The sequence below is a fragment of the Scomber scombrus genome, chromosome 13 (assembly GCF_963691925.1).
Source record: "Scomber scombrus chromosome 13, fScoSco1.1, whole genome shotgun sequence".
Taxonomy (NCBI): domain Eukaryota; kingdom Metazoa; phylum Chordata; class Actinopteri; order Scombriformes; family Scombridae; genus Scomber; species Scomber scombrus.
In genome coordinates, this window is record NC_084982.1 from 26,775,689 (window position 1) to 26,919,867 (window position 144,179).

General features: G+C 38.9%; 2 protein-coding genes across 4 annotated transcripts; both read right to left on the bottom strand.

The window, feature by feature from the left end:
* Window positions 1–4,080: 4,080 nt before the first annotated feature.
* LOC133992585 (inactive dipeptidyl peptidase 10-like) lies at window positions 4,081–92,805 on the bottom strand. 3 transcript variants are annotated; one of them, XM_062431265.1, is made up of 25 exons: window positions 92,766–92,805; window positions 89,528–89,623; window positions 58,455–58,549; window positions 58,252–58,326; window positions 36,481–36,533; window positions 35,382–35,463; window positions 31,535–31,655; window positions 28,944–29,098; window positions 26,550–26,647; window positions 26,153–26,276; window positions 24,176–24,214; window positions 20,769–20,876; window positions 18,680–18,771; window positions 18,382–18,429; window positions 16,964–17,085; window positions 14,506–14,550; window positions 11,174–11,272; window positions 11,022–11,091; window positions 9,656–9,850; window positions 8,566–8,620; window positions 7,916–8,015; window positions 7,364–7,422; window positions 6,405–6,477; window positions 6,061–6,134; window positions 4,081–4,218 (listed from the first exon to the last, which is right to left on the bottom strand). In XM_062431265.1, the coding sequence occupies exons 1-25, from the start codon at window positions 92,788–92,790 to the stop codon at window positions 4,081–4,083; spliced, it is 2,241 nt and encodes a 746-aa protein (XP_062287249.1). In that variant the 5' UTR covers window positions 92,791–92,805. The 3 variants fall into 3 exon arrangements, with proteins under 3 accessions (XP_062287249.1, XP_062287251.1, XP_062287250.1); XM_062431267.1 differs by lacking the exon at window positions 89,528–89,623; XM_062431266.1 differs by lacking the exon at window positions 24,176–24,214.
* Window positions 92,806–131,031: 38,226 nt separating this feature from the next.
* Window positions 131,032–133,922, bottom strand: LOC133992986 (uncharacterized). The gene is made up of 2 exons (XM_062431797.1): window positions 133,523–133,922; window positions 131,032–132,844 (listed from the first exon to the last, which is right to left on the bottom strand). The coding sequence occupies exons 1-2, from the start codon at window positions 133,916–133,918 to the stop codon at window positions 131,477–131,479; spliced, it is 1,764 nt and encodes a 587-aa protein (XP_062287781.1). The 5' UTR covers window positions 133,919–133,922; the 3' UTR covers window positions 131,032–131,476.
* Between the last annotated feature and the right edge of the window lie 10,257 nt (window positions 133,923–144,179).

The following is a 144,179-nucleotide window of genomic DNA, read 5'->3' on the forward strand; positions in this document are numbered from 1 at the left end:
GATTAGACAGTTTTATTAATTCCCAGTTGGGAAATGTATCAACCACCAAATCAACTCATACAGACAACAAGCAATATAGACATTGTATTCACAGTACACAACACATCAAATAACGCTCTGAAAAGCAATTTGAGACATGGCTAACAGCTGAAAGGTGCTATGGATCTAGATCCCATCTAAAAGGGTTTATTAAAAAATCTGACTGCTGCTGGACAAAAGACCACCTGAGTCATTCAGTTGAACACTGAGCATCACTAGTCGCTCACTGAATGAGCCTCTGAGTCAGTTTTCCAAACACAGAATTGTTATTTAGTTTGGCCCTTCTTCTTTTTTTTTCCAGTGACCTCAAGTGAGTTTGGGGTAAAGCCAGTCATTGAGCCAGTCTTTTTGATCATCTTATTGATCCTGTTTTTATCATCTGCAGTGATGCTGCTGCCCCCGCGGAGCACAGCATAGAAGAGGACAGTAGCTAAAGATTACATGATAGAAAAATATAAAATATGAAGCTTCTTGCTGATATCAAAGGATCCAAGAAGAAAAGCCTCAACTGAGCCTTCTTGAATACAATCCCTCTGTTCTTTTTCCAGTTTAATTTACTGTCCATGTAGGCTGACCCTCAAAAATCAATGGGAAGACGTCCTTCTTTCTGAAATAAATAACTCTTTGGTCTCCCGAACATTCAATTTAAAAAATAATTTGCAATACACCAGCTGACAAATAATTCAACCTCTCTTTTAGGCTAGGTCATTGCCTTGGTTTAGCAGATCCATTAGGCAAGTGTCAACCGAAAACTTTTGGATTTAACTACGTGGTTTAACCCTCCTGTTGCCCTTGAGTCAAGGAAGAAGGACAGAAGAAGGAAGGAAGGAAGGAAGGAAGGAAGGAAGAAAGAGGAGGGAGGAAAGGAGGGAAGGAGGAAGGAAGGAAGGAAGAGACGAGGGAGGAAAGGAGGGAGCAGGGAAGGAAGGAAGAGAGGAAGAAGGAAGGAAAGGAGGGAGGAAGGAAGGAAGGAAGAGAGGAAGAAGGAAGGAAAGGAGGGAGGGAGGAAGGTAGGAGGGAGGGAGAAAGTAAAAGAGGAAGGAAGGAAGGAAAGAAGGAGGGAGGAAGGAAGGAAAGAAGGAGGAGGGAGGGAGGAAGGAAGGACAGAAGGAAGGGAGGAAAGAGAGAGGAGGAAAGCAAGAGAGAAGAAGGGAGGAAGGACAGACGGAAGGAAGGAAGGAAGGAAGGGAGGAAAGAAGGAACAGTCAAAACAGACGAGGTCAATTTGACCCGGGAGGACGACACAAAGGTTAAAGGGTGAATCAAAAGGGGGATGAAACCGTACTCTGTTGGGCTCTTGTTTTTAGAGATGATAATGTCACACATTTCTATAACGCTATGTTTAGGCAAACTTTGTTATAAACCAAATACATCATTAGAAAGGTCTCAACTTGCAGAGTAACGTCATGTCAGTCTGAAGATAATATATTAATTCTTCTTTAAAATATTCACCTCTGAAATTTGAACACAGTGCATGTTTGATATACAGACATGCACTTTTCTCACTAAAAATGTTAATAAAACACTTTTTAATGCTGAAACTCTATTGAAATATTGCGTTTCCACTCGGAATAAAAGGAATAGCAGCCCTTTTTTTGTATTTGCAGACAGAAACTTGAGTCCTGCCTGATAACAAAACTTCTTGCACCTGCTGGGCTCCACCAACATTGGCTCACTGAAATAAATGGTTTGACAACAGCCTCCTATAACTCAATATGTATCCCTGAGGTGTAACAAATATGTCAAACCCATTTCCTTCTCTATAAAGAATTGCAAAGCTGATTTTCTACACCTTTTGTTGGTGTATTGCTGCATTACAGCCACATGTAGATCAGTGGAATAGTGCCTTGAGGTGACTTTTGTTGTGATTTGTCCCTATATAAATTGATTATTGATTGATTGCATGCATTCATACAACATTTGCATCTCCCTGTATATAGTGTAAGTGGAGCACACTACCAACCATTTCACTGTATATGACTGTGTGTAACAAAACCTCAGCATCATTAATCTTCTTTTCATTAGTTCTCTCTTTCCTCCTGATATTTTTCAAAAGACAAAAACTTTTCATGGGATGAAAATGTGAATAAGTGGCTCATCTGCGCTAATGAAAAACACCAGAATCAACTCTGGCAGCAGAATAGACATCTGCTCATCCGTGACTAATGCACACAGACACGCAGTGTTGGTGCAGCGATGATCGACGCTAAACTGGCTGCTAAGTCATTAACATAGGTGTCTTAAGCCAATGACAGACTACCTCCTCTCTTTAATGCGAGTCCCAAGGTGAAGAAACAAATGAAACATTAAATTGAAGTGTTAAGATGATCGGATCATTCATCCTGTAAAACAATTAATCCTGCAGGGAAATGTGGTAGATGTGGTTCTCTACTGTGATGTGTGTTTTTTTCTTTTTTTACAATATAGCAGTATAACACATTGTTTTTCATATTTTTTTTATTTATTTATAATCATCACTAGAGGACAATCACAATAACCCCAACACCCCAACCCTGCCCTGTCCCTTTTTAAAACAGCAAGAAAAAGAACAAGAACAAGCATTACAAAATCCATCCTAAGAAGAAAATCAACAGGTGAAAGGAAAACCGAAAAGAAACAAAACAAAACAACAAAAAAAAAAAAAAAAGTACAAGACATCCAGGTCAAATCAATCCATCCCCATAGACTAAACTTTCTATGAGATCTGACATCTCAAAAATATATTTATGTACACACTCTGCTGTATTGTACTGTACAAAATGTGGCAACACTTGACACATTCCCTGTAGACATGCAAATACCTTACTGACACTGTAAAAATGTCCATCTTAACACGTCTATTTTCATTAATTTTCAATGCAGCTAATTATTCTTTACTTGAAATTCAATCCTGAAATCTCTCTGGACTTCAAGAAAGCTCTTGAATCAGAGGGAGATGCCTTTTAAAAATGATCTTACAGCATTTTTGCAGATTTCATCATCAATTATCTTCTAAAAAACAAGATTAAATGACCTATTAAGATGGAGAATTTTTGCAGTGTAGCCTGAAACGGAAATGACTGTATGGCCAATATCCATAATCTTCATATAGAATTCATAACTTATTCATGACCATACAGCTGACATAGTATTGTACTGTTCCAGATACTAAACTGACTGCAATGCTGTGTCTCGAAGGACCTGAGTTGACATAGGTTTACATGACACTGCTAATCGATGACTACCACTGCCAGCAAGTAATAATACAGTATTGTTGAACCTCATAAGGCATTGTACATGTCTACACAAGACCCCTGTACAATAAAGTCTACCCTAGAAAGACTTTTTTTTTTTTTTTTAATTCCATTCAGGGTGGGTGATGGCAGAGGGTTTCAGCAGGAATTGCACTTATTCAGAATCGGCTTGGTTAGGGTGAACTTGCGTGACTTAATTGTTGTTGTTTTTTTCGGGTGGTCGGAGCATTTTCTTGTGCAACAATACAACAACCAAAGTAGAGGTGAGATCAAAAGTATACATCGGTGTTTCTTCTCTTCCCAAGTGCTACCACAAAAGAGACTAACATGGCATTATGAGTGAAGCCGAGAAAGGGGGGGGGGGGGGGGGGAGAGAAAAGAACCATGCACTTGGTAAGTGTGGATGACTACAGCCCAAAGACCCGGCGAAAAAGATGGAGGCAGTCTTCCGTGTGCTTTGCCGAGAAACGGAGCGTCCCAAAACTGAAATGACTTTATGCTAGAGGGCGGCTCCTGCCTCAAGTCCCGGCAATGCAAGTGTCACTGTCGTCAACTGTGTCCTTTTTACTTATCTTTTCAACACATTTATACACCAGCATACACAGTCACACATTGTAGTGCTCTCTCTCTCACACACACACACACACACACACACACACACACACACACTTACACACTTAAGAGCATTAGCAGCTCTATCCCAGTGTCCATGTCTGGCTAAACACTTGGTCCAAACGCTAAAGGCCTTGACGGATTTGAGCAAAATTCTTCAAGCTCTGCCAAAGATCTGACCCGCGAAGCCTCCAGCCTACTCCTCCTCTTCCTCCTCATCGTCAGGCAGCGGTAGTAACTCCTCCTTCAGACACTCTCTGTAGAAGCTGGTCAGTGTGGCGTAGAGATGCTGGCGGCTCTGCTGAGACAGGAAATGGCCCTCATCTGGGTAGATCTGGTGGGTCAAAGGAAGGGAACTTAGTGTACAGGTTTGCCAGAGACATTCAAGTCTCCTCTTAAAACACATTAGTACTAAAAGGCTTTTCCTGCCCTCAAGTTATAGCCTGCAATTATTTATAACTTTTTACTTAGACGCTTGAGTGATTTTATTTCTTGTCACTTGTTGTTTTGCCCTTTAATTTTTTCTTGCCTTCCTATACTCTTGTATGTAACTTTGTACCAACTGTTTTGAAAGTTATTTTTATTATTTGTAGATATATGGGGGTGGGTGATATAAGCATCTGTGCCATAATATCCATAGGACTTAAAGGTGCAGTGTGTAGGATTTACTGGTATCTAGTAGTGAGGTTGAACACCTAAGTACCTCTCCTTCACCCTTCTCTTCAAAGGCTGCGGGAGAACATATGGTCTCCTATGAAATTGGCGAGAAACAAGGACTGGTACTGTAGAAACAGGGCGGTGCAACATGGCACCTTCATAGATATAAAGGGCTCATTCTAAGGTAACAAAAACAGGATTCTTAGTTTCAGGTGATTATCCCCTATTTAAACATACTTATGTAAAATATATTCAATTTCTGCCAAGTTCATTCCATTAGATGCCAAATAATTGTACGTACTGCACTTTTAAAAGTCTACAAACTGCACCTTTAATGATTCAACTTACTTTAGGCACAAGAGTCAACCATACGTCTAGCTCTCAATTCAGCAGAAGTCAGTTTGATGATGGCGTCTTTTGCATTATTCTAATGGCTTAAGTTATTTGAGATGAACTGCCTCAGTTTTTATCAGGATGGTGTCATTTTCCTACAGTGTTTCCAGCTCACATCCTTAAATTGTGTTCAGACAGAAGTCAAAAGTCAAAGGAAAGACACAGTTCAGCTCTAATTTGGCGGGGATGAACTGATCTAACACGTCAATGCAGCGGGGAAAAAATTGCACGTATCTCCCAGAGCCTTATGAATCTAGCTTACTTCATAAAGTACAGACACTAAAGGAAAATGGAGAGAGGAATGGAGGGAAATAACTGTGTCTCTGGTGAGTTTAGTTCAGTCAGAGGATGATCTGAACACAACCACACATCGGTGCATCTGTTGCTGGCTTACAGCTAATGGACAGTTGGTATTTCAGCTGTTTGGGGCAAATAAACACAAACATCCAGCGGACAAACGCACAGGAATGAGGCAAGGCAAAAAAAAATATATATAAAAAATGAGCTTTCTGTCTGAGCACACCTTTAGGATGGTGAGTAATGGAAATGCCAACATGGTATAAAAAGATGGATATGTGTTGCTGTACATTCTGCGATGCATAAAGAACTGGAATAAGTTACCATCTCACATTTAAATATCACTGCAATTATTAAAAAGGTCAGGAGGAATTATGGAAATCATGTGAGGTGTTTCTACTGCAGGAACCCAGGGGAACAAGGACCGCCGGAGGAACTCGGGGAACTAAACCTCCATATTGATCAGAGACTCAGAATTCAGTTCCTAGTTTTTAGGCTACAGATCAATCAACACATCTCACCTGCTGCCTGCAGCTGTTTGCACACTGTGATACGGATACTGATTGTCAAGTTCTATATGATGTGATCAGTGCTGTGAAAACCAGTCTTTGTAATTACAGAACTGCTGGAAATGAAGCAATGTCTGGTTTTAACAGAAATTTTCAGCTGATTCAATACATTTGGGAATAAAATCTGAATGCATTATTTACATCATGTTATATCTATGTGTTGCAGTGGCATACGCTTTATATCTACATACAATTTAAATACATTACAAATTACAATTACAGTATAGTATTTGCCATGCTGTTGTCTCTGTTATACACACCTGCATTGAATAGTTTGCTCCAACTTTCACAAGGTTCTTGACGAGCTCAGCAGTATGCTGAAAGTGGATGTTGGCTGGGAATAAAGAAATGAAACATGTCAGCAAAACGCAGCCTGAATCCTTACCGGAAAATGAAGAGGCAATCAGGTTTTGGCTGGATGGAAATACCTCAACAAATTCGACATGCATCACCTGCATCAATTTAGATAACCCACTTTCTTTTTTATCTTTTGATTAAAAACCATTTGGCTCATTACCTTCTGGGATTGTGTGCTTCTTTGTGCTCTGCAGTGATGCACCACAGATACAGTATATTCATTTTATCACAATTTATTTTCTCTTACCATCTGCTGTGCCGTGCACCAGCATCAGTGTCTGCTCCCTAAGTGCGTGAACATTCTGCAGCACACTGGAAAACTGTGAGGAAATCAGAAATAAGTGGAGAGATAAAAGATTAATAGATATGCCAACTGGCATTGAGGAAGCCCATGAAAAGATACCAAATGTGATCAAATGAATGCATTGTAGTAGATGACTTTATATCCTGATTACACAAAGGGGGCACACACACACACACAGGTTTGCTTAAATCACTTTTTGGGGTATTTACATAGATGTCCATTCATTTCCTGGAGACTTACCGAACACTAAACCTTAACCACTGTCCCCAATTAACTGGTCTTAATTCTAGTTTGTGTCTCTAAATGTGACTTAAGTCATACTCACACATGCACACACACAGTCATTTAATCCAATTAGTGATTTTCTCAAGATAAAATATCATCATCTGTACTAATTGTGAGGAAAATAATGTAAAATCAAACCTGAATACAGAGAATGCAAAGCCACACTGTATCAATACCAGATATTAAATTGCTTGTTAAGGACTCATTTCTTTGTTATTTTGTTGTGTGCAATGTGCTTGCAAAAAAACAGTTTTATTCCCACTGCCACTTTGCCAGAACTGTGGAAAACACTTCTGATAGCTAAAACTCCTTGTCTGTGCAGGAGGTCTGAGACAGCCTGGCAGCCCTTTTACTGCAGTTTATAAAAAATAAATAAAAAAAACCTCCGGCATGTGATCTGACACACCAGTGCACACAGTAACCAAAGAAAGATGAGTGACAAAATCCTACAGAGCATGAAAAAACACAAGAAAAGGCAAAGCATCGCTGCCTCTGACTTTGATAGCAGCGACATTCAGTAACTGTGGGAGCTTAACTGTAGGTGTGTCAGTGATGTTACAGCAAGCGGCTTTCAAAGATCAACGACAAACAAGCAAGGGGAGGTGGTAAACACGCACCTGATATCTGCTGTCATCCCGTAATGGCATGCCAAGGTATCTCTCAGAGAATGCTGATGCTGTGCAAATGAGAAGTGATACATTCTTTAACAGAGCCGCTGGTAGACGGAGCTTCAGCTGCAGCTAAGTACCTAAACAAAGTGGCCTCTCCTGTCATCCTGAGCCCAGAGGAAATGCTTTCAGTGAAGAGGAAATAACACCTTATGCGGGTGAAATGGTCCTCAGTGTCATCTTAAGAGTGTAAAGGATGTTTTGTACTTACTGACAGATATGGCTTTCTATTGCCAAAAAGCCTATTTCACTTTACAGTCAACATTTGTGTTAGAGCTAAACAGACTTCTACAGACAGACATTAAAGCAGAGCAAACTTCTATCTTTAGTTAGACTCTCCGCCTCCGTAACAAACATGGTATCAAATGTTATACTAGAGTGTTTTGATTCTACTTGACTTGCCAGATGGAAAATGTGAAAAGAGCAAAGTTTTAGCTTTAACTGATGTAAGTAATGTAAATTCAACAAGATGTTGGATTTGCAGCCAGATTTTGTACTTACCATAAAGTTTCCAGTCTGTAACTGGTGACATCGCACATGCACATTTGAACAGACTGTCTGTAGATTTGAGCATCATTAATGTTAGGTAAGCTCCGTAACCCTGCGTAAAAAAAGAACACAAAAAACTTTTATTATACATTTATTCCACTGCAGTAGTGAAACCCATTACTTATCAAAATGAAGTTAACACTGAAAATAGCATCAGCATCTTCAGTTTTATGTATTTAAAAAAAAAAAGTATGTTTTTGTTGAGCTTTTGTATGTATTTGTCTATATTTCTTTATTCTTAAGTTTTCAGGTTGTATGTTTTACAATAGAAGAGCCACTTGACAAGCCCTGTTGGGTTTTATTGGCTCCTCCTGCACATTTCTCTTCTGTTAGTTATTGCTTTATTTTCTTAATCTCAACAAATCTGCATGTATTACTTTTCTTGTATTATGTTTTTTTAAGTGCAAATAAACTTAACTAAACTAAAGTATGTGGTAAAACTCTAAAAATGAACCGCTTTAGTAAAATATGAATAAAAACAGCATGTTGAAGGAAACAAGCTTTCCTTTTAACCTGTGAATATGTGTTTGCATTGATTCATTTTTCTGACCACAAGATTGAATTGATTTCACATCAAATCATAGAGAAGAACAAAGGCTCACCTTTCCAAACACTGCTATCCGTGTCTGATCAATATATGGTAATTTCATCATGTATCTGGAAAATAAAAACATATCATATATTACAGGAGAAAAAACTTGTATAACATCTGAAACATGGCTGCAAAACAGCTGGGCATTTTAATATTGCAAGAATGACATTTTCATCATAATATCACCCTTCTGTTTTCTAATATATATTTGCAGTGGAGCAGCGGTGTCAGAAATCTTTCACTAATTACATCTGATGGCATTAAGGAGGATCAGTGGAGAGCTGCTTGTGTGCAAATCATCTGGCAAGAGAAGAAGAATTACGCCAAAGATTGTTGTGATGAGGCTCTAACTTTTAATCATTTCAGTAATATTTGTTAATTAACGCGAAGTAATGAGCACATGTAGTTTGATGAGGCACATTCGGTTTTAGGTTGATGTAATCTGTGGATGAGCTGAAGTTTAGTGAGCATGAGACAGAGAATTACACAGTAGAATGATCCAAAGAGCCACTTTAGGAAAGGTAAAGTCTTTAGTTTGAGGTGAAAAATAAGACTAAATGTATCAAATGACTCACTTTAACTTACAGCAAAGTGTCCAAAGAGTTTAAAACTACACAATGACATATTTATATATCTGTATTCTATGTACAGTCATTCCCAAACATGAGAAACACCTCAAGGAGATTTTCTGGAGCCTCTTTGCTCACATAAGTTTCCTCATCTGCAATTTCATGACATCTGAACAAACTCGAATGAAGATTATGTGATATAAGTAATCTCCACATCAGCTAATGAAAAGTAACAGACCTCCAGAGCCCTTTGAAAATGTAGTGGTGTTCATTCGATAATGATAAATAATTCATTTTAATTAGGATTGCAAGTAGAAGTAAACGTCAATTATTTTAACTTTTAACTTTCACTTAATAACAAACTGCTTCACAGGCTGTATACTCCATATTAAGAAGAGGCAGATGTTCTGTGATAGTTATCAACTCTTATTTAGGTGATATGAATATGCTTTTAAAAAAGATTCAATCAATGCTGAAACCTGCAAGTTCAAGCTGGTAAAAAAACATGTTTAGGAAAATCCGACAACGTACTCTACTGCTGCGATCTGGTCCTGAACGTCCACAGTCCCCAGTCTCTGATGGACCTCATGCAGGATCCTCTGGCCCAGGAAGCCGCTGCCACGGCCGTCCAGACGAGCCACAATGATGTTATCAGAGCTGACCAGCACAGAGTCCCAGCTGACAGCGTAGCGGTCACTCACAGCCTGATCACCAGGGAAACCGTCACTGAACACAACAGAGGAGATAAGGAAAATAAGGAATTGATTTCAATGACTTTGCAGATCTTGTAAGTTTTGTAGTTGTTTTATATAGTAATCCTTTTAATGGGTTACTGAAGCCTGGTTTTAGGTTAAAAGTGTGCATATATCATAAGTTATAAGGATAAGTTTGGCTTTACTTAATATTTTCATTTTCTCATGAACCCATGAAAATATCAAAACCAACAATGTGTTATTCTGTCTCTGAACCTCTTTGTCTCCCCTCTAGCCTTTCCTCGTTTTAGGTCTCCATGGTGATGGAGGTCGCATCTGTTTGGTGGTACCTGGACGTTGCTTGATGCCCTCATGATTGTATTCTTCACGTTGTTTTCAATTTATCTACACATTTATCTTCCTGTTTTTCCATGCTGTACTTTCGCTATGTGGTCTTTTTTTCAGTTTTCTCCTAATTTGAATCATGAATATAAAGATAGAGGATTTTGTATTGCTGTAGAGATTTTGAACAACCCTGAGGCAAATTTGTGATTTGTGATATTGGGCTGTACGAATAAAAAATCGACTTGACTTGTTTTGATCTGACCCGTAATACTTTCCATCTTCCCTGCTCTGCATGTAGCACTGAGCCCCGAGCCCAATGGTTCTTGTTGAAGAAATGCATAGTAATTTCTTAAACATCTGGGTACTGTAGCTTTTAGGAAATGTCACTTATACAGAAGGACATATTGCCATTGTAAGGAACTATTTTCTTGTGTGGATTAAGACACATTTAGTGTTCTAGTGACTATTATAGCAGCAGCAGGATGTATGCAAAATTGAGTAAACATAAACAATATTGTGTTTACCTACAGAATATCACCAGCTTTATCCTTTTTAATGTGTTGTTGTGCCACAGAGACACATTTTTCTTTCCATTTTCAATTTCTTAAAGTGGTTTATTATTCAAATCCAACTGAGGAAGAGTCAACCGCAGGGTGCCTGGAAATGGTTGCTCTGCATGCAAATATCACTATTGACAAAATGTTAAGAGTTTCATGCCTCACACATTAAAAAGGCATCTATTATCTGTCATGAATTGCTTTTTGGAGAAGAATGGTACAAAATAAACAACTTTATGCCGGTTCCAAAACACATAATCCACTGTATCGGAGTTCATCACTGATGTATAACATGGTACATACACCACCATCAGTAGTCCATAGTGACGTGACTCAGAGAAGTCTGGTGGGTAGGAGATCTTCAAAGGTAAATCTGTAGAAAAAGACAAGCAAATGTATCATCAATTCATCCCTGATCCACTGTAACAGCACAAAAACCAACACTTTATTCTCACCAAAATGTTCCATCGCAACAGTTCTGAAGTCAGTCATCTGGATCCTTTTGTACTTCAAAGCTGCCTTCAGCAAAGAGTTGTTCTCAAGGATGTAGTAATCTGTAAAGATGAAGGAGATGCAGTTAAAGGTTGAAAGAGACCCACAAATTGGTGCCAATAAGTTTGCTGGATGTAAATGACTTGTGATAATATGAGGCTTTGTCTTTTCATGTCAGTGATATAATGAGATGAGATGGAAAGTGTAGGTGCGATGGATAGGATTTGAGTCAGATGGATTGTGATGTCTCTTAATTTAATGGCTGCAGAGCTCAATACATACCTAAATTTAATCAATTTATGATGTAACTTTACATCAGGAAATAAATAAAACAGCTCTAAATGTTGATATTGTAATATGAAAACCAAAAAACTAAAACTGGGATTTGTAAAGCACCTTACTGACAAAAAAAATAATACAAATGCTGGAGATAGTGTGTTGTCTGACCTTTAATACAAAAAATAATAATTTGGTGCACTGTTAAATTTTGGATGAATGCACATTTTACAGTGAAAAGGTTTCGTTTCACAAAGGCATTTTTAAACACAGCGGTTTTGTTCATCCTGGCCTCAAAAACAGGAGCCCTGCTATTTTTCTCCGCACGCAATAAACAATGGCTCTCTGATTTGGCCATTTTTCCATTCGAGCCATTTGAGAAGCAACTAAATGAAATGGAATTCATCCAGCATTTCTAATGGGAACCCCAAAATCAATAGACGTCTCATTATGAAACCGCCAGGGGGCTCGGGTTCCCAGCTGTGGATGGAGGGTCTATCCAAATAACCCTGGGTAAATTGCTTGCTTTTCTGTGGCACAGCTGTTAACTTTTTTTGGAGGGGGGGAAAAAAAACTACTGATAGACTTCCAGGCAAGGATAAGAAGAGGAGGCATGTGTTGCATGGTAGGTGTACGTGTGTGCTAAGAGTGGAAGCAACGATGTGTGTGTGTGTGTGTGTGTGTGTGTGTGTGTGTGTGTGTGTGTGTGTGTGTGTGTGTGTGTGTGTGTGTGTGTGTGTGTGTGTGTGTGTGTGTGTGTGTGTGTGTGTGTGTGTGTGTGTGCAGCATGTGTCTCCATATTCATAGCGAGAGGAAGATGAAAAGAACAGATGGAAGAAAAGTGAGTTTGTAAGCCCCCCTGTTGTCCAGAAACAACCCAGAATGAGGAATAACTCATAAGGTCTTTTCATTAAACGCTGCTGGAGAGTTTCAAAAAGAAATAAAAAAAACTCAACAATCAGAGGCAATCATTAATTTAACAGTAATGCTCTAAATAGCAAGAATAGAGATTTTACGTGCAGGCAGTATTTAGAGTACCTCTTTTATTCCTTCATCTCCAGCAGGGTAAAATCATTTTTGTGTGGACTTGCCAACAGTGTTCATTTCATCAAAAATGAAAAAATTATAATAATAACAATGATGAATATTCAGTGAAAACCAACTTTGCACCGTGTTACTATAACTGTCTTTCTGTTTTTCTAATGATTCAGAGGCTGTACTGCCTTGTTATAAACGGGATTAACAGAGTTTTTGTATTTTATTAACACTGTGGCCCAAGTCGTGGAAATATTAAACATGATTTTCAGTTAAAAAGACGTCTTCTCACTTATTTTAAATAGCCCACATGTCTGAAAGGTGCTGTCATTAAATCGTAGCAGGTCTGTACGTGATTACACAGAGCAGGAGGAGACGTGACAGAGGTTTAATGGGCTGTGTAAACTCAGCTGCCTGCACAGTCGTCACTGTGTGGCTGTCAAGTTAAGAAGACAACCTTTCTGTCATCTCTGCAAAAAAACTCATTAAAATGTCGATACAGTCGATGGCTGTCATTAATCTATTTATGCTGTTTTTAAAAGACAACATCAGGTTTATAAAATTGGTGATTTGATCAACACCGTGGTAAAGACTTATTTGAGCGATTTGTTGTCTCATAACAGAAAAAGAAAAATATGTAAATGTCAGCAACAATATCTTAAACTTGGCTGCATTAAAGCACAATATAAAGGTTTATATATTAACATATAACATTTTCTCATTCAAGGAAATTGGAAAGTGTGTCAAAACTTTTGACTGGTATTGTAGCAGTACCCACTATCACTTAGAGGGATCAATACCAACCAACCACAGATCTGGATGGGCTCTAGTCGGCAATTTAAGAGAGACTCCTGCTGTATAAAGACATTTTTTTAGCTTTGCCTTACATGACCTGTAGCAGGTTATACCTCAACATAAAAGGTACTATATTCTGCACATTTCCTACTAGAATCTCTTTGCCTGATTTTACAGTTTAAAAAGTTAAAACTACTATTTATCTTTTACTGGCTGCAGCCGCTCAGTTCAGCCTCTGTCTGAAACAGGCTGTATAAGCTACTGTCTCTTTAAAGCCCCTCTACACATGAGTCTGCTCTGTTCTGATTGGTTAGCTTTCGGAAACTGTGTCACAGGCAACTTTCAGGTCACTTGAGACCAAACCATGAAAATAAAAACTATGGTAATATAGGCTTTTTATTTGCAGGGAACATTTCTACATATGTTAACCCTTACATCTTGGGCCTTTGACTATGTTTTAGCATTAATATCTGACATCATAACAGTATATAAATGACAGAAAATCACAAAATGTACAGTATGAGTCCCTTTAACATTAATAACTTTTCATTTTCCTACATTATATATGTGCATGTTGTTCTTATGTGAATTTTTTTTCCAGTTTTTGTAAAATGTATAAAGTGGGCCGGCTGTGGCTCAGGAGGTAAAGTGGTCGTCCACCTCTTGAAAGATTGGCGGTTCCTCCTGTCCACGTGTCGATGGGCAAGATACTTAACCCCAAATTGCTCCCGTTGCTGTGCCAACGGTGTATGAATGCGTATGAATGGTTAGTCTCCCTCCTGATGAGCAGGTTGGCTCCCTGTGTGGTGGCTCCTGTCATCAGTGTATGAATGTGTGTGAATGAGATGTGCAGTGTAAAAGTGCTTTGAGTGGTCAAAAAGACTAGAAAAGTGTAGACAAGTACAGCCCATTTATAAAGTCAGAACTTGCTACCAACGTGACTCTCTGCAACCTCTGCAGTGCAAAATCAGTAAACGAGGATTTTTATTTCTCCTGCTTGTTCTTGTAAAGCTGAGTGGGCCGAAGTGCCTTGATCAAACACTCTGAAGCAGGTGGACCATGTGGTTTATGACATCTGTGCTGCCGCAGTCCGTACATACTCGCTACCAACTAGGCCAACCCTGCCAACAATGATAAAAAATGGTCATCACATAGTCGTCATTCCTGCGAGACTAAATGGAGTTCTTACTTGAATTATTCAGGCTGTGTAGGATCACAGTGGGTGCTCCAGGACCTAAAAGGGGAGGAAAAAAAAGGGGAGCTTGTAAGTATAATTTCAGCATTATCCTGTAATCCTTATGTGTGCTGTGCATAAATACTGAGGGATAATTTAACACATTACCATGCGGAAACTGAGGCATTTTAAAATGAAATAATAATAAGACACAGTATGTCAGGCTGCAGCTCGAAAAGAAAAAGTCAAATACAGGCAGCAGAGTTTTCTTCATTTAGCTTGTCACCTTCCCTACCTTACCTGTATCAACTAGGGGTTAAAGGTTATTCACGTTGCCTTCTAAATTGCTTCATATTGTCAAATTAAGTCCGATCTTTTGAATGTTGTTTTGCAAAATACCTACTGAGAGGTTAATAGGAAGGCAGGTTTGCTCAATAGCTCAGCTCAGTGAATCACTCCCACTGCAAATGCAAAACTCACCTCACTCCACCTCTACTCAACTTTCTTTACACTAAAAAACAAACCGCAGCTCTCTTTATTTATTTCTTTTGTCGCACTTATCTGTTGGTGTTGTATTAGCTTTGACCTTTTGCGTTCCTTACAACAATGGCTTGTGTCACATAGAGAAATGGTTTCATTATGTGCACGTACCTGCTTGAAAACTAAACCACTCAGACGCATTTTATGAGTAGAATTAAAAGGCTTGTGTTGCTCTTGATGAAAACAGGTGTCGGGATAAGCGTGCCAAGGTTATGTGAACTTGGACCCTCTGAAGACAACAAGCTTTCTCTTTTCTTTTTATTGCTTTTGGGAAAGGGAACAGTGTTATTGTCCAATAAATCACCAGCTCTGAGCATGAAGCACTTTCATCTGCTCAAAATAAATTGAAACCACAAACAATATGAAGTTACCCTCGATTAAATATGCTACTCGTCGCCCAATCATACAACCTAAAAGTAATTATACAAAACAGAGTGGCTAATTGTTTGCCTTTCATTGGGAACTGATTAAAGGTTGATTGAATTGAATAGTTGGAGGGTGACCAATTATGACGGGCAAACCCTGACACCTGCCAATTGACCTCGACTCCTCAGCAAAGACAATGGCTGAATAAAGAGGAAACGGGAACATAAAAGTGAATATAATCCTAATTTTTAACGTTTTGTTGTCTTTGATTGTAAAGGCCATTTTTACTTAAAGGTAAAAGTTAAGTTGATCTTAACTCTTTGTAGGTCACACCAAGAAGTTGCTATTTTCTTTTTTTTTTATACCTCTTTGACATGACAACATAAAACATAGATTTTTTTTCTCATTGACCCTAAATGTGATGTTTTACAGACTTCATTCAGACCTCATTTGTTCGAAACTTTTTTTTTTAAACATGTAAGAGACTCATTCTGTTTGTGTACAAGATGAAAACATTAAACTCAACTTCAAAAATGTCTCCAGCAGGATCTCTGATGTCACCAGTGATTTGTGTTATTCTTCGTTTATACACTAGCACAAACTGTATCTATAGCAACCATAGAACAACCTGTATCTATAGCAACCATAACACAATCTGATGGTCTTTTTGTGCATTACATACCTCATATAAGTGGGAAAGATTGCCCAAAAAGTGAAATGGGTTAAATAGATTTAGTTTTTGACCAGATATCATGACACAAATTGACGTCTACCAAACGGTTGAGCAGACCTACAAAGGGTTAAGTTTAGTGCACGTCAATATGAATATATGTTTAAATCTGCATATTTTCTGTCATGTATCTCACAGAGGAAATCAATTCAATGCAGGTGTAACCTTTACATGACAAAATTGATTTCTTTTAAATTCATTTATTGCCTACAGAAAGTTTGTTCCTCTGGAAAGACGACACTTCTACAACTGTCAGTCAGCACTAATCTATGCAATGTAATCATACAGCAAGTATGTTATTATCCAAAGAAAGGAAAAAGAAAGATAATTGTTTAAAAGCAAGTCACTGAAAATGAGTTATATTGAAGAACTTGAGTATGGAGAGGAAGTCAGCAGCATGCCAATTTCAGGTAGGTCATTCCAAAGAAAGTCTTGATAAGAAAATGCTCCATAAAATACTTTTGATGACTCATCCTGCACACAGAATAGACTCATTCATTTAAAGCTTGTCAGTTTCAGCAGCTAAAAGAGTGAAATAATGACTGGGGCTGCAATCTGATGTATTCATCTCTCCCTGATGTATGTATTCTTGTGAGTGACATGTTCCCTACAATTATACAGTGGGTGGTATCCTCCTCCAAACTGCTGTAGTTTTTCTACATTATGCCTTCTTTTGAGCAACCGAATGAAACGCCTCAATAATTTTATGAAATCACTCTCGTAATTATACCCTGTCCTGAAATTCCATTTCACTTGGTATATACGTCACATTACAGAAGCTTAAAATACTCTCACCACTGTAACCTGGAAGTTAAAAGTGGATATTTGATGACCTACCTTTACAGTGGAGAATAATGTGCTGGTTTGTGGGGCTGATGGCAGCATCGAAGTACAGACAGTGAGCCTTGTTTAGCTCACAAGTTAAACACCGTCGTGGGAACAGACCCACAGTTTTGACACTGAGGAGAGAAGATAATAAATTAGGAAACTGCCCAAAACCTCCCAAGTAAAAACAGAGCTGTGAAGAGTAATGCAGCCTATATTTTAAGTCCCTGAAGAGATCGAAACCAACAATAAAAATGTCCAACTAACAAGTATTACCTGTGAAGTGGCAGCCTGATATAAAGATACACCTCTGTGCCAAACTCTCACAATTGTCAAAAACAATTAAAAGCACATAATAAATGGTATTTTATTCCCTTCAGCTTGTCAAAGTAGCAAATCAGTGTAAACAGGGAGTTGTGTGACTGATAACTGATTAAGAATAAATTACACTGGCTGTGTTAATTATAATGAATGTTATTAGACGAAAAGTTTTTAGACGAAAATAGAGTTCAATGTTGTAAAGGAAGCTACGTCAGGCTTTGGTTACATAGGCAATACTTGTTAGCATTGTTGGTTTTGCCCAAGCGGGGAGTTCTGGTCCTCTGAAATGATGCCAACGTGGAAGTAACGTAAAACTGCATTATATCAAAAGGCCACCAGGGGGCGACCGTTTTGGTGTCAAAAGGACTTCCGTCTCTATACAATGTCAATGGAGAATTCACCAACTTCTCACTTGATTTTTAACCTCAGTAAACGTTTTCAAAATGTGTTTATTGTCTCAATCGCTAGTTTAAAGCCTTCTTCAATACAGTATGATGTTCATTTGTGAAATGTTGGCCTCCCTGATTTTATATTTGACGATAAAGCAGGGTATGCATTAGGGCATGGGTACGTCGTGATTGACAGGTTGATTGGTTCACAGGTTCAGGAGGGCGCCTCATTCTCCTCCTGATGCCCATATAAGTAGAATCTGTGTCTTTTTTTACCCAGCATGCACCAGAAATGTTCAAGATGGCGCTGCCCAGATCCGAAACTATTCGCTTCCAAGCAGCAGTCCACAAACCAATGGGTGACGTCACGGATGTTACGTCCATTTCTTATATAAAGTCTATGGTTATCTAATTGTTGATCATTCATATTAATAAATTAATACCAGTCTTATCCATTGATGTGCTTATGTTTAAAATGTATAGACTGATTTTTCCTCCCGAAAGAAATACTGAGCAAGCATGGTGTGCCTACACTGATAATGAAATCAAAGAGATAACAGATAACAGACTGTCTTGTGAGAATATTGCAAAAACACAAAAGGTCAAAAACAAAAACAGAAAAGTTAATTAAGCTTCTTTTTTTTTTTTTACAGTGTGAGCAGTACAAGAACAACAGCTGTCAACATCAAATACTGCATAATAACTGAAGGCAAAACAAACCTGAAAAGTTGCCGCCTTCGTGATGAACCTTCTGTGCTGAGAAAATATCTGTCGGGAGGAAATGAAGACGACAAGATCAAACAGACGCGCACAATTAAAAAGCTGATCTTCATCGTGTCTTGTTCCTTTTCTTGCTTCAGTTATATTTACACATTCAAATTAGCAAATCACACACTTTGGTACACAGTGTGAATGTGGTATTTTCGCAGCAAATTGAAAAGAAAGAGATTTAAAAAGCTAGTTTACCAATGATGTTTTTAATTCAGAAACATAAAATTGTTTACGACAGTAGACTCACAGGTTGTCGGTGTTTTCATCGTAGGCAATGATCTTCGTCACTTCCCAGTTCCCCGATGTTAGATGTCGGACTTCGTTTTGATCTGCTCTGAACTGAGATGAACAGAAGAAAGATAAATATGGGTCATTTATTTGAACTTGGTAAGCAAAAATCAGCAACAGAATTGGTTATTTGTTCAGATATCTTGGACTATGTGTATGTTTTACTCTCTTAATACAGATGGAAGTAGCATTACTGTGATATAAAACAGCAAAAACTCTTAAGGTTTATACAGACTGAACGTTTTAGATGCAGTGTGATTTCATGCAAAGCCAATGTGATAGCACACAGACAATCAGTGATATTCTCTTATTGACAAATCTCAATAATTTGTATTGAGGGTTTAAATTGAAAATGTTTAAACAGACAATGAACCCTTATCTTTATCTATTAACAGCAGTGAAAAGGAGCATGAGCTGTTACACAAAAACCATCATACAAACACATTCCTCACACACACATATGATTGTTGCCATGGTGCCAGATGTTACATTGGCTGTTTGGGACAAATTATGACAGACTGCAATAACACTACGGACCAAATGTGGTTTGTATTCAGTCTGAATACACCTTTAGGGAGGAAGTCAGGGTGGCTGGTTTAGTGTACATAGTGTTGGAGAGTTGGAGTTTAATTATTTATTGCTTTGGCTACACAATTTGTAGTAAATGCATGAATAAACAAGGCTATGTGCAGATGTTTTGCATTTGAGACAAACACATCTGATTATTCAAAACAATAAAAAAAAAAAAAGACAATCAGCCTTTATGAAAAAGTAAAGATAATATCCAGCAGTCTGAAATGGGTGGTAGATAGGATCTAAACAGACAGAGAACAGCTAGGTGTAGAAACATTCATAAGCCACAAGCAAAAGAAAAGAAAAAGCAACACAGCTCACATCTCAAGAATCAAGCAACACAGCCGGGGACCAAAGGAAATGTCAGTGACAGAGTAATCCGGCCAGGGGTTCTGCTCATATCAGCGCTGAATGAACCTCCTAAAGCTGTTGGTTGTGAGATGTCTTACTGTGGCTGGTTCGTAAACGGCACTACCAGGTATGAGTAGGAGGTAACATACTCTAGCCTGTCAGCCTTATTGTTCTAACTCTATCTCGAGACATGCCTCCACTGTCTCATTTTCATAGTTCACCAACATCCAACTTGTGGATTTCTTTGGATGTGGGCGAGGAAGTTCAGAATCAGGTTATTTTTTAACCTTCGCGTCGTCCTCCCGGGTCAAATTCACCCCGTCTGTTTTGACTGTTCCTTCTTTCCTCCCTTCCTTCCTTCCTTTCTCCCTCCCTCCCTCTTTCCATCTTTCCTCCCTCCCTCCTACCTTCCTTCCTTCTTTCCTCCGTCCTTCCTTCCTTCCTCCTTCCCTCCTTTCCTCCCTTCCTTCCTTCCCTCCTTCCTTCCTTCCTTCCTCCCTCCTTTCCTTCCTTCTTCCTTCCTCCCTTCCTTCTTTCCTCTGTCTGTCTTTCCTTCCTTCCTCTTTTCCTTTCTCCCTCCCTCCCTCCTTCTTTCCTCCCTCCCTCCTACCTTCATTCTTTCTTTCCTCCATCCTTCCTTCCTCCTTTCCTCCCTTCCTTCTTCCTTCCTCCCTTCCCTCCTCCCTCCTCCCTCCCTCCTTTCCTTCCTTTGTCCTCCCTTCCTCCCTTCCTTCCTTCCTTCTGTCTCCCTCCCTTCCTTGACTCGAAGACAACAGGAGGGTTAATATTGTATTTTGTGCCTATACTGGTGTGGAGGGAAGTATTATAAATCAGATGCAAGATGCTTCCTGAATATGACAAACACTTTAATTACACAACGGCAAGACAAATAATGGCTGCTGTAAATAATTTCCTCAATTTTTTGGTGAAACTATTTGAGAGCAGCATACACTTGGCTGCACATTGAATAAAGCAGCTCTAATAAAGCTGTGGCGATTCACAGAATTTATCTAAAGAGGAATAGAGAATGAAAGACTTAACTTGACCCATTTTGCTTAGAAAAAAAAAGTGTCTGTACGCTGTAATAAGTCATGTGTAGGTTTGATAATAAACTCGATCTTTACCTGTGTGGTGAACATAGCGATGTGATGAAACTCTCCACGTCCTCCTTGTTTGACCGGGACAGTCAGGAAGAATCTGCTGCTGTCTTTGGAGAACACAGGTTCTTGGTTCTGCAGGAAATAAAACAAAGATGCATCAACTCCAAAAGCCAAAAAGGTGTGAAGTATGATTTTATGTAGCATATGAATACAGTTGACATGAACAACCTGTATGTTTAAGTGTTTAAAAATGATGAAGATGAGAGACGTGCAAATAGCTTTCACAGCCAGTTTCTCAGCTTGAAAGACGTCATCTTCAACATTTTCATATGAATAACTACCCATTTTCTCCATTGTCAAGAATACTGATTGATGTGACACTAGAGGTGATTGAACCCTTTTACAGGAAGAGGAATGTGTAGTTAACACAGCCAGAAGAGACACAAATACACCATTTAACAGCACCTGAAACGAATGCTGTACTTAAAGGTCCACTGCAAAGATTTTACACATAAACGGTCAGTTTACTTGTGATATATATTACTCAGCCTGGGTAAAGCCAGTTGTTTGTCATTTGTGGCAAACATACACACAGTATGATCACCTTATAAACTATATGGTATTATTACAGATTAAACTAGTCAGTATATTATGTTGTTCAAATTAGCTCCATGTTAAAAAAGTAACTGTAAATGGCAGCTATCATAGTTATTTTATTATATATAACTTGATTACTATTATGGATTCATTAATGTGCGACTAACTTTTGATACTTTACTTACATGTTTCTGATAATATTTCTGTAGTTTTATTTGAACAAAATGTTTAATAAATTGATTTTTACTTGTGACACAAAGATTTTTCACAGTACTATATCTCTTTTTACCCAAAAGTATCTCCATCTTGACCAGAATAAACATATAACTGTGGTTATCAGGAATAATAATCCAGTAATGTAATAATATTATAATGCTGACACAGGCCTTTCTGGCTGCTTTTAATACGTTTATGTTGTCAATGATACAAAACCTACAACAAATCTCATGTGCAGAACTAATCAACAATGGATTTTATTATTGTTATTACTCTTTGGAGCCATTTCTAGACTAGTTATCGTAATCACTCTCTTCTGAAGAAAAAGGAACTGAGTTTTTGGACCACTGAGGGTGCAGAGGAGTGAAATATAACAGATTTTGGCTACATACAATACTTGTTATTTGAATGAGTTCATTGTTGACTTGGCTCTGAACATGAGATCAGTTGAGAGTAAGAAAAATACAGAAAGTTTCCAGCCTTATCCTTTAAGTAACAGATCTAAATACCACAACTTGATCAACAGATAATCATCGTGATCTCTTGCAAATGACAAGAAAAATCTTGGATAACCTCATTCAATATTTTAAATCCTATTGGCACATATTCCTGCTATGGAATGAGGCAAAGCTTTATTTTGTGAGTATATTTGACGAGTAAATCAGTAAATATCTCACACTGAAATACATCCTTCCTCAGAGATCTCTGCTGTCTTATGTGAGGATCTTACATTAAAGTCCTGTAGAAAAGGCCTTTTTCCTCGCTCTATCACAATGTCTCAGTCAGTAAATGAGCATCTTGCAGATTACCACCTTAACAAAGACAGCAAGCTCTATGTGCCAAGACTGTCACATTATCCACCGCTATACAGCCAAGCATGTACGGCTGCAGGGCTATATGATCAAATCCTGCCAGAACTTTCTCTTGTCTGCCTCCTACAAGACTTTCCAACCCTCTAAGTAAAAGCTAAAGCTGAGTAAACCACACTCTGTCCTTTTGGAGAAAAAAAAAGAAAAAAAGAAAAAAAAAATATATATATGGAACAAGTGGTACAGTGTTGTTTATCTCATGTTCTTTCTCTGATGCCAGGATATTGATTGTGCATGCGGCTCTTGACATTTCTACACAAGAAAAAGAGGCTGCTGACCAAACAAGTAAATTCTACAGTACAGTCTTTGCAGAACTCAATCTTAACAAGTAAACATTAGAAAAAGCTCATAATATACTAGAACTTTTTTGTGATGTTCTTGATTTGTTTCTTGATGAAAAGATGTTTGTTTTTTTTACCCTGCTTGGATTCATAATAGACTTTTGATATGTTTTTCCACAAAATGCTCAATTACCTTGTTTTCCCTCAAGCCAAATCTATGAATATGCAAATATTTTTCATTTTAAAAGTTTATCTATTTGAAAAAAAAATGTCAGTGTTTTTGCACTTGAGCCTTCAAATTTCCACATCACACTTGTGTAATTTGCATCCTAGACCATATTTGGCTCCAAACTAGTTGAAACGTCACAAATCATGCTCACATATAGTTATGATGTTATTTCAAAAACATCTATGCTTTGAGTTTCCTCATCACACATGTGTAATTTGCATGATTGGCTCCAAACACGTTGTGGCATCACAGATCATGCTCATATGATGGAGAAAACGCCATAAGCAGGTAAGAATTTTATATTAAATCATTTAAAAAATAACTAAAACTATCAACAGAATGTGAAGAAATAAGAGTTTTGACTTCTATGTATTGTGTTGCAGAGATATCTACTGGAGTTAGCATGATAACCAGCTAGCCCTGGCCAGTCCTGTCTCGTAATGCCACTTTGTACATCAAAAGGTGCTGGTGAGTGACTGTAGAAGAAACACTACTTCTTCTAAGTTAGATTTATTCAAGTAAATGTTAGCTCAACATTAGCACTGAAATAATATTGCTCTCGTATGTAGTCAAAGGTCCTGTTACTTGGTTCTCCGGCTATCAGAGCACTATTGATTGGCTGCTAACGTAATAGACACCCAAACTTTCTGGTGATATGCTGCCTCTAATTAGTTTGGAATGAGGAGTATGACTTTTTTCATCTTTAGATCCTTAATTTATTTAAACTTAGATGTATGTGAAGCACAGAAAAACTTTCCTCTTTCAGCTGATGAATGTGAAAATGATGTATGTGCAAACATCCAGCTGAAGGAATAATAATCATATCAGATATTGTGACTGAAGAAGGGCGTTAAATGGCCGTTTCTCTGACAGTTTTTCTTTGTGCATTTTGTCATATGCTGTACACCCAATATACTCGTCAGTTCTCTCTGTAATTCAGAGGAAGGCTCTAGTTTTTGCTTCTAATTGATGGTGACATGGAGACCAGGCAGCAGCAGGAAACACTGCAATTCCCTACAGCCTCACTGATTTGAGGAGTTGACATGAGTTCTTCTTGCTGCTGTTCAGTCGGTGTTGGCATCATCAGGATTTTGAGGGATGAACAGAACATTCCCTCAAGATATAAAGAGTGAAAATGGGTGAAGTTGTGCCTCATGTCACATCGAGATATAGAGGGGATTAACACGTGAAAACACAGCACAGTGAAGACTTGGACATGTGGAGAGGAGAGAACTTTACCTGCTTGGAAAGCCAGAGCTCGGAGCTTTCTTCAAGTCTCTGAAAAAGATGTCAGAGAGAGCAAAGTGTGAGACTTGTGTGACTCATCAAAATCCTCCCATCTTTTATAGCCTTTTCTTTCTTGGTTCTACTTTCTACTTCTAGTTGGTATACAGAGGCTTTAAAATAATGAACAACAGAGCAGTATTGTAAGATGCAGTATAATCACAATCTTTCACAACATAAGTTTGCTTTTCTGTCAGCAAAACATTCGAAAAGTTTCATATTTTTCACATTTTGTAAAACATCTTTCTGTGATAACACTTCATCATCTGTCACATAATGGACCCCTTATTTTGCAGTTTATTTTAACACGTCACTAGGGACTGCATTCCTAGTCCGAGCCCTCATTTCAAACTGATAAGCATAAGCGGGAGCCAGAGTTTTGGCAGTGGATCTGTGTCCAGGCCTGAGCTAAGCTGTCTCTTGGCTGGGTGGCATGTTTGTTCATGCAAATCATACCAAATCAGAAGCCACAGAACTGGAAAGTGGCCTGTTGAATCCCACAGTTCAACTGCTGGGTCGACACCGCTCTGTGTGTCTTCCAAATATGGAAAGAGCACACCACAGGAAATTTGTTCCAATATATCAGTTACAAGATTTATTCAAGCCAGAAAATTAAGTTATTAATAGCGGTTCATTAGGAGTCCAATGGGAGTAAATAAATATATAATACAATTGGTCCTAGAATTGAGCCCTGAGGCACCCCGTACATACAGAATGCATAAGATGAGGTAAAGCCGTCGACAGTCACTACAAAGGTTGAAAAGTATGAGGAGAACCACAGGAGGGGAGTCCCATAGATACCAATCCATTTTGTTTGATACCAATCATAATGTTATAATCCACTGTGTCAAAAACAGAACCAGCACAGAGCATTCACCTGCATCAGCCTTCATCAAGATATCACTGATAACTCTAACAGGAGCAGTCTCTGTGCTGTGTTGCCGTTAGAAACTAGGGGTGTAAATCACAAGTTTCCTCACAATAAGATATTATATTGATTAAATGGAAAATTATTTGATGTTTACTGATATCACAAACAATACGATTTTGATTTGATTTGATTCAGGAGGCATCGGTCGATATTAGACGATATCAAAGCTAATTTAACACAATCACCTCCATTCATATTAAATCACAATTTTTTTTTTTCTGAGCTCAACCAGATGTTTAAATAAAAAACAATCTCTTTTTTTTTTAATAAAACCTGACCTCCTGTTAGCTAGCCACATTTTGATATGTTGAGCTTTAACATTTTCAAAACCAATAAAAGAAAACATTACATTAAGTTACTATTTTATACATTAAAGCTGGATTTCTGCTTCTCTTTCAAAACTGAGATGCCAGGGGAATTTAAAAATAAACGTGCATCTTAAAGATGATCGCATGCATCGAGGTCTGATCAATGTTTTCATTTTGCATCGATGTTATTGGCTCATTGAATCGATTTTAAATGTCGATCAATGTATCTTTACACCGCTGATAGAAACCTGATTGAAATTTATCAAAAGTATTAATATTGATCAAGACTTCCAACAATTTATTGAATATATTTTCTCAGCTTAGAAATGTGTCTTTAGTTGTTGTGGTCAGAGGGATCAGGTCCAGTTATTTTGAGAATGGTGGAGCTATAAAAAGCTTTGTAGCTTTAGCTGTAACCAGCTGATAAAGAATATATATATAATGCTGTCAGCTTTTAACAACTATAAAGACATAAAAGGGGAAAACTGGTTGTTGAGAGGTTAACACATAGATCATTGGTTATAAAAACAAGCAAGGCGTGATGCTTTTACATTTCTGTCTTCTTCTCCAACCTAAAGACACATCTTTCTTTTTCTACAGCTGTATCTGTTCCTCTCTCTCTCTCTCTCTCTCTCTCTCTCTCTCTCTCTCTCTCTCTCTCTCTCTCTCTCTCTCTCTCTCTCTCACACACACCGTGACGCAGGCTCCAGTGGTGGTGTCACACACAGTCAGGATGGAGATATTTTGGGCCCGGTTCAACCACCTGACACATGTCTTTGTCTTGCTGATCCACTTCACCATCGTCACATAATGTTCCCTATAAAAAAAACATTATGATTACAATGATTATTCCAAGTTTCGCAAGTTTATCATTATATATAAAAATACTCAAGTAATTGAAAAGAAAATGTGCACAAATTGAAGATCACATATTGTGGGCGGAAATTACCATAGCACACAATGTCCAAGTGTACTGTATGTCACTAAACAAGTTTAATGAATAGATTAGTAGCTGGTGGATGGTTGAATAAGAATAAACACCACTGAAAATAGACCCTAGAAAAACAAGCCGCAGAGAAGCTCTTCTCACCGTAGTTTGAGGGTCTCTGGAGGCATGAGCTCTAGCGTGTGCGTCGGCCCGTAAAGATTGACTACATAGAGCTTCACCATTGGGTTGGGTTGGCCAGCCTGCATGCAGAATCAACAGTCCAGACTTTAGACAAAAGCTCCACATCATTTCAGTGGAAAATGCTTCATGGAACAAAATTGAAAATGGCAAGTGTGACTTATTAAGTGCTGCATAACGATGAATTGAATTGGAATGAATAATTCATTGAAAGCGGTTCTCTAAACTCTTTAAAATGCACATAGAATTAAACAATTATGCACGTATTGTAATGCAGAAACTGGATTTTTTCCCCCTCTAACGAAACTCAGCAGACATGAAAAAGACTGATGATTAAACATGATGCATTGAACAAACACTTCACTGAAGCAACTGTAAGTTCCTATCATAAAGAACAGGCATGGGTCTCATTTGAATATTTTTCTGCATACAAATTGAGAAGACACCTTCCCTTAGACATAATTACACTGATAAACCTCTTTCACACAGGCTGTGATAGTGATTTTCACTATTCACACATGCAGCTACAATCAGGAACATTCAATCTTTCACCTTTGCACATACGTCATGGCAATGTCAGACTTTTTGTCAGAGTTTGGTTAAGTGGTGTGCATAGGGAGTGTGGTGAAGAAAGAGAAAGCAGATGTTTGATGTTTGGTGACTGCCAGATTGCAGAGAGTATGAAGTTAGCAGTATAATGCCAGCTGTGAAGTGTAATGTATGTACAGTTTAGGCTATTTATCAGTGAATAAATGCTCGTACTGTAGAGATGGAGCAGCATGTCCACCTGCTGAGCCCCATTAATCAACAGGAGTGATGAGTGAATTTGAAATCCTTAATTAGAAACCAGTTTGCCATCTCGGAACTGATTCACATCTACACACCCTCCCGAACTCTCCGATCCTCCTCCGCCCACCAGCTCTTTGCCCCATCTGCCAACTTAACTACCATCATGGGGTCAAGAGCCTTCAGCTGATCTGCCCCCTGCCTTTGGAACTCTCTCCCACCAGACATTTGCACTTCGGACTCTGTTTCCACCTTTAAATCCCACCTGAAAACACACCTATTCAGAGTGGCATACTCTCACTCACACTGATTATGCTATGCTATCACGTTCTTGCTTATTTGTTGCACTCGTGCACTTTATAGTCACATTCATATTTATTTATTTATCTTTGCACTAAAATTTACCTGATTTTTATTGTTTGATGTACTGTTGTCGTGTTTTATGTGCCTTGTAAGGTGTCTTTGAGTGCTTTGAAAGGCGCCTTTAAATATAATGCATTATTATTATTATTATTATTATCTCTTTACATGTTAGGGATAGACTGCATGTGTGAAAGGGGCTTTAGAGACGTGCATTCAAGAAGTTTGTTATTCTGTGTTGTAATGTTCTTTCCCATTTCACCAACAACCGCTCATTCTACTTTGATTTCCTGTGCTTCTTACAATGATAATTCAGCAGGAGAAATCTATACAAAGATCTACAGAGAGAACAGAGAGCTATTTCTGCTAGCCAACATCTTTGCTGTCAGTGGGGAAAATTGGTTCCCTCCCTGTTCTGTATAGTCTCTCAGAATGGGCATCGGTGGATAGAGATGGCTCCACACCAGATACTACATATAAATATATAAAATATATGCTTAACACACACCCGGGAGGCTGTTTTGTTTTCCAGCTTTCTGCTTCAACTGCGTTTAACAAATGTCACATCAAATTGCTACCATACAGTATGGGGCAATAAGAAAAATACAATATAAAAAGTGCAATACTCCATGCTGTGAGAATACATATTGCAGAGAACAACTAATGCTTTATACTGACGGTCCTTTCCGCTATTAGTTTTTGCCTTTGGATTATTCCGTGAAAGTTTTGTTGGTAGATTTTTGGGTACAAAAAACATATTATTTTCTTTGTATGTTGTTGTGTAAAAACAGCAATATGGTTTCAGTGGGCATCACTGTGTCCTGTCCCTTTATTTGTCAAGAGTTACTTCCAGCATGTACGTAAAACTTGTAAAACCATAACTTGCCTGGCACAAATTGAGAAAAAAAAATATACCAAGTGTTAAATAATGAGCTTTAGAAGGTGTTTTTTTTTATTTCACTATTATATGGACGGAGCCATGCTAGCTAGTCTTACTTTGCTTCCAGTATTTATGCTAAACTAAGCAAACATGAGAAATGGTGATCCTTCTTCTAACTAAATTTAACGACTAAAACCATATAACTGGTTGCTTGTAGCATTATTGTGAGTTCCTTCTTTTTCTAAAAGTCAAACAACAATTTAATCGTAATATTTGCCAGAAATTACGGCCATAGATCTTACAGGATGTACAGTATGTCTTCTAAAACTTACCTTGGGGTATGGGTACTGCTTTCCTTTGGGGTATGTCATGCCAGTGAAGCGAGGTAAAGCCATGTTGGGCACCAGACTGTCATTAAGGACCAGGAAGGCCAACCTCTCTCCGTCAGGTGACCACCAGTGAGCCACATGGGCCTGAAGGATCTCCTCTGATTAGAAGAAGACCCACAATTAGCTTAATTCTTTTGTGAGGAATCAATAAACAAGAATTTTACTGACTCATGACATAACATATGCTGTCATAAGGTACATTTTTGCTAAGATTATGCCTTTTTTTGACACTACCATTAGGAGAGTGCCATAGTATATTGTCAAATTCTACTCATAACAGATTTAAAGGGGACATTATGTGCACATATCCAGGTCTATATTTGTATTATTTGGCTCTACTGTAATATATTTAAAAAGACTCCTGATTTATCATATACTGGCCCTTAATGCAGGCCCTCAGTTCAGCCTATGTCTGTAACAGGTAGTTTTAGCGCCTGTCTCTTTAAGCCCTGCCACACTCTGTTCTGATTGGCCAGTTTCAAGAAGCTGCCGCTTAGCAGACATCCGGCGGTTCAATATGCTACGTAAACACACAAGAGTAGTACAAAATGGAAACTTCTTAAATACTTCTGTACATGTATAAGACTGAGTTCGTTTCAGAATAAGCAAGCGGACATCGTGAACAACTTTAGCAATAAAGGAAAAAGATTTGTCATTTGTGGGTATGTGCAAACAATCTGATGTCATCACAAGAAAGTACATAGAGGTTTGCAAACAAAGTGTTCAAACTAGGCTGAAGCACTGGGCATTTTACATATATTCAACTAGGAGTGAGGTCCAAAATGTTGGACCTTTGACCATATTTACGATAAATCTTTGACATAAAAGTATAAAATAACAGAAAATCACAAAAAGCATGATATGTCACCTTTAAATCACAGTATACTTCAGCTTTGTACACTGTGCATTAAACTTAGGACCACATGCTTCACTCTGTGTTAACTTTAGTACATTTAGTGTGTTATAGTGTGACTTAAACTTGAAGGTAAATATAGATGATATACAGGAACAAAGAAACAGATTAGATGCTTTATACAATAAAGACGGTGAATTGCACTAAAAGCTTGAAACTCAGTAAAATTGCAGTTTGTCTGCTTTAACCCTCCTGTTGTCCTCGAGTCAAGGATGGAAGGGAGGAAGGAAGGAAAGGAGGAAGAAGGAAGGAAAGGAGGGAGGGAGGAAGGAAGGAAGGAAAGGAGAGTGAAGGGAGGAAGAAGGAAGGAAAGGTGGAAGGAAGGGAGGAAGAAGGAAGGATGGAAGGGAGGAAGAAGGACTGAAAGGAGGGAGGGAGGAAGGAAGGAAGGGAGGAAGAAAAGGAGGGAGGAAGGAAGGAAAGAAGGGAGGAAGAAGGAAGGAAGGGAGGACGAAGGAGGAAGGAATGGAGGAAAGGAAATAATGAAGGGAGGAAAGAAGGAAGGATGGAAAGAAGGAAGGGAGGAAGGTAGGGGGGAGGAAAGAAAGAGAGAAGGACGGAGGGAGGGAGGAAGGAAGGAAGGACAGAAGGAAGGAAGAAAGGGGGATGGAGGGAGGAAAGAGAGAGGAAGGAAAGAAAGAGAGAAGGAGGGAAGGAGGAAGGACAGAGGGAAGGAAGGAAGGAAGGGAGGAAATAAGTAACAGTCAAAACGGATGGGGTCAATTTGACCCGGGAGGTCGACACAAACGTTAATACTCTCAGATATATCTCCACTTTGTGATAACACTGACTGTAAAAAGCTAAACATTTTCAATTGGCATTAATAACATATTTAACATAATATCATATTCAGCTAATGATACTGATCTTTCTCATTCTGGTTTTAAAATGGGTTACGGCTTATATCGCATTGAATGTAAGTGATTAAAAATGTTTAAATGTATTCAATTAATAATTTCATAGAGAATGTATCCCTATGTTAATGGTTAAAACACTCCAGATACAGAATGAAACACTCAAAAATGGGAGAAAAAAAGAGCTGATATTACAAAAGAGGTATTAAATGTAGTTCTAATTTCGGGGTCAACCATCAGTGATAGCTACATTATTGTACTTCACAAGTATAGTTAAGGATAAAGAGGGGGAAAAAAAGACACATCAAGCGTGCAGTTGTTATGGTTGCTTGCCTTTTTATGAGATTTACATAATCTTTTCTCTTGAGAGATGGGCCAGAGTCACAAAATGTACACAGCATGTGTTTACTCAAAGCACACCCAGTGGGAAGATATCTGTACTAAAACACACATAGTGAATATTTAATCACTGCCATTTATGAGGTAATGTTTCTAAACATTACATAAACAGGCATTTTCAGTTTAATGAGACAGTCTGTCAGTGCTTTGAAATCAAGTTAGATATTTTCATTGTACCTCTAAAGTGTTTAAAACCTACAGCGGCAATGCAGATTCCCCACAGCTCGTAATCTGACATTGACTTCCTGTTTGTCAGAGTTTATTTTTGCATGGTCAGCTAACAAGAAAAGGTCAAAATTGCGAGACTTGGCTAGTTTTACCCTTTGACTCAATATGAAAATATATATTTAAAACAAGCTGATATGTACCTTCATAGAGCCAGTCAGCAATCCCATTGAAGATGACCCCTTCCTTCCCCGAGGACGTCAGCCTGAGGGAGTTGCTCTTGACATCTGACTGGTAGTAGATGTTATTTTCAAATATGTAGATCTGTCAGGACAAAGCAGACAAAGACATGGCTTAAATGTTATGGTGTTATGGCAAATGATGGTGGCTGTAAAATTGTGAAGAAGTATAACACCAGATTTCCAGCTTCACAACTTTAGCAGACATCCACTGGATTACTACTGTCAATATAAAATACACATCTGTTCAAGCATCCAAACTATTCTTTTAGGATTAAAGGAGCAAAGCAGTGTCTGTAAATGATCAGGTGATTAACTCTATTGTAGTATATAAACTGTATTTGTGGGAGTAAATCTGTCACTTCTTCAAATTCAGACCTGATCAGTCAGTTAAAATCCCCAAAACTGAATCCTCTACTTACTTTGATCACTGATAAACATTTAGATTTACTTTAATAGGCAAATCCAAGGTGCAGGTCATTGGTGTGAGTTAAAAAAGACAGAAATAGCACACTAGTGATTTATTATATGTTCATGAAAATCAAAAACCAAACTGAAGAAGTGGGTAGTTTTCATTGGAAGTAGTTCCCATCATATGAAGAGTGCTCCCAACATTTAGCTGTAGAATAAAAACATTGCTGAACTTATAATTCGACTGGTCAAACTAACATCAGACTTCTTCTCTTAGTGTTACACAGAGCAACGTCTGTCTGAGATGGATGGCCTTACTAAAAGACAGAAATCTGTAACCTCATGTGATTTTATATAAAAATTCATTTGTGAATGCTAACACGCAACCTCACAGTCAGCAGGGCCTTCTGCTGTCTGGCTTGAAGCCATCAAGATATCATCAGTCCAGAAGGCAGTTTGTGCATGTACTAAAAGGTTCAGAGAAACAATTATTTACAGTTTCAGCCGACTTATTTCAGTTTCACCATCTGCAAGTAGGAATTTTCTGAAATGGTTTGGCTCATTACTACAAATGTAGAATGAGAATAATCAGTCGTTTGATCTTTTATTATTCCAAGTTTGATCAAAATATAGAAATCTGGACTAGGAAAATAAGAAATTCAGACAGTGTTAATATAGAATATCAATAAAATAAATTGCTGTTGATTATTTCACGATACCACTACAAAGACTCATGACTACAAATACAAAGATTCAATTATGTAAAGTAATTGCATTTCCTTTTAATGACATTTATTTAATTTAAAACTGTATATTAAATCATTACTCTCAAATATTTGGTGTATCAATAGTAGTTTCTTTCCATTTAATTATTTTTCTTTTTTTATGGTTATTTAAGAAGCTGGTATGGTTCTGTTATTGTGAACAAATCCAATATAAGGATCAATGTGTGTCTCTGATCCAGTCTGACTTTCCTACCACGTCTGTGGCACTCAGCTCCAAGCCCAGTGGTTCCTGCTGAAGATTGTAATCTTTAACTTGTCACAAATAGTGTCATTTATGTCATTTAAAAACAACTGTTTTCCTGTCGCTCCTCTTTTCCTAAAAAGAGATGGGCACTTTTTAGAAATTGTTACTCAAACTGGGATAAATGGTGCATTTGGTGGGGCACTATTTTTCAGTCAGACTATTACACATTTGGTGCACTAGTATTTGCAACAACATTTTAAAATCTCTGCAGGATCTATGCCAAAATGGACAAACGCCAAACACTTTATACTGATTTATACAACTGTGCAGATGCACACCTGCATTCAATTTTCCCTTCATGAAAATGTGTGTGCCTGGAAAAATCTAAAATCTCACTCAATTATTCATTAAGGGTCAATGACACACAATAGCGACAACCCTACTGTTCATTGGAGGAATGGTAACCGTATCACAAACAAAAGAAAGTTTGCGATGGTTATCATTGCAGCAGCTATACAGAGAACTCAACTGATCCGATAATTCCTGTAATTAAACACAGTGGTTAGACATGGAGGTGGATGCTATGAAGCACAGTGCTGCATGACTACTGGAGCTCACCTCCTGATATTAGGTAAGAACCTATACAGACACCTGCATGGCTGATGAGATCACTCATTCACTGAGCAACTGCTATATGAACACCATATTTTACTGCTGCCTCTCTCATTTTCACAGTCGATGATAGGTAGGATAATAGGAAAAGCAGCTGTTCGGAAACCTGGGTCAGAGCTTCTGCACAGGTGCATACTTCCTCCTGTCAAGTTTGTTTTAAAATAATACAACTTTTGCTTTACGCGTATCTTTCAAACCCACACAGCAATTAGAAATGATGCTGGACAATGTTTGAGAAATTGACCCAAAATAAACTACAATGCCCATTCTCAGGAAAACAGGCAATAGTCATTAGTCTGATCAATTTGTCTGTTGGTGGTTCTGATGTGGAGATACGTTGACAATATGAATAAAATAGTATTGCCAGCCTTTATTAATCAACATAATTCCTCATTTAATGCTTGTGTAATATGTGAGGTGCTTTATAATACAGATGCATTGTGATACAAAGTGTTGAATGCAGTTTTCTATCTGCTTAGCCACCTTAAAATACAGTATCCAAATGTAGGATATCTATGAAAAATGTCTAGTTATATGTTACTGGAAGTACAAATGCATTAAAGTAGCCACACTTGGTGAAACATTAACTATAACCAGAATTATCCCGATAAAGAAGTTCAAACAAGGCCTAATAAGACAACTTTGTGAACTGGGAAAGGTGGTTATCCTGATCAGCTAGATCTACTAAATGTTGCTATGTGTGTCTAGTGCTTTGCTTGAGAGTTTGTGGTGATGAATGAAGAACTATTATTCACATTATAGTCACAACTTTCTGGCATTTTCCTAATTCCCAAATAATTACTATGAGGCTCACTTACAGCCTTATTTGCATAACACACGTAATGTCATTGTTTCAAAAGATGCACTTCTGGCTAATGATACTGTGCATGCCACTCGAGAACTAGAAAGCCTTCACATCTGTCTAGCGCACACCTCCTTATCACCATAATGACATCCTAATGGAGTCGTGTTTGATTTATGCTCAAATATTCCACGCTGAAATTTGCAAATATAGACAAAGGAGCTCTTATGCTTTAGCGTTTTAGCTGTCAACAAAGAAGTCTCCCCTTCTGCTCAGTGGAGATTAAAAAAAAAAGGTACGATGGGAGAGAATTAGCATCGAATTAGGTGTCCTAAAAAGTGAACCTGAGTACATTATTATTTGAGCATGAAATTCTGAATTATAAACACCTGGAAACTACAATGGAAAACAGCACACAACAGGACATTGTTTTTGTGTGTCTTCACACAAATACACACACAGTAAAAGCAGAAACACACACAAAGTGCCATGGTATCTGTTTCCATACATAATGTCATCCAAGGTCCTGGAACTGAAGATAAATGTATTTATTTTATATGCTTCACAATCACAAAGCTATATATTTTCTATAGAGTGTTTGTTGAACATAAAAACTGAAGGACATAGCATCAGATATGCTGGAGGTAAATTATAGAGACGCTGAAGGTTTGTGTGCAAACCAATATAATTAAAGAAAGAAATGAATGTGACCTTTGAATTGTTTACTCCTGATTCAATGTCTTGACACTGAAAATGTGTTTTTCAAAACAGTCACGATTACATCCTTGAAAAAGAATGCTTTTACAATTACTTGTGGTTAGTTTCAGCATTTAAGAGATATAAATGACTAAATGCATGAACAAAACAATGTATCCTTCACTGAAGTGTAATAAAGCTGATGTAGGCAAACCGAGTCTGTGCAGAAAGTTGGGCTGAAGGTGTGATTTTTGTTCTCACCAGTTGTTGGCCTTGCACTCCCCAGGCAGCATACTGCAGGACAGAGTTCGCCACCTCGGGAGGGTCCAGCTCCCAAACCTCCCTAGAAAAATGACATCAGATAAAGTGTTTACTTATATCTAGTGTTACAATGTGTTTGTAGAGCTCAATTCCATAAAATACATCAATTGTAATTCACGGACAGGTTTCGAGCCTGCTGGAAATACTGTTTACAAGGCACACACTGTACACAAAGAAGTGAAACACACAAATAAAGATAGCGAACACATAAACCCACATGCAATTACCTTCTGTAAAATAAACAGAACATTGCCTTTTAATACAGACGCAGACCCACCATTCAAATTGAAATGGGGCATTTTCCTTTTGTTATGATGTGCATCACTGTCTTTTGTTAAATTTGTTTCTAATTGTGCTTAGCAAATTTAATTTATGTGCATTAGAAATAACAACTGTGAAAGTATTTTTTTCCCTATATGGTTGGGATGTGAAGGCAGCAGGCATGTGATGTGTTCATGTGTGAATGACAAGTAGAGGTTAATTTCCTTAATTTTTCCTAAGTCATATTCCAGATTGCTTCCTGTGAGCATTGCTGCTGCTGGAAAAAGGTGTTTCAACAGTGGAGCAGACACATTTTTTCCCCTTGCAGTTTCTAGATAAATTGATCTCCAAATTAAAAGTGGATTACCATTATGGAACTAAGTGAGGACATTTCCCCATATCAGATATGAGGCCCTACTTTTTCACAAATGCATCCTCTAAATGCATCATTTTTAAAGGATCTAACCAATCTGGGGCTTCTGCATATGTGGGCCCCGGAGGCTACAGCTTTGGTTGGCCTGTGTGTTATAATAATCCATGACAGCTAACATCTGGAGGAAGGAAAAGACATTAAAAGCACAGTTCTTCATGCATGTCACAACATGTAAGTTAATGATAAAATACTACATTCATCACACTTGGCCTTTACTGCTATACCCTTTCTTGTACAAAACTACAAAACAGGTTGTCTCCCAGTTTTGATTGTTCTTAGATAACATGTTTTTACCACGCACTGGTTGCCTCACAGCAACTACTGAGGGAGACAAAAATGACTTACCGTGTGTGAATATTGTAGATACTGTAGGAAGCCATGTAGGAGTGGCGGTAAACCTGGAGCAAAATAAAGACACAGGGAGAAAGATTAAAAAATGAGTGAAACATTAACGAGAGAAGCAGCAGTGCCACGGATAATGACATCATGACAAAAAAGGAAAAGGGAAAAAAGGCACCAAACAAAACAGACTGCTGGCTGTTCTCAATGATAAAATCTGTAGACAATGCAATTTCCATGGGTGACAGCTGTGGGACGAGACATTTTAATTCCATCTGAGAAACCCATCATCGCCGAGTGCCTCTGTGCCGAAAGCCCAGGAGAGAACGAGACACAGAGACAGAGAGAGAGGCATTCAAAGTGACAGAGGGGTGCATGTAAAGCTTTCTGAACCCCCCTCCGGTGAAGCTGTGCCTGACATGATAATAGACCTCTGACTGTGGTTGATGAGAGGGCACAGAAACAGGCCATATTTTTGCATTTCATCATGAAAATGACACTCGGCTATAGTACTGAGCCTAAGAATCTATTGTAGGGTAATTCCCTTCAATGGCATTCTGTACTGATATTATTAAGATTGCTCAGATTTGCACTTGAGTTCTGTCATTATGAGCATTTCCTATTGACATTTTTCCCTGAAGCAGTATTTTGGCAGAAGAATAATTCTACCAAAAGAGCAACAGTGAGGTCGGCCATATTGTATGTATGCTGAATATGTATCCTTGTTGGGATCATCAAAATTAACATCCTGCAACCCATCATCCTCAAATTAGGACATTACATCTTGGGTTTGCTGGGCTGTATACTTCCTTTTTTTATTTAACTTTGACCTGTTGTGCTTGTTTCTACCATAGACTGTATATAAAATGGACTTAACATCTCTGACATCACCCATTGGTTTGTGGACTGCTGTTTGGAAGCGAATAGTTTCGGATCTGGGCAGCGCCATCTTGAAAATTTCCGGTGCATGCCGGGTAAAAAAAAAACACGGATTCTACTTATATGGGCATCAGGAGGGGCATGAGGCGCCCTCCTGAACCTGTGAACCAATCAACCTGTCAATCACGACGTAGCCGAGCCCTAATGCATACCCTGCTTTATCGTCAAATATAAAATCAGGGAGACCAAAATTTCACAAATGAACATCATACTGCATTGAAGAAGGCTTTAAACTAGCGATTGAGACCATAAACACATTTTGAAAACGTTTACTGAGGTTAGAAATCAAGTGAGAAGTTGGTGAATTCTCCATTGACTTGTATAGAGACGGAAGTCCTTTTGACACCAAAACGGTCGCCCCCTGGTGGCCTTTTGATAGAATGCAGTTTTAAGTTACTTCCGCATTCGCATCATTTCAGAGGACCAGAACTCCACGCCTGGTTTCTACACACTTTTTAGTGCCACCTAGTGGTAACAAAAGCACATGGCAGGCATCTTGGCCAAGTCAATCAACAGTCGATCCTCAGACAAAAGTGGACCAGATACAAAACCTTATCAAATTTTGTGGTTGAAACTTGTTTATTTATGCCTAATAACGTTTGTAGTTTGATACAAGTTTGACTCACTTTAGCAAAAGCAACAAGCTACGACACTGCTAATACGGACGTACTCGAGGACAACCCTAACCCTTTATTGTTTTTCATGCAAAGGGAAGGTGTGAATTGAAGGAAATTAATCGTTTTATACACTGGTGAATTGTCTCCATATTAAGGACATTATTTGTTCAAAAACGACTTCCTGTTCAAAGACGATGCTAAGTTTTGGTATCAGGTCATACTAATCCCGAATATCTAGGAGAGATTAAAAATGCATACCAAACAAAATCTCAGGTCTCAGGAGGTTAATGTAAAAACAAGTGAACATAACTCTTCAATGACAGGACACAAATTGCCGTCCAACTGTATGAATGTTGAATGTGGTACACAGCCCATGATCAAAAGTGTACAAAAGCAGATTTAATGCTGCGAAACATACATAGGAGATATGGATTGTACAGCAGTTAAAATGAGCTGTAGACACATCAGTCGTAGATTGATGAATAACTGTCACTTTCACCAAAGTAGTGACAGTAACACGCCAACATGATTGATCTCCCAAGCTGGGAAAAGATCTTACCCTGTATATCAAGTGGGTTTCAATGGAAGAGGAACAGGCACAAAATCACAGCAAAAATGTTTGTACTGTGTAGAATGATGATTTTCAAAGGCAGATGAAGAAGAAGAAGCATATTTTTGTTTACTACTTTTGTTGAAATCACATCCATCACAGACTACAGATGTTGACAGCTGACTACTTTGGTGCCATTCAGCATGAAAGGTCAGCATGAGGTCATTTACCTAAGTGTATGCTACACAAGATATGCTTAAAAATGATGTAAAACCTCTAAGCATGTTCTCAGATACAAGCTGCCCTAGAAAAAGCAATGTGTGTCATACCAAACAGGTACAACAGTCTGGATAAATGGCTTTCAGCAGCACCTTTTCATTTTACTCAGGCTATGACAGCAATACGTTTTGGGCACCACATTGGAACAATTGAGAGTTTTAAGTGCTCCTTGGTCCACCTTAAAGCGATAAACTGAAGGCTACTAGTGCTCTGCATCATTTTGGACCATCCCTTTAGGCGTTCCAGCCTAACCGAGTCTAAGCCTTTTTCTTTTTCTTTCTCATTATATGAGTGTGTTGTGCCTGCTGGTATCTTTGCACATAACTGCAAAAAACATGGCTAAACTTCATCTATAACTTGTTGCACTCGGTAACTGCTGTACATCTTACGAAAACAGAACTCATCACGTCTTCTGAAAATATATATTTGAACCATGCTGGGCACACATTGTGTAAAGAACAGAAGCACAAGTACAAACAGAAGAGGTATCAAACCCAGAGTTATATTTCATCATATCCTTTATATAAACATCACAGGATTTATGGATAATCTCAGTCTGTAACATCTTCCTGGAGGATAAAACTATAGAGGCAGTGAGCATTATTGTGGCAAAACCTAGGGCCACCTGGGGTGCACAAGGCTTTGTAGAGAACACGTTATTAATGATTTCATATTTTGTTGTAGACCTTGTTTGAGAAACAAACAAACATAAGCAAAGTGTAGTACAATGATTCATGAAACAGGCGGCTCATTAAGTTATCGATACTTCAGTTCATTAACTTAACAAAATCTTTCATTTCAGACGGGTTCTTATTCAAGTGCTGAACATTGAGTTTGACCAGTGACTTTTACATTCAAGCCTTGTTATGCTTGAAATTAATCACATTTGCTACTAAAGAAACAGGCGACCCTCATTGTGTGGGATAAATCTGGACTATATGGATGAGAGGAAATGCTAATTTTGTTTATGATATTCAGTTTAGTTTGTATTTTTCTCATTAAATCCAGATGTTGCCAAAACTGAGCTGCCAGTAAACACATGAGAAGGCACAGTAAAGGTGTCACATACTTGTATTTTCCTTATTGTAACACTATGCATACAGTAAAACAAGTGTTTAGAGGATGGAAACTGGACGGGTCTGGATACAAGCACAATACTTGTAAGTAGATTTAGTTCACTGTTTGTTTAGCTCTGCACATGAGATTTGTTGACAATAAGACAAATACAATAACAGGAAATTGCCTGCCATATTCTTTAAATGTGAAATATTACATGCACTACTAGGTTTATGTCTCACTGTAAGTAGAATCTAAACCTTACAGATAATATAATTATTCTTTTTCTCCAAAGACAATTCTAAGAAATAAAACATGTTAAAGAGGCTTATGGCAGTTATAAAGACGATATACACAACGTGAAGACTTTGGATTTCAGCCTGAGCATCCACGCATGACCCATAACAATAACTGGCACATCAATATCACAGACTCTTGTTGATAGTGAGAGTAAATTACTGTTTAGAGAGAACAGGATCCACAGAGCTCTAAGTGACTCATATCGACTTTATGCAGAGTCTAACTTCTCAGCGCATGCTGAATGTACTGCAGTTGACACAGAGGTTGAGTGTGCTCAATATAAATTTGTAGGTGTTATTGTGCCTGGGAGTAAAAAACTAATTCCCCGAGGTGCTCGAGATGCATTTCTCAAAATCTGACATGCTGAAACTTCCCGATTTTAGGCCATGAAATAGAAAAGAAAAAAAAAACTCTCCACAGGCCTCAAATGAACTTTTCAGCAATGATCCATCAAATGAGGTGTAGAGCTCACGCAGGTATGTTGACCTTTGTCGTTGGCTCAATGATAAAGCAAAAAAGGTTGACATTTTAAACATTACAATACAATTATGGTTTTGAAGGTTAATATAATGTATAAAAAACAAAAGCACAGGTTCCAAAATAACAAAAAAATAACATTACAAGGTTGATCTTTGATAGCACATATTGACAACCTCTGACATTTGAATCCTTTGCACTATGTCATTAGGTTTAGTTTTTAACATTACAAGTTACTAAAGTTAAAAATAAAGAATGTGTAATGATTACATTTAAATCTGTATTCAGCTTTTGTTGTCTGAGAGTGTCTTGACAAGCAGTCTAATTAACGTCCATACTAAACCTGTAGATACAACCTGATAATCAGATGAAAAGCATTGTAAAGAGCACCTTCGCAATCACAGGATTAACGTTAATTAGCTGCAGCTGGGATAATCTGTCGGAAAAAAGGGCGGTAAGCACCGACTTAAATTAAAGTGTGCTATCTCAGTGTTTTCTATAGTATGTTGTTCCAGATAATAAAAACAGTGGGAGGAGAAAAGGTTTTAAGATTTGTTAGCATTGCAATATATAAAATAGATTTTTGGCCAATGACGAAGTGAGTCCCAAATAGAAGCAAACCGAAGTGACAATCCTGTTTTTGGTTACTATCTTGATTAATGTAGACATTCTTTGTAGGTGTCACATGATTCAATTAAGTTGACATAAACCAGTGACTTAATTCTAGGCTGTGGTACTCAAATCATGGTCACAAATCCAGTCTCAAGATGTTTATTTGATCATCTCTTATTGTCTTGATTTTGTAGTATTTTGATTCAGACTTGCTGTCTAGGAACCTTGTTGGTACTGCAGTAAGAATTAAATATGAGGCTGTCAGTGGAATTTTGTCGAGAACAAAACAAAACAAACTCTGAGAGCAAAACTCCTGATATCAACTTCAGGCAAGCCGCTAGACACTATCCTCTGTAATTCAGTGCTTTCACTCTCTAGAGACCACAAGCACCATCAAAAAAAAAGAGAAACCAGAGCAGACTGTGGCAGATGTGGGTATGAATAGGAAAAAAGTGCCCTGCATATGTCCAAACTTGTAACTATTGTCACTGAAAGAACCACAATGCAAAAATGAGCACAAACCACCGGCAGACAGAAAACTGACAGAAAATACAAGGAATAAAATGTGACGGAGGAAGTGGCAATGACATTTTCATTCACAATTGAACAGAAATGCATGAAATTACCAAGCTGGGAAAAAAATGGATGTGTAAACACTCAAAGATAAGTAGAAAGAAAAGCTGAAAATAAACAACCAGAAACTCAAGAATATTGATAGATACAAGTGCTGACTGTAATGTCATATTCAAGAGAGAATAACTGAATGAAATAATCACAAATCATGCTATACATTATTTGGCGTTTTGGGCAAAAAGAGAAACCGCTAGAACAGAAGATCAATATTAAATGCCAATACAAGAACAAAGGGAAGGATTTGGACTTCCAAGTAATAAAGTAAGATGCAAGGGCAGTACTTTGAAGCATGTCTAGTGTTGAATTAAGGATGGTTAAGAGGATGTCTAGACTAAAAAACGTTTTGAGTGAATATGAGGATTTAATCACATGACTGCACTGTGTTCATGGAGTTCGCCCTATTCAAGTACACCCAGACATTATAACAGTGATTCATCCATCCAAAAAAAGGTCCCTGTGGCCCTGCAAGGAGACAGATAAAGAACTAAAGCCTAGGTGTCATAGAAAAACAGACAGGTCCCATAGAATGGGTCACTTCAGGATATGCCTTGATTCAAAGGATTTAAACAAAGCAAATTCAAAGAAAGCGCTATCCTCTGAAAACAATGGAGAAAGTTGTTGAATTGAGGCTAAAAAGCAAATGTGTTTTCAGCTGTAGATGCAAGCCTATTGGTGAATCAATTTAGAAGGTACAGGTACATGTTTAAAAGGCTTCCTTGAGGGATTTCATCAGCACCAGATGTGTTTCAGAGGTGACTGTCCGAGCATCTGGAAGGACTGGAAGGAGTAGTGAATGTGATGGATGGAATACTTGTGTGGACAAAGACAGAGAGACGCATGAAAAGAGGTCGACAAAGCTATTAGATTGACTGAGATGTATAAATCTGAAACTAAGCAGAGACAAATGCAAAATTGGACTCAGTAAAATCAGCTACTTAGCGCTTGTGCTGAGCAGCGACGGATTGAAATCTGACATGGGCAACGTGCCAGCAATACAAGAAATGCCAGAGCCAAAGGACAAATCAGCACTACAGAGATTCAGGAGGATGCTGCAGTACTGAGCAAAATTCATCCCAAATCTCTCAGAAGTGTCTGCACTACTCAGAAAGCTACTGGAAGGAGAAACCATCTGGCATTTGGAGTGTGAACAACTGAGGAGCTTCACATGATTGAAAGAGCTTGTGAATAACACAACAGTGTTAAAGTATTATGATGTTGAAAAGCCTGTCACACTGTCTGTGGATGCGGGCTCAGGTGGTTTGGGAGCTGCGTTCCTGTAAGAAGGACAACATGTGGCATATGGCTCAATGTCACTTACTGAAATTGAAAAAAGAGCTACTAGCAATTGTATATGGCTATGAAAACGTTCGTCATGTTCAAGTTAAGTTGGATCACAAACTGTTGGATGCCGTTTTCGAATTCACTCCATAAAGCTCCAGCTAGGCTGCAGAAGATGTTAATGAGACTACAAAAATTCAGCCTACAGACACAAGCCTGGTAAAAAAAAAAAAGAAAAAAAGCACACTGCAGATGAATTAAGCAGAGCCATACTGAAGGATCACTCAAATAGCAGACAGGACGACGTGAGTGGATGTGATCGATAGTTCAGTTACCTGTTTCAGGAGAGAGGCATCAGCAGTTCAGAAATGTAACAGAACAGGATGAGGGACTGAGACTGTTCAGAGAGGCAGTACAGGATGGATGGCCTGAGTCGCAGAGTGGAGTACAAAAGTCAATACAAAAGCACTGGACTTTTAGAAAGGATGTGACTGTAATTCAAAAACTCAAAACCGGTCGTACCTACAAAGAGGAGAGAAGAGATGCTCGAGCAAATGTATGAAGCATATATGGGAATAGTAATGAACAAGCCAGATATATCCGGGAATGGCAAAACAGATTGTGCAGAAATGTGCAGAAAATAATAATCCAAGAGAGCCCTTAACATCTCGTCCAGTCACTGAGATAGAGTGATCAAAAGTTTTAATGGAGCTGCTCCATTTCAATAATGCAGAATATCTCCTGTGTGCGAACTACTACTCTAAGTATCCAGAAAATTTCAAAGTCAAGTGGTACTACGAGCAAGCATCATTACAGCTTTGAAGTTGATTTATGCATGACATGGAGTACCTGATGAACTCTATTCAGACGATGGAAGACAACTGATAAGTGCAGAAATGCAGGGATTCACAAGCAGCTGGGAGTTAAAACCGACACCCACAAGCCCAAAGAGAAACCACTGGGATCCAAGAGCAGTCAGAGAGAGAGAGAGAGGGATTATGGGAAAATATGTGGAAATACCTGTCTAATTGGCTGACATGTCTCTGTCAATCAACTGATGGGATTACTATGCTAAACAGGTTTTTTTTACTAGTAAAGGGGTTGAAGCTGAAGCAGTGGCATAAGGATCCTCTCATGCTGAAATGTCTGTATGAGTTCCAATTATATGAATATGATATGAGCAGAGCGCAAGTTAGATACAGCTAACGTACTTTGCATTGTACTGTAGTTGTGCCTCCACTTGGCTAGCAATACCAAACTAGACTAAATTCATGATAGAAGGTCAAAAAGTTTTATATTTTATTGATCTGGTAGTCCTACAAACAGTGATAGTACCTAAGTCCAATCTATCTTTTTTCTTATCATGTTATACATTGACAACAAAACAGGAGAGGTGTCAGATTTAACTAGGACATAAACACCACTACCAATGATTTCGCAAATTAACTGATGACAGTTTACCCAATTTGAGAAGTTAACCACTTTCAATTCCTTTGTGAAATCCATTGTATCATGTATCACTGGTTCTTAGATTTTTCCATCATGTAGGCCCAGTAATAATGGTAGTAGGTATCTGATATATGCTCATTTTGGTTTGGGAAATTTGAGTGGCTGGATTAATGGTGTGCAGATTATAAGGTACATTAAAAACCAAACCCTTCCTTCCTTCTCAAATTTTCACATTTTTAAGCAATGTGTTGTCCTCACATGCAAAAAACTGTCTATTAAGAAGTATGTTCATACAGGTTGTTTTTTTTTGATGGAGGAGAATCTGGGTTTAGCCCCTGATGGTTAATAGTCCAGCCACTCAGAGACACACACATCGCCACAGCTCCTCATGGGTAGGAGGCTGAAGACAAAAATACCTGTGTCAAAGAGCCTGTCAAAGCAAAGAGTATATAGAACATAATTAAATCTGACACTATGCCTAAGAACTAAAAATATTAATCTAATTAGCCTCTGGAGTACCATTGAGGTCAAACTATCTTCTATACTATTTGTAACCAATCGTCATAAAACATGGTTTATTACAACTTCGAAAATGGTAAAATTATCACTTGTCTCCTGTAAAAATCCATCACAGTTTGGGACTAACCTCTTTTATCAACTTTCACTAATCATACCTTCCATAGTTGCATGCACTGGAGATTTTCCAGGCACTCAATAAAAATGTAACCTCAAAATAAAGTGGTTTGAATAATCTTTCTAAAGTGCTAGTTTGTTTAAAACTACTATGTGACCACTTGTATTTGTCATCCTCTTGTTCGAGATTGCTGTAATTACTCTGGTGAGCACAATGTCATCATAATGGATAGAACTGGTGGCCAAAGATACAAAACAAAAACCCCAAAAAACAAGTTGTAACAAATCACACTTTTCATTATAAACCTTATTAAGAGAATTTATTTAAGAGATAATACTGCTGATCCCACTGAGAACCAACACCGAATGTTGCCATGCCGATGGCTTACACTGATCTCATATTTTTATGCCTTGCAGTAAGTGTACAAACAATCCTACTTTTGTCATTAATGCTGTCTTGCACCTAGGTAATGTGCAAATGTAATAATGTGATTTCTCCTCACGAAACTGGCGGCAGCTGCTCTCAGCTCATGAGCTCAAACAACCTAGCTGTGCACTATTTATCTATTAATGTGTTTGTGACCATCTTGAAAATGATTGTTGCTGCACATTAAAAAGGTATTAAGGTTTTAAATGATTAAACATTTGGATGCACGGTGGCTTAATTGACGGGTGTCCAATACTGTCACGCTCAACTAATGTGTCCCTTGTTAATGTCACAGACTCCTCGGTTCGAACTCATTGGTCAACTTTGGGCTTTCTATCAAAATGTCGGCGCATAATAAACCAACTCTATGCTTTTAAATGTCCTTTCAGAAGATTGTAGGTGATGTCACGGATTGTATATCTTTTATTTTTCTACTTTCAGAGGTCTTTCAAAATGTCATAACGGGGTGTGAAATTAATAAAACTGTCCATTACAATATATAAATGTATATATGTGTACCTAAATATTACATTATCTATTAATATTATCATACTGTAAGTTTTTTGGGAAGATCAAATCACAGTGTCAAACATATGGGGATTGATTTAAATTCCACAAAAGTCAAGGTACTTAATAGCATCGATACATAATCCTCTTATATTGAAATATCTTATTTGCAACACTTCCTACAATGGCCTAATAAAAACACAGATATTGAAATGATAGATACGTTAGATACCTTGGTGTAAAATATATGTTCAGATTTGAACATGAGGAAGGAAGGGAGGAAGAAGGAAGGAAAGGAGGGAGGGAGGGAGGATGGAAAGGAGGAACAAGGAAGGAAAGGAGAAAGGAAGGGAGGGAGGAAGCAGGAAGGAAGGGAGGGAGGGAGGAAGAAGGAAGGAAAGGAGGAAAGAAGGGAGGAAGAAAGAAGGAAAGGATGGAGGAAGGAAGGAAGCAAGGGAGGAAGAAGGGAGGAAGAAAGAAGGAAAGGATGGACTGCATGTTTTTATATATGAAGTTCCTGAATGTAAAGGTTATATTTTTTATGTTTGTTTTACTTCTGTGTGATTTCAAATGCCATCTGATGTGTTGACTATACCCTCGCTGCTCCCCTGCTGTCTCATAATATTCAGCATGTACTTTACAGTGGGAGTGCAATAAACATGTCCAAGAGGATTCAGCAGCTTTCAGGGACACAGGTGTTGTAATTTAACAGCAAAAATCACAAAAGTGTATTGTTTGTTTTCTGCTGGCATGAAGGGAAAAATGTTGATTTATAATAGCAGGTGTCATCATTCACTGCTGCAGCAGCCACCATTCAAACGACCCATTTTTAATGTATTTACATACAGAATACAAATGTGCTGTTTACGGATGCAGGTGCTGTTTTTCCATCATAAAATTATACATTAGTTTGATATTAAGCATTTTTTTCTAAAATACCAGGTGAGCTCAACTGAGACAGCAGAGATAGCTTTGTGTCTGCTTTTCCTTTTGTTTTCAGCGTTTACATCTGTGACTCCCCACTCGCATTCACTTTGTTCATTTGTTCTTTAATAAGCATTTGAAGCTGGAGGTGGGACTCTGGAATCTGAACTCATCACATATGAATATTGAATTATTTATTTTCTACCCCATCGGCATTATTCTGAGCATTTTCAAGACAAAGCTGGAGAAAAAAAAAGGCTTTTCAATTTCTGTATTGACAGACAGACACAAGCTAGTGTGTCATCACAGTAGAAAAATACAGAACAAGTGAAAGCAAACCATCCATGTATGCCTTGACAAGCAAACAGTGGAGGTTGTCACTCAAAATCTGATAAATCAGTCAACTTCAAACCCACACACCTCTGTGCCTTTACAACTCAAAGTGAATCACTATTTTTTTTGTCTTTTTAAATGTTTTTTTCCCCCCTTGAGTGGAAATGGAACAGGAACATATGCATTTAAAACAGATAGGTAACATGTAACAGTCTACAAAGATGTCAAAAGATGACGAGTAAAGGATGATAAAATTCAAGGGGGAAAAAACAGACACCAGACAGCAAGGATTTGCACTGACAAGAGCATTACAAGATGTCTACAAGGCTAAAAAAACACAAGCCTGTGGTCAGCGGTGACAAAGAATCCCAGAGATTACGAGCTTTTATCAAGCTTAATCACTCCTGGATACAGATGTAGCCAGATAACGGTATGTAATCCTACTGATAGGTAAAGCCACAAGAACTTTCCCCAACATCTTGAAACAGGATGCTCTTCCACTCCAGTTAAAACACACCGACTAAATATATCTGGTATGGTTATAAACTATAAAGCCCCGAGATACATAGAACAATTTATCAGTTCAAAGCCTGCATGGGATCAAAGTGTGTTATTAACCGCAGACATGTTTACTCATTTGAGAGCATATCCAGGTCCTTTTGTTATTCTTTTCAGCATTCATTCCAGGTTATGATTAACTGCGAGAACAGACTTCATGGTACAATTCACAGATCAAAGCTTGGGTTTGCAACAAACCCACATTAAAGCCCTGCTTGAAGTCTAAACAAAGGATAAGGGCCTAGATCACAGTCAAAAAATGCCTATAATAATAATAAAAAAAAATCTTTAGTAAGCTTATTAAATTACACAAAACACAGTGATGCATGATACATTCTGATGCTATACAGGATCCTGATGTTTCCCATGCTGATGACACATTACTGTGCAGTGTGAACAGGTTTTGGCATCTGACTGACAAAAAGGATTCACATTAGATTGTTAAACATTTAGCGAATCCCCAAGCACATTAACCCTCCTGTTGTCCTCGAGTCAAGGAAGGAAGGAAGGAAGGAAGAAGGAAGGGAAGAAGGAAGGAAGGATGGAAGGGAGGAAGAAGGAAGGAAAGGAGGAAGGAAGGGAGGAAGAAGGAAGGAAAGGAGGGAGGGAGGGAGAGAGGATGGAAAGAAGGAACAAGGAAGGAAAGAAGGAAGGAAGGGAGGAAGCAGGAAGGAAGGGAGGGAGGGAGGAAGAAGGAAGGAAAGGAGGAAAGAAGGGAGGAAGCAGGAAGGAAGGGAGGGAGGGAGGAAGAAGGAAGGAAAGGAGGAAAGAAGGGAGGAAGCAGGAAGGAAGGGAGGGAGGGAGGAAGGATTGAAAGGAGGAACAAGGAAGGAAATGAGGAAGGAACGGAGGAAGAAGGAAGGAAGAAAGAAGGAAAGGAGGAAAGAAGGGAGGAAGAAAGAAGGAAAGGATGGAGGAAGGAAGGGAGGAAGAAGGAAGGAAGGAAAGGAAGGAAGTAATGAAGGAAGGAAAGGAAGGAAGTAATGAAGAAAGGACAGGAAAGAAAGAAGAAAGGGAGGGAGGAAACAAGGAAGGAAGGAGGGAAGGAAAGAAGGAGGGAGGGAGGAAGGGAGGACAGAAGGAAGGGAGGAAAGAGAGATGAAGGAACGAAAGAGAGAAGGAGGGAGGTAAGAAGGAACAGTCAAAACAGACAGGGTCAATTTGACCCGGGAGGACGACACGAAGGTTAAAAGATGAGAACAAGCACAATATGTTCAATAAAGAAAGATAAATAAAGACGATGGAAGGACTTTCTAAATCAAACATTAAATACTAAAAGCGAGGTGTAATAGAGACAGTAACAGCAGTTTAGCGGCGCACTGATAAACATGAGAGAAATTAGACCTGGTGCATATTGTATTGTAGATGTGTTAAAGCAACCTTGTCTAATATGTGTACATAGTACAACATTGCTGGCTGGATTATGTTCACAGGCAATGTTTTTTTTTTTTGTCTTCAAATGAATATATGAAGCGCTACATTTATACTGTTGTAAGGACATGATCAGGGTGGATGGTCGGACATACATATATAAAATCGATGGACCTTGGCACGGAGACTGAGATTTGCATCCTGACTCTCATGTGTGAAGGTTTAAACACAGTCACAAGTATGCAACGTTGGCATTATATATTTCTGCAAACCACAGATATATTGAATGTCTACGTTTCAGTTCGTTTAATACATACCATGTCAACATTTCAAAAATAAATACCATATCAACATTTAAAGTGATGTAGTTGAGATGACATCTATATGACTTTCCCATTAGGAGTAGGAAGGGCCGTGTGGTTGGTTTGATGGAAAGTGGAAAAAGCATCAAAGTAGCAAGATGTCAGGACATTTTCAGCCATTTTTATTTTCGTGTCTTTTTTTAAAATCTAACCCATACCATGATATTTCCCTAACCCGAACCAAGTGTTTTTTATTCCTAAACCCTCCCCAGACCTTAGCCGCAGTGTTGTCACATCATAAAATGTCCAACATTGAAATGTAGAGATACAACATATCTGTGGTTTGCAGAAACGTATAATGCCAATGCTTCATTCTGGTGATTGAGTTGTTTAACCCTCCTGTTGTCCTCAAGTCAAGGGAGGAAGGGAGGAAGAAGGAAGGATGGAAAGGAGGAAGAAGGAAGGAAAGGAGGGAGAAAGGGAGGAAGGAAAGGAAAAGAAAGAAGGAAGGGAGGAAGGAAGGAAGGAAGGACGGAGGAAAAAAGGAAGGAAGGAAAGGAAGGGAGGGAGGAAAGGAAATAAGGAAGGGAGGAAGGAAAGGAAGGAAGGAAGGACGGAGGAAAGAAGGAAGGAAAGAGAAAAGGAGGGAGGGAGGAAGGGAGGAAAGAAGGAAGGGAGGAAAGAAAGAAGGAGGGAGGGAGGGAGGAAGGACAGAAGGAAGGAAGAAAGGGGGATGGAGGAAGGAAAGAAGAAGAGAAAGAGGGAGGGAGGAAGGACAGACGGAAGAAGGAAGGAAGGAAGGGAGGAAAGAAGGAACAGTCAAAACAGACGGGGTCAATTTGACCCGGGGGGACGACACGAAGGTTAACTAACAAAAGTGCTTTGGTCCAACCTCCTAATGGGTCTGGGGGGGGGCCTGAAGCTTTTGGATTAGGTCTGAACCCTAACCTAATGCAAAAGCAAGGATGAAAGAAGATAAACTGCTTTTCTGACCTGTCCTGATTTTATCCGAATCCCCTTTACCCCTGGATGCCCCCTGCACTTTCAATAAATAAATAAATAAAATGCTCTGGTTAAAGTTGATAAAAGTTCAGTTTTAAACCAAGACAATCTTTCTCTAACCTTAACTAAATGCTGCCACTGTATAAACACTATAAGGGCCCCAAAATGAGTTTATATGAACCATATTCTTCAAGTGTACTTTGCTGCCTTAACAGTTACACTATAGTTTTCACATTTCAGTTTATTTTTAATAAGTTGTAGGCTAATTTCAGCCAACAGGTAAAGACTCTTGTATGACAGATACTTCCATACAACATGGACGTACAGTAAACAGCCACAGATAATTGCTTCTCTTTAGGAAATCAAGACATCTAAGACTGGATTAATTAAAGGAATTCAAAGAGAAGATAAGCACATTATTTTATGTATAACCACATTTTCCAAAAGACAGATAATCCATTCTACAAAAAAATTTAAAAAACAAAAACTACTCTAAACAGTATAACAAGTTAAGGTCCTTCAGGGTCATCCAGGGCTAAATAGGATGTTTGCATGCAATAGTTGAGTTTAACAGCCACATCTTGATTAAAAAACGCTGTCATCAAGGGAGTTACAGTATTTCATCCATAAAGGCATCGATTTTATAATTACATGCCTACTGTATGTGTCAGTAGTATCGAAGAAAACCCAAGTGCAGCTTCAAAATATGCTTAGCAGAACTGCTTCGTTAAATATTGGTTCAGTCAATTAAATCCCATCATCAAGGCTATCACCCCTGCCAGCTTCCACCAAATGTTTCACAGCCAAGAGGCTTTTGTCCATCTCAAAAGTTACTCTGGAGGGATTAAATGTTCAGCACATTTTGCCACCATTTGTATCTCTGGCTACACTTTGGTCATAAATAAAATACACACAGTTGTCAGCTATTTTCAGCACCGTCAGCATCTTCCACACGGGCCCGACTGAAACAGCATAAATTATACAGACAAAATTAACAATTTACTACTTACTTGAGTCATAAGAAAACTCAATTAACTGTTCTCTGATTTGATGAAAAACAATCTGTACACATTGAGGACTGTTTACTTGGCTGCTATAATGTTCTTAATCTTATCAACATTAGCGAGAGAGCTATGATTAAACTTGAATCCACTTCAAACTGGCCTATTCTCAGAGGGGACTGGAATACATCCTGCTCAGCAAGAGGGTGAAGCAGGGAATGATGTTCAACAAGTTGTGAGTCAGAGACTTTAAAGGAATACTTAGACATATCAAATATGATGAATATGAAGCAGCCAGCAGCTGGTTAGATTAGCTTAGCCTAAAAAAAATGGCAAAACAGGCAAAAAGCTCCTGCACTAATTAAGTCAAATCAAGTTTATAGAGCACATTTAAAAAACAACTGGTGATGACAAGCATAGAGATAAAATGACATCAGTAATAAAAGGCACAAACAGAAGACAACAATGACAGGCAATTATAAAAACACAAGGCAGTATCAAAGTATATGCACAAATGTCACAAATAAACAGTTGTAAGACACATTTTTAAATGAGTAAATAAAAGATTATAAAAATGACTAAAGCCATTAAGACTGAAAACATGCAAGTCTTGAGTTTCACTTTGAAAGTGTCAATGGTGAATAATTGAAAGCAGAAGAATAGTCCAAAGCTTTGGGGCAGCTATTTACAAAGATATGTCCTCCCTTAACCTTTGTGTCGTCCTCCCGGGTCAAATTGACCCCGTCTGTTTTGACTGTTCCTTCTTTCCTCCCTCTCTCCTTCTTTCCTCCCTTCCTTCTTTCCTTCCTCCATTCCCCTTTCTTCCTTCCTTTTGTCCTTTCTTCCTCCCTCCTTCTTTCCTTCCTTTCTTTCCTCCCTCCCTCCTTCTCTCCACACCCCTTCCTTCCTCCCTTCCTTCTTTCCTCTGTCATTCTTTCCTTCCTTCCTCCCTTCCTCTTTTCCTTTTTTCCCTCCTTCCTTCTTTCCTCCCTCCCTCCTACCTTCCTTCCTTCCTTCCTTCTTTCCTCCGTCCTTCCTTCTTTCCTTTCCTCCCTCCTTTCTTTCCTTCCTTCCTCCCTCCTTTCCTTCCTTCTTCCCTTTCCTCCCTCCTTTGTTTCCTTCCTTCCTTCCTTCCTTCCTTCTTTCCTCCTTTCCTTCCTTCTTCCTCCCTTCCTTCCTCCTTTCCTTCCTTCTTTCTTTCTTCCTTCCTTCCTCCCTCCCTCCCTCCTTTCCTTCCTTCTTCCTCCCTTCCTTCCTCCTTTCCTTCTTTCTTCCTTCCTCCCTCCCTTCTTTCCTTCCTTCCTTCCTTCCTCCCTCCTTTCCTTCATCCTTTCCTTCCTTCTTCCTCCCTTCCTTCATTGACTCGAGGACAACAGAAGGGTTAAGCCATGTTTATATTATGTTGTAATGTGGACCAATCACAGCCCTTGCAGTCTGCATCACCTCGACGTGCAGTTACAGTTTTTCGGAGGTGCACGTCAGGCAACGGCGTAGGTCTCTGAGGGGCTACAGCATCGAGTTGAGTTGATGCACTACTATAAACCTGGCTTTGTTCACTAGCCTCAATCGTGGAACAGGTAAAAGCAACTGATCTTAGGATCTGAGAGGCCTAAATCTGGAGTAGGTGCAGAATAGTTCAGAAATGTGCTGAGGCGCCAACCCCTGTTAACACCTTTAAAACAAGAATTTGAAATGAAATGATTTCTTAGCTGAGTGCAATCATTTCCTGGAGTCTTCTCTGATTGTCTGGCAATCTCATAGTGACAACAAAACACTACGCCCAGTCAAAAAAGAACAGCACATTGTTAGTTCAGGTCTTTTCATTGGATTTGTTGACAGTAAGTAGAATGTAAAAGAAGTTTACGTATCCTCTTCATCTCTAATCTACCTGACCTGAACGCCTTTGAAATGTGAAAGGGGGATTCTCATACTTTCAGCTCACGTGCGTCGCTTTCCCGTGTCTACATCTATATTTAATGGGAGCTGAAAGCAGACATCACGAGACGCAGCCACAAAAGAGGTGATGTACTTTCTGTCTCTGTCTCCTCCTGACTGATGTCTGTTTTTCTTGCTGCTCGAGGCCTGACAGTGATCGAGCCTTTTACCTTCCGGATGATTCTCTGCCTCCACTGCTCCATCAGCTGAACTTGCCAAGAGGGGATGTGTCTCTTTATTTTGGACAAGGACCATGGCTTTAGCTATTCCAATCCTCTGTTTGAGACCAGCAGTCAACAGATTCAGGGTTTTGCACAGTGTATTATAATGTCATATATTTACTGTGGGTTCAGTGATGTGCTAAAACCCTTATGTTATATGAAAAAGTATACTTTTTTTCCATTGCTCAAGAAGTAAGTTTAAGCAAAACACAATATTATCGCTGTTGAAAACAAAACACTTTGGGCTACACGTCCAGAACATTGTGTACTGCTATATCTTCATATCTTGATAGAAAAATAGAAAAACACATTGTAATATTTGAACCAAAATAACCAAAAACAGATAAGTAAAAACAACACTGTCTCATCTCCAGCAATGTGCTGAAACTGGGCACTAAGTGTCAGGGGAGGTTTATTTCATTCAGTTCACAGCAGATGAAGCTATTAGAAAAGTAATTTATTTTCCTAAAATAACTGCTATTATTGTACTTTGATGTGCAGGTGTCAAGCTCAAGATTGTTTGTTTCATGCCGTGCTATCCGGTGAACGACAGAGATGGGTGATTGTTTGGTTAGTAACAGGAAGAGTGGGTAACATTGTGTTTCACTGTTTAAAATCTAAGTCAAGTCATATTTTGTTGAAATAAGATTCGCAAGGCAAAATGCATCTTTCATCTCCATCCATACTAAAGATTGAATTACAATCTTCCCTGGACCAAAATCACACAAACCATTTCTTTTTTAGTGGAAGCAGTGCATTGAATGTCCAGTTCAGTTTAAAAGGTTTAATTGAAGCTTATTCGGCAAAAATTTCAGTAGCAGGACCACACCACAACTGCTCCACCTCTGGCAATCCTTTAAATACTGCCTAACCCTCTCCTCCTCTTCCGCTCTTGTATTCTGCTTCCCTGCAATGCAGTCAGCAGGCAGAAGAAGCATTCTCATCAATTGTTTCCCTTAATAAATCATTTAAATGCATCTTGTCGATGGTGTGGTCCTTGTTAGTGAAATGTGAGTGACCAGAATTAGCCATTGTTGAAGTGAGAAGGATGAGGCTGCCTTTCATACTGTGAGAGGCTCATGTAATCGATAGGCCTGATTGTCCTAATCGGTCGGTTATGTACATCCAAATTTAAGTGGGCAATTGCCTGCATGTGATTGGAGGAGGGTGTTCCCAATACAGTCCAGTAGAGAGTGGAGCCTGAATGACAGAACTGCACATAAATGAAGAGTTTGTGCATCAAAAATGATTTGTTCATCAGCAGGGAGGAAACTTCCAACAGGCCACCAGTACAATTTCTATACCATTCATCCTTTAACATAACCTTGTGCTAAAAATGGACTGAGCCTGTGGCTATTGGCTGTATTGTTCCAAATTATAAGTCTAACCCTTCATGCAAAATATGCAAATCAGATCTGATTAATCGCCCCGCCACTAATCCCCACAGTTGATCCCTTCCAGAGTGGAGGGTCCAATTTGCATATCTCCCTTTGCATCTAATCTTTTCTGATGGAAAGCTGGTAATTATAGTTCTCGCCTGCCCCGTGCTCTATTAGTGAATGAATGTGACCTGCCAGTCGCACATGGGCCACAATGGAATTTTAATCACCCTCTGACCCAGGCCCTCATCAAACTATATTAAGCACACAAGGACTAGTGGACTGTAGATATTTACTCAACCATGACAATACATTTCACTGTAGATTTGTTTTAATATCCTTTGGATGTCTTTTCTTACAACCAAATACACGATTTGAGTGAAAGATGGAAGGGTTAGTACAGAGGAAAGATGTTAAAAAATCATCTTCTGATATCACACCATGACATCTGAAGTCTTCATACCTCCTCTCAAACGTATGCTTGGTTTCAAATCTCATACCTCCCTGTAAGTGGCGGAGGTGTCAGAACAGTCTTGTAACCTGTACATGTATCACAGTGAGCTGAGGTGAGACTTATTCTATATCATTTGACAGATATGAGTTTCTAAAGGCTATTCAAATCATTTTACACTCTGGCTGGTGCCACATTTTAGTATTGCATGGCGTTTACAACATAATAGCATACTTAAGTGTATTAAATGTAATCACTGATGATAAAAGATATGGAAAGAAACCCGTGAATATTGAAAGAAACTGAATATGCAGATGTTACTTGACAATCAGACTGAATTGCCATAACCCTAACCAAACTTTTTTTTCTCTTTAGGCATGAAAAACAAATATTAGCTTAATTTTTTCCATCAAATTACATTACATCATAGTAACATAAATCAGCTGAATTACAACCCAAAAAGTTGACTGCATATTAATTGGTAGTGTATGGGATGATGCACTTGTGTCCACTGTGGTGACTGAAGTGCAGAAATGCCATCGAAACCCATGAATATATGAGAAAAAAAACAGCTTTTAAATAGCTGTCCACTGTAGTGACCACTCTACGTGAAAGGGTTAACATGACAATAGTGACATTTCCATCCTGGCAAAAACATTTTAATTGACACAGTAGCGGTTGCTTAAAAGAGCATTTCTGTCACTTTATGTATATCAAAGTAATATGGGTCAATTCAAGAGGTGGACCCCCTACCCCCCTCCCCATTCATACAGTTAGACTATTGTGCTCCATTTTTTATAACTTATAATTTCATTGTAATCTAGGTAGTGCAGGCAGGTTCTTGTCTGTTGTGCATTAAACTATACATAATGCCAGTGTGGTGCCAGTATGGGGAATTGCACTCCTCTTCCTCACTCAGTACAGACATGTGATGGTGAGAGCTGTGTGTTGTTCTCTTCATCCTTCCCTTTCCTCCCCTCACTATTTCCTCTGTTTTAAGGTAATTACCATACACAAAGCAATGTAAACTTGTAGACATAGTTTTATCTTATTGTTTTTCCTATGCCATTACTGTTCATTGTGAACAAAAAAACTCATTTCCTCCCTTTGTTTTAGGGGCACAATATATAGCTGCATCAATCTCGTTCACACTTTTGTTGCCATTTCTGTTGGATTCTGCCTCTGGCACAAGAAGATAACATCCTGATTGTTAATTTTGCTTACAATGCTCTAATTGAATCAGTTGCTTCTCCAGCAGGGTAGCAGCCTTCACAACTCCATATCTATTTATATCTAGAGATGATGGTGGTGATTCAGAGGTCTGGAACAATGCTTCTGATGGAATTCGTGATATTGTTTTTGAATGTGCTCTGAATTTGATTTATTGACAGGCATTCAAAAAGTTTAAATATCAAATCATAAAATTCATACACATTTACTCAAGTAAGCATAGTACTTGATCATCTCCATTTAAATGCTTATATCTATCTGTACTTTTTACTCCAGTTACTTATAGAAGTAGTGGATAGAACAAACAAATGATGCATAGTTGTAGATTAAGCTAACCTGCAGTATCCATTTTGATACTTCAAGTATCTCTTTTGCACTGGCAACCCAATCACTCCACTCCAAGCACTCTGTCCTCACTGTCCGCTTACACTTGAATAGTCCATATCAACAGTGTCCTACCTTTGCAATTTAAATAACGAGAATGAAGCCACAGTGGAAACCATTACGAGTGATCATGGGTACAGGGATCAACGGCTTATATGGATCACAAAGCTTGGGACAAAATCACTCCAATACAAATGCTGTTAAACAATGTGCTTACAGTAAGAATGTAGTCCACTTACAGCAACATGTGGAAAAAAATGTAAAACTATGTTCTTATCTCTCTCTCTTTTCTCTTTACTTAACTCCCACGATATATGTACAACATACACTTAGCAGCTGCAGCACCATTATTGCCTTGCAGAAACCAGTGTGCACATCATGGAAGACAAAAGAAGAAAAAGAAAGTAGTTTTCTCTCACTTGGAAAACATAGTCTCCTTCAATCTTATGAGAAACTGCTAAGAATGAGCCAAGGAGATGCAGCAAAGAAACAATCGTCTGAAACAGCTGAAACTGTCAATAAAATTAAGTAAATAGCAAAGGTGTCCATTTCATTAATTTATATTCAAGTAATACAACTATAAATGTCAACTAGATTGTAATCTGCATGAAAGATAAAGAAAACATTTTTAAAAAAAAGGTGGTTATAATAATCATACTCTTATAGAGATCAATTCGACCCAAACAGACATGAGCATTATGAGCAGTTTCCATTGTACATGAAAACCAACGAAACAGAAAGACAGAAACAGAGAGAGTCGTATGGTGACATTTCATTCATGGGTCTCTAAGGACTATACGTGCATGCCATAACATTTTCCATATACTGTATATAGTTGACAGGCTTACTACAACAGAGATATGAAAAGTTAAATCAAGGTATGTCTTTTCTGACTGCAGTAACAATCATTCATGATGCAGGAAACATACCTGTTTCACATCGTAGGCGAAGAGCACGTATTTCAGGTCAGGAGAGACAGAATACTTGGCCACATTGAAATTTACCTAGAGGGAAGAAAAGAGAGAAACAGACAGACAGTAAGAGGTAAAGCCTGCCTGCAGTGATAATCATTATGACAGCATTTATATTGTGATAAATTACGATACACTATGCAAGACTTATATCTACTTACAAATGTTGTGTTTTTCAAGACAATCTCTGTTTCGTTTGTGAGGATATTGAACTTGATGACGTGGCCATCAGTGTTTCTGTAGATAACTTCAGAGTCTGTGTGTAGAAACAGAGGGAACAAAGAGAAAAAAGACATCTGTAAGAAGGAAATTGAATTTCGGAAGCCTGAAGACTGTGAGAATCAAAAGTGAGATTTCACAGCCAGACAAACACAAAGGGAAGACCTACATTTTTCATCTTCTAGGTAACATTGAATGTTCTGTTTTGATGGCAAGAGCATTGTGTGGCACAGCCAGGAAAACATCTTGTTGAATTGGCTTGATGTGACTTTGTTGTTTTTTTTCTTTTCTGAGCCAAACATTAAGAGACGTAGCCCACCTCCCATGAAAAAGGGGGATAATCACAGACAACAGTATCTTTGTGTACAGGAAAATTATACATGCATACATAAAAACATTCATGTACACACAAGTAAAAGGACAGTAAAATAGCAGCCATTAAGATCTTAGTGCAATAAACTCATTCAATATTCCTTAGAGCAGTGTACTTAATTCTCCACCTCTCCTGTGGAGCTATTTAGTTAGACATTGTGTCCTGGGTGTGTAAAGCAGGCTCAAAGAAACATATAGAAAATGTAGAAAATGCACAGAAATTATAGGTCTTCTTATTTGTATTACTCATGTTTCCCATTGTGCAATAAAACTACTTTTTATATCAATATTTATTTATATAGATGTTCATGTTCTACTTGAGCAAAATGCAGCTTTTACAAAAAAAAGCAACCACAATGAAGCATTGACCAAGTTTGGTCACGATGACAACCACAGTGAAATAAAATGCCAAGCATGCATGAATCACTGCTTCATCCAAACATAAAAACTGATAAGGACACAAATGGACAAATGGAGGATGTTTGGCTACAGAGCATGAATAACAGTGTTATCTTTTACAACAGGAGGGATTTTCTACTTTTAAAGTTCAGCCTTCCCTTCCCTTTGCATTTTTGGTCCAGTTCTTGGTCCTTAACAATTTTTGGATGGGCTTCTTTAAAATGTCATAGAAGTACTTATGTTGACTTTGCTGAATTTATCATGCTGACACTCTGAACATCTCAACATTATACATGTTAGCATGGCTGTAGGCTGCTGTTCTTTTTGGCATTGCTGTATTGTATGAGTTATTTTAAATTAAATATACACATAAAATGAGGATGATCGAGCAAAATACAAAAATATAATGATTTTTTTTTTTTTTATCTAGCTTTATTGACAGTATCTGATTGCTTGATGAGTTTTTGTTTTCTGACTGTGTGCACCTGCCACAGTAATATATGTCATCATATCAGACTGACAGCGGGTATAAATCTGTTGCCAAGGGACAACATTATTTGCCAGAATTCCCGATCTCACACTTAATTTTTCTTATCACATTTGTTCTAATGTTTCATTTAGTACCATAGGGGATCTGACTCTCACACATCATACAACAGCAAGAACCATGCACTAGAGATGTGAGTATACATGTGTATATCTACAGTACAGTACATTTATTGAGTACAAACGATAAGCTCACACTGACTGCAGTTTTGAATTCAGCTCTTCAGAGTCTATAAAATGCAAATACTGTATAATGTGTCCTCTTGTATTTATATGTTTCTATGGATCGGCCAAAGACACTTATCAGATAATTGCTTATTTACGGCATGGTATTATACCATTAGATCAAGCAGAAAAAGCACTGCTGTTTGGGGGAACCAAGCATAAATAATGAGTCTGCGATTGGGAAGCGTGAACGAAGCACCAGATGCTCTAATAAGATTTTTATCTCAACAAAGTTGTCTTTAGTGAATGTCTGCAGGAGAAATATCTCAACATAAATTGTCGATCATTGTATGTTCTACCAGTATATGTAATATTGAATAGGATGTGATAAGATTGGAGCAACAGTAACTGGAATCCGTTATGGTACTCAGTTGCTGCTTCCCAGTTAAGAAGACATTTCAGTCAGGCATTTCTTCAGATTTGTATCCTGTGGTCTATTTATCTGTCACTATGGTGATTGAGAGGGAGGTGAAATGGAACAAGGGTCTGCAGTTAGACAGACCCCAACAACCCTATCCTTCTTTATTTATTGAGATTTCTGGTAAAGTGGAGGCAGGCAATGGATACTAGCAGCTTGACATTAATGCTTTGTCCACATAAGAGGCGGTTTGAGGGTCATGTCTGGTTCTCTGAGTTTATCTAGTGTCACTGGGAGTTATATAGCGATGAACAGCTTTACAAGTAAACACAGCTGTATTTATAGAAATCCTCTGGCTAATCCCAAACAGCTGCCAATGCTGCGTTTGGATGGCACGCTGCACCCTGAGGAATAGGTTTCCTTAGCTTCCACCGTGATTCACAAAGTTTCTTTTGGCGTCATCAAGCAGTTGCTGCTGCCGTGGTTTGGTTATTGCCTTCACTGACGCATTAAAAAAAAGAACCAGTGATAGAAGCAAAAAAAAACACAGATTCTTATCAACGAAAACTAATTTTGGGCCCTATTTTTGTGGCAAGGCAATGTCCAGCGAGAGTAGTGTTGTAACAGACCTTGAAATTTGCTTTGCACGTCTCTGTGGTCTTTTGGTGTTGAGTGCAATATGCACAGCGCACAGGTGGGAGTAAATCATTACTGCCATGTGAAGGTAGCACGACATATATTGAATGTATGATAAATCTGAAGTGCCGTGCCAGAACTCACTGTCTGTACACACAGCCATTGTCCTTGTAAAAACATGTGCAAAGGCTGCTGTCACATCAATTATAATGTTAACAATGTGAAATACAGTAGAATTAAATTTGCATTAGCATCGGTTTGATGCAATCGGCAACATTTATAATTATTCCTTTTTATCGTCATCGTGATGCTTTGGACAAAACTATCAAATCACATCAAATCATCAAACCAAATAATAATTTTCTGAAGAAGCATCTTTCCATTTGTTGAGCTCATGTTTTACTGTGATTTTCCTTTCATGCAGGTAGTCATTTGTTTCCATTCATTTGAGGGTATCTTTATCAAAGCACAGTTTCCTGGGGACACTTACATTGTTGTTGAGGTTCTCATTTCCCAGTTTCTAAGTGGACAAATAATGGGAGTTTAAAATTTGATATGCTGTAGAGAGCTAATCACTTTCATTATGTGCTGTGTTGTAATAACCTAAAATAGCCCACTCATAATAAAAGAAGTAAATAACACTAAGAGGTACCACTGATAGGACTAGCATGCCTCTAAAAGTTGCGTCTCCAATTAAGTCCTTTTATAAGCATCAAAATAATTATCATTTCATCTCATGTCCAGTGGTGCTAAAGCTCAAGTCAGCTCATGCCTTTGAGAGAAAGATTAATATTTAGAGCTGATCAAAGGGGACTCATTCATGAACATTACCATGGGTCTCTGCACTGCTCTGCACTTGTCTTCTTAAATAATGGAACGTCTGCAGCTAAAAAAGAACAAGCTAAGACTAATGTATAAGTAATGTCCTACCTCTGTAACACCATGAATAATGAAATGTCTCTGCTTTTTTTCTGCCAGGCTTAACTCTGAAATGTAGGTGTGTGCAGATTAAATAATGTCCACTGTCCATGCCACATGCTTACCACTGCAGCTTTTGTGTTGGCCTAACAATGCTTGATTATATGACAAAAAAAATATGAGATAACCCTGCAGTTAAAGGCTATTAAAGCTCAATTTAAGATGATCTTCTTTGAAGACGGTACCACTCTGACACATCATGAACATTGTGGACAAAACCGTTTTTTTGTTGGAATTACCAGGAATACATTATCAGTGTTTGTGGCTGAGGGTGGCATTAGTCACGACCGATGAGATCAGCCCTTCCTCTTCTCTTTAAAATCTGTGATTGCACCCACTCTGACAGTTGAGTTGCACCGTGAAAGAAAAGGCGAGGTCCTTATGTGAGAGGTACACAATCACTTAATATACAGCATTATTTCAGCTTGAGAGGAGACTTTGTATTTCCTTTGTTTGTTGCCCTGGTCCTAAGTGAACTGGTAGCAAGCTTCAGGGACAGTTTAGCTGCTTATAACATATATCGAAGCTAAAGCTGCCCACACAATCCCCCGTGCTTACCTCACAGAGTACAGTGACAGCTCTCTGTGTACTGAAAATAATTCACATGGCAGCCACATGTGGATATGCTACAGTTGGAATGAACAATGTTAGAACGTGTTTTATATATTTTGCTTGGGGGGAGAAATGTCACCAACATGTCTACAAAGAGGGTTGCCAAGCAATTGGCACAAAAATGGCATTCCACAGCGTGATTGCCACTAATAGCTCATAGCTTGTCACAAGGATACCAAAAGGTGAGGAAAACATTTATGCTTTGAAAAATCTGCCACTTCACTGCAACTGTAGACCCCCAATACCATTAATCCCTTGAAATTCTCTGCCAGTGAGTATTTATACCCAATCAATTGGTAAACAGCCATATACTGGACTCCCTGAAGGAGCTGGGGTAATGATATCTCCCATCCAGTGTTTGTACTTAGTGAGCCATGTGACACATTGTAATTTTGCTTTGAAAACGCCCGATTTACTTGGGTTATAACTGTCCAGCTCCAGAGTCTACTGCCCGCATTACTGCCATGACTGTCAGGAAATAAAAAGATTAATTCTGCCCACTGACTGGAGGAAGCAATAAAAAATAACAGCATTCAATGCTAACTATAGAAGCCAGTAATAGTGTGATACATTTCTTAATCATATGCCTATTATTGATCACTTGAGGAGATGATTATGGCAGCAGATATGAAATTTAAAGTGTCACTGCTACTGCTGCATTAGTATTTACTGTAATTCTTTGCAGGCAAAAGAAATGGACACTGATGTTGATGTATGTTTTCATGATTTGGACCAGGCCTATTAGTTCCAATCAAAGGAGATATTTATGCTGCACCATTCGATGATATTTGAGACAATAGTGCTTTCAAATGTGTAGCAGTAGTTCAGACTAGGCACATTCCTGTTTCAACATAACAATATCCACATGCTCAGTGCTAGCTCAATAAAGAGTTTTCCCAGTTTGTTTTGACCTCAACCACACCCAACACCTACAGAATGAACAGGAGTGCCAAAACACAATCCACACCCAATGCAAAGATCTGCAAAACCCTACATTAATTATTTCCATCCAATACCAATATATATGTATTTTATTTAAATCTCATTGGTGAAATACATACTTGCACTAAATGTTGACATTGGACATAAATTGAGAGTTGCAGAATAATCCAAGATCGATGTTACTCCTAGAGACTCTAGGCTGGGCAGACCTGGTGCAAATCCCTAGAGTCAGGTTCTCAAACCCTTCTCAGATAAGTGTAGGCTGGTATAGCAGCATATAAACTTTGGAATTAGATGTCCAATAATCACTTAAGGGTTGAATGTTTGTGTGTCAACATCATTTTAAGCATATAGCATACCATTTACAGTATATCTAGAATTCCTTAAAATTCCATAGCGGAGAATCGACAATGTGTAGTGTCATCTGGACAAATTCTTCCACTAAATCCTGTTTATATCACTTTTCAAATAGTGTATCCAAGTACAGTATGTGTTCTTTGTTCTTCTTTTCTGTCCACCTGGAAATATGAAATGACACAAAAGTAACCTCAATGAACTTCACTACAATATTTAAGGTATTGCGTGTACAATCATAAGCCATTTTAGCAGACTGTATCGCCTGCTGTTTGTTAAATAAAGGCAGGTGGAGGGTTTAAAACAGTGAGAAGCAAATTTTAGCCTAGCTGAAAGTCTGGGGGGCAAATGGGAACTCTGGGCACAATGTAATATGCATGGAACATACTAAATTATTTAGCCGAGGTTGCGTAATGCTTGAACGCTGTGTCAGTGGCCCCTAAGGTTCCACGAAATGTCACAGCTGGTCAAGCTCAAATCCAACTTGTTAAAGATAGAACATAAGTGCTTGGTTCTGCAGATGCTGAGAGTAAATATGGTAACATCTGCTGGAGTGTAAAGATTCAGTGCCAGCCACTGCTAGCACCACACTGTTTAATTAAAAATGGCACCAGTGGTTCAATGCTTCTACATTTAAGGTTTTTTGTAGATAAGCAAAAAGGAGAATCTGAATCATTTTAATCAGCACTTGCATTATATGTACAGGCATAAATATATTGGCTGCCTTCTGTTGGGTATGCACTGCACCAGGCTATGACAAAAAATGATTGTGTAAAGCAGATAGTACAAGGCATAATGTGGATGTCAAAATATAACTTGAAAATAATTAATATTTAGAAACTTGATGCATGTATTCACAATTGAGTTACTTAACCTTCGTATCGTCCTCCCGAGTCAAATTGACCCTGTCTGTTTTGACTTTTCCTTCTTTCCTCCCTTCCTTCCTTCCGTCTCTCCTTCTCTCTTTCTTTCCTTCCTCTCTCTTTCCTCCGTTCCTTCCTCCATCCCCCTTTCTTCCTTCATTCTGTCCTTCCTCCCTTCCTTCTTTCCTCTGTCCTTCTTTCCTTCCTTTCTCCCTTCCTCCCTCCTTTCCTCCTTCCTTTCCTCCCTCCTTTCCTTCCTTCTTCCTCCCTTCCTTCCTCCTTTCCTTTCTCCCTCCTTCCTTCTTTCCTCTCCTTCCTCCCTTCCTTCTTTCCTTTCCTCCTTTCCTTCCTCCCTCCTCTCCTTCCTTCCTCCTTTCCTTCCTTCTTCCTCCTGTCCTTCCTTCTTCCTCCCTTCCTTCTTCCTCCCTCCCTTCCTTCCTTGACTCGAGGACAACAGGAAGGTTAAACATTACATAATCAGAGTTTCCATAATAACATAAATAAGCAAAGCTACATAATTATGAGATCCCTGTTGATGAGGACAAACAGAAAAATAACATGACAAGATAACTTAGTAGGATTATAGTTCGGGCTGTTGAAGATTTTTATTAATACTGGTGGAATAAAGAAACCCTGGGGGGCCAATTGCTAAAGAAGATTAATGACCCCATTAATGACATGAAGAGCTCATTTAGAGCTGTGTGTCAACAACATTATAAATACAACAACCACTTGGTGAGATAGCCGTTAATAAGGCAAACACGCTCACATTTGAAGGAGTGTTTGCACATCCAAATGGAGCACCAGTCACCTGTGGCCAGCAAGGTTTTCATGTGGCGATGTGGAGAGTCTACACTTCAGTTTAGCACATTTCTCTTTGTCTGATAAACAAAGTATAATAATTATGGTTTGAATGGAGTTTTGACTCCAATGTGACATTAGCAAATTCACATGAAGTTGTTATTTTTTCCTCTAGCAACACCGAGAAGATGACCTCTCTACTTTGATGCCCATCTTAAAACTTTGAACATTTTTGACATAAATTTACATTTTTAAAAGTGATGGTAATGGCTAGAAACATATATTTTATTCATTCTATTACTTTTGAGAATTCTCAAGTAGCCATTATCCACTGAAGGAACCTTTCCAGGAACCCAGGAACCTTCTGTGTGGCTCCACCAGAGAAACCAGGGTTTACATCCATGTTGTTGATGTTGTTTGTCCTTTTTTAATGATGCTGCTCCTTATGTCTTTAAATTGCCCCTCGGGGACAAATGAAGTGTTTTTGAATTGAATTGAATTGAACATCTAGTTTTTCTGCCATAGTTCTTAAACTCATGAAGTGCCTGCTCTGGAGAGTGTACCATTGTGTGTGGAGTTTTGCTTAATGGTCATTTACACAACATACTGAATACACAGCATTATGTATAATTTGTCTTGTTTCTTGTAATTTATCAGTTGATTTACTTTAAAAAACAAAGGAAGAGTTGGCATCATGGCCGTAGCTACCATTGAGGACACCGAGGTCATGTCCTCAGTATTTTTTTCTTGAAGTTTCGTTTAATTGTGAAGTGAAAATAGCCGACGAGACAATTATCCTTGCATCAACGGACAGTGATGTGACACGTACTTAAAGATTCCGCTGCCATGTCCAAACGAAAGTATCCGGCTTTAGCCAGCGGTGGAGTGAAGCCTTGAAATCGCCAGAAATATGTTGTCTACATTTGTGAATTTGACTTGACCCGATTTTGCAAACTGTTCATTCATTGGATGAGCCCTTTTCTCCCTTTCCCAGCAGGCCGTGCTCCATTCCACATTTTAAGAACAAACAAAGAAAATAATATATTGCAGTTATAATTTTTACATATACAACCATGGAAGTTGTAGAATACTGAAATAGGAGATGATTTAAGTTGCAAAATTGGAAATGATAAGAAAGAACTGGACCACAAGAATGACTATGACTGAGAAATGCACAACAAGAAAGCAGTATAAATACATCATGGATTAAACCGAACATCATATAAATTGTGGTCTTATTTTTGACCTCGGTATTTGAAAATCTCTGGCTACGGCCTTGGTTGGCATCCCAACTAGTCTCAAAAAAGCAAGATGAAAAGAAATCACCTGAGTGAAGGAAATAGACAGTACAAGCTGCTCTGACACTCGTCAGTGTTTGCTGTAAATTAGTGACACCTACAGGCAGGTCTGGGTACTGTACCCTTAAAATTCTCCCAAAATTGCTTTAACGTCCGTGTTATTTTTGTTTGTCTACACAGCACAGCCAAGCAGTGCACATGCAAGCTAAGTGCAACCCCAGAGTTATTTATGTTAGTTGGATTGCATAGGTTACGTAAGATAATTGTTAATTACCTCATTTGGAAACTTGTGAAGAAGAAAAGTGATGTAATATTGTTGCAGATATTTCACTGTAACTGTGTAACATGCATTATTGTGTTTGTGCTTGCAATTATACAGCTTAACCCCAGTAAATCCCCCTCGACATAGGGTATATAGGGTATAGGGTTATCGATCCCCCGAGGGAGACATTCAAAATTGACATAACAGTATTTTCAAAAGTAAAATAAAAATGAAGTACAGCCTACTGGGTCTTGTGTTAACTACAGTATCTGTCTAGCTATGCAATGTGAGCCCTCAAGGGTAAAACACATGCGAATGAGTGAGTGTAACAACAGGACAAGCTCCATCTGCTGAGGAAGATCATGTGATACAATCAAAGGCTTCAGAAAAGCTGTTTATCAAATCTTATGGTGAGTTTTGACAGCTTAGCAGATTGTCTACTAGGGAGACAGGTGCTATAAAGTTTTCGGTTCCCAGAATTGGCTGTTTTTCTTTGCTTCCAGTCATTGCACTCAATCACACATCAGAGTTTGATAACCACAACTATCAGCACTTAATTTGTATCAAACAACTTCATATTCTGTGGTTACGCAAACAGGGACATACATAAAGGACTTTTAATTTCTAGTTCCGTAGATGAGTTATGTTCCTGTGGTTCCTCCTTAGGACCTGGAACCTTTTGATTAAAAAAAGGGACTTTTGCCTTCTCTGTACTTCAATTTATTAACAATATTAAGCTCAGAGCATATATTTATGTACTTTTAAGTGATTCATCTGTAAAATATGTGGTACATTACAGTACAAAGGAAGGGCATTGCCATTGTTACTTAAGCTATCATGATATCTGAGATCACTGATAGTAGCTCAAGCTGCATCCAATAATGTCTCATGTTGGTCTGAATCCACCATTGTGCTTTGATTGACAAAATAAGAACAGACAAGTGCCTTAAATTAGAGCACACCCCTGCAATCCCTCCAGCCTCTAACTCATTTTCTTTTCCCCTGACAGAGAAACAAATGGGCAACATTCTGTGATTAGATTAGAAGATTAAGAGAGAGATTAACACAACACCTTCTCTACAACAGGAACCTTTTAGACATCATCAATAAGGAGATTCAATTAATTACTGAGCATTATTTAACAAGCCATTGTGAATCATTGTAATTAACTTGTTGGGGTTGTGCACACTGTCCAAGGGTCATGTGCCAGTGGGTTTGAATTTATTTTGGTATTAAAACAGCTCAGTTCTGCTTCAGTGATACATACAGCACACGTTAAATGTTTCGTGTGCATAACAAACTCGTGTGACACTCTTGCGCTGCATGGGTTTGCACGCAGAAGGATACTGCATTAGCCTTGTCCATTACGATTAATGTGCCCATTTCATTTCAACTGTCCACCCACACCACACGCTAATGATGACATGCTTCATATTTATCAGAACTGCAGATAATTCATGAGTGCAAGAACACGGATGCCTGGTTTTCTAGAGCCTCCTCTTCTCTGTGCTGAGCAGCTACTTCAACCCCATCAAGTTTCTGACACTTACACTACTGGACATGCAAGCTAAAAATTAGATGCAGCAGGAGTCGCTCTTCATTTAGCAATGCATGAACTACGGTCTTGGGTGCATATGCTCATGAAACATGCTGGTATGTGAAAGAAAGACCTGCTATGCATTCCCTCCTCATCACATGAACCTCTTAATCGTTTCCTCATCATCACCATCATCTAAAATACTGTCAACAACAAAAGCAAGTGAACAACACACAAGATTCTCTTGAGATGTATGTTTCTAACCCAGTTCCAGTCCTTCCCTTGAAGCTATACTTTAGGGAACAATCACAGTCCTCTTCAAAGGTGCCTTTCCAGGCTCCCAGTCTGCACCTGGATGCTGCATTGTTCTGTACAGTCAGCAGTTATGCCTGTAACCTGCACTTCCCCTGTGGCTCTAACAGGAACATTTCCATTATCTCAAGGTCTTTCATCACTAGGTCATCTCATCGGGACTCACTACATAAAGTAACATCATGTGTGCAGCAAAAAGCTTTGTGCTAAATGACGACAAGACAGTAATACGAGATGATAAAATGCAAAACTACACTTAAAGAATTTCAGTATAGACTCAACCTTGAGGTAATGGTTCATACAAAATAAACTGTTAATCAAGAGCAATATGAGATGTAGAGTCCTTGAGTTTAGAACGGTAACAATGCAGAAACAAAAATGAACTGTTAAAAATCATAGACTACTAGAATAAATAATAATAATTAATAATAATTAGTATTATCTGTAGTATTGTTATATTTGTTCACTGTACCTCATGCAATGCTTTGAAAGGGACTCATTAAATTCAGGTAAGACCCAGCAGCCTTTACCGTTTTGTTTTTTAATTAGTATGCTGGTGTGTGATATTTTGGTGTTTATTTCAGTATCATTATAATCCTTGACCCATCATTAGAATGAAACAGTTCTCACTGAGGTGTAGAACTGAGAAAAGCTTTACATGTGTAATCATCTTTGCAGCTATTTTTCCTCTTTCAGTGAATTGTGAGAAACAGAAGTAGTAGTATAGTCTGAACTCTGAACGTCTGTTTTACTTAAAAAGAACGATGGCAGCCACTTTCTTCAGATGGACAGGTGTAATTGACACGCCTCACAGACTCACTTTAACCAGCATCCTCTGTATTTTGTAGCAAGCACTGCCATTTATTTCTTAAAGTGGGTGAGTGGTGCTTAAAGGTTTCTCAGACATGCTTTATAGTACATAATGAGTTAGAGTCCTGTTTTCAACCTTCATCTTGTATGGTCTGACTGAGCGTATTTTGAAAGATGGACCTGAGTTAATGCAGCTCATTGACTCCTCTTATTAATTTATTTTCATTGACTGCTCTGCAGGCAAGTCTAATATGATCCACATCTCATTTGCATTGCAAAGCAAATGTCACTGCCATGGTGCACATTATTGAATGTGTTAATTATGTCCTAATTAAAAAAACAACCATGTTTATAAGGGAGGGAGTTCCAGGAGCCCATTTTTTTTCTTCACTTATAATTTTATGACAAATGTTATTTTGCGGGCCACTATTACAGTTAATCATGTAGTAGCAACAAGGACAGTAAACACACCAAATATTACTGCTAAATGTGATCTCTAAACTTGATGTCAGCATGTTAGAAAAAAACCCAAAACACAACACACACACACACACACACACACACACACACACACACACACACACACACACACACACACACACACACACACACACACTGCATCTCTTCAAATATGCTGTCACTAGATGGCATCTTTCTCTCAAATGTGTATGTGGGGGGGTGACTGGCATTACGACCATTCTTTGAATTATCACACACTAAAATATATTTTACCCCATATTTTAAAAAATTGCAGTTGTAAAAGAAAATACACTTTCATTCCTGCAGTAGCTTTTTATCATTTGAATGTATTTTAGCTCATTGTTTAAGCTTTACCCCAGTCAAGTAACCAACACTGCACAACCAGCTTATCTGACATCAGATCTGCAAACAATAATTTCAAAGTTAAAGTCAGTCACACTCACCAGGGCAGAGTTTAAAATCCCCAGTGACAGATTAGAAATGCTATCAAGACCCCCTAAATTTTGTGGGGGAGCAAGTTATACCCCTTGCCTCTCCTGTAATTTGAACACTGGTTTTTACGACGTGTAAATTATACGCTGGGTTAGGGTTAGGGTTAGGGTTATCTTTGTAATGTGATAATATGACAATGTTATTCATACTTCTCCTCCAAGTGGCCAAAAAACTATTAATGCAGCTTCATCATTAATTGGTTTGGGGCTTATGTAACTGTATGCCTTTCATTTTGTCAACAAATACCAATAAAAGATCAAAGCCAGCAATGTGTGTGTCTCTCAGTACTTTCCGATGACTTAATAGCCACAGACAGCACTGAGAGTACTGAGAGTCATCGAGAGAACATTACCAGCCTTATCCTAGATAGATATTTGCCTTGTCAATCAACTTAAAAATGTACAGTGCGTTGCCAGCCGTCATTAGTCATGTGATGATATCAGAGGATGTGAGACAGTCGGGGAATGAGATGAGATACTATACAGCTGTCTTTATACCAAGAAATCTATATTTAAACCTGAATGCCATGTTTAATTCATCATCATCAACCGTCGTCCTTTCACACTGGCCTGTATCTGAGACGGAGCATCAAAAGTACTGAAGACTTAATGAAGTGAAATGTCACAGCCCTATGGCGGGGTTGTAGAGGTTATAGATGAGATATGAATGTCACTCCATAATGCAATGGCCCTTATGACACAAGGGTGCAGCTTGTGTGCACAGTGGATATTCACAACAATCAAACAGCTGATACTCCACAGATTCATACTAAGTGGTACAATGTCCTCTCCAAGGACACTTTTAGGACATTAACTACTTTTTTCAAATTTGTTTTGAACCACAGGAATAATGTTAATGGTAAGTATTAATATCAATCTTGGAAGTCGGAGATTCCAGCACTTTTTTTTACTCCCTTCAGACACATTTTTGTTAAGTATGACCTTTCACTGACTTGAAAATTGACTGAACTGGAATAAATCACACTAAATATGAAACCTTCATTGGGTTTTGCCAAGTTTTTTTTCTTCTTTTTTCCCCCCCTGCCTTGCAGTTATGTCACCGAGACTAATTTCAGAGGACGTATATGAAAGTACACCATACACCAATGGTGAACGGCGGCCCTGAACTGAACTTCTTGCTTCCTTATGGCAAGTGAAACTATCATGTCGTTGAAGCAGTGATCTTGTCTACGTAGTATTATGGATATGTAATTATAGGCATGCGGCTGATTCCACTCTTAAACCCTTGGACTCCGTTTATCATTCAGCTATTAAATTTATCACCAGTGACAGTTCTGGTACTGAGCATTGTATTTCATATAATAAGATTGGGTGGTCTTCTACGGCAGAGGGACGTGAGTTGCATTGGCATCTTGTTTCTATATAAAGCCATAATTGGAGACTCTCCAAATTACATCACTTCATTATTGGAATGGACCTCTGGACCTTATCGAACAAGATCCAATGACTGGCTTACATTCAAAGTGCCTAGAGATCACACTAGACTTGGCAGATCTGCCTTTGGCTTTTGTGCCCCTGATTTATGGGATACACTGAAACTAGATACTCTGGTGTCCGTGGGTCGATGTAGGACCATTTTGAGCAAACAGGCCACCATAAAATGATTTCGTTGTTTTTTAAATAACAATTTTTAATGTTTAATTGAATTGTAATTATTGCCAAACCGTGATTTTTGATTATTGTTATTACTCGACAACATGGGTTTAACTACTTTACTTTAGTAGTTTATAGAAAACTTGAATGGATGAATGAACTTGTGAAATGCCTGGAAGATATTGAGATATTGTCCGACCCACAACTTAACAAAATATTGATGTGTAAGACCACTGTCAAAATTCATGCCCACACAGACATTCATTATAACTACTAAAGGCGCTGGAAGGGGAAGTCATTGATTCACCCAGAAAACATCAGAGAAAAAAATATTCCATTATCTTAACCAAGACATACCGTATTAGTCCACATTTTCAATGATGATCTAGAAATTCTTACTTTTATTTCAGTGAAAGTAAAGTACAGGAGTTTCTTTCTTTTTATTTTTCTCAGAATACCTTGAAGGTCCAGAGGTTTTCCCGTCTACCATACAAAGACCTTTGATAAGACAAGAAAGCATTTCACACTTTGTGAGAGAGAGAGAGAGCAAGAGCAAAGAGCAAAGAGCATGCATGTCACAGTGTGAACATGGGATTTCTTATTGCTGGCATCCCTTGAGGATTACATGAGGATTAGCTTGCTGTCAATCACTTGACCCCAACAAGCCAGGAAAAATACCTAAAAAAAACATGTCCAAGACTTTCTGGGACATGAATTGAGTATATTGTGGTAAATTTCAAGCAAGGTTTGATTTGTTCAGGAAATGAATGACAAAATATTGAAAAAATTAGGAAATAAATTAAAACTGCTTCTCATACTGTACCTCAAGGAAAAAATGCCAGTGCCTTATAAAATGACCCACTGTTGACTGTTACAAAAGTAAATAATATCAATGTTTTCCAATCTGAGAATTAAAGAATCAGACATTATTTCCCATTAGTGACAACGGTGGCTGTTAACCTTTGTGTCGTCCTCTCGGGTCAAATTGACCCCGTCTGTTTTGACTGTTCTTTCTTTCCTCCCTTTTTTCCTTCCTTCCTTCGTTCCTTCATTCCTCCCTTCCTCTTTTCCTTTCTCCCTCCCTCCTACCTTCCTTCCTTCTTTCCTTTCCTCCTTCCTCCCTCACTCCTTTCCTTCCATCTTCCTACCTTCCTTCTTTCCTTTCCTCCTTCCTTCCTCCCTCCTTTCCTTCCTTCCTTCCTCCCTCCCTCCTTTCCTTCCTTCTTCCTCCCCCCCTTCCTTCCTTCCTCCCTCCTTTCCCTCCCTCCCTCCCTTCCTTCCTTCTTCCTCCCTTCCTTCCTTCCTTCCTCCCTCCTTTCCTTCCTTCTTCCTCCCTCCTTTCCTTCCTTCTTCCTCCCTCCTTTCCTTCCTTGACTCGAGGACAACAGGAGGGTTAAATAGACAGTAGTTAGCATTCTGTTGCTCACATACAGGCTATTGCAGATGGTGTCTTTTCCCTTGTTTACACTTCTCATAATTACATAAAAAAGGTCTTTAATGTTGTGTTTTGCATGTTTCAGCAGAGCATCTCTCACTCTGTCAGTCAGCTCTCCGTCACCCCCTGCTGAATGTTTGTGCCTACACTCGCTCATAAACAAACACACACACACAAGCTCCTGCTGTGCTGCGGCCGCTGCCTGGTGCTCAACTAGCAAAACATATGCATTAATCAACGGCCCTAACCTGACCTGACCCAGAAGCCAACTTTTACCAACTGGTGGTCAACACCATAAGGCTTAGTGAGCTGTAGCCAGGGAGCAACACAGTATGGTCGGGGAGCAACAGGCTGAGGTGTAATTATGAAATATTTGCTTATTACGCACAAAAACAACAAAAAGGGTAAGTTATGTCCTGCTATCGCTCTGGAGCTTGTTTTCTGATCCTTTGTTCAGAAAATAATGTTTAACTGTGTGTGCGTTTGGGAGTGTGTCATTTGTCATAGCGGGGGTGTTTTGTTATGAAATGTGTTGTGGTAGACGGAGGCAGCTAGCCGTCTCATTAGCTGGAAAGCTAATATCTGCAGGGTGTTTCTATTCAGATTCACCACTGTTTTATTTGTGTTGTGTCTTATGCCGGTTGTTTGTTGATGTTAGCATGAGAGAGGCAAGGCACTCAGGGAAAAATGTCACATCTATTGGTTTTTTGCTCAGATCCTTCACACAGAAATCAGTCCACAGGCTGTTAGAGACAATCGAGAAAGTCAAGAAAGCAAGCTCTCAGTTTTAAAGTTGCGTTACATAATTTACAATTATGGTGGAATCTTTACTGCATGGTTAAATTTACGCAACTAAAACAACCTTTCATGAGAGAAATATTATGATTAAAGGTTAGAAAACATCACCATCATACGATTAAAAGAAACCAGTGTTGACTGTCATTATGAAACTCAAGCTTTGTTGAATTAACCAACGCAGAAAACATAAAAATATCCAGACATTTCTGCCTTTGCTACGGAGAAAAGGCAGTAACTCTCACAGCTTATGAACAATCCTTACGAACACAGTTACTCATTGTCTGCCTCTGACTCCTTTCTATGAAGCCACATCTCAATGTTGCCTCACAAAAGAGAATAATCGCATATAAAAGCATATTTTTGCAGTTCAATAAGTGAAACACTTTGAATTTTTTCTGAATGTGATGTATAGTATGTGCCCTGCTTTATACGTGAGAGTGTGTGGGTAGCAGATGTGTGCATGAATGATTCCAATTGTATCTTAAAAGGAGGTAGAACTGGTGAATAATCAGCTCGGAAGATTAAAATATGTGATGAATGGTTCCCCCGGTCTTTAGAAAACTTGCAATTTTCCGTTTAACATTAGTGTTATTAGCTATTATGTTTACGACCTTGCAGGAACAAAACAATGCTACAAATGTAATATAAAAAGTTACGGAAACAGTCTCCATGGTGATGCATCCCCCAAGAGTGTGTGATAGAGCAGGAAGAAATAAACAACACATTTACAGACATCTCATCAAAACTCAAAGCCTGGTACAGGTTAAAGTGTGGCTTGTAAAGTTAAGACCTGTTGTGAATGTGTTAATGGCAATCTAATGGTCCTTCTATTACAGCCTCTGATTTCATTTTCATTTTTTTTTAATGTTGACAACACACTTGAACACCAGCGACAAAAAGTGTAGGCCTGGTGAGTCAGAACATTACCTGCTGGTGGATTCAACAGTGTCCCAATGTTTATTTTGACCCCTTTTTCAGCATTTTAAGGATATTTCTGGTTTATTTCAACTTATTTTTCCCAATGTTTCCATTACTTTTATTTATTCTGATAGCATTTTACTCAGTGAACTACAGTGAATTTCTGAGATGTGAGAACACAGAAATAAGAAAGTCAATGGGACCAATATGTTTTGATGTAAAACTGAAAGTAAGTGCACCTGTAACGTCAACAATAATTCCTTATTGCACGACTAGTGTGTCAGGTCAAAGCTCAAATGGGAAGCCATCCTGTAAAACGTAATGGATGTTTACGATGGACAGTTGCAAACCGCTTGTGTGTTTCTTGCCAAGTGAAATGTTATTTTATCCAATAAGAATGACGGCCATACCCGTGCAAATTAAATCAAAGTTGTAATACACTAAAATGATCATTAACACTGCAATATAATACAGCTAAAAGAACCAAATGTCAAATTAGTACCATGAAATACTTGATAGTTTGCTATGCTAATTTATATTAGGGCTGCAACTAATGATGAATTTTTCTTTTCATCTGTGTACTGTTTTTAATTAAATTTCTATTTAGTCTATAAAGTATTAAGAAATAGTGAAAAATGCCAATTAAATATTTCCACAGTCCAAGATGATGTTTTCAATCAGAGGAATTTAAATGTACACTCATATAAAACATGAAAGACCAATAAATTAAGTGAGTTTTGATATTTTTGCTTAGTTTTGATAAATTACATAACTATAAATAATTAAATGATCGACTAATTATTTCAGCTCTGTGTATTAATATATTATATAATGGACTGTGTGATACTATGATATATTGTACAAAGGGAAATACAATTACTGTACTGGTATTAATGTACTGGTTGCTATTCCTTCTATTAATTATTTATTTATTTTTATTAGACCTATACTATACTTAAGTACAACATACAGTATAATGCTGCACTGGTACTACAAGTATACTATTATCTGTTGTATTTTAATAAAGCCCATGTCTATTATTGTTGTACATTTCCACAAAGCTTCTGTGAAACCTGTAAAATATTATGTTCAGCTTTGGGAATTCCTCCACAAACACTGTTCACTGTCTTTTCTCTCTTTTTTTAACCCTCCTGTTGTCCTCTGGTCAAGGAAGGACAGGAGGAAGGAAGGAAGGAAGGAAGGAAGGAAGGACATAAAGGATTAAGGATGGAGGGAGGAAGGAAGGAAGGAAGGAAGGAAGGAAGGAAGGAAGGAAGGAAGGAAGGAGGAAGGAAAGGAGTAAGGAAGGAGGGAGGAAGGGAGGAAGGAAGTAAAGATGGAAGGAAGGAAGGAAGGAAGGAAGGAAGGAAGGAAGGAAGTAAGAAAGGAAGAAAAGGAGTAAGGAGGGAGAGAGGAAGGGAAGGAAAGGAGGAAGGAAGGAAGGAAATAAAGCAGTAAGAATGCAGGGAGGAAGGAAGGAAAGAAAGGAGTAAGGATGGAGGGAAGAAGGAAGGAAGGAAGAAAGGAAGAAAGGAAGGAAAGAAGGAAAGGAATAAGGAGGGAGGTAGGAAGGAAGGAAGGAAGGAAGGAAAAGAGAAAGGAGGGAGGGAGGAAGGAAAGGAAGGAGGAAGGAATGGAGGAAGGAATGAAGGAAAGGAGTAAGGAAGGAAGGAAGGAAAGAAAGGAGTAAGGAAGGAAGGAAGGAAAGGAGTAAGGGAGGAAGGAAGGAAGGAAAGAGTAAGGGAGGAAGGAAGGAAAGAAGGAACAGTCAAAAGAGATGGGGTCAATGTAACCCGGGAGGACGACAGGAGGGTTAAGCAATTGTAAGCAACAGTAAAATAAACCGTGGAGATGCCTGACTATGAAATGTACAGAAACATAAAACAGCGCAAAGATTGCCAAGCTAACGCAAACTGCCAGTAATTGTGTAAGAAAACCAATGGATCTACTGAAACACAGCAGAGACATATGCATCACATGAACAGCAAGTAACATTTCTTTCTATTCATAAAAATGCGTCTAAGGACAAGGAGCTGATGCCAAACCAATTTGTCAAAGAGTGGAATTTAAATTACTCATCACAAAGTTGTTCAATAGTTCTGCTACATACTGTACCCAAGTCTTTATCATCTATTCAGGAGACACAGTCAAATTATTTTTAAATGTGCCTCGTGACTGGGAACAGAATGGAAAAATCCATCAAGGCCACGCGGTATGTGTGTTTTTGAGACAGTTTTATTCATCCAAGTCTAATTTATTCCCCTCCAAATCATTTGGCATTTGGATGCAAACTGTGTTTTACTTTAATTTGTGATGCACCTGCAATTTTTAAGCCTCCCATCTACTTTTTGGATGGAAATCAGAATAAAAGGAACATAAACTCAGTACTTTTCTCCACCATCAGACAAAATGCTTGACACTGTACTTACCCACCACAAATAGCTTTTAACTGGCCTACACTCGACTAAGAGGTAGCAAACCTGGAGCCATGAATCCATTTCCCTGCAGTGAGCCACAAAAAACAACAACCCAAAAAGTAAGAAAACCTATATAAAGCTCCACCATTTATCTAATTTCATTGTTTTTAATATTATAAAATAACGCTTGTGTATTTTCAGTTGATAAATAGAAATATATGTAACCATGCAGTTTTACGACGTTCAGCTCTGAATTCCTCTTTGCTGCCATTAAATGAGCTGTGTACTCTCAGCGTGAATGGGCTGTGGCTGGTGGTTTTAACCCACTGCAGGCCTGCTGCTGAGATCTGTCAGCTATTCGCCTTCAACCAATACATCACTGTCTTCCCTCCACGGCCAGGTGTGAGCCAATCAATACTCTGTCTCGCTGGAATCCCACTGACTGGCTGTTAACGATTACACTGCATCGTCATTAGGCCAGACATACCCTGCCTTATTATCCATGTACAGCAGCAGTACAGAGCACGTATCAAGAGTGCAGTGATTTACAGCAGTTGAAACCATCTTCATAAAGCCTTCGTAAAAAAAAAAAAAAAAAAAAATGGCGCTGTGCTTGAGTGTGTTTCATTGGTGTATCAAATTTGGTGATTATGCTCAGAGAACAGTTGGGTCTGGATGATATCTAATAAGAGAAGCACAATTTAGTGTTTCTAGGATACAGAAGGAAATTGACTTATTTAATAGATGGTTGTAATCTTTTCTTTCCCCATTAAAAGGTTTTTCCCTTTTAATCGAGGGTCTAAAGATAGAGAGTGTTGTATGCTGAATACAGTACACTGCAAATGTGTGATTTATGATATTGGAATATATAATACAAATTCACTTGACTTTTTGTGATAATATCAAACACTGTGTACACCTGTTATACACCCACACAGGTGTTTTTTTATTATTATTATTTTGGCTCTTTAGAGTGTGGATGTACAGAGCCTTTCAAATACATAAATACATCTGATGCTCTGATCAACATTTTTTAAAAGGAAACATAAAAACAAAAACAAGACATCAACATAATTGCTAGAAATGTGATTTGGAGATAAAATAGAGAGCACTGAAATACAAGAGGGGAAAAAAGCCAAAGATTGTGTCCAGCATATGATTATGTAGGAAAATCATTGGTCAGTCTGAGCTGATCTAATTTTTCTCATCCTCCAGGTCAAAGTATCAACATTGTAATTATAATCTAGCAAACCACATTGGTCAATATTTATTGATTAATGTCAAATAGAGCATCATAGTTCGTAACAGTTATTTATGGTTAATTTTGTGAAATATACTAAATAACACTCACTATAGCAGCCAGTAGATTTAAATGGAAGCTGATTGATGATATAAGATTTGAAAGCATTTCAATTATCGGATTAGTAGGTTTTTTAGAGTTGTTTTTTTCCAGTTATATTGAAATTAATCTCGTCAATTAAGAGTTATTTTGTGTAATCTGATAAACCAGACAGACAGATTCTGCTGTTGGTCACTACTTTAGATAGATGGACACATATAGTGCACATCAGGTGTGGTGATATTTTGACCTGCTTTTATAATGTATTACTACAATATAATGATTTTTGAATGAATATTATATGGTTTAACATCTCTTTGCAAGTGAGACAAACACATGTTGTGTATTGTTTGGCTGCTGATACAGCACTGTAGAACATTTCAGTATCACCCAAATGGAGTTAGACAGATAGCACTGTGTGTTGAAAGTGGCCTGTGGTTTATCTTTATGGTTCAACAGGATAAAAAAAAAAAAAACAACACAATAAAAAAAATAATCTGGGTGAGTTTGACTTTCCTCCCAACGTTAAGATTTGATTTGTAGATTGACACTGATGGTATAATTTTCTGTTAGAGAGAAATCAATGGATGAGAACTATTTTTTCAGCTGTCATATACTCGCCCTGCCTCACTCACTGAGGACAAGAAGGGCTCTTTCCAGAGAGTATGACAGACATTTAATTTTTCCACTTTACTGACACTTTTTTTCCCCCCAGCCTTAACATCAGGTAGTGTGACATGACAGCTTCCTGATAGACCTGTTTTAATGGCAGGGCATTGCTCTATTTTGGTAGCTATTTGTAAGACTTTTTCATGGTGGGTTATTATGTAAATGCATTTGAGAATTAGTAGTTTTGATAACAGCCCCAAAGCACTAGACTTCTGGTGCACTAATGGCTTAGCTCATGTCTTACTGTCTCTCTTGAAAATCACACATTGAGCTGGGCCACGGGGAGATCAATGGAGAATTCAATCTCTTCCTTTTAATCAGTGACCCTCACAGCTCAGAACAGTGATAATGGGCATGTCAGAAGCTGCAAAAAATAAGATGGCCTAACAGGAGCTTAATGGAAGATGGAGAAGAGTGTGAGATATGGAAGGCTTAGCTGAGGGCTCAACTTAGTGCTGGGTGGCACTAGAAATCACATAAATGAGCCAACCAGAATAGTTTGTCTTTAAGAGGAGGACTAGACAGTATTTACAAGTGTGTGTCCATCTGTCTGTGTATCCAGAGCTGTCCAGCTGCTTTCAAGCATCAGCATGCAGCCATTAACAACCTTCATGCTCTAAGAGACATGTGTATGCGCTGCATGCACATACATTTACATGTCTGCAGAAACAAACAGGCAGAGACAAACACACACGTGCATGTGTATACACACCGTTTTCACTGCACTGATGCTTCAGCAGCAGTTCCCAGCACAGCTTGGGGAGTCTCTAATGTTAATTAATGGGAGGCACCAGAGCCTGCAATTCCTAATTAACCTCTGAGAATGATGCTGAAAAGGCATGCAAGTGGAAAAACAGTCTAAAAAGAATGTAATTTAGTTTTTCAAGACCCTGTTTTCCTGCTTCCGATCCATATGTGAAAAAGCCCTTTGCAGATCATTGTCACCTGACTGCAGCATGGCTGATCTTTTATTCCTATTGCCACCATGCTGAGTGGCAGGGGAATAGGGACTAATTGGCTTGATCGTGTAACTAATTAGGAAAATGAAAGAAAATCAAGGTGGGTTGATGGCACAACGCACAAAGACCTACTGAACTGAGTAGCATAGTGATTAGTCATCTGGTGAAGAAAACAAGTCTGCTGGCACACAAACATCTATTTGAAATCAGAGCATGTTCATTGGCATTGGCACGCAATTACACTTATTAAGAAAATATGCATGCTATCTTTAGTCCATACATCCGTGAAATATACCCTCAAGCATGCAACTTCTCTTCAAGTGTGACAGTGTATCCACACCCCGCCCTACTGCAGCTTAGCAGCCTAGCAAGAACCTCATATTGCATGCCAAATTCTTAATTTAGAATAAAAGACGTTGGAGAAAAAAAAAAGAGTGATTCACCAAATATTGCCCCACAGAGTAATGGGATGTGTCAGTGCACTCATGTGAGCCAAGGTAAGTGGCTCACCCGAGGGGAACATTGGTGGCAAAGTTCATCTTGACGTTACATGCCGTGTCTCTAGTTCAGATACAAATGAGCATCAGAGAGAATGGTTCTCATTTCCTGTGCCCCGGCAGACCTGCACGGTTCATTTCAAGGGCATCATTTTCTACTATTCATGCGGGAGATATGTCACCCTCACTTCTCCCATAATGATATAGAGTTTCAGCTGGATTTCAACTCCAAAATCCAAATGAGAGAAGTTCTGAGCTGATAAAAATGTTGATATATTCATCTAAATCGACTTCAACTATTTCCGTGCGCTACAATGAAAGCTTTTATGAACAGTATCCAGCACTTGTTGGGGTTTTTTTTTGCCCTGGGTTTCACCTGTCAGGCCATATAGAGGCTATCCTAACCCTGTGATTGGTGGAAGTTCTTTGGGGCCATATACAGCGAGACATGAAGCTCTGCAGACTCTATTCAGAACTACATTTTGATAAATAGTTGGTAATGTGTTATTTCATTCTAAAAGATGCGGCAGTGAAAGGTAATGCAGCAAAAGACAATGATTCTGAGACAATGATTGATATATTTCAGTCTGCATGCTTTATTTATTTATATCATTTTATAGCATTATCTCAGTCTAATGGAACAAGTTATATTTATTACAGAATAAGTATATTAATAATACAGCGACATTTACAGATAAAATATTTTATTAGACTTGTTAGGCCCCAAACATATGCTCTTGGTTGATATCCTCAAAGTCCCAAACTCCCAAAAAGTAAAGAAAATCGAAAGTTATATTTGAGACAGTTAACCCTTACATACTGTTCCCATTTTCACATTAGCCAGGTGTGTCCCAATTTGAGCCACAGTATTCAAAAATAAAATGCATTATTTTTTGTACAGCTGATGCACATTTTTTATATATTCAAATGTGCAAATTCAACCTGTGTTTATTAAACAAATTCAAATATCAGCCTTCAAACATGTATTTATCATAGTCTATAAAATGCTCTCCTGGACCATAAAATAGTGATTCTGAATGTATTTTAATCAAACCAAAGGATTAATCAAACATTTATTAATGACTGATGGTTAATTTATGAATATTAATTGGTGTAGAGACTAATTATGAGTCAGTATGTGAGGGTTAAGTCATTTTAGATATTAAAGCAGTTTCCATGGCACATGATTTATTAAAGGCATTTACTCTCACGTGGATTAACAGTATTTGTAGAAGAGTTGCACATTAGTAAAATAATCAAATACTAAACATGTACATGTATATACTGTAGAGTATTAGCGGGTATGTTGCAGGTCATGCATGTGGGAGTGAAGTAGATAATGTGTTACATGAAAATTGTGATTTTTCCATTAGTTGAACCAGCATTAGTTGGTTTTAATGTTGGTAATTAGGCCACATAAGGAATGCATTGATCATCGTCATGAACGAACACTTCACTAAAGACATGATTGTCCTTCAAGCAGATGTTGCCTCCCATTACTGCATTTACACCTTTAAGCATCATCAACAACTTAATTTTGCAACAGGAGTTTCACCTGTATCTATTTCACCTGAATGTATGTTGAATTATTCTGTGGTACTGTGAGATAAATTCCTATATTTACACATGCATTAACAGATACTATCTTGCTTCAATAGATGAGTCCCAATGGGAAGCGAGCAACTTTACTATTTAACAGCAGGTACAAAACAAATATACATAATTTCAGAATTATTAGCAAAATAGTGCACATTTCATCAAGAGAGTCATTAACTGTGAAATGGATAGTGTTAGGGAGATATTATGGTAGTCTTTTATCTATTATGAAAATCCTCATGTCTCACGTTGATGCACAGCATTTTTTCCCCAACACTTAATTTACATGATGCAGCTTCACGGCAGCAGTTTCATTTTCGCATAATTGCATACAGTGTCCGGCAGGGATTCATTAATCTGTCAGACACAAGCCTGTTTTTCCAGGTAATAATAAAAAATAAAAAGATAAATTTGATTGCAGTGAATGAAGAGGATTGACAGGCCATGCTGCTGACTGGCAATTTGATGAAGCTGAGTGTTCATTTGTGTGGGGTAAACATTATTTACAAGTAAAGGCTCAATAATGGATTTACAGAGAGTGCCTATTTATTGAGGTGATGCACTGATTTGTATAGTCTGGTCTCACATGTCAAGATATATTTTACTTAAAGAATAGGTTCACAAATGAAATAGACGGTGAAATATATTTAGCTTAAAAAACAAATCATCCAATCACCATCATTTCAGGTGGCTCTTGTTCTGGTGATGCACAGATGATGCTACAGTGCAAAAGCCTCCTGTTGAATAATCGTTATGGTTTTTAAATAATAATAACACAAATGTCCACCACCAAGATCTTTACAAGGCTGAATTTGTGTTCAGACCAGACGGGGAGTTCCGGTCCTCTGAAATGATGCCAACGCGGAAGTAATTTAAAACTGCATTCTATCAAAAGGCCACCAGGGGGCGACTGTTTTGGTGTCAAAAGGACTTCCGTCTCTATACAAGTCAATGGAGAATTCACCAACTTCTCACTTGATTTCTAACCTCAGTAAACGTTTTCAAAATGTGTTTATGGTCTCAATCGCTAGTAAATGGTAAATGGTAAATGGCCTGTACTTATATAGCGCCTTTCTAGTCTTTTCGACCACTCAAAGCGCTTTACAATACATTTCATTCACCCCATTCACACACATTCATACACATTCATACACTGATGGCAGGAGCTACCACGCAGGGTGCCAACCTGCACATCAGGGGAAGCTAATCATTCATACACATTCATACACCGTTGGCACAGCAACGGGAGCAATTTGGGGTTAAGTGTCTTGCCCAAGGACACATCGACATGTGGACTGGAGGAGCCGGGAATCGAACCGCCAATCTTCCAATTGGTGGACGACCGCTCTACCTCCTGAGCCACAGCCGCCCCACACTAGTTTAAAGCCTTCTTCAATGCAGTATGATGTTCATTTGGGACATTTTGGCCTCCTTGATTTTATATTTGACGATAAAGCAGGGTATGCATTAGGGCGTGGCTACGTCGTGATTGACAGGTTGATTGATTCACAGGTTCAGGAGGGCGCCTCTTGCTCCTCCTGATGCCCATATAAGTAGAATCCGTGTTTTGTTTTTTTACCCGGCATGCACTGGAAATTTTCAAGATGGCCCTGCCCAGATCCGAAACTATTTGCTTCCAAGCAGCAGTACACAAACCAATGGGTGACGTCACGGATGTTACGTCCATTTTATATATACAGTCTATGGTTCAGACAGAACATGAAGCAAATTTTCGCCTTGCCTTATTCACTGATATATTTGTGTTTTTTCCCTCAAACATCTACTGCACCCACTGTGAAGAATGTACCAAGCAATGTACACACCAGCCGTGTTTGTCTGGCTGTGTGTTTGTGTGACAGCTTGACCTCGCATTGATCTCAGTATTTACCAATAACCCTTTTTCTTTCTCCTATTGTCTCCATACATTTATAAAGAATCCTGCAAACTTTGGGTTAAGCTCTTTTTTTTATTGAAGTTAGCATCCACCTGTATATTTGTATTGACCTTATACACCATCACCTTTTCTTTAAAGTTCACTTCCTGCTTTTTAAACACATTTTAAGGCTTCAGCTTCAGAAATGCGAGAGGAAAAGTGATGTATGTATCTACAGTGTGATATGTTAGACATTCATTTATGTTAAAACAGGTTATGAAAGGTACAGGTGTGAGTGGGAGGTGGAAAATAAGATTATGTTTCACTGGATATGTTGCATTTTAATTATACTCACTAGCGCTGGAATAGAGAGGGAACAAAGAGAGATGTTGTCCCTCCATTTTCAGGTGTTATGGTAATAAGTGGTAACGTCTAAGCCAGGTATTACAGTCACAGCGATAATATCTAAGCCTACTCTGACATGTTGGACCTTTAAATTCAATCTTAATCAGAACACAGAGGGCAATTCTGGCTGCCAGTTCAGACTAGTTTAAATACTTTGACCTCCAAATACAACATTAGGGCCTATTTTTCATGATTGTGTAACGACCAGAGCAGACAGCACATGGACAGTTTGGTATTTTCCTGACCTTGAAATTCATTTTGCCCGTCTGTGTGGTATTGTGATGCCCAGCTCTGCATACATAGTCAACTGCTAGAAGGAAAGGCACAAATAGATGGTTGTTGGATGTTGGTGTTTTTGTATAAAATCTCAGAACTATGTCTGTTTCTGGAGCAAAGTCACTCCACTGTCACTTAGTGATTTTATTAACAAGAGCAAACTAAATACTATCTGTAAACACTCTCCAACCAAGATTGGCACAGAAAAATACTGTTTAATGTGTTTAAATCATCTATACATGTATGTGGATGATTCTTACAGTATCTGCTGTCCACAGCTGCTTTATACTGCAGCGGGACTGATATGTTGATAAATCTGCAGCCTCTGAGAAGTGCCATTATACACAGCTGTTCACTATGTCTACCTTCATTAAATTAGCTGAAAATGACACCAGGCCTCTGCAGAATCACAACACACACACACACACACATACACATCTCTACACGCATCAAGCTGGTCGGGTCTAACTTGATAGTCTACCTATTTATGAATGACACATCAAGTTACCAGGACTCATCTTAGCTTCTTTTCCAACTTTATTTTCAGCAAAAGTAGCATCTAATGTTTAATGCTTGGAACACATTGCAGTGCAAATTCAGTTGTGTAACATTAATCACTAAGCGATGCGACTACTTACGAGGTGAGATAAGCTGCATTAAAGTTATGACTATTACATCATCTGAAGCTGGACATCCCCTTACTTCAAAATTCAGTCCGTCACAGCTGATTATACTTTATGTTGTCTTTGACTACAAAGTAAAAACAGTGTGCTGTTTTGTCCAAAATGGGCAGTGTGAACACAATATGATGCCTGCCTCTCACCAGATTGTCAATGACAAAGTGAGGGTGCTCAGCCTGCGAGGGGAGCCTGCAACCATACTGATGAAGAGTGACTCTCTCTGAATCACATGCGGCAGCAGCTGAATGTGACTTTCTCTATCACACGCACCCGTGTGAAAAAGACACAAATCCAGCTTGCACACACACACACACACAAACACACTTGCACTCACACACAACAGCTGGAGAGACTATATATGTCATTTTTTTCACACGTACCCGACATTAAACAGATGTCTCCCTATAATGTCTATACACATCCTCATCAATAACAACTATATCCACATCAGAATAACAATGAATTTCAATGCAACACTGCAGAAATGTCAGACAGCACCTACAGGCGAGTGACATTCAGTAAATTGATGCAGTTAATGTACATTAGAATGATAATAATTATGCAGATTTATGTATGTGAGAAATGATATCACAAATCCAAAAAGGCAGAGCAGATGCACAAATCGAATTTCATTCATAGTGTAATAGCAAAGCTGACTGATATAACTGATATAATGATGCATGTGCCAAATCAACAGATGCATATTCATACAGTACCCCCAAACTACAGATAATTGGAGGTTATACTCATACTCATCATCATCATCTTCATCATCATCTTCATCATCATCATCATCATCATCATCATCATCATCATCATCATCACTGTGTTCAAGATGAGGTGGTGCAAAGACACAATGTCTTGTTAAAAAACTGGATCCATTACCAGAGAAATTGAGGTGTTTACCTGATGAATCACGGTGCTCTTTAGCAGCAAATTTAATCTGTAATGATGCACTCAATTTGACTAAGTGTCTAGTTGTAATGTCAGATTGTAGCAACCCGTCCATGTGGAACTTTAAATTGGCGCTCGTTTAACCGAGGCGTGAATTGAAGTCACCAATTTGCTATTTTATTGTTATGTGGCAGTGTTCATTTTGGCACCTAATTTTGATCTAGCTTTAGTCTCAGTCTTTTTAACAAAAATGTATATTAGTCAAATTTTAGCTATTTGATTTTTCAGAATTTCAGGCGTGCTGATATTACAATTAACATGGTTACCAATTGACCTTAAATATGAATCATGAGCCACTTAATGAACAAAAGGACAGAGTAAAATTAATAGTTTTGCTTTTGAATTCTTGCTAAAATCGCCCATCTACCATCATACATTTCTGTGGTTGGTCCGCCTTGCTTTCATAACACGAACAAACTGCTCCAAAGTTCAGTTGGAAGGTTATTTGATTGATACCACAGTACAAAAGTTAGCCTACTCAAACCAATTAGTTTTTTACCAAGTACTTTTTTTTAAATTAAGGCTGAATATAGAAACGCTTTCCTAGCAGATTTTTTTTTTTATATTTAATCAGACCTTAGGCCAACTGAGAATAACATTCAACAGTTTTCATTTTCACTGTTTTTCATTATCATTTTATTATTTTTTGTTTCCCTTTTATTGTTTTGTTTTCCCTCATTCATGAAATGAGTAGATAATTCAATAAAAATCAATTATTTTTTATTTTTTATCATATTTTTTTATATCCAGGTATATATGATTGGATTCTAACTGGTTATTATTTGAATGATAAACACATATTTTTTAAGAAAAACCAAGCAAAAATACACAAATTAAACATTATATATACAACCACAACCTGCAATATACAGTAATTATAAAAGATCATTGTGACATCTGGGATTGTATTTATTTGCTTTATTTTATTTTGCAGTCACAAAACTAATGTAATCTCAAGAATGATTTGTTAAAATGTCTCCGTGTGAGATAAATTACATCCTCCTGCATCCCATTTGCACTTATTTATTCATTAGAATACATGATATACCCGTTCAGATTATCTCTGTGTAGACAGAGACTGAACACTTTCCAGCCAAATCCTCCAAAGCCTCAAACTTAGGAAAAAAAAATCTAATTTTTGCTCTAAATCCACCAGATCAATCTTTCCTCTCGCCTGTCTGTCTGTTATCTTCTCCCATTTGTCTGGGGTCTATTTTGCCCCATCCATCCCCAAACCACCCCATAAAGCTGACTTTTCTGACTGCCTCATCGCACAACATTGGTGCTCTCACTGTCTAGCCTGAGGTCAACTCAGGGAATGAGATGGTGTTTTGCAGATAGTGGAAAAATGTCACCCGGGAATGAAATATTGATGGGCAGAAAGGCCTTGCCTCTCTCCCTTGCCCTCGGGCATGGAGTGAGAGTCACGCAGTCGATGGGCAACGAAGAGGAAAGCCAAAACAAATACACTAATCCGCAGGAAAGGAAACCAACAGAGAGGAACACGGGAATACCACAATACTTTCCATCCTTCCCCTCTGAGGTAAAGCTATCTTCTTCCTCCCTCTATAAGCAAACCATAATCAGATTCACTAGCACTTCACTTGATGTGGCTTATTTCAAACCAAGGCCTCCCAGGCTTAACATATGATCCCCCTCTGGCAAATAAGGAATCAATACAATGTAAATAAGGAGAGAGGAAATGAATCCCACCATCTGAATTTGCATAACTAGATGCAAGGTAAGGCTAGGGTGAAACATCAGCCAGCCTAGTTTAAAACGGCACTGTCTGCTGGCTGTTAAAGTCAGCCTCAATTATACAACGCAGGAGAGATAGCAGAGAGAGATGCCATCCCTGCTTTTACCGAACAAAAAGACGTGCTGTTGTTTGTGTCCGAACTCATAGAGATGTCATTAATGTCAAGTAAGAGAATAGGGTGCATTCTGTATAGATATATGTGCAGCATCAAGAAGTAGGGATCGGGTAATGTAGGCAGTTTGCCATACTGTCACTTGAATTAGTGTTTAATTCAAAAGTAATGAAGACTATGCCTTATTTATGCTATTTATGTCATTCCATGAAACATTCAAAATAATGAGGAGACAATACAGCCTTGTAAAAGCTATGTGATTAACAAAAGGAAATTAAGCTTTATAATAACAATTTACTTGTAATACCTTCTTTAGCAAATATAATCATTTCTTAAGTATATATAAACTATTTCAGTACCACACACAGTTTCATTTATTTATACAGGAATTAACAGAAACCCAACCAGCAGGAACAGTAGATGTTGTGAATAACTCACCATTGATCCAATTAGCCTCCGGGTCATGGACCTTGAAGTCAGGTTTAAAGAGGTCCTCAACAGCTAGTTTGGTGTCACTTCCAGCTTGGTTGTCAGCTGTAAACACAAACCATGAATTATTAAGCTGTGCAATATATATATATTTTAGTGAAACAGTAAAATTGAATCTAGAAAACCAATTTGCCTCTAGCCTGCACAACATTTAAACATAAAAAACCATAAAGTCAGTGCTTAAGAGTTTGATCCCTGTCACAGAAAGTATCCCAGTGATATGTGACCATGAATAAAACACAGATTGGTAAGTGCAGGTGCAGATCTCAGGACAAGTGGTGCAGAAAAATGAAAAACACAGCTTTAGCTATGTCTAACCCTAACCCTGTGGTGTGGCTCTGTCCACCCGTCTGTTGGATCACAGCTTTGGCCCAGACTGTTATTATATCTCTATTGGATGGACTGCCATGAAATGTTGTACAGACACTCGTGTTTCCCAGAGAGCGACTCCCAATTAACTTTGGCGATTCCCCAACATTCAGCTCCACCATGAGGTCGACATGTGTGGTGTTGAATGAAATGTCTCGGTTTTGTCTTGGTTGGATGGTCATGACATTTGGTACAAATATATATGCCCCCCTTAGAGTGACTTATAGTAAACTAACTATACTTTCTCTGTGGTTGGTGGAACCCAAGCTGAATGAAGGCTCAAAGCAGATGATAATGTAAATAAGCAATTGTTGCCAAATATTAGCCATTTTTTAGGAAAATAGCAGCCAAAACATATCAATACAGCTTTATTGTTTATCTCATTATTTACTAAAGCCTGTGCATAACTAAAATTAACACCAACTATTGGGACAGACCACGATACAGACACTTGCACTGACACATGAAGAATGCATTTTTTCCACAATGGCATTTCATATATTCATTAAGATGATCATTACTGGACAAGAAAATCCTTAAGCTATCCCAATGTTGCCCTTAGAAATGTTTCTTTTTTTAATTATGAAATGTTATGCCTTTAGCAGACAGAGAACGAGCCAATTGTAAGCTGCTTCTAAATAGGACAGCTGCTGATCGTGAGCAGAATATGAGGGCCAAGTCATTTTGAATGTCAGCCATATTGGCTTTCCTTGATAACTCCACACAGCATGTTTGTTTATAGAGGCAATGAAAGTCTAACCAACCGTGGAATACACCAGGGGAGAGTGTGGCTGCATGGGCAGTGGATTGTGATGATCCTACAACTGAGTAACACTGGGTGTTTTATCATAATTTTGTAAGCAAGTCCAGAGGATATCATAGTATTAAAAGAGCCAACGAATACTGATCGATTAACTGGATTGAACAATATTGTAAGATATAGGGACACCAAGTGAAAGGTCAGCAGGATCTAACAGGTCCCAGACATTGTTTTGAGTGGTGTATCTCTGGTAAAACAGTGGGTCTAGGTGTTATACTGCAGCTATGATTACTGACTGCTATTGTGTATCAAAGTGAATAATCTGCATTGCATCTGGTGATCAGCTTCTACTGCTGTTGTACGGTCATGATTGATGCGACACGGCCCACAAGTGTGACCTGTATTTCCTCTGGTACACATCTGTGTCTTTGCACTCTTCTGCACCTTCCTCTATTCTGCTGTCTTCACTTTGCTACTCCACCACACATCCTTACTCCTCTTCTTCTTTATTTTCCCCTTCCATGGGCAAGCTGTTGCCCCCAAGCCAATCCTCCATGATCACAAATTATAGTAGCTGTTGTGCTCAAGCTCTATAAATGTGTTTTACAATTCCTACGCTCATGATTTACACCTGTAAGCTAACTGGACAGCACGTGTCATTGGTTGATCTATGATGTGAGAAACACCCCATTCATAAGTGAAATTAGACTTTCACCCAACAACAAATTTATTAGTTTAACAGACTTTACGACCACTCCATATCAAAGTAATTTACGACACTTGGGCTCCACAGATTTTTACAATTAGATGATGGACTATTCTGCATGCCATTACTTACACAAAGAAACATTTTGACATATTTTGGAGAGTAAAACTATTGAACGGAGAGAAACAAAATCTATTTTGATCACAAGGACATATACCAGTAAATAAACATTGATAAATGTTAACAAAGAATGAGGAATGCTTTCTCTAATAAAAACTCAACATAATATGAAGAATCTTCCACTCGAGGATTGAGCCAAAGCAACTGAGAAAAACTGGAAAGATGATTTAACTAACATGCTTGCGAATGATCATTTATTCACACATCCAGTAGGAACGGACATCTGGAGTTTCTGCCAACCTAACAATGTACATATCCAATATTCACTTTACTTTTTGCTCTGTTTTGGTCTCCCGAGGGAAATTTACTGAGTCTTTAGTGCTTTCTAACTGTCTACTATTTTGTGCTAGGCAGGTAATGAGAATTCACCAGCTAGAAACAGGGTTGATGAGAGCGATCAACCCTCAACAATAAAAACAAAACACCAGACTCAAAGACGCTTACATGCAGAGCTGAGGCAAACTGCAGATTCTGTGATAATTCTTGGTGGGTTCATCACTATGAATGGCCCCTTTCACATTACACAGTCACTTGATCCATTGCACATTTAACAATATTGATTAGAGCAGCTTTAAGTTGGACACCAGCCAGACATCAGCAGTGGAGAGAGGTGGTGGAGAAAAGCCTCCGCTCTTTGTTTAGTGAGTTGAAAACTCAATTTGGCATATTCCTCTGCTGTAGAGAGGTAGTAGAGGAAAGCCACATCTCTTTGTTTACAGATTTGAAAACTCAAATTGGCATATTACTCATCCTCAGCTTTCAATATTTTTCAAATATTTTGGAGGAAGGCTCCAATATACCCAGTTCAGGTGAAGGATAATCTTTTCATCCCTAGGAAATTAAGAATTGCAACATGACTGTCAGTGTTATTCTTGTTGAGGTGAACTGCTAAATCCTTACAACTTCATTCATTTATTTATTGGTTACCTCGGAGCAGCGAACTGGCAGAGGAAGTTAGAAAATCCTCTCTAGGTTTACAAGAGCTTCCTCTTTTACTTCACACATAGTTATTTTATCCATTGAATAATATAAAAATGTTGATAGAGGTTATTTATCAACCACATTGTACATTTAGTAGTTTTTGTTGAAGGGTTGGAGACAGTTTTACAGTTTTAGATGTAAAAACTGTGACTCCTAAACTAAAGCAAAGCACAATCACGGCTGAGTGTTACCTGGTGTGAGGAGGATGACTGACATGGTGATGAGGGAGCAGACCACCAGGATGACCAGCAGAGCGATGGCAATGCCCTTCCAGTTCCTCTGAGGAGGACTGCCCCCACTGAGGTCCTGTAGAGAAAGAGAAACATGGACATCAGAGAGGGGAACAGGGGGGCAGAAAAATATTCAAATAAAAACACACAAAGGGCCAGTCTGGGCTAGATGTACATGATACTGGCGGTAGTCATTTCACACATTTTGACAACCGAACGCGGTAAAAATAAATTAAATTATTTCCTCCATTTTTTATACATAGAGAGTGCGGATAGAGTGGATGAAGGAGACGGCGAGTTAGGATGCCAACACAATCTGTTGATCTCCAGAAGCAAGTCTGCAGGCACGATGGCAGCAGAAAATGTTATGGAGATGACGCCAGGACCTACAAGACTGTAATGACTGTGCAGTTTGATGGATAAAGAAAAAGAGTGCTTATGTTTTTACCGACACATTCAAAAATGTGGTTGCATACTTCACATTCAGTGAAATTCATTAGGTAATATGAGACCACAATAGAGCGTGATTGTGATTGTGACTGTTTCTTCTCAGTAAACAAACCTAAAAAAATACACTCTCCCTGCTCTCTGAAACATTAATGAAGGATTAATCACCCGTTTAAGAATCACTGATATTGTGTTCATGATTGCCAAATACATTTTTAGTTCTAAATTTGGGAATAGAGACTAATTATGAGAGGATATGCAAGATGGAAAAAAATGATCCATTTCACACTGAATAAGAAAAGTATATAAGGGCCAAGTTTGACAGACACAATGCTGTCAAACTATTAGTTATAGTACTGCAACCCGGTCATGTGTACAATAACCTCTTGTTTATTTAATGACACAAAATTAGATCAGATTTTAGTTAATATCATACTAGCAAGGCCTCCAAGGGAGAATGTCCCCTTTTGTACAATTCAATTTTGAGTTGGGTCTCTTTTTTTTGCCCATTCTACCATTATCATAATTCATCCTATTACTTCCCATAATTTTTTTGTTAATATTTGTGTTCCCAACTAGGTATGGGCCGGTGTGAGATTCTGGCGGTATGATAACCATAATAAAAAATATCACGGTTTCACGGTATTGCGGTAGTGCAATTACAGCTCTAAAATGTTCCTAAAAGGAAGAAAAATAAAGATGTTAATTTAACCTGAATCTGTAATGACAGTGTGAGGGGTCGTGATACTCTACGCTGCAGCTGCACCACCTGAGGGATTTCTGACCTGCACTTTCTGTCTTTGACCAGACAAAAAAGGTGTCATACCTTAGGAACGGTATGACAGAAAATTTGGCGGTTTCGGTTATCGTGACTTTTTCATATCGTGGTATACCTTGAACAAGGTTATCATCCCATGCCTATTCCCAACAATATAAGTCTGTCTTTCATTACTTAATGAAATATTACTCAATATATAAATGTCAAGTTATTTATCACAGTTGACTACTTTTCCTGTATTTAATTTGTGTAGGAGCTGAAGTCGGCAATAGCTTTTTTTTTTACATGAATGTTCCGCTCCACTATTTGTTACTGTCAGGTATGTTTTGCTGTATATGTGGTTTTATTCCATGTTGAACATTTGACCACTGTCACCCCTTTTTGTACAATGTTCCTGTGGGAGAGGAGCTGGAGCGGGCATTTTTATTTACATAGCGGTTCTGCTTTACTATTTGTCACTGTCAGAATAAACTAAGATCAACCATGAAGATATTCCCATGTCACTGCATCTTCCAGAAGGATACCAGTTACGCTGCCAACACCCTGCAACTAGAGAATGTAAGCAATGACAGCTGACGTCAAATGTAAGAAGCTAGGTGTCTAGTGTTTGTTATTGTCCAGAGCTAAATATAAGTGAGGAATCCTTTATAGACATGGCAATGCAGCTCCATCCTGATGCTCACATACTGTACACAGCTCATACAGTGGTGTTACTCACAGTGTGTATTAACATGGGTCACACAGAGGCGTTGAATCCAATCCCCCCACAACAAAAAAGGAATGAAGAGGCTTTGCATGAGCCACGCTGTAAGCTCGAAAAAAAGTTTGTGTTTCAAGAGCTGAAATGTGTTTGCTCGGTTCAATCATAACTTGGTCAGCTTGGTCAACCTTTCCTTCGTATTACACCTTCTGACCTGTGGAAAACACATACTCTCCGTGGGGGCGAGAAGTCACACTTTCTGCAGCCGGGTTAGGTGCTGCTTGTTATGACCCTCAAACATAGATGCTGCTATATGTTTAGAGGATAAGGAATACAGTAGGCATTTGCATTCAAGGGCTCAATCGGTCAAACTGGCAGCAGAAAAGGCTTGGTTTGAGCTATCTAATACTATGTGTGATATTATCAACAGTGAAATAGCTATCCAGGAGAGTTTGTGAAGCTTTGGGCTGTAACTTCATCTCCGAGTCTGGGTATTAGAGGGTCTTAAACTGGGTCTTCCACCACATCTGCTGGCACTGATAAGGTGAATTAAGCCTCCCCCCTATAAATTTTCTTCTTTCTGCAGCTCCTCCTGGCCTCAATTACCCACAAAACCCTGCAGGTGAAATGCAGTGATTACTGGCCACTACTATACCTTGATTGGCTGGAGGGTGAGGAGAGACTAAATGAGCTAATTAGAGCTAGGTTCTGCTTTTAAAATGAAGCCGTCATCACTTCCCATTCCGATTTTTCACATTCAGAAAACCATTTGCTGAGCACATGACGTGGTGGTTTAAAAGGCAGTTTAGCTGACTTTTATCATTTGACAGATATGACTAGAAAATGTCACATCTACTGACTGATGAGCTCTTTATGACCAGAGTACCTCCAGTTATTTCTCATGTACCACAACGCTGCAAATAGAGTCAACAAAAAGGAACCAGCCACAACTGGGACATGCACACATAGTGGGTAAAGCAGCTCCAGACACTACCCTTTTACCCTTTTTGGCTGAAGTGCCCCTCCAGAACATGAAGAAATCCAATTATCAGATTACTGCTATTGTTTTAGGTACCTAAACTGTTGCTGTCACACACTGCTGTCGTCATCGTAACTGCTCATTTTTCTGTGTTTTCTCAATTTCCACTGCAGTGCATCCATGTGCGTGACATGTTCTGCCTATATGAACTCCTGTGATTCCCCAAAGCCGAGAGCGTCTTAAAAACTTAATGCTACGTTAATGGAGCAGTCAGTCTTCTTGTGTGTTTGACAGACCATCCAGAGTGGATTCATACACCACACAATCTTGTCAAAGCTTGTGTAAGTACCTATCCAGCTGGAAAGTAAGACATGTCCTCATCCAGTATAAGCCTTGACGAAAAGCATGAAACACACGTATATGCTTTGGAGTTATTTTGTGGTCAAATTTGTGGTTTTGTGGCATCAGTAGAAAATCATAATGCAAAATCAATGATGTAGACATCCACAGCAATAAATGACATAGAGTTAGCTTCAAGTATAATATAGTGAGTTATTATCTACTACTTTTCTTCTACTGTGCAGCTGTATGACCTTTCCAAGTGTAGTTTATTATCTGATTTACCTGGAAGGAAGTTAACGGTCTTGTAAATGATATAATGATCCTATTGAGCGTTGCATGTTACAGTGACAATGCTTAAAGAGGCAGCAATGGGAAATGGTTCTTAGGAACTCAGTAAACAGGTGAATCATTATTGAAATACTTAACATCTAGTTCTTCGTACTGTGTTGAAGCAGGTGCTAGTAGTAGTTTGAAGTGGTGCACTTTTAACAACCTACTGTAATTAAACTGGAGATTGTTACGCAATGTGTACTATATGTGTATCATCGAACACAAGCATGTCTATGTGTATTTGTGTGTTTGGGGCATATGATTTAATATCGCTCTCCAACATCAGGAGACTTCTTAACCTTCATGTCGTTGACCCCGTCTGTTTTATGTTCCTTCCTTCCTTCCTTCCTTCCTTCCTTCCTTCCTTCCTTCCTTCCTTCCTTCCTTCCTTCCTTCCTTCCTTCCATCTGTCATCCCTCCCTCCTTCTCTCTTTCTTTCCTTCCTCCCTCTTTCTTTCCTTCCTTCCTTCCTTTCCTTCCTTCCTTCCTTCTTTCCTCCCTCCCTCCTTCTCTCTTTCTTTCCTCCCCCCAACCTTCCTCCCTTCCTTCTTTCCTCTGTCCTTCCTTCCTCTTCTCATTTCTCCCTCCCTCCTACCTTCCTTCCTTCCTTCTTTCCTTTGTCTTTCCCTACTTCCTTTCCTTCCTCCCTTCCTTATTTCCTGTCCTTCTTTCCTTCCGTCCTCCCTCCTTCCTTCCCTCTTTCCTTCCTCCCTCCTTTCCTTCCTTCCTACTTACTCCCTTCCTTTCCTTCTTCCTCCCTTCATCATCAACATCAGGAAACTTCTTAAAAACTGAGTCTCTGTCCCTTAAAATGTCTGAGCACGTTCCTGAGCTACAACCCGAATCTACCAGACTTTTAGCTTTTTAATATTAATTATCTGGTCGACATGAGAGTACAACTCAAGTGTTATGCCTCGAAATATATGGACCTTCTCAAACACATTAAAGAAGCTCTGTGTCCTCATGACCGTGGACTCCCATTACACAGATGCAGCGTTACATCATCTATGGCCCCCATTGGACTCATAAGACTGATCTGTTATCAGGACTTGGACCGCTGCTCATTTCATTAATACCACAAAAGGCTGACGTGTCCTTGAAAACTGATGGCAACTCTAAATTGCCCTTGTGCCTCCATGCATGAGATTCTTTCTCCCCTCTCTCTTTTCCACTTTCTCTCAATCTAATTTTGTCCCTCAATTTCCTATTTAGCCACTTTTGAATAATCATCCTCAAATTTATTAACTCAGTTATGTGCAATAATAGAATCAGTAAGAGAATTTTGACCCGCCGAGTCTCTCCATTTCCATCATTAGGACTGTCAAAGCAGAGAAAGGGCCCTGATAAACGGTTAGCCTATCAGAAGAAATGAGACAGCAACTGGGTTTTATCACAATCATTAGACCCTCATCAGAGCAAATACAGCACATTTCTCACTAAATCTGTGTAGACTAGAGGACAGGCTATGGCCTTTTTTCTGACGTCTTTTACTAAATTGAACCACTAAGTGCTGAAGGCATTATTTCAGTCAAAAATCATTTAATCACAATGACAGACCAAAACAAAAAGACAAGTACAGCCAAAACCTTTACTATCTCACATTAACATGATTTCCTCAGGCACATATTAATCTTTAAAGAGTCAAAAAATGATGAATATGATTATGTTATCTCAACTAGTATGACTAAATCCAACACAACAACCTACACTAAGCCCATCAACATCCGAAATACAACAATTTGGGTCAAAAATTCAGCCAGCAAAAACAACCTTTAGTTACATTTGAGTGACGGATGTCATCTAACAGGTGTAGTAATTCTGACCCTGAGAAGGGGTGAAGTTAAGCCAATATAAAGTGACACATTTCCATAATTGGAGACGGCAGGTTGGGTGGATGGTGGGATAGAGAGATGGCAAAAAAGTGGACTTTACTGCAAGAGACTGCCGTTCACTTCCTGTCTCCAATCATGAGTCAAGACAGTTTATTTTAAAAAGCTAAAACTACGATTGCTGTGGTGTTTAATGTTGCCATGACAACAAAGTTTGCCTCATTTATAGGAAGTAGTAACTTTAACTCCATTTTCCCTAACACTAGCTAAGTGATTTTATGACCTTAAATTTCAGCGTTATCACACCATTAAACATAACTACAGTGGGGGGGGGAATAAGAATTTCAGTACATTTATTTCCAATAAGTCTATTCACAGGAAATTTTCACCAGACTTTGGTAATAACTCAAGAAATCCACAAATACAAAGAAATCAAAACATTTAAGTCCATAAATAAAGTTATGAGGAATAAAGTGGAATGAAACAGGAAAAAAAGTATCGAACACACTCATAATGACACAGCTTCAAGACTTAAGACTGTAGTGCTCAGGTGTGATTTTGGCCCATTCTTTTAAACAGATTGTCTTTAAATCTAGAAGATTACGAGGGGTCCTCTTGTGAACCCTGATCCCTAGTTCCTTCTACAAATGTTGCCCCAATGGTGCTTACTGGAAGATTCAATCAATCAATCAATCAATCAATCAATCAATCAATCAATCAACATTTTACAGCCCATCAATATGTACTTACCCAGCCTATATTATTTTGCACAGATAGAGGACAGAGGTTTGGTGTACTGACTTTTCTCCGTCAATGTGTTGATTTCTTGAACTGTGTGGATTTCTTCCGTTAATACTAAAGTCTGGTGAAAATTTCATGTTAATAGTCTCATTGGAAATATATTTACCAAAATAATTTCCCCCCACTGTATTGTTTTAACAGGGATTTGTAACAGTTCTCCAAAGCACCCATAGAGGCAGCATATTAGGGAATGTTCCTTTGGGTCAACCTACAGTGCATGGCAGCATATTAGAAAACACTCTATGGGTTGCGCAGAGGTGCATGCTACAATCGATCTATGTGGTTGTTTAATTATGCGGCATATTAGAAAACACTCCTGTGGGTCATCTTGGAGTGCCTGGTACAATCGACCTATGTGGTTGTTTAATTATGAGGATGTGTTGCTGAAATTGGTTCCGTGAGAGCATACATTTTCTTTCCTCTTTTCCTCGTTTTTTTTTTTTTTTTTGCCTTTGATTTTGTGTCAGCATGTCATTAATTTTCAGAAATGTGTTAATTCACTTCGCTTAAAAGGTGCAAGTCTGTGTCACAAAGGGACAAACAGGGTTATAAATAAACTCCTGACAGCTTCAACAGCAGGAACGAGAAAGTCAGAGCATTTATTCTTCTGTATCTGACAGTAAAAGTACAAAAGGTCTATTGTAAAGCATCTCTTTAACTACGAATTCCCCTTTCAACGGAGACCTGTAGATATCCGAGCAGTTATTCTAATGTTAGTATGTGTGGAAATGATCAGCTGTCAACCACATCACTCTATGTATAATGTCAGCTGGACACATGACAAACAGTCTTTGTTAAGGGTGCTAGGTGACCATGTCAATGATTGCATAATTGCATAAGTCTAAATGTCAGAGTGAAATGTCAATGTAAGAAAAGGTCCGGAAAAGCAATCCCTGGTGCTAAGAGTACAGCCAGCTGGACCAATCCACTGACTGAGCACAAGTAGCAAATTGTTATCAAATTGGTTTAATATAATATATATATATAAATATATATATATACACTGGTTGCAAAAGTAAAAGATGGCTGAATTAAAACATTAACACATAGAAAACAGATATATTTAACCGTTGCTTCGTCCTCCCGGGTCAAATTGACCCCGTCTGTTTTGACTGTTTCTTCTTTCATCCCTTCCTTCCTTCCGTGTGTCCTTCCTCCCTTCCTCCCTCCCTCCTTCTCTCTTTCCTCCCTTCCTTTTCCTTCCTCCATCCCCCTTTCTTCCTTCCTTCTTTCCTCACCCCTTCTTTCCTTCCTTCCTCTTTTCCTTTCTCCCTCCCTCCTTCCTTCCTTCTTTCCTTCCTCCCTCCCTCCCTCCCTCCCTCCCTCCCTCCTACCTTCCTTCCTTCCTTCTTTCGTCCTTCCTTCCCTTTCCTCCCTTCCTTTCTTCCCTCCTTCCTTCCTCCCTCCCTCCTTTCCTTCCTTCTTCCCTTCTTTCCTTCCTTCTTCCTCCCTTTATTCCTCCCTTAACTCGAGGACAACAGGAGGGTTAAACTAAAGTATTTTGTTATAAGTTAAAGAAATACTCGAGCATGTTGGTTAGTGGAATTCGACAAGATGATTGATATAAGTTTCATCTCTGTGTGTTCAGTTCAGGAAACGCTGTGTTTATTTTACATAAGCACAAATATACTGGAACCAGGGTCAAACCATTAGAGGCTCTACCTTCCAACAAACCCAAAGCTATTTGTATATACAGTATTTTACAGACCAACAGCCTTGTGACTGTGCTACAATTTGCACACAGTTCAGTTCAGTTCAGAGCTTTATTGTCCCTCGAGGGGAAATTTGGTTTGGAGTGACAGTACAAAAAAACACAACAACCATAAATAAATAAATAAATAAATAAACAGTGACATAACAAACATCATCTCAGCTATACAGCACAACCAAACTCGATAAGAACAATCACAATTGGAATAAGAGTAGAAATGTCAAAAAAGTCACTTTTATTACTTTGAAGAAAATCCAGCTGACTCTTGTTTGACTAGCTTGCTAGTTAATGAGTTGTTCAAAGGCTGAACTGGGATGAACATCAACACACAGAGATAGAACTAGTACGTCTCTAAATTAACTTTCTGTAAGGCAGCAAACAAACAGATATTCAAAAATGAAGAATTATCACTTTAAATAGATTTCTGATAAGCGTTTCCATCTCTTCATGGCATTAACCCTTCCATGCATGATTTTATTACTCTTTAGTCATGAACAAATATTTGAACTCTTACTGCAGATGAAGTGGTAGTGTATGAGATGATGCACTAGTGTCCACGGTGGTGGCTGAAGTGCAACTATGCCATCAAAATCCATGCATATATAGCTGTCCACTGTAGTGACTACTATGCATGAAAGGGTTAATAACTGAGTAGCTTTCTACTACTATATTTTTTAAAGCCCACCAACTTTGAAAAGCATTATTGTTGTATTGCAAAGGGATGTTTATTTGAAGTTTTATTCAAGAGAGATACGTCCATTTAGTTTGATGTAACACTCTGTACCAACCCTGAGAGGCATGTGCCCCAAAACCTTTTGTTTTCACTGGCAAAGTGAATTATAATGTCCACAAGCAGCTGTTCAAATCATAAAAATCTCCCTCTGTCTATATGTTTTGTTGTCTTATTGATCAAGGCCTCCAGTTTTACCATTTTTCACACACAGAGTTACAAGTGCACAGTGTTTTTTCCCCCATTACTTGAAAACAACTACTTTTTGTCCAGTAACTTTGTGATATATCTCCGCTTGGTGTAAGCACTTTGTCCGGCTGCTCTCTGAGGTGCTGACAGTGCAGCTGATTCTCAGGGCAGCTTTTGTGTGGATTGCATCAATGTACATTTCTGTAGTGTGTCACTTTGTCCCATAGCTGCTGAGAGTCTCCACTCTGACCAGGAGGGTTACACAATTTAGAAGGGCTTCATACTTCTGTTGAATCTCAGCAACACATTCAAGAAATACTACACCCCTGCATAAATAAACCGTCTTGCCTCCCATTTTACTTTCATCACTTATTCATTTAAACCAGACTATTAGAGCTTTCTTTTAATTAAACTGACTCGGTCTGGCTGTAATGTTAACCTGGCTCTCACTGGAACAAATGCTATCACACTCCATCAGCTGAATCAATTATTTATCAGGTCCAGGAGACCACAGGAAAAAGGCAGGACACATTTGTGTGAGTGGAGTATTGAGGGGCAGTGAAATGTGATGATGGTGTAGAACTGTGAATTCCAGCAGCACATGACTGGCACCACTGCTGGGAACAAAGGAATATTCAGAGTGTGCACAAAAGCAGATTAGCATTTTAGGAAATAAGCACAGTTTCTCTTCTGAATTGGTTTAATTGCATCTCTCTGAAACAACAAGAATGGATCATTTAAAAGGATAGTCTCGAAAATATTAGTATGGTACTTCCATAAACTTAGGGGACTATGGATGGACAGATTTGAACCTGAACATACTGTTTAGGGTCAAATTTGACCAATTTTTTAACATTTGAGAGTTGCAAAAACACCATATACACATTTATTTTATCCAGACAGTTCCTAATGGGACCCACAGTTTACAAAAATGTTTAAATTATTGTGCAGCTGATGAACAGTTTTGCATATGTAAATGTACGAAACTCAAAAACGACAATTCAAACATGTTGCTCTATTCTTCAGATTCTATAAAATGTTCTCCTGGACCATAAAATAGTGATTGTAAGGCTTTTTTTCCCTATAGATAAATAGAATACACTCTTTATTAAAGATTAATTTAACATTTTAATATTGACTGACGGGGAATTTTTGGTGTAGAGACCAGGCGGGGAGTTCCGGTCCTCTGAAATGATGCCAACGCGGAAGTAACTTAAAACTGCATTCTATCAAAAGGCCACCAGGGGGCGACCGTTTTGGTGTCAAAAGGACTTCTGTCTCTATACAAGTCAATGGAGAATTCACCAACTTCTCACTTGATTTCTAACCTCAGTAAACGTTTTCAAAATGTGTTTATGGTCTCAATCGCTAGTTTAAAGCCTTCTTCAATGCAGTATGATGTTCATTTGTGAAATGTTGTCCTCCCTGATTTTATATTTGACGATAAAGCAGGGTATGCATTAGGGCGTGGCTACGTCGTGATTGACAGGTTGATTGGTTCACAGGTTCAGGAGGGCGCCTCTTGCTCCTCCTGATGCCCATATAAGTAGAATCCGTGTTTGGTTTTTTTACCCAGCATGCACCGGAAATTTTCAAGATGGCGCTGCTCAGATCCGAAACTATTGGTTTCCGAGCAGCAGTCCACAAACCAATGGGTGACGTCACGGATGTTACGTCCACTTCTTATATACAGTCTATGGTAGAAACTAATTATAAGTCAGAGTATGAACAGAATGTAAGGGTTAAAAAGATTGCTTGACAGTGAAGCAGTAAAGACAAACACATCCTGACTTTTGGTCATTAGGATAAAACTTGATCCTTCCCATAATAAATGTATCATAATGCAACTCGACAGTGTCACTTTTTTTACTTTCAAACAGCCCAGTTTGCAGCACAGACTCTCTGTGTTATAAACTGGGTGATTAATTACATGATTAGGGTTACATGATTATACAATGTTATTTTAGGCTGAATATTACTCCCCATGACTAAAACTAGCAGAGCGGCCCATTAAGCATGATTTGCTCATATTAAATCTATTTATCTATTATTTGCGTTAACAGTATTGCAGTACGGTAGTAATAGTTCAATAACATTTTCAATAATCAATGTCTGGAAGGCAACTGTGGCATGAAGCAGTAAAGCAGACGACAGGACAATAGAGAAAAACTCCCCTGATTGCTGCAAATCGGTCCCTCTGCAATCATAGGGCTTAGCTGTAAGCCAACAGAACTCATTTTCTATAATCACGTCATCTGTCTTTGAAATAGCAAGAATGCCCCACAATACAAAGAGAAAACAATGTAATGTAAAAAATAAAAAAAAAGAAGGTATATTATTATAGGATGACTAGAATGAGAGCGCAGAGGAAGCAGAACTGGAGAGAAACAGGAGGTTGGGGGGCCTGATTTCTGCTTGATTGCTCAGATTGAAAATGCATATTTATAGTATATGTAATTATAGGCTCATATATACAGTTGAGTCCAAAAGTGTGAGACTGCTATCCCATGAGGAGAGACGTCTACTGTGTTGTAATTGTGTGGCATTCTGCAGCATTACTGTGAGCATTTATTAAAGGTTTGCACTCCCTGACTAACTGCGTGTTTGGGAATGTTGATGCTGTCTGGCAACAAAAATTCCGAAGCAAAATGCCACTTTTTTTGTAAACTTTTGAGGGATCCCCCCCTCCCCCCCCCCCGCCCGCCTCAGCTGGAGACAATGAACGAGCCCAGCCGGTAATAAAAAAGCACCACAGATGTTCAGTGTGGTTTCAAACAGCTCTTGTCTGCTGCACGTTAATCTTCACGGTGCTTTCAACTGTTGCCGAGTGTTATCTTTGTTTCCGACTTCCCCTTCGCTCGAAAGCTACAGGTGATCCCAATAATCATCTATGGAATGCAAAGGCTTACTTGAAGGCATGCACATACAGTAGAGTGACACAAATAGACCGATAAAGTACATCTATTGTTAGTATAATGTTAAAAATAATCCGTATTTTTAGCTTTAATATGCCGCCTCTGCACGAACCAAAGCCTAAACACACACTGGCATACATTTAATTTGAAAGAGGCAGAGAGTGAGAAGGATGAGACGTTATGTAAAATTAGCATGCTAATGGTGCCTCTGAGATGTTTGATTAAGAGCCGCCGTCTTCATCAAACCTCAGCTAATAAGCTTATACCGTACCTCCATACTGTGCACTGTGCACTGTGTGTGTGTGTGTTGGTGCACGTGCAGTAAGCCTACCGTCGGTGAAGTCAAGCTATTTATAGAGCCGTGAGCTTACCCCTCACCTGGACTCTGACCTTGGAGAGAGCGTGACAAATGACAAGCAGCATTTCAGCAGAAGCCGAGCCATTCTAACAATGACAGCAGGTCGGTGAGAGAGAGAGAAAATAATGCCATCTGTGTGAGCTTATTTTTGTTTACCCATGAAATACCATTTCTCTCTGCCTCGTGAATCATTGACAGCCACAGCCAAAGCCATGCTGCGGTCTGGAAGCTTAACATCTGAAATTGATCCACTGGCTAATAGGAAATGGCAAGCTTAGCTACATGTTGTCATCTTATTGTATTTAGCATTATCAGCCTTGCCCTGAAGGACACTGCCATTGGCCTTTGGTCCATGTGAGATAATTTTCAATTAGTCACTGTCCTTGCCATATTGGTTTCAGATACTCGAGGTTGTTGACTCACATAGCGAGTGTAATGGTACCGTTTAATAATATGCATGCTGAGATTAGCAATACAGGGGTGATGGAAGAGGTGAAAGGAATGTTGCTGGGGATGGATCCCTTATATTTCATATATTTCATATCTCCCAACTTCATATGCTGCCAATGAAAGACTGTTATAAGTAAAGTAAAGGTAAGGAAATCTGTTTTGAATGAACAGCCTGCTAAATACTCCAATTGTCTGTTTTCTTTATCACTTCTCTCCATGGCTTCACACATTTTAAAGACTATATTCACAAAGAAAAATCCCTAATTATGTGCACGCTCCCACTCATAGCTGCATGGAAAGTTGAGGCACCTATTTTAAAACATGCAGACTTGTTTAACTTAAAAGTTTGACACTAATGCCTTCAATGTACAAAAGTCTGAATGATCCCTGTTTGAGATGACTAACCTCTTCAGTTTGAATTGATGACATCTCAATACAAAATGCTTTTCTGTCTGCTTCATAGTTTATTTTGATACTGCAAGCCTTTTAATAATACAAGGAAATATATAGGTCATGTTATTATCCACAAATAAAAAAAGCTTCAGATTATCTCTACCTGCTGCCTTTCTGATTCTGCACATTAAATATGTTACACAGTCTAACATAAGGGCTGTAGCCTTCAGTCCTTTCAGTCATAGAAATTACAGTTTTTCAGTGGTGGAAATTGCAATGTACATGGAAAGAACTGCAGCACTAAAGCACTTTTTGCAGTAAAATTGTTAGGGGAGATACTGGTGAAAAAAAACAAATACACCTTGTTGTATTAGATTAAATCGTAGCCGTGCACGCTTCCTTTGGGATACGTATGTAATATTTTCTGGCATATTAAAAAAAAAGCATCTCTGCATATCAAACAAATTCTCCTGAACCATCAGTCACTATGTCCCTGAGCTGGTTCAGCATTCACCTGTGATGAACAAATGCCTTAAATAGCTCAAACTGAGGGAAAAACATAAATGACAAAGAAGTGAAATGTAAAGCAGTAGAATTTTAACCAAACTTCAGAAATAATGTGAAAAGATTAAATAAATGAAGTAGAGTTGAGCCTATCCTCTATATGTGTGAGTCATATATGCTGTTATTTGCTATATACAAGCTCTTTATGTCATTATTTACATCAACACTTACATATTGTTTATTATGTTATGGTCCAGGAGAACATTTTATACAATATGATGAATATAACATGTTTTAATGCAGATTTTTTCAGTGATTTTAAATAAACACAGCTCAAACTTGCAACTTTGCATATATAAAAATGTGTATCAGCTGCACAATTTTTTTTTTAAAAGATGCATTTTATTTCATTTTTTGTACACTATGGCTCACAATAGGAAATGCCCAGCTTAAATAAACTTGTATATGGTGTTTTTACAGCTTTTACATGTAAAAATGGGTCAAATTTAACCCTGAACAGTATGTAAGGGTTAAGATGAGGTGACAGAAACATTCATACTTTACACATTCAGCACTTGCTTTTATATTTCTTGTCATGTAAATGTTGCATTCATTCACATTGAGGTTGTTTTAGTATCCGTAAATGTACATGAGGAAGCAGTTATGAAGTTAAGCCAATCAGAAAGGTTAACTTCATGCTTTATTTACACTCTCACACTCTCTTGCTCTCTTTTCCCTTCTCCCACTTCCAACTCGATCAGCTGACTGAGGGCATTCAGCGGGCAATCCTTCGACTGAACTGCTCTCACATCTTTCTCACCACCAGTGTCTAGACTCCATCAGAGGAATATTCCTGCACAGCTCATGGCACGACCTCACTCCCTTAGATGTTACGATGGGGTCTAATCCCCAAAAGGCTCCTCACATATTTATTCAGCTTTTCTTATTGTGCACACTACATCCAATACATTTTTAACTTAATTACTCTCTCTCCTTCAATTAAGTCTCTCTTGCTTGAAATATTACTTTATATTCTTTTCCCAGATGTGGGATTTGCATTCGGCAGAAATTATGCAAATGTATCCGTGAGGTTGAGTTGCTCGGGGAGAAAAAAAATGAAGCATGAGAAAGATATCATTCAGTAAACATCAGTTTTAAATGTTTATCAGTAGCAGGGAATTACAGGTGGACAAAAATCTATGATGCAAATGCTCATATAGGGACTTTATATTCCTGTAAGAACAGCAGTGGTCTTCAAAGATAGAGGCAGTCCATAAAAGGGGCAGAAGCATTTACTTGGAGAGATGTAGTCAATTATTACATTGTTTAAATGCTGCATAAAGAGATTTTAATATTATTTCTTGTATTAGCGTATGTTAATGGAAGCCGCGGTGAAATCCCTGATGTGGAATAAGGGAGTAATGTCTGATTTTATTATACAAACAAAGACCGAAATAGAATTTAATGACATGTATTTATCTACATTAGACCATTATAGTGGATAAATCTAAGCTCAAACCACCTACACTCTGTGAAGGACTCGAGACAATAAAGTGAATTCTGATAATCAGCTTTTACCTGAATTCTCTCTGCACATTTATATGCAGTTTTAAATGATTTACATGGTGGGCGCCAAACTCTTTGTCTATCCCCTGCAGTCAAATCTCTGATTTGAATGCAATTAGACACAGTTGAATGCGCTCTGGCAAATTACACTGCAGGCTGTGGATAAGATTCTAGCCATTTCCTCCCAATTCAAAAATGCATCTTATTTATCAAGAGAAATAAAATGGAATGGGGGAATCTGACTACAGCAGCTATTGAAAAAGAAGAGCTCATCGACACGGAGTTGAATGTGTCTGTGTGAAAGGCAGGAAATTGTCTGTCTCTGTGTGGTTGAAAAGTGGTGCTCTGTGCTTCTTATACCTATAGGGTGACATTGGAGGATTCAGCAGGCACTGAGCTATAAAATTGCTAGTTGAGAGGGAATTAGTGGGGATGGAGAGGTGGAGAGGGAAGGACAGCACAGTTGGGAGTCGGATGAAGAGGTGTGCCTCGGCAATTGATTTGATCGTCTCACCATCAGTGATGTTGACAGTGGCTTTCTCCTTGGTGATTATGAAGGTTGGTGTCTTTGACATCAGAATATAGAAAGGGCAAAAATTAACTCTGAGTCTCAATAAAAAATAAAGATAATGACTTAAGTGCATACACAGGTTAATACAACTATTACCTTTTTTTATAGGTCTTAATTAAACTGATAAACCATGGCTCTTACACACCCAGGGGCAAAGTCTCTATTACCTTTAATGAATCAGTTAGCACAGCATTCATGTCCACCTGTTGTGTCCTGACCACAATCAGATGAGATGTATTGGATCACAGATCTAAAACATCACGTTGATACACCCACACATCAATAAATCATGTAGAATACTGTGGAAACGGGTGTTTTTTAAAGACGTGATATCATTCAGTTGCAGAGGATATTTGACTTCATCATTGGGTTACTCTATGATAAATGATAAATGACGTTTGGCTGGTAAAGGGACATGAGTTCATAAATCAAAAAGTATGACTTTTGTTGTGATCTAGCGCTAAATAAAATTGATTGTTTTTTAGGCAGGAGATGAAGTTATTTCCACTCACAATTTCGAGTGACTCACGGCTATTTGCAGGATAAATGAAGTGTTGTTTGTACGGTATAAAATGATTTGGAAGCCAAAATACACCAAGCACTGCTGCGTCACGTCTGTCCCAGCATGGCCACAGCACAGTGCGTCCATTATAATCAACTGAACCTGCTACACCGGCCACAGAAGCCACGTGCAAGCGTCATGCAGCTCATCTCTATTTTTGCATGGCTATTGTTTTTTCCTCTACATGTAGCTACACACAGCCCTCCAACAGGTAAAAAAACAACATAGAACTGTGTAAACAAGTACAAACTGATTAAAATATATACCTTATTGTACCAGGCGCAATGTAACGCAGCAGTGCAACCCTCTGGTTTTTTTCTGATTGCAAATTAAAATAAATTAATCACATCAATGTGTATCCATGATTCTGTAGTTGAAACAATCTAGCTAATTCAGTAACAGTTAATGGACCCTACGCTTCCAGATACTGCATAACCAACTGCATTATCACTTGGTAAAACTCAATATGCATGCAGTGATGGAGACGGACTTTGTGTAGCAGGTAGAGAAACCCACTCCGTCCCGCTTACGTGCCTGATGTACTTCACCTGTTAGTGTTTTCAGAACTGACAGTTAATCTTGACTGATGAATAGACTCGTGAAATAGAGGATTGAAAGACAAACCAACAAAAGCGTGTTTGTCTGGGTGATTAAAACACTATGGATGACAAGACACTTTCACAATTAGGGCAAGATTCAGAGCAATGTGAGCGTGAACAGAAAAAAAAGTTGTGCGTTTTAAAATGCTTTCAAATCATTAGTGATAATATTATCTGTCTTAGAAACGGTGGAGTTATAGTGATTAGTGAGGAATTCCATTGATAAGTACATATTTGATTATGTTTCATGGGCTAGTGTATGGTGGAAAACAAGACACGTGAGAATCTCTTTTTTCGTATTTTTACTTAACTTTTTAAGTTATTTGAAATTTTGAAATTCACACCACAAGAGCGAGCAGTGCTATTGACATTTACTTTGTTAAGAAACTTATACACAATCATTTTATCACATCCTGTTGAAGTCTGAACTGTGCAACAGCTGGTTCATCTGCTTCCCATTCAGGATCACACTCCACTTCATTGACCACTATCTTATATCTCCAGCTACAGCTATTACCCCCAGGAAAAGATAAGGATATTTAGCTTTTTCATTAGGTAATATTTTGATTGGTTGGAGGTGTGGCCTTCACCTTTAACCCCAATAGTTGGTCATTGATAATGACGATTTTATGTAAATGGCTTTCAGACGACAGAGTGGAAACTGGGCTGAAAGGAAAAATGGATTTTGAGCTCTAAACAACTTTTGGTGAATAAAATGTGTCTATAATAGACTCAGTACTTAGACTCAGTAATGGTCTTTAAGCATCTGGGTGGGTAGATGTGTAGGTGCTGAGAAGAGCTGTTAGCATTAGCTGTTATCGATGGGAAGATAAGCACTGGTGAATGTTGAACTAGTGTTTTGAAGCATTAGATTAAATAACATTACTTAAGTTGTTAAAGTGTTATGTGGGTGAAACATGTGTTGGTTTTATAAGTTCCTGACACTGATGTAGAAACATATAATAGAACATTGTCTGATACACGTGATTATTTAGATGTAAATTAACACATGTTTCTGTAGATAACAATATATAAAGATACATTTGTTCTCCAAGCTCACTGACTGAGGTCATTTTGCAATGTCATTCTGTCTGTAACAGAATAGAGAAATGAAATTGAACAAAGTGAAAGAAAATCTCTGTATTGAAGAACACTTCTTTATTTTAGGGTTAGGGTGAGCAAGGTCGCAGGAAAGTGGCTTATTGTCTTAAACTCTGGCATCGTGGCTAACATGTCAAAGCACTGCACTCCTGGAACAGCTTAGTGCTGACACTAGAGTAGAATTAGTAACATGAGCACAAATTCCTAAACAAGCGTTAAGTGATTTTGTTTCTGTGGTTTATGTCACAATAGCGTGCATCATCAAGTTTGATAAAAGTGAAGAAATTGAAGAAACTGCAGATCTGGGAACGGAGCGAATTTGCTACAGTGAAGAGCAATGGGTCAAAGAACACGAGTAGTCACACTGTAAACAAGCAGTTTATCAGATTAAACCACTTTATTTAGAGGTAAAAGCAAAAGTGAAAAAAGTCATGTGTTCATAACTACTGTAAGAACAATTGGAGATAGATAGATATATAGATAGATAGATAGATAGATAGATAGATAGATAGATAGATAGATAGATAGATAGATAGATAGATAGATAGATAGATAGATAGATAGATAGATAGATAGATAGATAGATAGATAGATAGATAGATAGATAGATAGATAGATAGAAGGATAGATAGATAGATAGATAGATAGATAGAAGGATAGAGAGAGAGAAGGATAGATAGATAGATTTATAGATAGATAGATAGATAGATAGATAGATAGATAGATAGATAGATAGATAGATAGATAGATAGATAGATAGATAGATAGATAGATAGATAGATAGATAGACCGATAGATCGATTTATAGATAGATAGATAGATAGATAGATAGATAGATAGATAGATAGATAGATAGATAGATAGATGGATAGATGGATAGATGGATAGATGGATAGATAGATAGATAGATGAGTCTTTGATTATCTACCCCTGGGAGTGAAATCGATCTCCGCTGCTCTCACTGCTTACAATAAGTCCTGTAAGTGCAGAAAACCTTGTTTGCCAGAAACACTCCTGCACTTCATCTGAACTGAACTGATGAACTATAGCAGTGATTAAACTCCTGGCATGAGCCATCTTGTCAATATTAATGACACCGAAAAACTAAAAATAGTGAAACATTTGGGAGACTGTGTGCCCGTAGCATAGAGTACATGGGATATACAGTATAAACACGAGCTGACGGTAATTAGTAAGCTTTGCTCAACACCATCATAAAATATGCACAGCATGTGTCTTAAAACTAGCCGGTAGTCTTGTGCATCTGTACAAACGGAAAATCTGATTTTTAATGTTCAGAATTGTAACATGTAAACTGTAAACAGAAAGCTCATTTTCAGTCTGCATGTCTGTGATGTTTTATACCAAATAAGATGCAAGAAAGGGAGGATGTGCATCAGTGAGTCTGGGCCTCTCAGGAAATGTGTTGTTCTTCTTTGTTGTTGCTGATGTCCAGGAGATCATGTTGTGGTTCACACTGACAGTACATCCATCCTGAATTTCAACTGAGCAATTGAGGCAAATTTATGGCATCTCAATTAGAGCTGATGTTTTTGCTGAGGAAAATTGCCTGAAGCAACTTTGAGATTTTTAAACATTTTTTGAAGCCAGTGAGGGAAAAGAAACATCTACAAAGAGCCTACATGCACAAAAAGTCCCGAAGATGGTTCTCAGTAGAAGATACCATGGGGTTACTACTGAAACCATGAAATGTGAGTGGATTAAAGTAGCTGAGCTGTATGTTTTCTCTTCACATGCACATGTACTTACAAGCTATCCACTGTTATCACACACACACACACACACACACACACACACACACACACACACACACACACACACACACACACACACACACACACACACACACACACACACACACACACACACACACACACACAAGGACTAACTGTTCCTTCTTCCTAATTCCTGTTATCTCAGCTCTGGCTGCAGTTTGTCCCCTGTCTGTGTCACACCTGATGACTCAAACTTTGTAATTGCCTTTTAATCCTTTCCAGGATAGAACATGTGTCAGAGTCGGTTAATTCGGGGCACCGTTCGCCTCAGGATACAGAGGAAAGCTTATGACACAAAGGTCGCCAGTGTGAATCACCACCCAGGCTTGGATAATTTGACCAGAAAAGTCAACGTGGACGAGCAGCAATCTCCTCTCTGTCAGTAACGTTCTTTTGAGAACTTTTCAGCAATGCATTTAACTAAGATTTGAACAGTTTAATCAGAAGGCACAAGGAGTTGACTCAATATTGAGATTGACAACGCATTTTAAAAAATCTAAATCCAAACCACAGCTAAACATGAGCTCCATGTCCACTGAGTACAAATCATATTTCACTGTGTTATAGGGAAACATTATTTGCAATATGCGCTTCTCTGTGTCCTCAGTATTCAGGCAGAGATGAGTGCAGATGTGGGCTGAACGTTTATTAGGACGACCTTAAGCCACATTCATACAAACAAATCCTGCATTCAAATGGACAGCTAGAGTATTTACAACAAACATCCTGCCTACAGCCAGTTTTCAGCTCTGTCTCCTGAAATTCCAATCATCTCATGCCCTTTCTTTCATAAAATATTTATCTGTCTCGCTGCCTGGAATCAATGAGTTCAACCACATAATAAATAAAGGGAAATAAAAAACACTATTATCAATACTCTCATTCATAACCGGCCATGGCTTTAGACTGTCCTGATGAGAAAAACACAACCCTGCCATCAGACAAGCATATTGACATTGGATTACATCTCTTTAAAACAAAACTCCTTGGGTTAAATGAATGAATCAACATTTTAAAATGTTCAAACACAAACTATGTTTTGCTGAAGGATGCAGGAGTGTGTCACCCAAAATCTCTCAAAGGGGATGCATTATGCACATTTACAGGTTTGTATTTTTATTCTGGGGCTCGACTAGAATATCTTTGCATGACTCACACTTGAAAAAAACTCATTATCTTATAGTGGCCCTTTATGCAGTCCCTCAGTTCAGCCACTTTCTAAAACAGTCCACCTGTCTTTTTAAGTCCCCGCTCCCAATTAGTTCACTTTGTTCTGATGGATCAGTTTCTGCAAGCTGCGTCTCAGACCTCAGGTGCCTCCGGAGGCTATATAAAGAAAACAATAGTAGTGGGATTTAACTTATTTTTCTCAGTCTTAATTCGAAATGGAAACCTCTCAAATACATCCATTAACATTTGAGCCAGAATCTAATCAGAAATATACAAGTGGACAACATCAAAAAATCATCCAACAACCTCAAAGAAAGACTACTGAACAGATGGCTGTTTGTGGGCATGTGTGAGCAATCTGATGTCATCACGAGGAGGAAATAGAGGCAAGTTTTCAAACTAAGCTTTTGACTTGTAGGAAGCATCTTAACATACGTCCACCTCGAGTTTTGGAACTTGATCATGTTTAATATACAACATCCAACATCCTAACAGTATGAAAATAACTAAATCACAAAAAGCATGATGATATGATACCATTAACATCCTCTCACTCTGTCCTCTGAGTCGGGCCTTGATAGGACCCACCGGACTCTGGATTACTCTGAATCATTCTGCAACAGTTTCGATCATCGTCTAATCGTTATTCGACAGTTTTGACTGTGACGTCACCGAGGCAACGCAACTATACCCAATCACCACCATGTCAACCTCAAGCCCCACCCAGGAATGTTTTGGGGCTGCACAGAGTACAAACCCCAAAGCAGAGATCTGTTTTGCCCCAGTAAAAAGTTCTGAGAGATTGTCCTTCGGGGGCGGTTCCTGCTATGGAGACATGCAAGTTCTGCAGTGGAAACGGACCTAACCTGAGCATTTCAGCGAGGGTCGCTATAACATATAAAATGACAAGAGAAAGCTGAGCCCTTTGGTTTGATTTCACTTTCCCTCAAAACAATCACAATGACCAGTTGAACAAAGCTCCAGCTGAACTTTGTCACCTTTTCATTCGGACAGGAACTCTTCATCCTTCCTGCATGAGCGAATTAAAGGTTGCACATGTTTGATTACTACTGTGGTAATGGAAACACTCTGATTGGCTTTAACTTGCTTATATCACCTCCTAGAGAACTGAGATTGATTACATTCAGTATGTTCATCCATGTGGGCGAAGCATTGCTGTTTGTGAACTTTTGTGAAGCATATTAGCAGACTTATTTTGTGTCTATCTATATATATACTGAACGTTAGAACTGTATATAAAAAGGTGAGGTGCAGAGTTGTGCAATATGGAGGTAATTGCTGAGGATACTGAGCTAGAAAAAACCAAGAGCACTGGGTTGTTTCTTTCAATTATTTACATAAGACATAAAAAGGCATCCTCACAACATATAAAATTTAAATGAGACAAAACAGTGCAGCGACAGAGCAGTGCAGGATATGAACAAACTTTTATATTTTTCATTCTAAACCTAGCATACCTTAACCATGGTGGGAATGGATCAGAAAATGCTCATCTGAGTCATTTTTGGCAGAGTAATGACTTTGTATTGAAGCCACAGAAAGCTATTTGCCTCTATGTCTTGTCATTTACGTCACACTCCCCAATCTGTGAATCACTGGAATCCATCTTCACCTTAACACATCTTCCTCTCACTTTATTTTGTCCCTTCCAATGTCCTCTTCCTCTGGTTCCTCTTTAAATCAATTGGTCATTTACACTTTAGTGCTTCCTGTCTCCCCACCTTTCCCCTCCTCCTCACCTGTTCTGCACCTCTATTAAGCTTTTGTTCCCCCTGATTCTCCCCCTCATGCTTCTCCCCTCATATTTTTAATCATCCACTTCTCCAACCTCTGATCCCTCTCTGTTTTTTCCAACTCATCTCATCTCTCCTTCACAATCTCCTTCCCTTCTTCTGTCTCCTTGTCCCCTCTTCATCCCCTTTTGTTGAACTCACTATGAGGCCAATGTGAAACAGCAGCAGCAGTAGCAGCAGCAGCATGCACGGATGTTTTCTCCACTAGTGTGATTTACAGTTTCCTGAGCCCGAGGATCACAGCCTGCGAAAACCTATCCTTACTCACAATAAGGAAGGCATCCATTTCTCCTATAATGCTTGCCTTTTGTCCCAAGCACAGATAACAACAGCTCCATTAACAAAGCGAAGGAGGACACTCTGTCAGGCCAGGTGGTAAGTCTATACACCCCACTGACTGCACAGAGCCTGAGCCGGCCGCAGAGAGGTCAACGTCTCAGTCAGCTTGTATTATGTCTGTGCTTACAGGAAGCAGTAACACAGCTTGAGATCAGCCAATGTCAAATGAGTCAGTTTTGCTTTCAGGTTTTTTCTTTCAGTGTAACTAAAGAGGGATTGGCCCCACTGTGCAGTTTCACTGTCAAGAGTGCATCAGCGCTCCCATTCAGAGGTGGCTGACTTAAGTTACGCAAACACTCTTCAACTGCCGACAGAGACAAGAAAAGTTCTGTGTATTTACATCTGGGTTGCAATAATTAAAGTGTGCTGAGTTGTCACATTAAAAATATTTATCCACTTGTTTTCAAGGGTTTTGTTATGTTGGCCAGCGTCTTCCTTTATTCCTTTTTTCCCTTTCCTACTGAAGTTCTTCTATACAAGTGTTGCTGGAGCTTTTGACTTTCTTCAGACTTTGTTCCCTTCTCCATGCACCTTGGAAGCAGCTAAAGTTTAGCCAGAAACCTCCAGCCCGCAAATGTTTCCTTACTATTGCTGAGAAATGTGCATATTTTTATCATATATTTAAATATTGAATATCTGGTACCCCTTTCTAATGAGTCCACCTTGATGTGAAGAGTTTCTAAGTTGTAACAAATGGTTAAATAATTGACTTATATATTAGTTATCAACCATTACTAAATAAAACTCCCTTTGGCTTACCTTCCTTCTTCTATAAATAATCTAGATCACAGTCCAGTTTTTTTCCACAAATATCTTTGTGGAGTAGATCAATCAGACTTAATCCTTTACCACCAGTGGTTCCACCCACAGGAGCCTATGTTTAATGCATGTTTCTGGTAGCTGTAACTGGTGCTGCAAACCAAACCAAAGAAATAAATTGGCCACACTATTCTTAACTAGGCAAAAGTTTCTTAAAAGCTGGAGAATTAAGGATTTGTGCCTTAAAATTGCCACTAATTCTATTATTTATTAAGATATATTGGAAGCAGTTATGGAAGACACGCAAATTTCTTGCCACACTGACTACAGCCCAAACAAAAATACATTCAAAGCAACAACACTAAACGAGAATGACTGGTCCTCCACCACGCAGTTAATCAAACAGCGCAGGGTTCGGATTTCTCCTTCACCTATTATTTAAAGATCCGTGACTGTTTTTCACTTTTGTAATTCCCCTTAGCATGGCCATGCAACTTTGATGAAGAGTAAGTCAGTTAAGAGCCTGCCAAAAAAGCCATGTATACAGACTGTGGGTTGACTGAGCCTGGGACAGTAATAGCTTCGGCTCTGCTAAGGCACCACTCTCACCCCACGTGAATCTTACGCAATAACTTTAACTGACTGCTCAACATTAAGTGATCAAAAATTCACCAAGGCTTTTATAGAATACAGTATATAGTGTATATGTGTGTGTGTGTGTGTGTGTGTGTGTGTGTGTGTGTGTGTGTGTGTGTGTGTGTGTGTGTGTGTGTTTGGAAGACCGTTGTTTTCACACTATTTTGGAGCTGTTTTCCAGCTTAAAGGGCATCCAACAGCTTAATAAAAAAATACAAATATCCAAGATATCTGAAACAACAGCAGGCAGCATCAACAGCTCCTCACAGCTTTGATCACACAGTATAATCACTAATTAAATCAGTTAACAATGCTCACACATAATATCAACAACATGACTTGAGAATGGCCTGAGGACCACTGATTAGTGTCCACTGAGCTTTAAATATAGAGAAGAGGGTATTGAACACTGCAAGCTATAATATTCCAGCCACATCTCATGAGGCCTTCTAGTATTTCAGGCACAGAAACTCAATTATGAGGCAGAGGTTTTGATTTCTTAGAATAATAGGGCTACAAGCCTGAATTCAATTAGGAGCACCCAGAGTATATTTGGCAATGTCTCAGAGGAAGACCCAGAGTGAAACAGATGACATTTCTATCATTCACAGAATTAGAGTCTTGGTCTAACAGAAAAAGCACATTGACTGAGCAGAGGTAACATGTGCCTGAAGGAACCGTGAGAACATTTAGAGAAGGGGAATTAATAATTGATAGTGATGATCGAAGCTCAAGGGTTTGGCGCAAACACAAGTGCATGGTTGTCAAGATACACACACCAGTCCTGACAAAGACCCTGATCTCATTCCACTGAATCCTTTAAGAGAACATTGCAGTGAGCGACGCCACCTGTGTAAAGGTGCCCCAAAACCTGAACATTTAACCCCTACAGTCTAATGAGAGCATTTGAAGGTGACTGTATTTGAGACAGAGTGCAGTCATGAAGACATGGAGAGTGTATCTGGGTAGGGAAACTGCATATACTGTGCCCCCCCCCCTCTTCTTGCCTTCACCCCCTTACAAAGTGATTTTCCACGACTGTTCTCTTTCAAGGTGTCGGGGGCAGCTGACAGGAGGCAACGGCTGAATTACAATGTGCCCTGCGCAGTCTCCCCTCTCTCCTCTTCACTGACAGTGCATGTGCCCACGGCGTTCAAGATTTCTGTGTCCCAGTATTGACAGCTGACAATGGGCTCCAGGTACAGCTGGCGACGGCGTAATTGTTTTAATATTGGCATGTGCAGCCTAACTTGAATCAGCCCCTTCGCCACAGTCACCGCCTCATCATCATCATCATCATCATCAGTACAGAAAACCTATGCTGATGGAAACAAGAAGCAACACAAAACACCCAAGCAACTAATGTGTTTTTACACATTTCACTTCATGTATGTGTCCACAACTGCCTGCCAGAGTCATTTTAAGCAAAGGGAATAAAGCTACATGTGATTGACATATGCACTGACCTCTATCACATAGAGTTTGACGTAATTCACATGGATAAAGTGCAAGAAACCTGCAGATCAAGTCAAAAGAAAAGCCAATTGCCCACCTCATCCTGCTGCGGCTGATTCTGTCTCTGATTCGGCTGCTCCTTGGTAGCGGTCATTGTAAACTCCTCGTATGATAAACTTGGTTGAATCCTCTGGAAAAACGACCAGATTTCAGTTTTCCGTGAAATAAGTCAGAAGACGGGAGGATGCGGCTCTGGGCAAAGCTCCGTCTTGTCAACTGCGGAATCTTAAACAGGAGTGGGAGCGGAGGGACGAATCCGTCACGATTGAATTCTGCGAGGTCTTGGGGAGCGTCTGACGAGAAGCCAACGCAGCCTGTGCGTTCACATCACCCCCAGGAAAGGGAGGAGAGTTTCGGACATGCTCGTTATTGAACCGAAGAAGCCGAAGTGCTCTCGCATTTTACCACCCCGCCACTTCTCGTGTAGGTTTGGGTGAGGAAGTGGTGGGCAAGATAACTCTCTCCCATGTACTCTCAGTGATGCTTGTATTTTAGAGAGTGCTGGGATATAAAACAGGGAGGAAGAGGAGGAAGAGGAGGAAGAGGAAGAGGGGGAGGAGGAGGAGGAGGGGTGTTAAAGTGGTCTTGTGATGGTTTCCCAAGAGGGTGGGGGGTTGCGTTTGCAGGATCAAAAAAAAAAAAAAAAAGGAAACCCGATGAAGTATGAAGTGTATTGTCTCTACAGTATGCCTCAGTAGTCTGTCATAGGCACAATGTGACAGTTTTTCTAATATATGCGCAGAAATCCTGCATCACGACCAGTCACTGAGCATGGAGCCCTGCAGGAGCTGTCCGCGGTGCTGAAAACTCCGAGTCGCCGCTGCACATTCATCTTAATTTCTTGCGTAGGAGCACACACACACACCACACACACCACGCCACCTCTGCCTCTTTTTTTTTATCACCCTCTTAGCACTGGCCACAGTCTCAGCGAGGCGTCTGCTTTCTAGGAGAAAATCTTGTTGTTTTGTTATACAGGAGCTTTTACTTGGCCTCAAGCAAGGAGCCTAAATGGTCAATAAAAAGAGATTCAACGCGGCTCACCACAGTTCGCCGTGGGTTGTTAAATACGTGCAGGGCAAGGATGCAATTGCATCGGTCTTTGGAGTGCTTAGCAGTGAAATGACACCTGTGAACCCAACGTTATATCAAACTTACCGGCGGGCTTATGAGAAAGCAATGTTTTCTGTGGTCAGAGTCACTTTATGGAGGAGGTAGCCCACATATACTGAAGCCGCATTGTCAACACAGGAGCAGAATGGGAGGCTGTCATATTAAGTCTCAATGTGTAATGCCTCTGCCAGACAAGGGTCGATATTTTATATCTGCGTTTGACTTTTGTGGTGAATTACCGAGCTTCTTTGGGATTTGAGATGTAATAACTTAAACACACATTCTGACCACATCGACACACGAGGACACACTATCATCAAAGCTTCAACAAGTAGCATGTGGCCTATCAGAGGAGCAAGCGGTTGAGTCCCAGCTCCAAATACTTTTTTTTTAATAGGCAACTGAATTAACTGTGTGCAATGCATGCTCATATTTACTGTACGGTATAGTGTTTTCTTGCTTTTTCTTTTTTAATCATGCAGTTTGTGTGGCATGCAGTGGCAATCAAGCTGAGACAAAAAAACAAAGCAAAGCAAAATGTTTTCTTGTCTAAAGTTAAAACACCAAGAAAACAACTAGCATGCCGCCCACACAGCAGAGACCTATCATGGATAAATGGAAATATTGTATAGATATAATATAATCAAAGAGAAGATCATGAAAAGACATTAAATGAGTGGGAAGACTCAATTAATATATAATCCATGAAAATGTGTATTTAATATGATATATAAATCAACCCTAGATGTACTCATACATATAATATAAATATAGATAATATACACATTTGTACACACAGAACAAATTTGCTTGTGTAGATTTTGGAGGAATCTATCCTGTATTTGATGTGGTATTTTCCCATCGTTGCTTTATTTTGGGATCAGTTACAATATTGGACACCAAACTATAATAAATATATACAATTGATTAACAAACTGTAATATTAGGAGACTCACGTAGCAAGAAATCAAACATCTGTAACATAGTAATCCATTTATAGTAAAGCAGAAAATATGCACACGGTTTAACATCTCAGATTTCAAAGCCTATCTTAAAACACATTGGATGATAGAAAGATTAACATGTTAAAGAAAACTACAAATGTGGAAATTCCTCCAGGGATGGGAACAACTTAGCCTCGGGGACAATGACAATGAAATGCAATGTTCCCCCCTTTTCCTGCCCTCTGTTAACACAGCGCTGTGGGGGTTAAGGTCATGGAGGACCAGGGGGCTGTTAGGAGGTTAAGATATTCAGTTGTCATTTGACTGTGTGTGCATGCATGTAAGCAGGTACAATCACAGGCATCTTATCATAATATGCTGTGCTACTGTTCATGGTGGATCCATTTTAGCCCAGTCCAGACTGCATTACACTGATGACGACTTATTTATCTTATTATATATTAAGGTAAGGTGAACGTTATTGATCCAGTAGCCTTAATGGTGAAGCAATTTAAAAAATAAAATATACAATAAACAATCTAACTAAAAGAATCATTATATAAATCTACAATATACAGAACTTCCTTATATTCCTTATACTATATAGTAGTATAGTATAGTAATAGTACTATATAAGTAATGTTCCTGGGATTAAACAGTAAGGACAGCCTCAGTTTTATATAAATATATTATTATTATTATTATTATTACAACTATTATGAATATAACTATTCATTCTCTTTTGTTTACTCTGATTTAACACAGCTAAATATGAATGTGTGTGTGTGTGTGTGTGTGTGTGTGTATGTGTGTGTGTGTGTGTGTGTGTGTGTGTGTGTGTGTGTGTGTGTGTGTGTGTGTGTGTGTGTGTGTGTGTGTGTGTGTGTGTGTGTGTGTGTGTGTGTGTGTGTGTATGTAAGCATGTGTGTATCATTATGTGTTGTATTGTCTGTGAGGATGTATCTGGGTGTGTGCATGTGTTATATATGTGTGTGTTATGAATGCATCCTGAATGTTTTGACTACACTTTATTTTGGCTCGTTTCCAGTGTGAACAGACTACTCAAAACCGGTTAAGATTTAGTATGTAGGATGGATTTGGGAAGCAGCTTTTGCATACATTGCTTACTCATATCAATGCTTAAACAGAGAAATAGACAGCAGTGCATGATTTTCAATTTATACTAATACTGTCTTCACTGGAGGCGCTCACTTCAAGAGACTTACCAGAAACATTATTTAGATTTGCTGAAAATGACTCTCTGAAATCAGCTCTAATTTATTGATTGCACTTCAAACCAGACTGTGTGTGTAACAAACTCAAAACACTCACATTTGTGGAAATAAAGAAACAGAATACAGTGCATACAAACAAAGACAAGTGTGAATCTATTCCCCCCCGACTTGGTGTCTTGATGATAAAAGGTGGAGGGCATTGTCTATAACATGTCACTCCAAAGCCTTGGGTTGAGATGCGGTGAGTGTGAAGGCCATGCAGCATATGAATCACATCATTTCCATACACGTAAAATCCTTCAGCGAACCTCTCCTGCCCCTGTTTAGAAGCATCTGCACTCACAGTTCTTTCATTTGTCACCTGTCTTTGGGGGGAGAGAGGAGATCACATTTGAAATGAGTGGAGTAGAAAATAGCAGTGCTGAAAAACTGGTGTGTATAATAATAAAGGCACAAATTGATCTGTGTGCTCCATTTTGTAGACAAGAGTAATCAATCCACTTTGAGAAGTAAGTTGGTCCAAGTCTGCCTACGGCACCACTCAGCGCTGCTATTGCATCTGCATTGTTATGAGAAGCAGACCCCATAATTTAGTTACCACAGCAACTTTTCTCTAACAGATATATTTGCTCTGAGATGTTTTTCTTTTCTTTTTTTTTATGGTTCTTGTATGGTATATGCAGTATGTATATCTGAATACCTTGTTTTGTTTTTAAAAGCATTTATATATTCTTGGAGTGTCTGTTTTTATATATCAAATACGGCCAAATTAACCTCGAACAAGTCCCAGAGGAAAGAATTGCAGTTTAGCCCCTGTGCTCCTACCCTGAATGATTAAAGGTTAACTCAAATTAATAGAAACAACATTTGCCGTGTTTACAGTTAAGGGCAGCAAAGTGTTTTATGCTCCTAAGAGCCTGAGCGAGGCAAGAGAATAAATAGTGATGTTTTAATATATGCTAGTCTGTTGTCCAGTTGTCTTTCACTATGACAAACTACACGGTATTAAACAAGTAAGTGACCGTGGCTAAGCTGCATCCTCTAAGTTACACCTGTCAAGCTTTCACTTCTGGCTGATCGACACAATACAATATTAGCCAACTTACAATATTAAGAGTGAAAGAATGGGTCATTAATTTCATACAGATGAAGACCAAAAAAAGGCTTTATCACGTCTAGCCAACGACTGTCGATTTTGAACAAAAAACAAGCAAAATGTTCTGGTACATCATATAAGTTGCAGCTAGAATGCTAATTAAGCTAATGTTAGAGTTGGCTGAAAATGCCATGACCAGCTGACCTTTAAATGCCTCCATTATACTAATATCAAAATGAGAATCCTGCAAAACGGACCTTATATATTAACTTGATGGCTACATACATTATATACTGTAGTGTTAAAAGATTGGGGCTAAAGCTTCCCAGGTAAAATAAATAGTCGGATAAAGACACAGCAATAATTGACACTACATAATTGTTCTTGTATTGCAGTGTATAGCTAGTTAGTCCTGGAAATATAAGATCAGATTGTCCCAACTTACATATGTGTTCATACTTCAAAGATAATGTTTCTACTTTTAACATTACAAAAGAAATGCTTTGTAGAGGATGAGGACTCACTGAAGTGTTGGGCAAACGTTATCTCAAATAACACTGGCTGAGGTTGCTGGAGTCTAAACTTCCCCAAATCCAATAAGGAGCAGAAGCTGCTAACATTACCCTGAAGTCTGATATCATCCAGCTTCTGCATGCAGGGGAAATACTGCACAGTGGGTATGATAGTGATGAGCAGGCATTGCTTTTTTTAAACATAATCTGTACCCCCACAAGATATAGCATTGTTTAAAATGCCCATAACTAACTTACAACTAAAATTAGAAGGTCTAAAATGCTGGAGTTTGTCACATCTACTAAACAGGGCCACATTAGTTAATACTGCAGGGTCAACCTCAGCAGATATTGTGCTTTAGTGGTGTCAATTCTCTAAGATATTTGACTCTTATCATCAAAACTAATTGGCATGAAGTCATTCTTGGACTTGTTTTGCCCCTGGCACTCTGGGTTCATGGGGCAGTTGCTCTTTCAGTAACACAGCCTTGATGTTGATAACCATTTTAAAAACCTAGAACGGGGCATTGGCTCTCCATAAAGCACAGTCACAACAGAGTAAATCCCCTGTCAAATATTTCAGGGGAACTGGGAGAAATGCCAGACCTTGGTATTGATATTGAGGTCAGACTTAAAACATCTCTCTCACCCAAAACACTGTCACTCAAATATGGATATCTTGTGTTTGACCTGATCTACCCTCCGAAGTGTCAGAGATGTGAAATTAATGTAAAGTAAACCCATTGTTAAAACAGCGTTGAGTGGCCATCCTTTACGGTCAAAAAAGAAAAGAAATAGTTGGTTCTGACACTGAATTTTGAGGTGAAAAAGGGAAAAAGAGAGAGAAAAAAATCTGTTTCATTCTTTGTGGGTGTGGTGAGTGCATTAGTAGAGCTCACATTAGCATAAATTCCTCTTAACCTTTGCTTCTGAGCACCACTTTTTGAGAGAGACTAATGGAGTTTGGCTATTTGGAAGTGAGAGTGATAGATGCATTGGATGGGCTTAGATGATGAATACATCTGATATCCTCTAGTGGATTGTTTCATCTAAAGGTAAAGGTTATATCTACATTGGTTAAGACTGCAGAAGCATCTTTAAAGTTGCATACATTACACATGGTGGTGTATTGTTCTAGCTGGCACTTTTACACATGGTGATACTTTAGTGGTGAACTTTCAGTCGATGTTTTAAAAAGGTCAACACTACAAACCCTGTTTCAACAAAAGTGCAGACTATATTGTGACATTGCTTTTAAACTTTAACCTACATCATTTAGTTTTGTTCACATGCATATTTAGCAGTAAAAGCTGGACTATGTAAAGCATATTTCTGGGGAATAAAACTGTTCTGTGCATAAAGATCAACATGAAGTTACCACATATGGAGTTTTCCCCCCTTGTAACTACGTTATTTAACCCCTCACATACTGTTCATATTCTGACCCTTCAAAGAATTTCCTCACAATTAATCTAAAAAACAAACTTCTGAACCACAAATCATTCATAGATACCTCATCAGTCACAGATAAATGTGAGCTTTATCCTTAATGAAGCTTTCAGAGAGCAGAAAGAGTTATTTTTTTAGTTTTTTATGGGGGGAAAGCTATATGAAAACACTATATAATGGTCCAATGTTTCATAAGATAATAGAAACTATTTCAACAAATGATATTAAATGTTAAGAATGAATATTTTTGACATTTTGGATGAATATGTGTTCGATATATTTCCTTCATTGTATGTTAAATTCATCAAATTTCAGGCTAAACGAAAAAAAAAGTATGTAAGTAGACCCTGAACACTATGTAAGGGTTAAACACAACAAACATCTTCTTTGTTTCTTTGGTGCATTACAGCCACCAACTGTCTATCTTTGTGTGAAACTGTCATTAGTAATGTGTTGTTCAGATGTGTGAAGTACAAATAAAACTGGAACCAACTCATGAAAACATCAGTCTATAAACACTATGGAGGGATGTAGTGATGCGAGTACTGCACACAAATTCCCCAAGGTCCCTTTAACACCAACTAAAAGTAATGTTTTCTAAAAAAAGTAGTTTAACTTCTCACCTTGTCGAGATGTAGAAGTGTACTCAAGGGTTTGGATACACACTGAAAACACTGTCGGGTGTGGTTTACAAGAGTAACAGTGTAACACTTGAAGCTTTCTGTTAGCAATGAAACACTACTTATCAGTCTGGTGTTAAGTTACCTTTGAACCATTAAGACAAACTCATGGAGGCTATTTGAATGTCTCTACATATATATTTACCAGTAGCTTAGTTTAGTTATTAGCTGTGTATTGGGTGAGTGCCTCCAATAGGAAGTGTACAGTTCATTATCCAATGTTGGAAGTTGATGCTGTGTGACTTTACAAATGTTTTATTTCACAGTGAATGCAGTTCCTACTGATCCGACCAACATTTAGTAAATGTGTTGAACTGGATTATTCTCGCCATTAAAAATGCCTTCAAACTCTTGATAAGGTTATCTCACTTTGGATGAATGGCCAGAATCGGAAATCAGGAAAAACATGCCAGTTTCCTTCTTAACCCTCCTGTTGTCCTCGAGTCAAGGAAGGAAGGGAGGAAAGGAGGGAGGGAGGAAGGGAGGGAGGAAGGAAGGGAGGAAGGGAGGGAGGGAGGGAGGAAGGAATTATGGAAGGGAGGAAGAAGGAAGGGAAGGAGGAAGGAAGGGAGGAAGGAATGATGGAAGGGAGGAAGAAGGGAGGAAAGGAAAGAAGGAAGGGAGGACGGAGGAAAGAAGGAAAGAAGGAAGGAAGGAAGGTAGGAGGGAGGAAGGAAGGAAGGAAGGAGGGAGGGAGAAAGGAAAAGAGGAAGGGAGGAAGGAAGGAAAGAAGGGCAGAGGAAGGGAGGAAGGTAGGGGGAGGAAAGAAAGAGAGAAGGAGGGAGGGAGGAAGAAAAGGAAGGAAAGAGGGAAGGAAAGGAGGGAGGGAGGAAGGAGGAAGGAAAGGAGGAAGGAAGGGAGGAAGAAGGGAGCAAAGGAAAGAAGGAAGGGAGGAAGGAAGGACGGAGGAAGGAAGGAAGGAAGGAAGGTAGGAGGGAGGGAGGGAGGAAGGAAGGAAGGAGGGAGGGAGAAAGGAAAAGAGGAAGGGAGGAAGGAAGGAAGGAAAGAAGGACAGAGGAAAGAAGGAAGGGAGGAAGGTAGGGGGAGGAAAAAGAAAGAGAAGGAGGGAGGGAGGAAGAAAAGGAAGGAAGGAGGGAAGGAAAGAAGGAGGGAGGGGAGGAGAAAGGACAGAAGGGAGGAAGAAAGGGGATGGAGGGAGGAAAGGAGGAAGGGAGGAAAAAGAGAGGAAGGAAAGAAAGAGAGAAGGAGGGAACAGTTAAAACAGACGGGGTCAATTTGACCCGGGAGGACGACACGAAGGTTAAAGTAGGCTTAAGATGTAAAAAGTGAGTCAGGACATTTTGTGATGAGATGGACGGTCCATGCCAGGTGTGAGGGAACTGAAACAGCGCACGGTGCATCGCTTTAAATGATGATCTACTGCACATTCACAGCTGGATTCATCTCTACTTTTACTTTTTACCAGTTTCAGTGATTGCAGGATAACTGCAGGATCTGAACATTATTTCTCTTCTATTCACATCAGGCGTTCATGCTTTCAGAGGTGTACTTGTTCTCCAGCTTGTTGAAGGTCTGCTGAGGTTCTTTGAATGAATACCACTCTTGGTGTTCTGCTTGAAAACTCAACCATACATGGTACTGTGAGAAAGGCTGCAGTATTAAAACTAAGCAGACTAGGCTGAATTGCTGGCACCAGATCAAAGACGGTGCTTTACAAGATACAAGTTAGAGTTTTGTGAGGTTTTGGAGCTTTTGATGTTGTGATTTTTTTCAATAAATTGTCAAAGAAAAGGAGGCAAGATCCTTGTTTTATAGTAGCTGAATATACTGCATCAAAAATGAAGTGCCATAAACGTATGTGCCGGTACACTGACTCTATATTACATGAGAGCATAATTTACAGTAGTATCGGTAAGGTTATGTGTGAGTTATAGAGAAATAGTGCATTTGAGAGGGTCAAATACTTTAAACTACCTAGCAGAGTTGTGTGGAGTGCCAGTGAAAGAGTGTGTGGGGGTGGAGAGAGAAAGAGAGAGCGAGAGAGCGAGAGAGGAGAGGTGGGAGAGAGGTAGGGACAAAGAGAGTGAGAGGGGAAGAGAGCCTTGGGGAGTTGTTTTGCTGAGGTGTCTGCTGTTGATAAAGTATTTATGACCCTGGGGCAATTTAGTGCAGACATTCAGGAACTCCACGCCACCGGGCTGCTGATGAAAGTTTCATGACCAAACTCCACTGTGTGCCACTGTGGCTTAGCTGGAGAAAACTCTGCATTCAGACTATCACATTATTACAGTAAATGCTACCACTTCTGACTGGGAGCAATATTACCACCCAAGATTATAAATAAATAGCCGAGCCAACCCCCCGCTGGCTGGTCTGATGTGTCTCATCTGTCTCTCACATACACTTCCTTTATTTCACTTGTGCAACAGGCTTGATGTAAAGCAACTAGTAAGCACTAAAGTCTAACAGGTCTATTTGAATTCCCTAATGGCATATATGAATGTTTTCAGGGTCTTTTTTAGGACAGATGGGGCACAGACCACATGGGTTGTTTGCAGTGTTGGGGAGTAAGTAGTTACAAGTAACGGCGTAATCTGTTACAGTTACTGATGAAAATGTTGATGATTACAAAGGAGGTTACATCTGAAGTCAGACCTTTAAGATTTAGCTCATGAGGGTTTTTTCCTCATTTTTTAAAATATTTAACATGTTACTGAATACATATATTGATGTTTTTAATTCTTTGAAATCAATATTATTTTTTTATATTTAGTAAATAAATCATGATATGGGCTTATCTGGAGCACACATGGTCTTAAATGGAGTCACAGTACCAATTAAACCCACTTTATTCATCAAATATCTTTATGTTATATTCCAAAATCTACATGAACTAATGAATACATTTTACAATGAGAGATAAATGTTGCTTTATAAGAAATGATCTCCCTTATAAATCATGTCAGTATCCATGAAAAACAGCTGGACTTAGATTTTGGTGCTTAATGGGAACATTTGCCCTAACAGCTGGAAACATTGGTTAGAAAATTAGAAAAAAGTCATCAAATGTAATAAGTTACATTACTTTAAGTAATTGAAATAGTTACATTACTTATTGCATTTTAAATATGGTAACTAGTAATCTGTAACCTATATCATTTACAAAGTTACCTTCCCAACCCTGGTTGTTTGTAACCTGGACTCCATATTGACCCATAGTAATATGTCTCTTCCCAAAACTGTTACACATCACTGCTAAATACTACTAATGTTTTATGTTGTGACTAACCAGAACTGTGGTTAAGTTCTGGTTAGGTTTAGGCACAAAAACTACTTGGTTAGGGTTCGAGAAAGATTATAGTTTGGGTTTTAAAATCATCACTTGAAATGTAGTATTTAGTTCCTTAAAGTTGTTCATGTCAACAGTCAACACCACAACATAACAGGGTTTTTTTTTTAAACCCAAAATGTTAATTTGAGGTTGGAAACATGACACTCACGGTTGGAAACAAGGAACAAACAGCAGTCTCCTGCAGCAAAGTACAGTTTTTGCCATCTAACTATGAAGCCGTCCACCCGACCCACATCCTCATAATGAGGAAAATATCATCTTACCAAGTAGGGGTTGTTTGTGCCCGCATCTATTTCAGACCTATATTGTTGTTTTTCTTATAAGGACAAGCTGCCAAAGTCACTCGGAAATGGCTATTACTGTCTGATTGGACCTCTCTCTTATCTTCCCAAGGCTGAACCTTCAATGTTGACTAAAAGGTTTGAGCTCTAGCTTCACAAGCAGAGTAAAGCAATCATAACTTATAAATCTAGATAATGTTGATAGAAAAGAGTGAATGTGATTTGGGGTTTTTTTCCCTCCAAGCCATACTGCACACATTTGCTGATTTGTTTCTTTGATTGATCTCTGAAGCCTCATTAACGTCCAAAACATTACATGAAAGGATTTGAAAGCTCTCTTACATTTACATTTTGCATGTGTGATCTATTTCAGATAAAAACAAAGAATTTGCAGCTACACTGATTATATATTAGCTGTTAAAAATAGATGGTTTTCTTTATTATATGTATTAACCAACCATCTATTGATCTAACTATTATATGGTGTGTTTGGCACAAGCAGACAGAGGCGAAGCCCTCTTTTGATTTCTTGCTGCAGTTCTTCTTTGTCGTCAGTATTTTCATATCAGCACCAATTTGAGGATCCCACTGGTATGAATACTGACTTCAAAATGATTGATTTTCTCTGCAATTTGAATTTTTCAAACAATCTGCCCGGGGTGCATAAACATCAGACACACACAATGACCAGCAGAAGCCACTTTCATCATACAACACAGTGAGAATAAGGATCATTTTTACTAAATATTTCACAATCACCTTAAGTAAAATACTGTTCAAACAGCGGAACAAAAAGAAGAAACAAAAGCAGAAGAAAGGGCATTTTTTTGTGTATTACATAGTAATCACCAATAGATGAAAGAACTAAAATAAAAGCCCCCCCCCCAAGACATGTTTCAGACAGTTTTCGAATAAACACACGCAACCTTTTCTTTCACCAAAAAAGTTCCATCACTTTGTTAAAATCCTTAAAATAACTTATCTTCCCTCTCACTAATTGACAAAATCTAGAATCTATGAATATGCAAATATTTTTTTTACAATTTACAATTTAATTTAGCTTTTTGCTTTGATCTAAAGTGACATTCATCTGAGAGTTGAGACAACACAAGCATTATTATTCGGTCCGGAGGGCAGACACCCTCTCTACTTTTAAGAGCAGGCTTAAAACTTTCCTTTTTGATAAAGCTTATAGTTAGCCAGCTCCTAGTTTATGCTGCTATAGGCTTAGACTGCCGGGGGACTCCTACCTCCATGATGCACTGAGCTCCTCTCTCCTCCTCTCTCTCTCTCTATCCATCCATCTATATCCAATAACATTCATGTACTATTAATGCATTCAATAACCTAAACTTCTTCCCCGGAGTTGTCTGTGCTTTCTCGTCTCACAGGTAATCTGGGCCTGTAGACGTCCGGATGACAGATTCCTGTCCCGGACCTTCTAGCTTCATTGTTTATTTTCTATGTGCTTCTCTCTCTCTCCTATTCTTGCTCTCTTTCCTCTCTTCCCCAACCGGTCGAGGCAGATGGCCGCCCACTTTGAGCCTGGTTCTGGTTCTGAGGTTTCTTCCTGTTAAAAGGGAGTTTTTTCTTGCCATTGTCGCTAAGTGTTGCTCATGTGGGAATGTTGGGTCTCTTTAAAATTTAAACCTGAAGAGTTCGGTTTAGAACCTGCTCTATGTGTAAAGTGCCTTGAGAAAACTTTATTGTGATTTGGCGCTATACAAATTGTCACAACCTGGCTCAGAGGTAGGACAAAAGATGGAGACCACACATGACTTTAAACTAGAAAACATACATTTATTGAATTAAACTAAAATAACTATGTATGTCAGTTCATCAGTAATGTTTGTAATGTATGGGTGTGTGTGAATGTGTATAAATGTGAAATGAAACAAGAATATAAATAACCAAAGCTCAAAACAAACCCAGCAACTCAAACAGGAGAGAGAGAGTAAATGCCCAGATGCTCTATTTATAAAAGAGGCATCCACACAAATCCAGGTGCTAACCATCTCTCCTGATGAGCCACTCCCCAAATCCCAGACAACCAATCAACCCAGGTCAGAGGCCATGAGGCCGTCACATCCCCCTCCACAAGAACCACACCCCACCTCCAACCCTGCAACGAAAAATCAAAAAATTAAATTTCATATACTGTCCCATCACCTACCAATACGTCCCCCACCCCAAGTCTCATATAGTCTCTGCCTAAACCCATTAACATAGGTAATCAAATTCTGCGAAGGATCAGTCGACTTCCACTGATCATACACCACAGACAAGGGACCACGGACAGTATGAGCAAAACCAAGCTCATTAGGACTAAATCCTGTACTCTCTTGGACAACCTCTCTCGCTGCCAACAAGAGCCATGGCAAACCCTCCTCCCAATCTGCTTTTAGCTCTGTGCAGTAAGCGCGCAGCAAAGATTTCAAATGTTGGTGAAAGCGCTCAAGTGCACATTGGCTCTGAGGGTGGTATGCTGTAGCCTTGTTGCGTTTTATGTGAAGTTGTTCAAGGATTTGCGCAAACAGCCGAGATGTAAAGTTTGACCCCTGATCTCTCTGTACTATTTTGCGAATGCCAAACACAGATATGAACTGAGTCAAGGCCTTAACAACAGACTTTGCAGAGATCGAACGTAGAGGATAAGCAGCTGGATATCTAGTTGACTGACACATTACGGTTAACAAATAAGAACAACCTGACTTAGACCTGGGAAGAGGACCCACACAGTCAACAATCAGGTGCTCAAAAGGTTGACTCACTGCAGGAATAGGACACAAAGGAGCAGGTTTGATCTTTTGGTTAGGTTTGCCTGTAAGTTGACAAGTATGGCATGTCTTTACATATGCAGAAACATCACGCTTCATTAGTGGCCAGAAAAAATACTTAAGCACCCGATCATACGTTTTCTTTACACCCATATGTCCCGCAACATTATCATGAGCTGTCTGAATTATGGCGTTCCTAAATTTTAAAGGCAACACAATTTGCACAATAGGATCACCACTGAATGTCTCACCATGAGGAGCCCACATTCTAACTAAGACATTGTCCAAAAGGAAATATCCCTGCTTCACCTTTCCTACCTGCATTGTAGGCAAAACCAGATCATACACACCCTTCAAAGATTGGTCCGCTTTTTGTCTTTTCACCAGCTCTGAACGAGAAACACAAAGATCAGGTGGCAATGACAATGCAAATTTCTTTACATCACATTTTTCTCTCCTATCAGTCAGTGCAGCAGTCATTAAACGAGTCACAGCACAGACTGAAATAACTGCTGGCTCTGATTCACTAAATCCCTTTGTTTCCACAGTACAAGCTGCTTGCTCAGTTTCAGGGACTTCTGGAAATGACAAGGATGCAACCCCTATGGTATTTGGTGGGATTGACACATCGGGTAGCTGTAGACTATCAAATTCTACATCGTCTGACCATACCCTACTTCCTGCCAGGTCATTTCCCAGAATGATGTCAACACCTTCCACTGGCAACTCAGGGCGAACACCAACCTCAGCCTCCCCCTGTACCAGATCACATGACAAGAACATTTTATGTACAGGCACAAAAAAAGGTGTCAAGCCCATCCCTCTGACCGGAATACAGCCCCCTGTATCTGTACGTGGAGAAAAGGGCAATATTGCTTCCCTCACAAATGTGCGTAAAGCTCCTGAGTCCCTCAGTATTTTGACTGGAACCTTTAAATCACCTCCAATTAGCATGCCAAACCCATCAGACATGAATGGGGCATAACCCGCATCAATTTCAGAAGATTCTATCTGTTTAACCTCCATTTGAAATGGAGCTACCAGTTTTTGGTCACCTCCAAATTTGGGAGTATGGATAGTTGTAGCCAAACCAGCAGACTTCACATGTGCTGCATTCATTCTCTCTTTTAATAAAGGACATTCATTCTTCCAATGACCTTTTTGATGGCAATAATTACACACATTTGGATCACTTTTCCCACTAGGTGGTTGATCCAATTTTGGGGAAAAATAATCTGTTTTCTGATATTTTTCCTTGCTACCTCGCTCACCAAAGATACGCTTGTGTGTTAATGCGTATTCATCGGCCAGCACTGCAGCCTCCTTAGGACAGGTGACTTTGTGCTCATTAATATAGGTGGCAATGTAATCAGGCACAGATTGTTTAACTTGTTCTAAAACTACTAAATCAGACAATTTCTCAAATGTGTTTACCCCAGATGAAGAGCACCAGCGATTGAAATGCGTGACCAAATCCCGTGCAAACTCCACATGTGTTTGTGTACCAGTCTTTCGCCAGTTCCTGAAGCGCTGACGATAGGCCTCAGGAACCAACTCATAAGCCTTCAAAACAGATGACTTTACTACACTGTAATCTTTACAGTCCTCTGAAGATAGCGCAGCATAGGCTTCTTGAGCGTTACCTGTAAAGACACACTGCAACATTAAGGTTCGTTCCTCATCAGGCCAAGATCTGGAATCAGCAACACGTTCAAACAGACAGAAGAAGGTGTCTACATCATTCTCATTAAATTTTGGCATCAATCTCAAATTACTGGCAACATCAAAATGCGAACCAGTAGTTTGCCCATTTAAAGCAGATGCAGACATTTTTCCTTCCTGCAAGTTAGCCTTGATGATATTCTTCAGGTTGTCCTTTGTGCGTTTGGGCTCCACTGCAACAGAGAAATGCTGGGCAACCTTAATCAGCTGCTCCTTGGTACACTGCTCCAGCAATTCCTCAGAGGGATACTGAAGAAACTCCTCCACAATGTTAGCCATAACCAACCAGATCTAGAAACCTAGACAATCAAAATGAGGTAAACGCAAACAGAACATGCGACACAACAAATGGCAAACAAGAACTGGTGCCTCCCCATACTAAACTGACTAGTAAAATCCTCTATCTAACTTAACTCATCCCTAGTCTTCGGACAGGTACCGGTGGCAGGTATTTATTCACTGTAACCCAGTGGCCGTGGAGAGCAACTGCATAAAACAGCGACCCCCCAACAAACCCTGGACGTGATCCTGAGACAACCGCTCTAACCACCTTCCCCGCCACACTACAGACACCATGCAACAGACCCTCTATTAGAGCCTGCTGCTATGCCTAACCGAGGAGAACACCAATTAAAATATTGCCATACCACAACTTGTTCACTTCAAAATGATGAGCCCCAAAAGAAAGAGGAAAAAAAACGGATTAGAATAAAGCTCCCCAAACCAACAAAACACCACAGCCATGTGCAATACTCCATCCAAAATCAACACAAAATACTACCAAAATCCAATGTGACGAGCCCCCATTTTGTCACAACCTGGCTCAGAGGTAGGACAAAAGATGGAGACCACACATGACTTTAAACTAGAAAACATACATTTATTGAATTAAACTAAAATAACTATGTATGTCAGTTCATCAGTAATGTTTGTAATGTATGGGTGTGTGGTGAATGTGTATAAATGTGAAATGAAACAAGAATATAAATAACCAAAGCTCAAAACAAACCCAGCAACTCAAACAGGAGAGAGAGAGTAAATGCCCAGATGCTCTATTTATAAAAGAGGCATCCACACAAATCCAGGTGCTAACCATCTCTCCTGATGAGCCACTCCCCAAATCCCAGACAACCAATCAACCCAGGTCAGAGGCCATGAGGCCGTCACAAAATAAAGATTGATTGATTGATTGATTGATTATCATTATTCCTTTTTTCATGTTGTCCTCGGGTCTGTCTCTTCTATCAGCCTTGTCAATCAGCTGTGAAGCACTTTGAACATTACATCAACCCTTACATACTGTTCATATTCTGACCCTTCACTGTGTGGAGCCGATCAGTTTTATTCCCTTTATAATTAGTCCTTATGCCAATGTTTTACTAAATATATTTCCCATATATCAATAAATATCTTACCATTCACAATCACACTACATTATGATCTCAAGTTGAAAAGCCGTCATTATTTACATTCATTTATTTAAAGTGAAGGATGCAACAAAATTTGAATGGCAGGTTTCTTTACAACCATTAAAACCATCAATAAAAACTGACCCAGCTGCACAAAAAACACAGAATTTTGACATTTTGTATATTGCTTGTTTTCATGTCAAAATGGGGTCAAATTTGACCCTAAACAGTATGTAAGGGTTACCCTGTATGAGAGGTGCTATATAAATAAAGTCAGGGGAGAACAACTCAAATAAATGCCGTGAAGTAAAGTTCAGTTGAACGTGCATGCTGATGATTACTTTAGTATGACTCTTTTAATTCGTGTAATCCTCCCGGGTCAAATTGACCCCGTCTGTTTTGACTGTTCCTTCTTTCCTTCCTTCCTTCCTCCCTTCCTCTTTTCCTTTCTCCCTCCCTTTTTCCTTCCTTCTTTCCTCCCTTCCTTCCTTCTCCCTTCCTTCCTCCCTCCTTTCCTTCCTTATTCCTCCTTGCATCCTTCCTTCCTCCCCTCCCTTTCTTCCTTTCCTTCCTTCTTCCTGCTTCCTTCCTTCCTCCCTTCCTTCTTCCTCCCTTCCATCCTTCCTTCCTCCATTCCTTCCTTCCTTCTTCCTCCCTGCCTTCCTCCCTTCCTTCCTCCTCCTTTTCTTTCTTCCTTCCTCCCTCCTTTCCTTCCTTCTTCCTCCCTTGCATCCTTCCTTCCTCCCTCCCTTTCTTCCTTTCCCTTTCCTTCCTTCTTCCTGCTTTCCTTCATCTCTTATTTCCTTCCATCCTTCCTCCCTCCCTCCCTTCCTTCCTTCTTTTCCTTCCTTCTTCCTCCCTTCCTTCCTTGACTCGAGGACAACAGGAGGGTTAAGAACAAGCTGAACTAACATAAAACACATTTGTCTAACGTGTTCTAATCTAAGACCATGAATCAAAATAGTAAATGTGATTGTATCATTTAGTAAAGGATAAATGCAAAGGCTTGACTTGATTGAGGGCGAATGTCATCATACTGAGTTGCTCCAAGCTTAAATCTTCGCCAGGCAACATGCTGTGCTTTATCTAGTGAAAATTAATTCATTAATTCAATGCTACGCGCCAGAGCTCACATTACACAGCACAGAAGCCCCCCGCTGTTGACATTGCAACGTCATTCATTTTGCACTCGATGTAATTCATTTATTACTGCTCTGTTATCCCACTATGCTTGTTGGTATCAAGAGGTGTGTCAGATGAGCTGAATTAAATCGTTAATGAAGGGGTCTCCCAGACGGGGGAGGAAGGCAACACCAGCTCAGACTCTCAGATGCGGTTATGAATACTAATTATTTATTTTAGCTGACAAAGATCACACCAGGTTGGACTCGTGTTTGTGTATTAGAATTAATTATACCACGTGTTTTTGATTTAGTCATTGCCTTTGATAGATGTATATTGGTTTCTGTCACATTTGATTTTAATTAGATTTATTCAACAAGAAGTAAAGAAATGAAAGTTTGGTTGATGTATTTTCAGCTGGTATGTCTTATAAGCTTTCTGAGATTACATCCATTTAAAATACACATAAACAATATCATCTCTGACACCCTTAATTGTAATGCACAGTGTATTTGTATGCAGATGATACTATATTATACACCACGGACTCTTTTCTTAACCCTCACATACTACTCAGGGTAAAATTTGACCCATTTTTACATTTGAAAGAAGTAAATAGACTCTAAATATTTGACGGCTTTTCTTTAAAACATTTGAGTGCAGCTGATAAATATTATTTTTAAAGTTTTTGACCCATAATTATTCAAAAATTCCCCAAAAAATACTGTTGCATTCTTCATATTTAATATCGTTAATATGTTTTTTCTCCATAAACGACAAGTGTAAAAACGGTATAATAAACTCTCTCAGATATCCGAAAGCTTCATTAAGGATTAATCTTGCTTATTATCTGTCACCGATGACTTTTCATGACATCATTGTCGTGCAGGAATAGAGACTAATTATAAGGGGATACTGTGAAGAGTGTGAATATGAACAGTATGTGAGGGTTAATCTGGCTATTGCAAATCTACAGTCTGCTTGGGACACATTTCAGATCTCTCTCATTAAATATAAGCTTCATGATGCACTGATTGGATGTTTATATCACACTGTAGTGGTTCACACACAGCTCCAATATCCCTCTGTAGTAATATAACAGACTTACTTTCCTCGGTAAATCAAATTGTCATTCCCAAAATTTTCACCGGGTTTAGTTTGAGACGAGCAGGTTAACCCTCCTGTTGTCCTCAAGTCAAGGAAGGAAGGGAGGAAGGAAGGAAGGAAAGGAGGGAGGAAGGAAGGGAGGGAGGGAGGAAGGGAGGAAGGAAGGGCTGGAGGGAAGGAGGGCGGGAGGGAGGAAGGAAGGGAGGGAGGGAGGGAGGGAGGGAGGGAGGGAGGGAAGGAGGGGGGAAGGCAGGAAGGAAGGAAGGGAGTGAGGGAGGGAGGGAGGGAGGAAGGAAGGGAGGACGGGAGGAAGGGAGGAAGGAAGGAAGGAAGGAAAGGAGGGAGGGACAAAGGGAGGAAGGAAGGAAGGAAGGGAGGAATGGAGGAAGGAAAGAGGGAAGGAAAGAAGGGAGGGACAAAGGGAGGAAGGAAGGAAGGAAGGAAGGAAGGGAGGAAGGAAGGTATGGAGGGAAGGAGGAAGGAAGGGAGGGAGGGAGGGAGGGAGGGAGGAAGGAAGGGAGGAAGGGAGGAAGGGAGGAAGGAAGGAAGGAAGGAAAGGAGGGAGGGACAAAGGGAGGAAGGAAGGAAGGGAGGAATTGAGGAAGGAAAGAGGGAAGGAAAGAGGGAAGGAAAGAAAGGAGGGAGGAAGGAGAGGAAGAAAGGAAAGAAGGATGGGAGGAAGGAAGGAAAGAAGGACAGAGGAAAGAAGGAAGGGAGGAAGGAAGAAAGGGGGATGGAGGAAGGAAATAAGGAAGGGAGGAAGGGAGGAAAGAAGGAACAGTCAAAACAGACGGGGTCAATTTGACCCGGGAGGACGACACAGAGGTTAAACATCAGATAACATTACCACAATAAGATTTAGCAAACATCTAGTGAAAGATTTAGATGCATGACAGCCTGCTTTAATGATGTTATATTCACGTAAAGTTATTTTATAATGTGAGCTAGCTTAGCTTACTTTGAAAATAAATGTCAGCATGTTGGCGTACATGTTTTCATGTTATTATTTTGTCATTGTTTGTCAAACTCGGATTGTGAATAAATTTCCTTCAGGAATGGTTAACCTCCAAGACATAATGTTAATGAAATGTGAAATGTTGTTCATTTCAACAGCTAAATCAGTTTATGATGATAAAAAAACAATTGTAGGTTTGTTTTTACTAATCAGATTACTTAGTTTATAATTACATAAATCATGCAGGTCATTGAATAAGACTTTGCACTCAATCAGTAATTATCATACGCAGTCCATCTGTTAGACTTTTATATTGTTGTTCACTTTTTAACTATAATACATTTTCTAATTTTGTTTTCAAATTTTTATTACGTATCTATTTTTTACTTCTTAGAAAAAGATTAAACCATGAATTGTGCTAAACTGTGTGAAAGGTGATATAGGAATTAAGTTTTAAGTGATAAACTAAACAGATACTTTTCTTATAAATTTCACTGACAAAGTTGAAACTATTTTAATTTATTATTATTTAGGGTTATAGACGCAGCAGCAGCAGCCAAGGGATTCGTGCCATAATCCAAAATGAGGCTGTTAGTCCACAAACATGTGCTGTATAGATTTCAAATACTTGCAATTTCCTGCCACTGCTATCCATGATCAATGTGAGAACCATGTCTTCAAGGCCCACAGCATGTTCTCATAGGAGCACATTCAAGTAAAGGACCTACAGGCATCCATCCTGCCCAACTGCCCCCAGCTGAAACACATTATTACACAAAACAGCTCAGCAGACTATGATTGCTGGGAAGTGAAAAAGCGAGAGTTATACCCACAGGGATCAATAAAGTCCAAAATTGCACAGTTCATTATAACAATATACTGTTGTACCAACTCCTAGTGGTGCATCAGCTGTTATGAATTCAGCTTCATCTTACATGTTTAACCAGCACTGAGCTGATTGAACCCTCAAGCAGGTTCAAATTATCTGAAGGAGTTGTCTGATGAGTAACAGATTAGTCACGCTTGTTAGACAGGCATGAGGATATCAACATCAACATGTTTTTCTTATTGAAAACACTTAAACCAACAGCAAATTGAAGTGTTATGTGTGTTTATCCAGAGCCTGATATACTGTATATTTTTCTTCTTTGCTGTCAAACTCCTTGTTACGACAGCGTATTAGGGCCATGTATGTGAAGAAAAAAATACTGACCTGGAGGAGGGGGGGGGTTATATTTTGTGAAAAAAACGTTCTGAGATTAAAGTCTTAAATTACGACAAAAAAACAAAACCAAAAAGATATTTTATTATGCCAAGCAATCACATAGCTTCAGTTTGCAACACAGGAGAGACTTCGCTTGTCGTGCATAATGCCTGCTGTGGAAGAGCTGATCAAATTGTACTTTTCAGTTGGGTTAGCAATAAGGAGATACTTGTTATCTAAGCATCTGGACATTGCATTTGTCATAGATTTGTGCAACTGTATAATTTTCAAGAATATCCAAGTTTTTTGTTCTAGAAATATTACCCCCTCTCCTCCAGGTCAGTCTTTTTTTCTTTTAATCTATGGTCCTGATACGCCATTGTACCTTGTTGTCCCAAAAACTATTAAAAATTCATAAATGAGCCACACTGAGTTATGTTCTTTCATTAAGATGAATGCAAACGCTGCAGTTTATTTTGACACAGTGCCACATACACCATCCTGCCCACACTTGCTAGAAAAAGATGACAAATAAGTTTTAATTCACAGCTTGAAATAGGACGCAGAAAATGCCCTATTACCACTTGATTGAAATATATTTACTCAAAAAGTGCCCAGCTGATGTAGAAAATTACCTCAAAATCCTTCAGGAACTTACCAATCACATCTCCAATGCTACCCAGTAGGGTTTGGGCTCTGTTCCATTATTTTATTTCCAGTATTTTCTGTTTGCTAAAACAATGTGTCAGAGTTACTTTTGCTCAAACTTGGTTATTAATGTTTATATCAGGCAATGCAGACTTCGGATTGCATAGGGCAAATAAATCCCCACACCTCCAGGTAGTAAAACAAGTGCTGCTTGAGTTACAAAACTAGTTCAACTAAAACAAGTGGTAGTAGATCATTTTTGGCATGGATGCATAAGCATACCCTGAGACAACACTTATGTGAAATGAAAAAAGGAAATCCAAGGACCTATGCACCAGAAGTTAATCACTTTTGGCAGCGTCTTGGTGTGTCTAACTGCGTTGGGCTAGTGCGGCTAACTATATTAGCCGCAGTGTTATCTGTCCACACAGAAAGCTTGTATTTACCATTGCTGACATGAACTTCTGAACTTGGTATGTACTTCTGTGATACTGCGAGCGTTTAAAACTCAAGTTCAAGCAGCATATTTCTGCACTGATAACTTGATGGAAAACATCAAATATGACGTGTAACTCAATTCCTTTACTTTGATGCTGGATTCCTTTACTTTTGTACTTTTCTTAGTGTTATACTATGTACACTTGCAGCGTTAGAGCACCACTGAATATGTTGCTCAACTATAAACTTGCATATAATCATGCGAGGATATGATATATATTGTTTGTACTGTTGATTTAAAGAGAAAACACATCATTTTCATGGTTGCAAGGTTTAATATTCATAATTCATGTTTAAAAAGCTAAACCAGAGGAACTCAATGAATCCTGAAACTCTGTTTCCACTTCAGATATAATTTTCTTCCATTGCAAGTCAAATGTGTAGTATTGAAAAGTGAACCTGATTCACTGTGAAGTGCTGTTGAAACAGTTTATTGTTGCACTGAAAGCCTTAATTCAAGGTCCAAAGTACAAAGTAACTTGCTTCAGATACATTTCATTATCAAACCCGTTCAGATCACTGCTACAGAGGAAGACACGATGCCAATGATGTGACAAAGAAAGGAGTTGAGCGAGTCAATTTTCTTTAGGCTTTGAGTCAATGTCTTGATATAAGGTCCAAACACAATTGGTTCATAAAAGCTATTTCAACACAATACCACATATTCTGGTGTGGAATCAATCGAGAAATTACAGTTTTTAGCTTTTTGTCCATTCTAAGAAACTCTGAAACCTTGTGAAACCCGGGCCTGTTTCTAAAAAGTTAACATCGGTGGATAAGATATGTGATAGTTAAGAGTTATACTAAATATAAATTGGACAAATATGATTGTAAGTAACAGGGTTTATGTTGGTTTAGAGAGGAAACTTCCATATAGTCTTCCATATATTTTAACCTTTGTGTCATCCTCCCAGGTCAAATTGACCCCGTCTGTTTTGACTGTTCCTTCTTTCCCTCCCTTCCGTCTGTCCTTCCTCCCTCCCTCCTTCTCTCTTTCCTTCCTCCCCCCTACCGTCCTTCCTTCCTTCCTCCTTCCTTCTTTCCTTCCTTCCTCCCTTCCTCTTTTCCTTTCTCCCTCCCCTCCCTCCTCCCTTTTTTCGTCCGTCCCTCCTACTGTCCTTCCTTCCTTCCTTCCTTCCTTCCTTCCCTTCCTTCCTTCTTTCCTTTCCTCCCTCCTTTCCCTTCCTTCCCCTCCTTTTCCTTCCTCCCTTCCTTCTTCCCCTCCCTTCCCCCTACCGTCCTTCCTTCCTTCCTTTCTTTCCTCCTTCCTTCTTTCCTCCTTCCCTTCCTCCCTTCCCTCTTTTCCTTTCTCCCCTCCCTCCCCTCCTTCCCTTCTTTCCTCCCTCCTTCCTTCTTTCCTCCTTCCCTTCCTCCCTTCCTTCTTTCCTTTCCTCCCTTCCTTCCTTCCTTCCCTCCTTTCCCCTTCCTTCTTCATTCCTCTCTCCTTTCCTTCCTTCTTCCTCCTTCCTCCTTTCCTCCCTTCCTTCCTCCCCCCCTACCGTCCTTCCTTCCTTCCTTCTTTCCTCCTTCCTTCTTTCCTTCCTTCCTCCCTTCCTCTTTTCCTTTCTCCCTCCCTCCCTCCTTCCTTCTTTCCTCCTTCCTTCCTCCCTTCATTCTTTCCTTTCCTCCCTCTTTTCCTCCCTTCCTTCCTTCCCTCCTTTCCCCTTCTTCCTTCCTCCCTCCCTCCTTTCCTTCCTTCCTCCCTTCCTCCCGTACTTCCTTCCTTAACTCGAGGACAACAGGAGGGTTAAGATAAAGATACTGTGTGCCTACAGGTTTCTTTTTGGGTCTGTCTTTCTCTCTTTCCAACACTCCTACAAACTTAGCTCTTGGCCCAAAATATATTTGAGTCCTCTGTGAACCCTATGTGGGTTACATCAATAAGAACCAATGGGCTCAGCGCTGAGTGCCACAGAGAGGATATGGAAGTCAGAAAGAACAGAATAATGCCAGCCATATATTTTAAAGGGTGATGCAGTAATATAAAAAGGTGTAGGTAATTTGTAATAGCTACAACTGTCTAGATGATATAATTCTGTCAGTGTTGCGAAGCACTTAAAACTAAATAATTTCCAATTCCAACAAAAGATTAACTATCACATCCTCCAAAGGAAATTATTAATGAAACAATCTAAATGCTTGGGCCAACAATGATACACGAAACAAGACCTCTATCCCAACGACTATGCAATGCAGTTTACTGAATACATTCCCCCTCTTTCTTGCAGTAATCCTGACCTTTCCCTCTGAAAACAAACCTGCTTTGGAAATATAAGCAAAAAAACACAGACATGCCTCTTCCCAAGACGTAATGAAGACAAATTATGCATGTATGCAGCTAGAGGAGACACAAAGCATTATTCAAAATCAATACAGCCTGTGGGTCTTTGCTCATTGAGAGGGGAACAAGAAGCTCCAGCCCTCCCTCTCTGATCAAAGACTGTCGGTCTCATCCGTTCATGTAGCAAAGGCTGAAACACTCAGTATTCTCACTTTTCAAAAGGTTGTTTCTGCATTCTGTGCATCATGGATCAACAGAGCCAGGCAAGAGTTTGGCTATGGAGTAAAAGGCTCTGAAAGCCCTCAGGCGTTCTTCGACATTGGGGGCAATGTTTCATTCCCACTATAGAAAAGCCGAGGCAGCATGCATTGTAAGTCAACCTACACGAGTTATGCAGAGCATGAGGGGTATTTCATTGTATCTACGTTGGTGGGCTCTGAGGTGATTAGCAAAAACCTGATTCATACAGTGTGATGGCATGATGGGATACCTTCGGAATACCGACTGTAAATATGTAAATAAATGGATATAAATGCAGGGTAACACTTTGTTCCTGCAGATATTTGCATGTTCTACTATTCACTTCAACTGACCAGTTCAATCATGTATTTTCTGTTTCATTATGATCACCTGGTAAAAATTCAGAGTTCACTATTGTTCTCACTGGCCAATAGAAACAAGGATGCTATTATCTAGTTTTGTACAATATTACACTGTCAGACTACAAGCTGCAGCTTTTTTCTCACACTGCACACAATTTGTGTTTTTTATGCTCAACATTTGACATCTATAATCACCAGCATCAAAATCATGAGATTGCATCCTTTTTTTTTTTTTTTTTCTCGATCTGCGTGCAAGGGCAGTGTTTGATGGATGAAACACATCCTACACAATCAGCATTAACGGGGTCAATATAACCGTCTGAAAATGACAATTGGAATTCAATAGGAGCATAATTAAAGGTGCATACTGTACAGTAACATGCAAACAGCCTACACAGAACTGAGAACAAACAAGAAGCCCTTAAAGCCTTTAGCCACTCAAACTGATATCCTCCCAAAAAAGAAAGAAAAACAAGATCAGATGGGTGCGACACTGACTACTGGAAAAACAGCTGAAACACTTTCATTGTAGATGTAATGTAA

What these genes read in the sequence shown, in the direction of transcription:
- LOC133992986 (XM_062431797.1), bottom strand. Translation starts at nt 133,918, where the DNA reads ATGTCTGCATCTGCTTTAAATGGGCAAACTACTGGTTCGCATTTTGAT. An exon ending in GCTGGTGCTCTTCATCTGGG is followed by an intron (nt 132,845 to 133,522) that starts GTAAACACATTT and finishes GATCTGGTACAG; the next exon opens with GGGGAGGCTGAGGTTGGTGT.
- LOC133992585 (XM_062431265.1), bottom strand. Translation starts at nt 92,790, where the DNA reads ATGTCAGTCATCCTCCTCACACCAG. An exon ending in GGAGGCTAATTGGATCAATG is followed by an intron (nt 58,550 to 89,527) that starts GTGAGTTATTCA and finishes TTCTACACACAG; the next exon opens with ACTCTGAAGTTATCTACAGA. An exon ending in CGAAGGCGGCAACTTTTCAG is followed by an intron (nt 17,086 to 18,381) that starts GTTTGTTTTGCC and finishes TTCTCTCCTCAG; the next exon opens with TGTCAAAACTGTGGGTCTGT.